Raw genomic sequence first — 103,993 nt, forward strand, 5'->3', positions numbered from 1 at the left:
ACAATTCCACACGAAACGTTAATAAGAATATTATGGATCATGTAACTTTTATTTATCGTGTTAGTTTATATCTTATTATTTAATGAAGAATTGGATTTTAATAAATTAATTGGCAGATAATTTTTTTTTTTGAACGATCAATGTATAAAGTCGGCTACCCGGGTAACTCAAAGAAAAAAGGCGACCTGGTACGCCTGCGATCACAGACAAGGCTGAGTAACGTCAAGCCCACTTGTTCCAAGAAAACCCGTTGCCCTAATGCCCGCTACGGTAAAAACCTGGTTGGGATTATATTCGAACTTAGGGACCTTGCGGCCCCAAGTCTAAATCTTTACTTCATGCCAATGTTAGTTTAGATAAAGCTCATTGGCTCAATTATGATCGATAATAATCCATACTTATACTTTGCAAACAGAGTAATCTCACTATCATATATAAACATCATAGATTTTATTCTCAATTTACATTTGACATATACTCGATTTCGTTAGTACTTTTACATTTCGCTGATAATTTTTAGTGTGGGAGAAACCTAGGGAAAATCACATATAATGATTATGCTACCGGGATTGTTCTTAACAACAAAAATGAAAGTTATTATTATCATTGGTCAAAGTGTAAATATGAATTCTTATATCGACTAATAAGTTATAGTAAGAATTGTTAAAATCTACTTTTCCTTATCTAATTTGTCGTGTTTAGTAAATTGTTTTCTATAATTGTGTTGAAAGTGCCGTGTTATTAAATTGCTTATATTTAATTGTAAATTGTGTGTCTTGTTGTGTTATTGAAGAATCTATCTAATCGTGTTAAATTTGTATGTCATTTAATCCATTTACTAAACACACATACTTCCTCAGTTCCTCTTATGTATGGTGTTTTATATATTTATAAAATGTTTCATAAAAGATAGGCTAAATGTTTAAAATGTTTCACCCCCCCCCCCCCCCCCCTCTTTGAAAACAAACACATAAAAAAAACTTTCATATTCTCTCTTCATATATTATAATCAGCAAAACTGGCATAAAACATAGATTAAATAATGTTTTTTTCCGATTAAACTACTTTTTAAATGTTTTTCTATTTAATGTTTTTACTTTTTTGAATATAAAAACTATTTTTATTAAAAATATAAATGATCACATATATATGTGACTTTCTTCACATTAAACCACCTTTTTAAATATAAACACTATTTCTATGTTAAGATGTTTTTATCATATAACATTAGATTTTTAATTCTCAATTCACAAAATGTGCGCAGTTATTTTTTTTTAAGGCATTGTGTACACCTATTAAGTAAATACACTATTTCTTTTGTCATTTATTAATAAAAAAATAAAATTTATTTTAAAAAATGTAAACTATCTCTAAGAATGATTTAAAATACATTCTTTAAATATAATAAAACAACTATAAAAAATATATCTTTTCAAATAATAAAAAAAATATTTATTTTAAATAAGAAAAATGATTTTTGTTATTTAAAAAAATAAAATTATTTTTAAAAGATAACAAAATGACAAAAATGAAACAAAAAAGGTTTTAATCATATTAATATAAAATTTGAGAGATGAGGTACGTCCAGTAAAAATGAGAGAAAAGAAGTACGTTTAGCAACACCCTTCATGAAACGCTAATTTCTTTTAGTGAATGTTTCATATAAACTCTTTTAATTTAATTTAACTTTTATTAAACCCTCTATTATAATGCATTAAGTAATATAAGTTTATGAATTTGAATAATGTATCAATGAAAGAAAAGCAAAACAATCTGAAAGAGATATATGGTGGTTATAGTGTTGTACACTAGTTAATAACTTAAGTTAATATTATATCATGTGTTTAACATTTATATTGCCTAAAGCTTACACAAGTTGTATATAAATACACATGATTTCAACCAGCTGAGAAATGGTGTGGGGCATTGTGTCGCTCTTTTAATATGCCTTGTAGTAGCATTGTATTGGTATTCTTTATCTTATCATTTGTATTTTGTGAAGCATTGATTCCACACTATGAGTTTTCTGTAAGTAATTTACTTTTAAAATCGAACAAAAGATCTAATTCTTTGTCCATTACATTAGATGTTATTATTACTACGTTGTTTTTTTTTATGTGGTGTAGGTGAAGGAAGCATCACACATTGGCCTTAGCGGAACCACAAACTTCTTAACGGTTAACGGGCAATTTCCAGGACCAACTTTACATGTTCGTGAAGGAGATACTATTTATGTCAAGCTGCATAACAATGGGAAATACAATATTACCCTTCACTGGTATGATGAATACGTTTAACTCATAATATTTTAATTACTGATTTTGATTTAATATTATTTATTTCATAAGAAGTTAAAAATGTTGTTTAGAAGTAAACTTAGCATATCACCAAACCTTTTTTTTTTTTTTTTTTGCTTCATTTGAACCTAGAGCATGCATATTATGTGATCATTATTATGAAAAATTATAATTTGTTTGAATAAAACCAAGGCATTTTAGGTATTTGAATATTATCAAACTAGGCTATGTGCTCGTGTATAAAATACATGTTAATACATCAACTTTTAAATCACAAGCATGGAGTAAAGCAATATAACAATCCACGATTTGATGGTCCTGAATATATCGTACAAGGTTCAATTCAACCAATTCAACCGGGTGAAATGTTTACCTACAGATCATATCCATGGTTGGAACACTTTGGGGGCAGGCTCATAGCGACTGGTCTCAAGCCACGGTCCATGGTGCAATTGTGGCGCACCCTCAACGTGGCACGAGCTACCCTTCCACCCAACTCCAAAAAGAAATGCTCATTTCTATAACCGTAAGTTACTCTTAACAAACACACTTTTTATATATTCTTACAACTTTCGTTTTGATGTTTTATTAAATATTGCGCCCTCCGGAGAGAGGTCCAATTAGCTCCGAAGGATATGGTCAAACCAACTAGTTCAATCTTCCTCGGTTTCTAATGTTCAACGAAGATATTAACGTCGCAATTGTCTTTATCTTATGAAATACAGGATTCACTCCTATATAAATTATCATGTTATATTTCATCAAACCTGTGATTATAGTATATGTGCGTGACTACGAGATACATGTAGCTTGCTTTATATAAATTCCTAAGAAATTATATAAAACCCTACTTTATGTTTTATATTTGAACTTTTTTAATCTTCATCTATGAGCCACTAAATATATTGTATCCATTGATCAGTAGAGTAGATATTATGATTGCATATAATCATATATGAAAATCATTATAATGCTTATTTGTATTTACAAAATTATCAGACCCCCTCTTAGTTCCATAGAAATTTTATGAATCATAATTTTTAGTAACCTTTTTTTATCATGTTAGTTATATCACATTATCTATTAACCTTTTAAGTGAGTTGTTTAAGTAATTGTGTTAAGTTGTTGTGCTATTGAACCATTTATATTTTATGTAAATGTGGCATGTTATGTTGTATTTAAAATTTATTTAATTGTTTTAAGCTTGTTTGTCACGTAGCCCACTTATTAAACACACATACTTTCTTTTATGTATGGTGTATATATTTTAAACATTTCACAAAATATCAGGTTTTCGCTAAAGGTGCACTCTTTTCGTTTATTTTTTACTAAATCATAAAATGTTGCGTAATAATTTAACTAACAACCCAATTATTATTTAAACATGTTTTTTTAATAAAAAAACTGTAAAAAAATAGTTTGATTGGTGAATAAAAACCTGGCCCCACAATCAATCCCTCACGCCCGCCATTGAAGTGGTGCTTTCCCCATTGGCGCCCCACCTCTCTGAAATGGTGTTTGACGCTAGGTGTGGCTGATGAGGCACTCAGTTGTAGTAGGTTAATGCCACTACACAAACATGAGTTGAAAATTTAAGTAACTGACCCCAAAAATGATTATCGTAAATCGTAAAATCAACATTAAATTTTCACATTTATATCACCTAAAATTTACAAAAAGTTGTATATAAATCCAAATGATTTCAATTTCAACTAAAGAAATGGTGTGGAGCAAGTATTATTAGTCTTTTAATATGCCTTGTAGTAACATCATATTGGTAATCTATATCTTATTAGCAAAATTTGTATCTTGTGAAGCATTGCTTCCACATTATGAGTTTTTTGTAAGTAATTTTTCTTTTAAAATGGAACTAAAGTTTTAATTCATTGTCCGTTTCTTTTAATGTTATTGTTCCTACGCGTTTTCCGATGGCGTAGGTGAAGGAAGCATCACACACACGTCTTTATGAAACAAAAAGCATTTTATCGGTTAACTAGCAATTTCCAGGACCAACTTTGTATGTTCGTAAAGGAGATACTGTTGATGTCAAGGTACATAACAATGGGAAATATAAAATCACTATTCACTGGTATGATAACTATTTTAATTCAGAATTTTTAGATACTGATTTTGGTTTACTATTATTTTAGCAAAGTGGATGAAATGTTAACAATTTCATTACCTATTACCATTCAAACTTTATTTTATTTCATTAATTGCTATTCAATGTTATTACATTATATCATATAGCATCATATGTTAATTTTATTATTATTATATAAATGTTATATTGCATTTATTGTTATTATTATAAAATAATGTATTGAAATTGTGATTTGTTTATTAATATTACGGGAAATTCCTAAAATGGCCTATTTATTGAAAAAGATTCCAAATATGCCCCTCCTAATTCAAGTTTCCAGATTTGTCCTCAAGCTATCTAGTCGTCGACAACCTATTAGATTATCGAGACAACGATCCAACGGTAACGCGTCGTGGCCTACCCGTTTTAACTACTAAGGCATCGTGGCCTACCCGTTTTAAGTACTAAGGTGTCGTAACCTACCCGTTTTAACTACTAAGGCATCGTGGCCTACCTATTTTGACTACTAACGCACTGTGGCCTGCCTTTTTTAACTAACACGTAGGCCACGACGCGTTAGTAGTTAAAACAGGTAGGTCACGAAGCATTAGTAGTTAAAACATGTAGGCCACGACGCGTTAGTAGTTAAAACAAGTAGGTCACAACGCATTAGTGGTTAAAACGGGTAGGCCACGATGTGTCAGTGCTGGATAATTAACTCATAATCTCGATAATCTAGCAGGTCATCGACGACGAGATAGCTAGAGGACAAACCTGGAAACTTGAATTATGAGGGACATATTTGGAATCTCCTTCAATAAGCGGATCATTTTAGGAATTTTCCCTTAATATTATCTTATTGGGTTGTTTTAATTTTAGTGTACATGGTATTTGAACAACATTTAATTAAGTTTAATCACAGGCATGGAGTAAAGCAACCTAGAAATCCATGGTTTGATGGTACTGAATATATTACACAATGTCCAATTCAACCGGGTGAAGCGTTTAACTATACAATAGTATTTTCTACGGAGGTGGGAACACTTTGGTGGCACGCTCATAGCGACTGGTCTCGAGCCACAGTCCATGGCGCAATTGTGGTGCACCCTTAGCGTGGCGCGATCTACCCTTTCCCCCAACCCTATAAAGAAGTGCCCATAATATTTAGTATGTATACATCATTAAACACAAACAATTTAATTACACAAAGGTGTACATAAAATGACGAGTGTCACAGTAAACATGTCAATCCATCTGTTTTGACCTTAATCAAATTAATACGTTTTGAATTCACTTCTGGTTGATTGATTGATTGATTGAATTCACTTCAGGTGAATGGTGGATAAAAGATGTAATGGAAGTGCTTCATGAATTTGTTGCTTCTGGTGGTTCCCCTTGAGATTCTGATGCTTACACAATCAATGGTCAACCTGGTGATTTTTATCCATGTTCGAAACAAGGTTAGTTTAGTAATTTTACATTCGTAAGTAGGGGTGTGCACAGTGTGGTCCGGTGCGTTTTGGGCTAAAACCAAACTAAAAACCGAAACTTTGGATTTTGGATTTTTGAAACCGTTTCGTTTCGGTTTTGGTTTTTCGTATTGGTTTTGGTTCGGTTTTTTGGTTTTTTTAGGTTTTCTTCATTTGAGCTTGAATATTTTATGCCGAAAAAAAAAGTTAGGCCGAAAATAGTGAATGTCAGTATAGATAATTTTCTTAATTAATAAATAAGTGACTATTATATATATTGGTCAAAAATATTTGAGTTATATATTTATTAAATTATTATAAATGACTTAACATAAAAAAATAAAAAGAAATCTGGAAATTCAGGTCGGTTCGATATTTTCGGTTTTTATTGCATGCAAAACAAAAGCCGAACCATAAGTTCGGTTTTTACAAAAACATAAAACCAAACCTTTGGTTTTTATTTCGGATTGGTTTTTTGGTTTCTTGCACGCCCCTATCCACAAGAGTCAAAACTTTCTAGAAGATTTATTTATAGTGTTGATTATATTTTTATAGGTACCTTCAAGTTAAATGTGGAACATGGGAAAAGGTATCTTTTGCGTATGGTAAATGCAGTAATGAACGAAATACTCTTTTTCGCCATTGCAAATCATTCACTAACCGTTGTGGGAGCCGATGGCAGCTACACCAAGCAGTTGACCAAAAACTATGTAGTAATTTTCCCAGGTCAAATGCTTGATTGCATATTTGAAGCAAACCAAGTTCAACTAGGGGGGCGTTACTACATGGCAGCCAGAGCATATTCTTCTGCCACTACCCTTCCTTTTGATAGCCCCACCACCACCGGAATCGTCCAATACGATAGTGGTGGTGATCCTGTTATAAGCATGAGAGATCCTATACTTCCGTCCTTACCCTACTACAATGACACCACCGCCGCTTTTAACTTCCTTGGTAGCTTTAAGAGCATGGGTCCGCTCTTATTCTCATTAGGCGCATATGACACAAAAATATACTCAACCGTTTCCATAAACACATTCCCATGTAAAAACAACTCATGTGCCGGTCCAAATGGTACAAGACTCGCGGCAAGTATGAACAACATTAGCTTTGAACATCCTTCGATCGACATACTTAAAGCATACTATTATCACATCAATGGTGTGTTTGGCACGAAATTTCCTCGTGTTCCACCGTTGTATTGCAACTTTACCGACAGTAATTTACCCGCGTTTCTACTGACGCCTAAGAGGGCAACAGAAGTTAAAGTGATAGACTATAACAACATTGTGGAAGTGGTTTTTCAAGGGACTAGTTTGGTTGCTGAAGAGGTAGGTCCCAGCAGAGCCCAGTTGGACCCGCAAGACTCACCTTGAATAGGGACGTCTGCGCAATGACCAACTGCTCCAGCAGGACCCACCATGCTCAGAGAACCTTACGCGCAGTACGCCAGCTGTACCCGTAGGGAAAGCCTCCCAATGGCGAAGTACCCCGCCTGTTCCCGCAGCTGCGGATACAAGCCATCAGGGAAGGCTACCCGCACTAACAGCAAGGCTACACGCACAAGGCATTCGCTACTTCAGTAGTCACATGAAGGAATGAGCAAGGCGGGAATACTCCCGCCTAAATGAGCCAGTCCGTATGCTTCTGGAAGGTCTTTCGTACTATACCTACTAAGGTATGGGCGGAACAGACAATTTGACCAGAGCAGCCCATGAACCAATCACAGGGTGACAGCTCACCGACAACAATACGAGTAGGAGCATCCTCTAGTACTGTTTTGTCACTATTAGCCGCTGCCTACTCACCAACCCTTACGATGGGACGTGCGCAGCCTACAGTTGGTGGAACAGTGCGTAGCCGGCAGTAAAGGAACAGTATACAGCCGACAATTACTGTTGGCCGTAGCCTATCCACCAACCAGCATGGCCTGTGCGTAGCCCACTGTTGGTAGAACAGGAATACTATTCAGCCGGCTGTACCTTCTGGGAAACCTACCTTCGGCTATAAATACTCCAACACCTTGGAATGGTAAGGACATCATCTGATATCTCAATCTTATCTAGCAATCTCTTAATATACACTTATATTCAGAGCAATCTAGTCTGATTCTCACGCCGGAGGGTGGTCACAAGGAGGAACCCCCCCCCCATTCTCTGTGACGAGCTTACGGTGTCTGTTTTGCAGGTCCCCTGAAGAACAACCTTCTCTGCTGGACCTCATCCTCGTGGGAAACATTACTTAAACCCCAGATTATCTATAATCTACCCAGGGTTAACCTAGTGTTTCTTCATTGGCGCCATCCGTGCATAAAAGCTTGAACTAATTTAGTTTTTTCAAAATTTCTGAAGAAATGGTTAACGTTACTCCGGTCCTAAGGCCAGTAACCGACCAAGAAACCCCGGTAACCACAACCCCAGCAACTGGGGGAAACACCGGCGGTTATACAAATCTTACGAACACTACCCCGACTACCCAAGCCGGGGCAAGTGCAGTAAATATTCCACTGGGGTTCACCGATGCCCAGTTGGAAAAACGAACGAGGGTCCCTCGCCAAACACTAGATCAAGTGAAGGCATGGGCCGAAGCACGTCAGAGAGAGTTCCAAGCTGAATTGGATGAACGCTTGCGTTCAGTTCAACAGGCTGACGAATTCGGCAGTACTCGCCAACATCTCAATATGAACAGCGAGTGCGAGTACTCAGACGACGAGAGGGAAGAATCCGATACCGACGCAAACCCTCGCCATAAGGCGAAAGGGAAGCGTAAGGAAACGGACTTCCAGCCGAAAAGGAATTTTGGGGAAGCTTTTAAACCCACGAATGCGGAGAGAAACCCGCGTGACTTCTCCAAAACCTTTAGGCCAACTGCTACAAATGCAGGAAAGTCAAAGTTCGCAAAGGACATTGCGGAAGCAATCGCCCCGAGAAGTGCCAAACAAATGTCCAACATTGGCACTTATGATGGTCTATCCGACCCAGACGACCACTTGAACAGATTCATTGCGGGGGCAACCGTCAGTAACTGGACGGAACCCACGTGGTGTTATATGTTCCAGATGACTCTGGTTGGAACGGCCAGGGCATGGTTCGATCGTTTACCGGTCCACCACATATATGACTGGGCGGACTTTCAGAACAAGTTCAGCCAGCACTTCAGCCAACAGAGGAAATATACTGAAGAACAGTGGACGATCCTCAACTGCGTGAGAGAGGAGGATGAGTCTTTACTAGACTTCATCACCCGCTTCAACTCCAAAAAGCTAAGTCTCGGCAGCATAAGTGAAGATCTTGTTCGCGCCGCTTTCATCCAAGGCGCCGAATACCCAGAGCTTATCCGCACATTAACGGGTAAGGATGGCATGCCATCAACATGGGATGCCATCATGACGGCGGCAAAGCGCTTTGCCGAGACGGAGAAGCAACTGGGAAGGGATCTTCCCCAGAGTACACACCTCTACACGCAGAGGACAAGAGAGAACAATGTTCGGATCGCCCGGCAGAACAAAAAGAGGAAGCTAGGTATCTGGCAGTCAAGGGTAAACTTTGACACCTCATCCAGCTCTCACCCTCTTGTTGGCGGAAGAAATCACACACACCCTTCAAGCCAAAAACACCGGTGGACGCCACTCACCAAAAGCGTCACGGAGATATTTGCCACTGAAAAGCTACCGTGGCCAAAAGCTCCAATGATCCGGCAGCGACCTAATGCGGATCAGAGTAAATCCTGTGACTTCCACGGGACAAAAGGTCATAGTACGGAAGAGTGTACATCCTTGAAGGATATTATCGAAGCATTCGTCAAGGATGGAAGACTGGCACACCTGGTGGCATCAATCAAGAAGGGAGGAAGAAACGACAACCGGTACCGAGGCAACGGACGAAAGCCCGTTGACATCAGCATCAACATGGTTCATGGTAAGATCAGAGGAAGAAAAAGGCGAACGCCAGAACCGTGTGCGTGGAAGGAAGCTGAGGTGCGCTTCCCGCGAGTGCCAGGAGGACCCAGCAAAGAAGGCCCTATCGTCATCAAAAGCCAGCTGGGGCACTACATCACTTCCCACACTCTTGCTGACAACGGCGCCTCGTCAACGGTGATGTACAGGCAGTTCTTTGACAAGCTAGACGACGAAGACAAGGAACGCCTGGAAACGATCTGCGCCTCGATGGAAGGGTTTGATGGCAGCACAAACACCCCCCTGGGTATCCTATCTTTCCTCGTCACTCTTACGGATGGGAAACACTCCCGCACAGAAGATGTGGACTTCGTCGTGATGAGGAAGCCACACCATACATACGACATCCTCTTCGGGAGAGACGGGATGGCAAGGTTCAACGCCGTGGTATCCTCAGTCCACGGCATGATGGGATGGCCAACAGCTGAGGGTGTAGCGATGATCACCGGCATTCCCCAGGTATGCATCGCATCTGTCTCATCTAAACCCAAACCAAAGATGGCTAAACCAACCATCACCGAACCAGAAAGATGGGCCTTCAACGGCAAGTACCCTGACCAGGCCGTCACCATTGGCCCAACAATTGTTGATCCCACACGCACCTTACTCAAGCGCTTATTACAAAAGAACGCTGACATCTTCGTGTGGACACCAGCTGACATGACTGGTGTACCCCGAAGTAAGGCAGAGCATAAGCTCAAATGCGATCCGGCTGTTACGCCGATCGTACAAAAGCGCAGAGTAATGGGGCCAGAACAAACTAACGCGTGTAGAACCCAAGTCAAGGAACTCCTTGACGCAGGCATCGTACGCGTTAGTAGATATCAAACTTGGGTTGCAAATCCCGTTATGGTACCGAAGAATAACAAACAATGGCGCATGTGCATAGATTTCAAAGACTTGAACAAAGCATGCCCCAAAGATTGTTATCCGTTACCTGAAATTGATCTTAAGGTGGACTCGTTGGCACCATTCCGCCTTAAATGCTTCCTGGACGCGTATAAGGGGTACCATCAAATCCACATGGCCGTTGATGATCAGGACAAAACCGCTTTTCGGACGCCCGATGGCACATTTTGTTACCAAATGATGCCATTCGGACTTAAGAATGCCGGGTCCACATACCAACGCCTGATGGACAGCCAGTTTCATGCCCAAATTGGGAGGAACTTGGAGGTCTACATGGATGACTTGGTCATCAAAAGCCCTGACCCAGAAGCGATGTTGAAAGACATCGAAGAAACTTTCAACACGCTCAGGAAGATAAACATGAAGCTCAACCCGAGCAAGTGTGCCTTTGGAATGGAAGAAGGGAAGTTCTTGGGGGTCATCGTCACTAAAGATGGCTTCAGAGCGAACCCTGAAAAGGTCGAAGCCATTATCAAAATGGAATCACCTACTACCATCAAACAGGCTCAGACACTGAATGGACGACTAGTGGCACTTAATCGCTTTTTGGCAAACCACGCGGATAAGTTGTTTCCCTTCGTGTCAACATTGAGAAACTGTTTAAAGAAAACGCACTTCCGCTGGACACCAGAAGCGGAAGCAGCTTTTCAGGAGATTCGGTCACGCTTGATCGAACTCCCAACGCTGACAGCACCAAAAGCGGGAGAGGAGTTAATCCTACACCTTTCCGCAACTGATAGAGCAACCGGGGCAGTCCTGCTAGTAGAACGAAAAGGCATCCAGATGCCGATCTATTATGTCAGCCGTATCCTAACAGACGTAGAAACCCGGTACTCTACCCTCGAAAAATTAATCTTAGCACTTATACACGCTTCACGCAGGCTAAGACGATATTTCCAGGGTCACCCAATCGCCATTCTCTCCAACTTCAAACTTGCAAACGTTCTAGGCAAACCCGAGTTATCGGGACGCCTAGCCAAATGGGCAATTGAGTTGGGGGAATACGCGATAAAGTATAAGCCAAGACCAGCCATAAAAGGCCAGGTTCTGGCCGACTTTATTGCAGAAGTGCCTGTATCGCGGGAAAAAGAGTGCCAGGAAGAGGCTCAACCCTCTCCAGCACAAGACATCAATGATGTCTGGCGACTCTACACTGATGGAGCAGCCAGTAACGAGGGTTCAGGCGCAGGGCTGAAACTAACCAACCCAGCGGGCCAAGAATACACTTACGCTATTCGACTGGATTTTCCAAGTACGAATAACGAAGCCGAGTATGAGGCATTCTTGGCTGGGCTGAGAATAGCGCGTAAGATGGGAGTGAAAAACTTGGAAGCCCACGTGGATTCCATGTTAGTAGCCAATCAAATCAACGGGACGTACACGGCCGTGAACGACACAATGGCCCTGTACCTCGCACAAGCAAAATCCCTTATGCGCGATTTCAACGACTGCAAAGTCATACACGTCAAGCGAAGTGAAAACAAATCTGCGGATGCGTTAAGCAAGCTTGCATCATTAGCCTTCACCCACTTAGGAAAGGATATCCGCATTGAACTCCTCGAGACACCTTCGGTCCCGCACAAGGAAATTTGTGTCATCCAAACCGGCACGGAAACGTGGATGACACCAATAATAAAATACCTTGCGGCAGGTACACTACCAGAATCCAAAACACAGGCAAGAAAACTACGCTGTAAAGCACTGAATTATCAACTCATCGATGACATCCTTTACAGACGTAACTTTCTTGGCCCACTCTTAAGATGCGTGGACAACCAAGATGCTGACTACCTCCTAAGGGAAGTACACGAAGGCATCTGTGGAGTACACGCAGGTCCCCGCGCTGTTGTAGCTAAGCTAAACAACGCGGGATACTTTTGGCCGGGGATGCATACGGATGCACTGGCATACATCAGAAAATGCAGGTCTTGCCAGCTTTACGCACCCAACACGCACCGCCCGAAGAATGAACTTTTTCCAGTCACTTCTTCATGGCCATTTCAAAAGTGGGCCATCGATGTGACAGGCCCATTTCCTACAGCAGCAGGAAATGTTCAGTTCCTAGTGGTAGCCATCGACTACTTCACCAAGTGGATAGAAGCAAAACCTTTAGCCCAAACAACCGCGAAACATATCAAAAAATTTATTTGGGAATTTATTATTTGTCGTTTTGGACTTCCACAGAATTTGGTGAGCGATAACGGCACCAACTTTGCTGACAAGAAGCTACAACAGTGGCTGAAAGAACTTCAAATCACCCACACCTTTACCTCAGTGGCACACCCGCAAGGTAATGGTGAGGTGGAAAGAGCAAATAAGAGCATCGTCGAAGGCATAAAGAAAAGACTCTTGGAACACAGATCCGGCTGGGTGGACGAGCTTCCGCACGTCCTTTGGGCAAACAGAACGCTGAAGAAGGCCAGTACGGGAGAAACCCCGTTCAGTCTCACTTATGGCACTGAAGCCATGGTCCCGGTCGAAATTGGTTTACCCTCACCAAGGGTCTTGATTCAGCCAGAAGACAATGATGCGGAAAGACGGTTAGACCTTTTGCTAACCGAGGAACGCAGAGACTTAGCCGCAGTGCGTGAAGAGAACTACAAGCGACAAATGCAAAAGTACTACAACACGCGGGTAAAACTCTGCAACTTCAATGTAGGAGACTACATACTGCGTAACAACGAGGCTTCGAACCAAGAACGCCCAGGAAAGCTGGCCCCGGTCTGGGAAGGGCCATACATTATCAAAGAAGTCCTGGGAAAGGGCGCATACCGGCTCGAAAGGCTCGATGGCACTCCCATCCCAAGAACATGGAATGGAGCTCAATTACGCAAATGTTATATGTAGATCAATTCCAAACTTGTAAAGAAAAGGCCTAGAGCCACTTCTAATGGAAATGATTCTCCTTTCACAATGTGTTGATAGCCTTACCTTTATACTTATGAACTTCCCACACTGGTGCCGGTATTCACCGCATAAATGGGGGAAGAAGTAAGTCGTTACGTGTGGAAGGCGGCAAAACCCGCATAAACACAACGATAAAAATAAGGAAAACCTACACGCAGGTCAGATGTAAGTAAAGTTTAGCCATCCTTGTAAGTGCAAGTGACGGTCTTACCCGCACAATCACGAACAAGGAAGCAAAACTTCAACCTATCATCTACCACGTTCAAAGGTTAAATTATTCTGAACACTTAGAAAATTTCAAAGGAAAAGATGAGGAAAACTTCCACGCAGGTCAGATATAAGTAAAGTGAAGCCATCCTACTAAGTGTAAGTGACGGTCATACCCGCACAATCATGAAAGAGGAAGCGAAACAAACTTATAATTTACCACGTTAAAAAGTTAACTTATCTAAGTACTAAAGAAATTACTAAGTTAGATCAAAGCATGCGTAAAATAAACAAGGCAAAGAACAAACGCAATCTTTATTTCATTAAATTCAAATATTACAAAGATAGCTATACAAAAGCAAAAATCTACGCTAATGGTGGAAAGGGATCTTCAGAATCAGGCTTCAGGACCACTTCCACTTGGACCCGCTCCATCAGTAGAGCGTGGTGGTTCAAGGAAGGCTTTAAGAATAGCTAGCCCATCATCAGCAGCAGCGACTTCGTTCACCTTCTCCACCACAGGATGCGGGAAGGCAGCATACTGGTTCACTGCTTGGTCGTAAATAGCTTCAGTATCCACATCGTACAAAGGGAAGTTGGAAGGCGGGATGCCTTTCTCAACGAACCCTAGACCAAGCAGGAAGCCGGCCTTTTCCCCATCCTCATGAGAAGCGTTGAGGGCTGCGCTCATAGCATCGTCATAAGACGTCTCTGAGAAGACCCGATGCACAACCTACAAAGAAAAAATACAAGTATCAGAACCTTTTCTATTTACAAAGAAAAGCGTGAAGACATAAAGCTAAAGATACCTGAGACAACGCTTCTCGAAGAAGCCATTCCTTGGCAACCAGAGCTTCTTGGAGGGCAGCTTGAGCTTCGTTACGGGCGCGTTCGGCTTCACTATTGTTAAGGTTGGCAAGCAACACATCTTTAGCCGCAGCCTCTTCGACGCCCTTTAGCTTACGCTCGGTATGGTCAAGCACCCCCCTCTGGTCCAGTATTTCTTGAAGCTTCTTAGCGTCCTCCATCGCCAAGGCATCATGAGCCTGCTGGAGAGCCTCTAATTTGGCTTTAAGCTCTTCATTCTCCAGGCGTAGAGGCTCAGCAACAGCTTCAGCCTTGGTGGCCCTTTCAGTCGCGTTCCTAGCAGTCTCCTTAGCCAGCCGAAGCTATTCATTAACAGCTTGGGCAGCCTTGGAGCGAGCCTCGAGACGGGCCTGAACCTCGACTTCAAGGGCCTTGAACGCCTTCTCCTTCTCCGCCGCCGCGGCGGAAAGCCTCCTATTCTCCTCCCGGACAGCCCGCGCCTGAGCTACTTCCTGAAGGCGAGCTGCTTTTAACTTGTCGTTTTCACGACAAAGCAGCTCGACGCGCGGCTGCATCCGGGCAAGGAGAACCCGAAGCTCATTGCTTAGCCTACCCTCCTGGTAGCTAGCCATGGCTTCCCCCAACGCACCACTGGGAGCAGCGTGACGAGCCCACTCCACGCACTCCACAGGTGTGCGAAGGGTTGTTCCTCGGCGAATGTTCCATCGTGGAACATACACTTCATTGGAATCCGACACTGCAAAAAACAAAGAGCAGTTAGGAAAAGATGATTGACAAATATAAAATAGGCCAAAAGAACCCTACGCACCTGTAGGGTCAATAACATGCCGATAGCCGCCGAACCCATCACCTGAACCCAAGGGAAATCCATCCAAGAGGTCAGGCAGATGGGAAGGTGGCAGAGTTTGGCGATACGCCCCATGCATACCTGAAGGATCGGCCGTCGTTGCCGATGACGGAGGAGGCATGGTGGCGGGCCACGCGGTGGACGCTGCGGAATACGCAGCAATAGTAACCGCCGGCTCGGTGAAGGATGCTGTAAAAATCGCACTCACAGCCGGCGGTGACGTCATCTCAGCTGGAACAGTCGGCTCAAAGGAGTGAGCAACTGAACCAGCGGAAGCAGGCGCAGGCGCCTGGGTCGACGCCTCAGGTAGGCTGACCAAGCCTACCGTCATTGGCGGAGAGGTACTCCTCTGCGCTCCACCCTAGAATGCGTCAACATCCACGCCTGCGTAAAGAAGATAAGTGTTAAATGATATTAAGCTATGAAGTTAAGACAAGAAGTTTGTACTTACGGGTTTTCTTGAGCCTAAAGGTTTGGAGAGGCGGGGACGAACCCGATGGAGCCGGCCTCTTTCCGCCGGTTACCGTCGTCTTCTTGGGCTCTCCGGAGGTGACAGTCGCAGCCTCCGGAGCGGTGGTCTTATCACCACCGTGATTCCCCGCCACCTCTTCGCTCTCGGTCTCCGAATCAGACCGAGGCGCCGGATCGGCAGTGGAGGCCACCTTCTCCTTCCCCTTCCCGCCGGCAGCCTTCTTCTTCCGCACCAACGGAGGACCATCTGCGGATTCCTCATCAGAACAAACGATTAGAGGAATTCCAGCAGAGGTTTCAACATTGAGGGGTCGAGGGTCGAATAGCGCCTTACCTGGCCGACGGGCGCTAAGGATCTCATGGCCTTGCGGATAGACCTCCACGAACCGATCCGCCGTTTGTTCTAGGATGGGCAACTCGTTCTCGTCTAGAGCGCGAGTACCCATCCGAGCGGGACCGTCAGCCTCCCGCGGGTTCAGGAGCGACTGCAAGTCGTTCCCCTCTGAAATAAACAGGAAAAAAAAAAAGAAAAAAAAGTTAGAAGAGATTCTAAATCAACAAAAAAGAAACGAAGCATACCGTAAGGAACAGAGTTCGAACCGTATTCGAGGACGATCGGAATCTTTCGCGCATCCGCCTCCTTCCACACCCGGCTCATCCCCAACATCACCATCCCGGACTCCGCAAACCGGTAAACCGGAGATTGGACCCGGGATATCTTCGAAAACCATTCCGCCTCCTCGTAGTTGGAGGCGTGAAGGCTGGGAAGTGCTTTCCCGTTCTTGAATTTCATGGCAATGGGGATGGCGCGAGTGGATATGAAGAAGAACTCCCGCTTCCACGCGCGAAGACTGCGCTCGGTTGCGCAGATCTTCAAACCCTTGATCCGGGTTATCAACGTGTACTACCCCTGGATGCACCTCCAAGTGTAGAAGGTCATCAGGCGGTCAACATAGGGCTCAATGCCCAAAATCCGGCACACCCACTCGAAGTGGCGAATCTTGGCGATCGCCATGGGGTGCAACTCGGTCAAATGAACACCGTGCCTCTCAAGGACACGGTAAACAAACTTTGTCAATGGGAACCTAAGATTCCCATAAACAAAGAATGCAGCATAAACCCCGATCTTGCCTCTGGGGGCATCGTACACCGTCTGATGGGGTTCAGGAAACTCAGGCTCGAGAGACTCGAGCATGAACTTCCTGACGACGTACCGATACAGATCGCCAGGCAGAGCACACTGGCACTCGCCAGCAGTACTATGGTCATCAGCTGTAGATTCGAGATCACGAGACATCTTGTAAAAGAAAAAGAAAACGATTTCGGGAGAATGCTTGCCTGAAAAGGTGAGTATTCGCCGGAAATCGCAAAGAAGATGAAGAGAAGAGTGAAAGTGTGGATTACAAAGAACCCTCTCCCTCTTTATATACTAATCGCAATTAATGCGATGAAATTAATGCGGAAGAGAGAGAAAACGAAGGTGCAATGAAAATATGACACGTGGCAAAAAGCAAGCTGGCAACAGCTGTTGACAGGACGCATACCATTAATTTCGCGGCCACGCGCCCGAAAAATCGCGCCCACGCGCAAGAAAAAGCGTCTGGAATGACCATGTACTGTCACGTCACCATAACTTCCTGCACGTCCTGACACAGTCAGAAGAAACCGTCGCACGACGTGTCAGAGGTTTGGACTGTTCTTATCCTTCCACCAACTCTTCGAATTTCAAAATTCAAAATTCAAAAAGATTCAAAAGTAAGCGGGAAAATACCCCTTACCTTGGCAACCAAGTAACTGTAAGACAGGTGCGGGTACAGTGTTAAGGCAAAACCCTTCACATACTTAGCAACTGCAAGGAATTGAAGCCAAGAATTCCTCGGCAACCAACTAACCGTAAGACGGATGCGGGTACAGTGTTAAGGCAAAACCCTTCACATACTTAGAACCTGCAGGGAATTGACGCCAGGAATACCTTGGAAGTAAAGTAACCGTAAGACAAGTGAAAGTACAGTGTCAAGGCAAAACCCTTCACATACTTAGCACTCTGCAGGGAATTCAAACCAAGAAGGATCTTCTGGGCCATGCTGGCGGAAACGGGAATAACATCCCCGCATTACGGGAACGTCGAGAACTATATTGTTCGAAACTCCATAATGGGATTGGTGGTTTTAGCATAATTAATCAGTATGTTGAAAACTACCAAAACCCCACGGAGAATCCACAAGTGGGACTCAACGCTCCTGACGTACAAGGAGGTTACAAACCTACCCGCTTCACACCCAAAGATCAAGCAGAAAAGTCGGGAATTTCTGCGTGACATCATGAAAACCGCGGGAAGAATCACCACGGAAAACCTAAAAACTAAACCATTTTCAAAAAACCCCTTGCTAAGTCCAAAAGCTCACCTCACTTATTAATAATTCATGAGAAGAACATTGGACTGGGGGGACTTGAAGAGGTAGGTCCCAGCAGAGCCCAGTTGGACCCGCAAGACTCACCTTGAATAGGGACGTCTGCGCAATGACCAACTGCTCCAGCAGGACCCACCATGCTCAGAGAACCTTACGCGCAGTACGCCAGCTGTACCCGCAGGGAAAGCCTCCCAATGGCGAAGTACCCCGCCTGTTCCCACAGCTGCGGATACAAGCCATCAGGGAAGGCTACCCGCACTAACAGCAAGGCTACACGCACAAGGCATTCGCTACTTCAGTAGTCACATGAAGGAATGAGCAAGGCGGGAATACTCCCGCCTAAATGAGCCAGTCCGTATGCTTCTGGAAGGTCTTTCGTACTATACCTACTAAGGTATGGGCGGAACAGACAATTTGACCAGAGCAGCCCATGAACCAATCACAGGGTGACAGCTCACCGACAACAATACGAGGAGGAGCATCCTCTAGTACTGTTTTGTCACTATTAGCCGCTGCCTGCTCACCAACCCTTACGATGGGACGTGCGCAGCCTACAGTTGGTGGAACAGTGCGTAGCCGGCAGTAAAGGAACAGTATACAGCCGACAATTACTGTTGGCCGTAGCCTATCCACCAACCAGCATGGCCTGTGCGTAGCCCACTGTTGGTAGAACAGGAATACTATTCAGCCGGCTGTACCTTCTTGGAAACCTACCTTCGGCTATAAATACTCCAACACCTTGGAATGGTAAGGACATCATCTGATATCTCAATCTTATCTAGCAATCTCTTAATATACACTTATATTCAGAGCAATCTAGTCTGATTCTCACGCCGGAGGGTGGTCACAAGGAGGAACCCCCCCCCCTTCTCTGTGACGAGCTTACGGTGTCTGTTTTGCAGGTCCCCTGAAGAACAACCTTCTCTGCTGGACCTCATCCTCGTGGGAAACATTACTTAAACCCCAGATTATCTATAATCTACCCAGGGTTAACCTAGTGTTTCTTCAGTTGCAGGACTTGATCATCCTATGCATTTACATGGATTTAACTTTTATATCGTCGGATATGGATTCGGTAACTATAACGAAAAGAAAGATCCCTTGAAGTATAACCTTGTAGACCCGCCACTCAGGAACACGGTCATTGTTCCGATCAATGGATGGGTGGCAATAAGGTTCAAGGCTTCTAATCCGGGTAGCATATATACTTCATAGTTCATAATGCATTTATATTAGATAAAACAAAGGGAAAATAACCAAAATGTTCATTCAAATCCCACTAGTTCCATTATGTCCAGCCCAAAACCAATCGGGTCGTCTAGTTATTTTTCCCCGGTGACCGAGCGCCACATGTCAAGAATGTTTCCAGTTGGCCTCCTTTTTTCTAACCCCTGGACGAAAATGTTACCGGCGCCACTGGTTAGAATTTACTAAGCGTCGGGCGGTTTTTTTCTAGGCAGCTACTAGATTTTATAAATTATTGCGGTTACTAGATTAATCTAGGCGCCGCCTGGTTTTAAAATTCAAATCCTTTACAATTTTTTCCCCATAAAATTGTTTATAATATTATATTTGAATTTTTTTTTTTCATAAAATATGATATTATTAAAAAAAATCCTTATTATTAAATGTTCTTACAATGTAAGTTATGAAAATTGTTTGGTTATTTTTTTTTATATACGTAATTTTCATATAGCATCAGATTTTTTATAATATAAAAAAAATCTTAGAGGAATTGAATTTGAAAACCAAGCAGCGCTTAGATTAATCTAGTAGCCACATGGATTTATAAAATCTAGTGACCACCTAGAAAAAACCGCATGCAGCCAACTCCTAGAAAAACCCACCCGGCGCCAGGAACATTTTTGTCGGGCGGTCAAAAAAGGAGGTGGCCAACAGGAAACATTTTTGACATGTGGTGTTCGGTCATTGGAGTAGAATAACTAGACGATTCGATTGGTTTTGAGCCGGACATAATAAAAACGGTGAGATTTGAATGGGCATTTTGAAAATTATGATGGTCAAAATGGACATTTTAGTCATGTTCCCTAAAACAAGTACCAACCTCATTTATATTATTTATTTTCTTAACAATAATGTCTGGTCATTTTGTCAATGATGTTAAATAGGTGTAGGGTTCATGCATTGTCATCTCGAACGTCATACAACATGGGGATGAATACAGTGTTCATCGTTAAGAATGGCAAAAGGATTGAAGAAAGTATGCTTCCACCGCCTGTTCACATGCCGCGGTGCTGATTTTGTTTGCATTTGCGTAATTGGTACATGATTTCATAGACTAAGGCAAGTATTTATACCAATGGCAAATATAATATCACCATTCACTGGAGTGACAACTATTGCGTAATTTTCTCTTCATAGATCGCACAATAAAAGTCATTCATATTTGATCTAAACAGTAAGCACTAAGCAAACGAAATCATATATATATAAACATATAAACATCGATCTCAAATAAACTAAGCAGACAAAATCAGATGTAAACGACAACATATAGTCTGAAACGTCAAAATAACACAAGTTCAAATAAATTTTTGAAACATTAATACGATGAGCTTCCAAGTGACATCATATACAAAAGGCCTGATGAAGGAAAATTGCCAACGTCCTCGTCTTGTTGGGTCTTTCTTGTTTTTACGCAAATAAAACTTCAAGTACATAATCAAGTGAGATGCAATTTTAGCCCAAAGGGTTACTTGTATTATTCGTAACACAAGCCAATCGACATTTGGAGGAAAGGGCAGAAAACTCCAAAAAGTTATGATGTTTGGAGCCAATCGAGGTTTGTAAAAACCGCATTTAATCTGTTATCTGTGTCTTCGTTAGAAAAAAAAATCATCATGTGCTCACCTTGCAAACAAACATTTTAGGTCACAAGTGAAAATTAGCTATACAACGTACTGACAGCTAGCGCATTCTCAATTTCATCACAAGTTATTGGTAATATTTTGCTCACGCAATTTAACATCTTGTTAAATTTGCACACCACATGCCCGTATCAACTAAGTTCATGAGTTGGAGATAAGCTGACTCGAACCATTGGCGTTCACGCAGATGAGTCGTAGTCTTTCAAACTTCACCGATGGTTTAGACAAATCCAGGTCTTTTTCAATTTAAATATTTATGTAGCTAATTGTTAAAAGCAGTATGTATTGCAAAATTAACTTTTCGAAGGTAGGCCATTGGTTCTGTCGATAATATACCAACATGTTTAAATGGAGAGTGGTTCAATAAGTTTAACCGGTAGGGTTGGCTGTTCGGGTTTCAAAACATTGCTTTTCAGATACGTTTTTTGCAATACACTTTAAGAAATGCTAAATTCAAAGCATAATATTTTGATTTTTATTTTTTCATATACTTTTGGAAAGTGAAACTTATTTCACTTTTAAACATTTTTTATGTACTTTTTATTTTCATCAATTTTATTTTATTAGTTATAAAGTTCATTTTTCGATTACCTCTTCCGTTTATCCTTAATTCAAGCTAAATATATAAACCCACGTTTGTTAAGTGTGAATGGGATATAAATACACTATAAAAATAACAACAACAAAAATTACACCAATGTTTCAGATGACTTTTTCATTTGTAATACTTATTTTGTTACTACTCTAATTTCTCAACTTAAATAAAAGTAATTCTGTCTAAATTCATAAATTTTGTACGATACATTATAAACACTTTTCAGAATTTATTTTAATTTATTTTATTGGATCCGGTTGGTCTAAGTCAAAGTTCAAAGGTTCAACCATATACAATGGTATACATAGAAGATTTTCTAAGGTGATTAATTACTCTTGTTGAGAAGCAATTCTCCTTTGTCATTGATTGATACAGATGGTAATCAAACTAGAAACCAACGGGTAAATCTTAAATATTCGGGAACGGTAGTTACATACAAAATCGAGTTAGGGTTTTTTTTTTTTAAGAAATTACCGGTCTAGTATAGAATCGAGTTAGAATTTTTTTTTTTTTATATACGGGTGATACCCTGCCCAATTACAATTCATACCTGTTTACCCGAACACACCTTAATCATTTTCTTTTATTCTTATTTATTTTGTCGGGCAATAGATTAATCTAATATTAAACTAATAAATAATATTAAACTAATAACTCACCACCTTTTTATTTTTTTATACTTCTTACTACTTCGGTTGAAATTATATAAAAACTAATAGTAAGAAATATACGTGGAATTTGAAGGGTAATTTTTAAAAAAACTAACGGGCATACTTCATATCCATCAAGTATGCATTAAATACGAGATACGACTTTACAATATGACATAAAACCGTGTTTTCTGACATTCTTCGTATTGTTATCATATTCTTCATATTGTTATCATATTATCCGAATGAATATTAGTTTCAACGCTACATTAATTGGTTTTTGTCAACCATAATAAGTCAAAAATAAAAGAGTAAGAATATATTATCATATACACATTACTTTTTAGAATTTATCACCTCAAACAGTTGTGTATAAAACTATAAATTCATGTGATTTCGACTAGAGAAACCGTGTGGGACATCACCTTCCATTACAACATGTCGTGTAGCAAGATCGCGTTGTTAATCTTTTTCGCATTAGTGAAATTTTTATTTTGCGAAACATTGCTTCGACACCATGAGTTTTTTGTAAGTAAATTAATTATTTTGAAATGCTACATAAGTTTTCATTCTTTTGCGTGTTTCTTTAAATGTTGTTACATTCGGTTTTTCTGATTGTGTAGGTGAAGGAAGCATCATACACTCGTCTTTGTGAAACCAAAAATATTTTAACTGTAAACGGGCAATTTCCTGGACCAACTTTGTATGTCCGTAAAGAAGAGACTATTTACGTCAAGGTGCATAACAATGGGAGATATAATATCACCATTCATTGGTATGAGAACTCTTTGTTTCAGAAGATTTTCATTAAACACCAATTTTGGTTTACTATTATTTTGTTTTATTTTTAGTAAAATTTAATTAGGTTTTTAGCTAATAACGAAACATTATCACGAGATTACAGGGCCGTGTCTAACATTGTCATAACGATCGTATTATAGTTTTTGTTCAAGTAATATAGCAGCATTCACATTCATGGTTCATCTTTCATCTCAATACATATAATTACACTAAAATCAACAATTTTTATCTCTCGTTTTCAATTAAATAAAACTTTTATACATTTATTATTACATTTTATCTTTTCATCATTCACAACTACTTTAAAAAGTTATTAACAAATTAAAACGTTTTTTAAAAAATGATAAACAATAATATGTTTTTTTTTTCTCCACTTACAACTATTTCATAAATATAGAGGATTGACCGTGAATGCTCCAAAAGAAATTTTTTTTTTAAAACATGATATTTAAATGTAAATTGAACATATACATGACCCCATTGTTGCTTCATTTGAACCTAGATTATGCATAATATGGGTTCATATTAAACTAAAAGCAGTGAGTGTCAAGATCTTTATAAGACAAAAACAAATTCTAAAGATTTGAATTGAAGGATTTAAACTTTTTAGTAAAGTGATTGAAAACTAATTAACAATTTTATTGTTATTCAAAATTTTGATAAAAATAAATAGTGCATAGTTAATTATATTATATTATATTATATTATATTATATTACATATTACACCATATTATATTACACTTCATTATATCAATATTATGCACATTTTATTATTATTATTATTGTTATTATTATTATTATTATGCTATAATAAAGTTATGATTTATTTGTTGAGTAATTTATTATTATTGCACTAACTCAATTCATGTGCCAGTATTTTTTTTAGTGTTAATGTTAATGGAAATTTCATTCAAGATTCTAATTGTATCTTGAGTGAATTGCGGTTTTGATTCCAGTAATTTGTCTAAATATGTGGTTTTAGTCCAACAGTTTCAAATTTGCGATTTTCGTTTCTGTGGTTTCATTTCACTTGCAATTAATCGGTGTGCCCTTCACGTGAGGGACAGTTTTGTCCTTTTTTTCCCAAATACACCCTAGCCCCTCACGTGAAGAAGTTTGCGAATTAGGACAGGGGTTTATTTTGGGAGTAAAGGACAAAACTGCCCCTCACATGAGGGGCACGCTGATAGGTTTAACATCCAGACTTAGCGGGGTTAATGAATTCGGGTTTAATTGCAAGTGAAATGAAACCACATGGATGAAAATCGTAAATTTAAAATTATTGGACTAAAACCGAGGATTTAGACAACCCAAAACCACATGAACAAAAATCGCAATTAATTTTGTTTCTTTCTTTCTTTCTTTTCTTTTAACGAATTATAATTCACATATAATGAATCATACTTCTTCATAACCTCTATAAATATTGATTCTACGTATATCAATATATTAAAATGATAAGTTTTAGTCACAGGCATGGAGTAAAGCAACCTAGATATCCATGGTCAGATGGTCCCGAATATATCACACAATGTCCAATTCAACCGGGTGACTCATTTAACTATAAGATCATATTTTCTATGGAGGTGGGAACACTTTGGTGGCACGCTCATAGCGACTGGTCTAGAGCCACGGTCCATGGTGCGATTGTGGTGCGCCCCCAGCCTGGCACGCCATCCCCTTACCCCGAGCCCCATCAAGAAGTACCCATAATATTCGGTACGTATACATAATTTAACACAAACAAGTTACGTTATTAGTATTTATTTCTAAATGGTTATGTTTTATTAGAAGGAGCAAACTCTACATATACATGTTTTATTACAAGTCAATAAAATGTATTAATAAGAAAATGAGTCAATCCAAGTTGTTTGACCCATATGAAGTTGACCCGTTTTGATCCATTAATTAACCTGTCCAGTCTATTTGACGTTTATAACTTTAGTCGTGTTGAATTCTTTTTAGGCGAATGGTGGAAAATGGATGTGATGGAAGTGCTTGAGGAATTTGTCGCATCCGGTGGTGCCCCTAGAGATTCCGATGCTTACACCATCAATGGTCAACCCGGTGACCTTTATCCATGCTCAAGCCAAGGTTAGTTTAGTAATTTCACATACTTAAAAGTCAAAACTATGAGTAAATTTATTTATAGTGTTGATTATATTTCTATAGGTACCTTCAAGTTAAATGTGGAATATGGGAAAAGGTACATTTTCGTATGGTAAATGCAGCGATGAACGAAATACTCTTTTTCGCCATTGCAAACCATTCACTAACCGTTGTGGGGGCCGATGGTATGTACACCAAGCACTTGACCAAAGAATATGTAGTAATTGCCCCTGGTCAAACACTTGACTGCATATTTGAAGCAAACCAAGTTCGACCAGGGGGGCATTACTACATGGCAGCTAGAGCATACGCTTCCGCCAGTCAGCTTAGTTTTGACAACACCACCACCACCGGAATCCTCCAGTACGGCAGTGGTGGTGGTCTTGTTTTAACCACCACACCTCCTATGCTACCTTACCTACCAGATTATAACGACACCACCGCCGCTTTTAACTTCCTTGGTAGCCTTAGAAACCTAGACTCGCTCTTATTCCCATTAAGCGCATATGACTTAAAAATATACTCAACCGTTTCCATAAACACATTTCCATGTAATAACGACTCATGTGCCGGTCCCAATGGGACACGACTTGCGGCTAGTATGAACAACATTAGCTTCGCATCTCCTTCGGTTGATATACTTAGAGCATACTACTATCACATCAACGGCGTGTTTAACTCACATTTTCCTGATGCTCCACCATTATATTACAACTTTACTGGTAGTAACTTACCATTGTATCTACTGACACCTAAGAAGGCAACAAAAGTTAAGGTGTTAGAATATATGACAAAAGTGGAAATGGTTTTCCAAGGGACTAGTTTGGTTGCAGGACTTGATCATCCTATGCATTTACATGGGTTTAACTTTTATATTGTCGGATGGGGGTTTGGTAACTATGATGCAAAGAAAAATCCCTTGAACTATAACCTAATTGACCCGCCATTCAAGAACACTGTCATTGTCCCAATAAATGGATGGGTTGCGATTCGATTTAGGGCTTCGAACCCAGGTAAAATAATAAGATTTATACTAAGGGGGTGCTTGGGTGAGCTGTTAAAAACGGCTTATTTGCTTATTTGATTTTTGAAAAGTAAAAGCTGTTTGGTAAGCTTCAGTCTAAAGCTTGAAAATCTTCATATTGGAGTTTTTCAGAATTGTTTTTGCTTTTCTAAAATCAAATAAGAAAATAAGCAGTTTTAAGAAGCTCAGCCAAACACCCTCTAAATTAGTAATCACATTTTATTTATTTTTGTTATCTATAATGCCTTGTATTTTTGTTGATGATGCTAAATAGGTGTATGGTTTATGCATTGTCATCTCGAACGTCATCTTACATGGGGGATGAATACGGTATTCATTGTTAAGAATGGCAAACAACCTCAAGAAAGCATGCTGCCACCGCCCGTTCACATGCCGCAATGCTAATTTCGTTTCAAACTGCTGCAGGATTTTATTTTATAAATTTAAAGCAAGAACCTTTTATATGTGAATTATTATGTATCCATATTATATATGTTTCTTTGGTGAGAACACACCACCCCTTTATTCAATATTAAATTTTCATTTAAGAGAGAAAAACTGAATGCAAACTTATCAAATGAAACATAAACACCATGAATGTTTAATATCCCTTAAAACCACGAAATTTTCAAAGAGTCCACACAGTCGAAAACTATGAACATTCTTAGTAACAAAAACTGTTCAACATACGAGAAAACGACAAAAACAAAGAAATGATGGGCTTGTAGATCTTAAGATCTACACCATAATAGTACACGATTAGCAACGTAAGACATGCAAGACTTTCCTTTTCCTCATAAACAGCGGAATTCTCTACCAAAGTTACAATTAAGTGAAAATAGAAGAAGAGTGTCATGACGAACATCAGATATACGAGCACACCAAGCCTGCATAAACATAGACAAAAATACTAAACCAACGACATTTACTTTACTTTAATACCAATATTATTATTATCGGTTTAAAGATCATAGTAACAATTACATCGAAACAGAAGGCAAGCGGGCATAAACAAAATTGAAGAAACACTAATCGACCCCGGGCAGATTACGGATAATCTGGGGGTTAAATAGATGTTTCCCACGAGGATGAGGTCCAGCAAAGAAAGTTGTTCTCCAGGTGACCTGCAAAACAGACACCGTAAGCTCGTCACTGAGAAGGGGGGGTTCCTCCTTGTGACCACCCTCCGGCGTGAGAATCAGACTAGATTGCTCTGAATATAAGTGTATATTAAGAGATTGCTAGAGAAGATAAGATAATGAGATATCAGATAATGTCCTTACCATTCCAAGGTGTTGGAGTATTTATAGCCGAAGGTAGGTTTCCAAGAAGGTACAGCCGGCTGAATAGTATTCCTGTTCTACCAACAGTGGGCTACGCACAAGCCATGCTGGTTGGTGGATAGGCTGCGGCCGATAGTGACAAGGCCGGCTGTATACTGTTCCTTTACTGCCGGCTATGCACTGTTCCACCAACTGTAGGCTACGCACGTCCCACAGTGAGGGTTGGTGAGTAGGCAGCGGCTAATAGTGACAAACTGTACTAGAGGGTGCTCCTCCTCGTACTGTTGTCGGCGAGCTGTCACCCTGTGATTGGTTCATGGGCTGTTTTGGTCAGATCGTCTATTTTGCCCATACCTTGGCAGGTATAGTACAAAAGATCTTCCAGAAGCATACGAACTGGCTCATTTGGGCGGGAGTATTCCCGCCTTGCTCATTCCTTCAGGTGACATTACTGAAGTATCAAGAGTTAGTGCCTTGTGCGTGTAGCCTTGCTATTAGTGCGGGTAGCCTTCCCTGATGGCTTGTATCCGCAGCTGCGAGAACAAGCGGGGTACTTCACCATTGGGAGGCTTTCCCTGCGGGAACAGTTGGCGTACTGCGCGTAAGGTCTTCATCTCTGAGCATGGTGGGTCCTGCGGAAGCACGCAAACGTCCCTCTTCAAGGTGAGTCTTGCGGGTCCAACTGGGCTCTGCTGGGACCTACCTCTTCAAGTCCCCCCAGTCCAATGTTCTTCTCATAAATTATTAATAAGTGAGGTGAACTTTTGGACTTTAGAAAGGGGTTTTGAAAAGGGTTTTTAGTTTTAAGGTTTTCCGTGGGGATTCTTCCCGCGGTTTTCCTAATGCCACGCAGAAATTCCCGACTTTTCTGCTTGATCTTTGGGTATGAAGCGGGTAGGTCTGTAACCTCCTCGCAAGTCAGGAGCGTTGAGTCCCACTTGTGTGGATTCTCCATGAGGTTTTGGTAGTTTTGAACATAGTGATCAATTATGTTAAAACCACCAATTCCATCTTGGAGTTTCAAACAATATAGTTCTCGACGTTCCCGCTATGCGGGGATGTTATTCTCGTTTCCGCAAGCATGGCCCAGAAGATCCTTCTTGGTTTCAATTCCCAGCGGAGCGCTAGGTATGTGAAGGGTTTTGCCTTGACACTGTACCCGCACTCGTCTTACGGTTACTTTACTTCCAAGGTATTCCTGGCGTCAATTCCCTGCGGGTGCTAAGTATGTGAAGGGTTTTGCCTTAACACTGTACTCGCACCTGTCTTATAGTTACTTGGTTGCCAAGGTAAGGGGTATTTTCCCGCTTACTTTTGAATCTTTTTAAAATTTTGAAATTCGAAGAGTTGGTGAAAGGATAAGAACAGTCCAAACTGTTGAAACGTCGTCCGACGGTTTCTTCTGACAGTGTCAGGACGTGCAGGAAGTTATGGCGACGTGACAGTATATGGTCATTCCAGGCGCTTTTTCAGGCGCGTGGGCGCGATTTTTCGGGCGCGTGGCCGCGAAATTAATGGCACGCGTCCTTTCAACAGCTGTTGCCAGCTTGATCATTGCCACGTGTCATAGTTTCATTGCACCTGCGATTTCTCTCTCTTCCGCATTAAATTCATCGCATTAATTGCGATGAGTATATAAAGGGGGAGAGGGTCCTTTGCAATCCACACTTTCACTTCTCTTCATCCTCTAAACGATTTCCGGCGAATACTCACTATTCCGTCGAGCATTCTTCTGAAATCGTTTTTCTGTACATCCAAACATGTCTTCTTTTGCCGAGGAGTCTGACGTGTTCGTCGAGAATCCGTCGTCCACTTCTGATAAGGACGATAAGAGCACTGCTGGCGAATGCCAGTGTGCTCTTCCGGCCGACCTCTATCGGTACGTCGTCCGGAAGTTCATGCTCGAGCCGTTCGAGCCTGAGTTTCCGGAGCCACACCAGACGGTGTACGATGCCCCCAAGGGCAAGATAGGGGTGTACGCTGCATTCTTCGTTTATGGGTATCTCAGGTTCCCATTGACGAAGTTTGTATACCGTGTCTTGGAGAGGCACGGTGTGCATCTGACGGAGGTACACCCGATGGCGATCGCCAAGATCCGCCACTTTGAGTGGGTGTGCCTCATTCTGGGCGTGGAGCCCCATGTTGACCGGTTGATGACCTTCTATTCTTGGAGGTGCATCCAGGGGTGGTACACCTTGGTCAATTGGATCAAGGGGTTGAAGATCTGCGCTACCGAGCGCAGTCTTCGGTCGTGGAAGCGTGAGTTTTTTTATATCTCCGCTCGCGTCGTCCCCCTTGCGATGACCTTTAAGAATGGGAGAGCACTCCCCGCCCTTCACGCCCTCAACTACCAGGAGGCGGAGTGGTTCGCCAAGATCTCCCGGGTCCAGACTCCGGTATACCGCTTTGCGGAGTCTGGGATGGTGATGCTTGGGATGAGCCGGGTGTGGAAGGAGGCGTCACAGGTTCCCATCGTCCTCGAATACGGTTTGAACTCTGTCCCTTACGGTATGCTCTGTCTTCTTTGTTGATATAGGTTTTTCTTCTAACTGTTTATTTTTTTTTTATTTTAGAGGGAAATGACTTGCAGTCGCTCCTGCATCCGCGGGAGGCTGATAGTCCCGCTCGGATGGGTACTCGTGCTCTAGATGAGAACGAGTTGCCCATCCTTGAACAGACGGCGGATCGGTTCGTGGAGGTCTACCCGCCAGGCCACGAGATCCTGAGCGCCAGGCGGCCAGGTAAGGAGTTATTCAACCCTCGACCCCTCAATGCTGAAACCTCTGCTGGAATTCCCCTAATCTTGTGTTCTGATGAGGAATCCGCAGATGGTCCTCCGTTGGTGCGGAAGAAGAAGGCTGCCGGCGGGAAGGGGAAGGCAAAGGTTGCCTCCACTGCCGATCCGGTGCCTCGGTCTGATTCAGAGACCGAGAGCGAGGAGGTGGCGGGGAACCCTGGTGGTGATAAGACCACTGCTCCGGAGGCTGCGACGACTGTCACCTCCGGAGAGCCCAGGATGACGACGGTGAGCGGCGTAAAGAGGCCGGCTCCATCGGGTTCGTCCCCGCCTGTTCGCACTTTTAGGCTCAAGGAAACCCGTAAGTACAAACTTCCTTTACTTTTAACTTCATAGCTTTCCATCATTATACTTATCTTCGTTGTGCAGGCGTGGATGCTACCGCATTCCAGGGTGGAGCGGGGAGGAGCACCTCCGGACCCATGACGGTAGGTTTGGTCAACCTACCTGAGGCGATGACCCAGGCGTCTGCGCCTGCTTCAGTTGGTTCAGTTGCTCACCCGGATGAGCCAACTGTTCCAACTGTGACGACATCTCCGCCAGCTATCAGTGCCATATTTACTGAATCTTTCACTGAGCCGGCGGTGACTATTTCTGCGGGCTCCTCCGCAGCGGCGACCACGGTTGTGAGTTCACCTCCGTTGGTTTCTACTACCGCGGCGGCCTTCACCATGCCTCCTCCGTCATCGGCAACGACGGCCGATCCTTCAGGTATGCTTGGGGCTTCTCGCCAACCTCTGCCTCCTTCTCATCTGCCTGACCTCTTGGATGGATTTCCCTTGGGTTCAGGTGATGGGTTTGGCGGCTATCGGCCTGTTGTCGACCCTACAGGTGCGTAGGGTTCTTTTGGCCTTTTTTTTTTAAATCATCTTTTCCTAACTGCTTTTTGTTTTTTGCAGTGTCGGATTCCAATGAAGTGTATGTTCCACGATGGAACATCCGCCGAGGAACAACCCTTCGCACGCCTGTGGAGTGCGTGGAGTGGGCTCGTCATGCAGCTCCCAGTGGTGCGTTGGGGGAAGCAATGGCTAGCTACCAGGAGGGTAGGCTAACCAATGAGCTTCGGATTCTCCTTGCCCGGATGCAGCCGCGCGTCGAGCTGCTTTGTCGTGAAAACGACAAGTTAAAAGCAGCTCGTATCCAAGAAGTAGCTCAGGCGCGGGCTGTCCGGGAGGAGAATAGGAGGCTCTCCGCCGTTGCTGCGGAGAAGGAGAAGGCCTTCAAGGCCCTTGAAGTTGAAGTTCAGGCCCGTCTCGAGGCCCGTTCCAAGGCTGCCCAAGCTGTTAACGAACAGCTTCAGCTGGCTAAGGAGACTGCTAGGAACGCAACTGAAAGGGCCACCAAGGCTGAAGCTGTTGCTGAGCCTCTACGCCTCGGGAATGAGGAACTTAAAGCCAAACTAGAGGCGCTCCAACAGGCTCATGATGCCTTGGCGATGGAAGACGCCAAGAAGCTCCAAGAGATCTTGGACCAGAGGGGGGTGCTTGACCACACTGAGCGGAAGCTAAAGGGCGTTGAAGAGGCTGCGGCTAAAGAAGTGTTGCTTGCCAACCTCAACAAAAGTGAAGCCGAACGCGCCCGTAACCAAGCTCAAGCTGCCCTCCAGGAAGCTCTGGTTACCAAGGAATGGCTTCTTCGAGAAGCGTTGTCTCAGGTATGCGTAATTTCATATCTTTACACTTTTCTTTGTACATAGAAAAGGTTCTGACACTTGTATTTTTTCTTGTAGGTTGTGCATCGAGTCTTCACGGACACATCATACGACGATGCCATGAGCGCAGCCCTCAACGCTTCTCATGAGGATGGGGAAAAGGCCGGCTTCCTGCTTGGTCTAGGGTTCGTTGAGAAAGGCATCCCGCCTTCCAACTTCCCTTTGTATGATGTGGATACTGAAGCTGTTTATGACCAAGCAGTGAACCAGTATGCCGCCTTCCCGCATCCGGTGGTGGAGAAGGTGAACGAAGTTGCTGCTGCTGATGATGGGCTAGCTATCCTTAAAGCTTTCCTTGAACCGCCACGCTCTACTGATGGTGCGGGTCCAAGTGGAAGTGGTCCTGAAGCTTGATCCTGAAGATCCCTTTCCACCATTAGAGTAGATTTTTATTTTTGTATAGCTTCTTTTGTATGCGGGTATGCACCCAGCAATCTTTGTAATATTTGAATTTTGATGGAATAAAGATTATGTGCTAATTCCTTGCCTTGTTTATTTTACGCATGTTTTGATTTAACTTTGCAATTTCTTTAGTACTTAGATAAGTTAACTTTTTAACGTGGCAGATTATAAGTTTATGTTTCGCTTCCTCTTTCATGATTGTGCGGGTATTACCGTCACTTACACTTAGTAGGATGGCTTAACTTTACTTATATCTGTCCTGCGTGGAAGTTTTCCTCATCTTTTCCTTAGAAATTTTCTAAGTATTTTGAATAAGTTAGCCTTTGTACGCGCGGTTGTTAATAGGTTAATGTTCAGTTTCCTCTATCATGATTATGCGGGTAGGACCGTCACTTTCATTTAGTGGGATGACTAAACTTTACCTATGACTGACCTGCGTGAAGGTTTTCCTTATCTTTTCTTTTGACATTTTTACCGTTTTATGTGTTTATGCGGGTTTTGCCGCCTTCCACACGTAACGACTTACTTCTTCCCATATTTATGCGGTGAATACCGGCACATCAGTGTGGGAAGTTCATAAGTATAAAGGTAAGGCTATCAACACATTGTGAAAGGAGAATCATTTCCATTAGAAGTGGCTCTAGGCCTTTTCTTTACAAGTTTAGAATTGATCTACATGTAACATTTGCGTAATTGAGCTCCATTCCATGCTCTTGGGATGGGAGTGCCATCGAGCCTTTCGAGCCGGTATGCGCCCTTTCCCAGAACTTCTTTGATAATGTATGGCCCTTCCCGGACCGGGGCCAGTTTTCCTGGGCGTTGTTGGTTCGAAGCCTCGTTGTTACGCAGTATGTAGTCTCCTACGTTGAAGTTGCAGAGTTTTACCCGCGTGTTGTAGTACTTTTGCATTTGTCGCTTGTAGTTCTCTTCACGCACTGCGGCTAAGTCTCTGCGTTCCTCGGTTAGCATAAGGTCTAACCGTCTTTCCGCATCATTGTCTTCGGGCTGAATCAAGACCCTTGGTGAGGGTAAACCAATTTCGACAGGGACCATGGCTTCAGTGCCATAAGTGAGACTGAACGGGGTTTCTCCCGTACTGGCCTTTTTCAGCGTTCTGTTTGCCCAAAGGACGTGCGGAAGCTCGTCCACCCAGCCGGATCTGTGTTCCCAGAGTCTTTTCTTTATGCCTTCGACGATGCTCTTATTTGCTCTTTCTACCTCACCATTACCCTGCGGGTGCGCCACTGAGGTAAAAGTGTGGGTGATTTGAAGTTCTTCCAGCCACTTTTGTAGCTTCTTGTCAGCAAAGTTGGTGCCGTTATCGCTCACCAAATTCTGTGGAAGTCCAAAACGACAAATAATAAATTCCCAAATAAATTTTTTGTTATGTTTCGCGGTTGTTTGGGCTAAGGGTTTTGCTTCTATCAACTTGGTGAAGTAGTCGATGGCTACCACTAGGAACTGAACATTTCCTGCTGCTGTAGGAAATGGGCCTGTCACATCGATGGCCCACTTCTGAAATGGCCATGAAGAAGTGACTGGAACAAGTTCATTCTTCGGGCGATGCGTGTTGGGTGCGTAGAGCTGACAAGACCTGCACTTTCTGATGTATGCCAGCGCATCCGTATGCATCCCCGGCCAAAAGTATCCCGCGTTGTTTAGCTTAGCTACAACAGCGCGTGGACCTGCGTGTACTCCACAGATGCCTTCGTGTACTTCCCTTAGGAGGTAGTCAGCATCTTGGTTGTCCACACATCTTAAGAGTGGGCCAAGAAAGTTACGTCTGTAAAGGATGTCATCGATGAGTTGATAATTCAGTGCTTTACAGCGTAGTTTTCTTGCCTGTGTTTTTGACTCTGGTAGTATACCTGCCGCAAGGTAATTTATTATTGGTGTCATCCACGTTTCTGTGTTGGTTTGGATGACACAAATTTCCTTGTGCGGGACTGAAGGTGCCTCGAGGAGTTCAATGCGGATGTCCTTTCCCAAGTGGGTGAAGGCTAATGATGCAAGCTTGCTTAACGCATCCGCAGATTTGTTTTCACTACGCTTGACGTGTATGACTTTGCAATCGTTAAAATCACGCATAAGGGTTTTTGCTTGTGCGAGGTACAGGGCCATTGTGTCGTTCACGGCCGTGTACGTCCCGTTGATTTGGTTGGGTACTAACATGGAATCCACGTGGGCTTCCAAGTGTTTCACTCCCATCTTACGCGCAATTCTCAGCCCGGCCAAGAATGCTTCATACTCGGCTTCGTTATTCGTACTTGGAAAATCCAGTCGAATAGCGTAAGTGTATTCTTGGCCTGCTGGGTTGGTTAGTTTCAGCCCTGCGCCTGAACCCTCGTTACTGGCTGCTCCATCAGTGTAGAGTCGCCAGACATCATTGATGTCCTGTGCTGGAGAGGGTTGAGCCTCTTCCTGGCACTCTTTTTCCCGCGATGCAGGCACTTCCGCAATAAAGTCGGCCAAAACCTGGCCTTTTTATGGCTGGTCTTGGCTTATACTTTATCGCGTATTCCCCCAACTCAATTGCCCATTTGGCTAGGCGTCCCGATAACTCGGGTTTGCGTAGAACGTTTGCAAGTTTGAAGTTGGAGAGAATGGTGATTGGGTGACCCTGGAAATATCGTCTTAACCTGCGTGAAGCGTGTATAAGTGCTAAGACTAATTTTTCGAGGGTAGAGTACAGGGTTTCTACGTCTGTTAGGATACGGCTGACATAATAGATTGGCATCTGGATGCCTTTCCGTTCAACTAGCAGGACCGCCCCGGTTGCTCTATCTGTTGCGGAAAGGTATAGGATTAACTCCTCCCCCGCTTCTGGTGCTGTGAGCGTTGGGAGTTCGATCAAGCGTGACCGAATCTCCTGAAAAGCTGCTTCCGCTTCTGGTGTGCAGCGGAAGTGCGTTTTCTTTAAACAGTTTCTCAACGTTGACACGAAAGGAAACGACTTATCCGCGTGGTTTGCCAAAAAGCGATTAAGTGCGACTAGTCGTCCATTCAGTGTCTGAGCCTGTTTGATGGTAGTAGGTGATTCCATTTTGATAATGGCTTCGACCTTTTCAGGGTTCGCTCTGAAGCCATCTTTAGTGACGATGACCCCCAAGAACTTCCCTTCTTCCATTCCAAAGGCACACTTGCTCGGGTTGAGCTTCATGTTTATCTTCCTGAGCGTGTTGAAAGTTTCTTCGATGTCTTTCAACATTGCTTCTGCGTCAGGGCTTTTGATGACCAAGTCATCCATGTAGAGTTCCAAGTTCCTCCCAATTTGGGCATGAAACTGGTTGTCCATCAGGCGTTGGTATGTGGACCCGGCATTATTAAGTCCAAATGGCATCATTTGATAACAAAATGTGCCATCGGGCGTCCGAAAAGCGGTTTTGTCCTGATCATCAACGGCCATGTGGATTTGATGGTACCCTTTATACGCATCCAAGAAGCATTTAAGGCGAAACGGTGCTAACGAATCCACCTTAAGATCAATTTCGGGTAACGGATAACAATCTTTGGGGCATGCTTTGTTTAAGTCCTTGAAATCTATGCACATGCGCCATTGTTTGTTATTCTTCGGTACCATAACGGGATTTGCAACTCATGTTTGATATCTGCTAACGCGTACGATGCCTGCGTCAAGGAGTTCCTTGACTTGGGTTCTACACGCGTTAGTTTGTTCTAGCCCCATTACTCTGCGCTTTTGTACGACTGGCGTAACAGCCGGGTCGTACTTGAGCTTATGCTCTCTGCCTTACTTCGGGGTACGCCAGTCATGTCAGCTGGTGTCCACGCGAAGATGTCAGCGTTTTTCTGTAGTAAGCGTTTGAGTAAGGTGCGCGTGGAATCAACGACTGTTGGGCCAATGGTAACGGCCTGGTCAGGGTATTTGCCATTGAAGGCCCATCTTTCCGGTTCGGTGATGGTTGGTTTAGCCATCTTTGGTTTGGGTTTAGATGAGACAGATGCGATGCATACCTGGGGAATGCCGGTGATCATCGCTACACCCTCAGCTGTTGGCCATCCCATCATGCCGTGGACTGAAGATACCACGGCGTTGAATCTTGCCATCCCGTCTCTTCCGAAGAGAATGTCGTATGTGTGGTGTGGCTTCCTCATCACGACAAAATCCACATCTTCTGTGCGTGAGTGATTCCCGTCCGTAAGAGTGACGGGGAAAGATAGGATACCCAGGGGGGTGTTTGTGCTGCCGTCGAACCCTTCCATCGAGGCGTAGACCGTTTCCAGGCGTTCCTTGTCTTTGTCATCTAGCTTGTCGAAGAACTGCCTGTACATCACCGTTGACGAGGCGCCGTTGTCAGCAAGAGTGCGAGAAGTAATGTAGTGCCCCAGCTGACTTTTGATGACGATAGGGCCTTCTTTGCTGGGTCCTCCTGGCACTCGCGGGAAGCGCACCTCAACTTCCTTCCACGCGCATGGTTCTGTCGCTCGCCTTTTTCTTCCTCTGATGTTGCCATGAACCATGTTGATGCTGATGTCAACGGGCTTTCGTCCGTTGCCTCTGTACCGGTTATCATTCCTTCCTCCCTTCTTGATTGATGCCACAAGGTGTGCAAGTCTTCCATCCTTGACGAATGTTTCAACAATATCCTTCAAGGATGTACACTCCTTCGTACTATGACCCTTTGTCCCGTGGAAGTCACAGGATTTGCTTTGATCCGCATTAGGTCACTGCCGGATCATTGGAGCTTTTGGCCATGGTAGTTTTTCGGTGGCAAATATCTCCGTGACGCTTTTGGTGAGTGGCTTCCACCGGTGTTTTCGGCTTGAAGGGTGTGTGTTATCCCTTCCGCCAACAAGAGGGCGAGAGCTGGATGAGGTGTCAAAGTTTACCCTTGACTGCCAAATACCTAGCTTCCTCTTTTTGTTCTGCCGGGCGATCCGAACATTGTTTTCTCTGGTCCTCTGCGTGTAGAGGTGTGTACTCTGGGGAAGATCCCTACCCAGTTGCTTCTCTGTCTCGGCAAAGCGCTTGGCCGCCGTCATGATGGCATCCCATGTGGATAGCATGCCGTCCTTACCCGTCAACGTGCGGATAAGCTCTGGGTATTCGGCGCCCTGAATGAAAGCGGCGCGAACAAGATCTTCACTTATGTTGCTCAGACTCAGCTTTTTGGAGTTGAAGCGAGTGATGAAGTCTAGTAAAGATTCATCCTCCTCTCTAACGCAGTTGAGGATCGTCCACTGTTCTTCAGTATATTTTCTCTGTTGGCTGAAGTGTTGGCTGAACTTGTTCTGAAAGTCCGCCCAATCATAGATGTGGTGGACCGGTAAACGATCGATCCATGCCCTGGCCGCTCCAACCAGAGTCATCTGGAACATATAACACCACGTGGGTTCCGTCCAGTTACTGACGGTTGCCCCCGCAATGAATCTGTTCAAGTGGTCGTCTGGGTCGGATAGGCCATCATAAGTGCCGATGTTGGACATTTGTTTGGCACTTCTCGGGGCGATTGCTTCCGCAATGTCCCTTGCAAACTTGGACTTTCCTGCATTTGCAGCAGTTGGTCTAAAGGTTTTGGAGAAGTCACGTGGGTTTCTCCCCGCGTTCGTTGGTTTAAAGGTTTCTCCAAAATTCCTTGTCGGTTGGAAGTCCGTTTCCTTACGCATCCCTTTTGCCTTATGGCGAGGGTTTGCGTCGGTATCGGATTCTTCCCGCTCATCGTCCGAGTACTCGCACTCACTGTTCATGTTGAGATGTTGGCGAGTACTGCCGAATTCGTCAGCCTGTTGAAGTGAACGCAAGCGTTCATCCAACTCAGCTTGGAACTCTTTCTGACGTGCTTCGGCCCACTCCTTAACTTGATCGAGTGTTTGGCGAGGGACCCTCGTCCGTTTCTCCAACTGGGCATCAGTGAACCCCAGTGAAATATTGTTTACTGCACTTGTCCCGGCTTGGGTAACCGGGGTAGTGTTTGTAAAATTTGTATAACCGCCGGTGTTCCCCCCAGTTGCTGGGGTTGTGGTTACCGGGGTTTCTTGGTCACTTACTGGCTTTGGGACCGGAGTAACGTTAACCATTTCTTCAGAAATTTTGAAAAAACTAAGAATTAGTTCTAGCTTTTATGCACGGATGGCGCCAATGAAGAAACAATAATCAAAATAAACTTTAATTTTACATAGAAAATCATCAAAGTAGCTGTTTTGGCATGGATACTTTACAAAATAGCTTTGACTTTTTAAAATTGCGATCAAGCTGGCGCGTAGAGCATAAAACTTGTCATTTGACACAGCAGATTATATCACTTTGGCATGACAAAATATTTCCATCTAGAGCCATTTTTTTAATTAAAAAGTGAAAGTCAAATGATATTTGAGTAAGGTTGAGTAAGGCTTGGGTTCTCCAGTGGAGACCCAAGTTCGATTCCCACTTGTGTCACTTTAAGTGGATATTGGCAATGAAGGATTTGAGCTAGGCCTTGTACAAGGTTGACAGTTCGGACCCGAGCCCACCCAGGCTTTCGTCCCACCATGTGTTACGCCAGAGAGTTATGCTTTTGTGGCAGTCGGCGGTATGGTTCCCAGGGAACGCCCAAGCCAAGTTCGAAACCAGCGTGGGCCTGGTTAAGACAACATAGTCTTGTCAGAGTGGGGCAACAGGGCTCTCCAAATTGGAGAGTGCGGTGACCTAAACACAAAAAAGAAAGTCGCCGTTCTAAAATTTTTATTTTTATTTTTTTCCATTTTACCTTTCCTCAATGTAATACTGCTGCTGCATGTTTTGTTGTACATTATGTTTTACCAGTCGCTCCACCTCCTGTATCTGCTGCAGGTACCGTTGTTGCTGCTGCGCCTTCTCTTGTACCTGCAGCAGATACAGGAACTGCTTTTGCGCCGCCTCCTGCACCTTCTGCATGCTCTCTTGTACCTGATGCTGCGCTTGTTGCACCGCCTCTAGCACCAGCTCCTGATGCGGGTGCTGCTGCTGCTGCACCTCCTCCTGCAACTGCTGCAGATCCAGGTGCTGCCGTTGCGCCTCCTCCTGCCACTGTTGTAGCAACAAAAACCGCTGCTGCGCCTTCTTCCGCAACAGCTGCAGGATCAGGATATGTTGCTGCACCTCCTCATGCACTTGCACTTGTTGATTCTGCATTTTTTGTACTTAAGTTTCTAAAGTTACTTATTTTAAGAACTTACGCGTTACAAATAAGCTTCTTTCGACTAACTAATGAAACCCACATTATAGTTTTCGTATCTTGTGGGTTCAAAATGTATGAGTTGATACACATTTACTTCAACCATATATATTATCTATGAATGTTGAGCTAATCGATGTAACCAATGTTTTCGGAAGTATTTGCATCATAATCATTGACAAAGATAACAACATCTCCATTGGACCCTTGTAACAAATCGAATCGATTTTTATCATATTAAATGTAGGTTTGAAAAACTACATATTGATAATCAAACTATGTGTTAAAAAAATTAAGTTAAGTTTGTTTTTCACCCATTTAATTTGGTTATTTTAACTAGTTCAGTCCAATGGTAATTTTTATCATTGTGATTTTATTTTTTTTTAAACATTTTTCGACCCCGAAACTTAATATGTTAAACCTTTTCTGTTAGTTTTAGTGAAATGACCAAAATACCCTTATTCTACTATTCGTTCCCACATCGTTGGCCGACCATTGCGAACTGGATCTAAAAATGAGTGCTTTCGATTGTTTCCTACGATTTCTACACAACACATGTTTTCTATCATATCCACACTCAAATATATAAATGTTCTCATTGAAACTTTATTCTTCACATAATATATAGTTAAATCTTTTAATCTATGAAATCTTGTATATATATATAAGTTCAACAATGCATTATAAATATAATTGAAACAATTTGAGACATTTATAACTATAAATCACATTTCAGAAAACTATATAATATATGCATACTCATCAGCACTTAGGCATCTTGCGGGGCGGTGGTAGCATGCGTTCTTCTGTCCCATTTCCATCTTTAATGATGAACACCGTATCCATTCCCCATGTAAGGTGTCGTTCGAGATGACAATGCATAAACCACACTCCTATATCATATTAGTAACCCAAAAAAAATCAAAAAAAAAAATAATTAAAGAGCTAGCTCCCTTTTGTTTCAAGGGGTAATGGGTCAAACCCAATGGGCCTGACTGGTCTGATAGAAGCCCATGGACCAGGCCCAATTCCGTCTAAAAAAGCAAACATTAGTAATAGAGGTGAAAAAACCTGAACTCCAAAAAAGTCCCATAACCGGGTTTTTACTACCCGGCCATACCGGATAAGGTATGCATCAGTACCAAAACATGTACCCATAACCGGGCACGATTTGTACCCGGTAATACCCGAAAACTAGAACCGGTTCAATACCCGAAGCCAGGTTTTTCAAATACCCGATCCATACCCAAAATTACCTGAACCCGAAAAATACTTGAAAAATAGTCCAAAAAAAAGTGCAGCTCCTTTAAAAACCAATCTATACCCCAAAAAATACCCGAAAATAGGGTTTTTTCAATACCCGGAAATAGGGTATTCAAATACCCAGTTTTAGAATACCTGGTTCTATAACCGACCCGAACCCGTGTATAAGGTATGGTTTTTAGAGACAATACATGGACCCAAACCCGACCCGGATATTGCCAATACTTGATTTTTCAATACCCGATCATACCCAAACCCGGTTCTATACCCAGAACCAAGTATTAGAAAACCCCGATTTGTGCACCTCTAATTAGTAATTTAGTATAATGAAGATGGTAATTGAAAAATGAAAATATGTCTTTGAAATTCATATCTTACCCGGATTAACAGCCCTGAATCTAATTGCAGCCCATCCATTTATCGGAACAAGAAGAGTGTTCCGAAATGGCGGGTCTACTCGGTTATAGCTCAGCGGGTCCTTATACGGGTCAAAGTTACCGAACCCCCACCCGAGGATATAAAAATTAAATCCATGTAAATGCATTGGATGATCAAGTCCCACAACCAATGTGGTACCTTGAAATACCACTTCAACGATCGAGTTATACTCGATCACCCTGACTTCTGTGGCCCGCTCGGGCGTTTGTAGAAACAATGGTAAATTACTACCGGTAAAGTTGTAAAACAAAGGCGGGTTGCTAGGAAAGTTAGTGCCAAAAACACCATGTATATGATTATAGTAAGCTTTAAGTATGTCAATGGATGGAGGTACAAAGCTAATATTATTCATACTAGCCGCTAGTCGCGTGCCATTTGGCCCGTCACATGTCTTGTTTCGACATGGGAATGTGTTTAATGAAATGGTGGAATAAATTTGTGTGTCATATGTATCTAATGGGAATAAAGGTGGGTCTAAAGTTCTAAGACCACCAATGAACTCAAAAGCCGCGGTGGTGTCATTGTAATAAGGTAACGAAGGGAGGATAGGAGAGGTGGTGGAGATATAGTCATTATTGTATTGGATTATTGCGGTGGTGGTGGTGTTGTCAAATGAAGCATTGGTGGCGGTAGTATATGCTCTCGTTGCCATGTAGTAACGACCCTGTGGTGGCACTTGGTTTGCTTCTAGTAAGCAATCGAGTGTTTGGCCGGGTGAGATTAACACATATTCTTTTGTTAGTGGCTTGGTGTAGCTACCGTCGGCTCCCACAACGGTTAGTGAATGATTTGCAATGCCGAAGAAGAGGATTTCATTCATCGCTGCATTTACCATATGCAAAAGATACCTTTTGCCATATGTCACGTTTAACTTGAATGTCTCTGAAAGTTAACAAATAATTTAAACAAAAAAATGTCAAAAAATATATTCAATTATTCATTATTTTATTTTATTTTATTATTATTTTTTTATGTGAAATTGCTAAGCTAACCTTCACTTGAACACGGATAAAGATCACCAGGCTGACCGTTAATTGTATAAGCATCGGAGTCCCTAGGGGTACCACCGGATTCAACAAATTCTTGTAGCACTGTCATTATATCTTCCTTCCACCACTCGCCTAACATAAAATCCGCAAAAATAAATTTATGATTAAAAAAGTAATAACATTGTGAGAATTTTCGATTCGAAGTTTAAACCATGTATGTGTTACCTAAAATTATGGGCACTTCTTCATGGGGCATGGGGAACGGGTAGTTTGTGCGCGGCTTGGGGTACACTATGATTGCACCATGGACCGTGGCTCTAGACCAGTCGCTATGAGCATGCCACCAAATCGTCCCAATCTCCAAAGAAAATATAATCTTATAGTTAAACGAGTCGCCCGGTTGAATTGGAGATTGTGTGATATATTCAGGACCATCTGACCATGGATTCCGATGTTGCTTTACTCCATGCCTAAAATTTTAATATATGTTCTTGTAAAAAGATTTAGTAGCTATAAACCTATAAGGCAATGTGTTATAAAGTAATCTATAATGGATAAAAGATGAAATACCAATGAATGGTGATGTTGTATCTTCCATTGTTATGGACCTTAACATAAATGGTGTCTTCTTTACGAACATGCAGCATTGGTCCTGGAAATTGCCCGTTTACAGTTAAAATGTCTTTTGTTTCACAAAGGCGCGTGTATGATGCCTCCTTCACCTACAGAATAATGTACATACAAAATTAAAGAACCGAACAAGGAACTTCAAAAGAAAACTACTTACAAAAAACTTATGGTGTCGACGTAACGCTTCGCAATGTATGAATATTGCTACCGACAACAAGAAGACGAAGCTTTTCTTTCTTAAAAGCATTTTGAATGTTAAGAAAATTTGTACACAAGTTGCATAAATTTTGAAGTGATTTTAGAGAGTGTAATTGAGTGAGGGGTCTTAATACTAAGAGAGAACATGGATTAATGTCCTTCATTTAGTAATCATTAAAATCCCAGAATTAAAATAACATTAATAAGTACAAAAACTAGGACAACTAGTTTAACCATAACAAATTTGGTAAATTTTTAATGAAAAATTTTTGTTACATATGTTATATTTAATAAGAAGTTGAATGTAGGTTTGAAAAACTATACATTTATAGGATTATCAAAATGTGTTAACAAAACATTAGAGTTACGTTTGTTTTCATCCGTGTGGCTTGGTGTTTTAACCAGTACAGCCAAAAATGAGACTTTTTGTCATGTTCGCCATTGAGGTATCGTTTTTAACCTTTTTCGTCCTCAAAACCAACTCCGTTAGATTTTTTTTATCAATTTTAGTGAAATGACCAAAATACCCTTATTGTAGTGTGTGTGATCACACGACTGGCCGCCCCATTGCCACCGACAACACCACTAACACCTTATTCCAGGGTACCCCGGAAGTATTTGTTCAACACCAAAAATCATAAAACTTCATAATGCGACATGTATATATCATTGTATTGTTGGATTTTGATTACTTTAAAGTTAACTAAAATCTAAATTCATTGTCATATACTCTTATTACGTAGCGCTGTTCACAAGTCGAGCCAAGGTGGTTTCGAGCTCGAGCTCAAAATTAAACGAGACAGCTCAGCTAGGCTCGAGCTCGATTTTGAAGTTAAAATGAACCTAAGATCGAGCCAACGAGCCGATCCGAGCTTGGGTCGATTTTGGCTCAGTTAAAAAAATGAGCCAACTCAACTCAGGTTGTTTCAAATCAAGTTTTTTTTTTATTCGAGCGAGCCACGAGTTTTTTGAACAGCCAGTGTTACCCCAGAAGGTGGCTATTTGGACTTATTACTCCTGAACCGATCTATATGAGCTACGCTTCATACAAAGTCCTGCTACGAATATAACAACTTAAAAACTATCAACTTTTGGATGAAGTGTACATTTAACGCATAAAACCTTTTAAAAACGTTTTATTCAAAAGTGTAGATCATTTGGTAGGATGTAAACAAATCAAACCGCTCATGAGTTACTCAAGATTAGCTAGCTAAAAACTTGAATCAACCCAAGCTTAAATGAGCTCAAGCATAAAAATTAGCTTGTTAATAAGTTTGTTTAATATTAAATTAGGTTGTTGAACAATTTTATAATGTTTTTTATTACTAAATTAGGTTTTATAATATTCATGATGTTTGTTTTATGTTAAATTGTGATTGTTATGAGATATATATACTTTTTTACTTTTTTAGGTTCGCCGGCTTGTGAGACGGTAAGAAAACGCCTCGATCCGCTTCGAGGCTCGTTTCCTTTCTTTTAAACCATGAACGAGCCTACTCTCTATATTAATTTTACTTAATATATTTACATCTTACTAACATATTAAAGCAAAATAAGTTATCCACATGGCATCATTCTAGGGTGTCCACCTAGATGCCATGTCAACCACCTTCCAATTATTAATTGTCAACTCACTTGATTCCTCTTATTTAAACCTTATTGTTAAGAAACTCTAATCCACATTCAACTTTTTTATATATCTCTCTCCAACTTGCCGTCAATCAATTTCTCTCATGGAATTAGTAACTATTATCAAATTATAAAGATCATCTCCCGTTTATCAAGTATCAAAACGTTTCTTACTATTCTGAGATTTTTCATATTTTGATTTTTTTATTTTCATTGTCTGTTTCTTCGTAATTTAGGGTTTGTTCGTTAAATCCCATTTCTTTAATTGATTGGTTGCTTATACATTATTTATGGTTTATACAATAATTTTTTGTCCATTCAATCTCGTTTCTCTAACCATTTTTTTTGTTTTTATCATCTTCATCTATATTTTCTTTATACATTATTAACTAATTTTTTGTGTTTTGTTATAGAGGTTATTTGAAACTGTTTGAATTTGATGAATTCTTTATACATTATAATTCAGGATCCTAAACTCCCAATTCTGGTACGTATTATAATAATTTTGTGAATTACAATATTTTAGGTAGATTTTATATAGTTTATTTTATAATAATTTGCAGGAACTTCTAAATGAATTTGCGAAAAGTAATAGTGACAATTTAAAGATATGCTTCAACCACTTCAAATTCAATATCATAAAGTGTCGTCTTTTAATATTTTGATAGCAAAATATGATAAAAAAATGTATGATTTGCAAATAGATTGGTTGAACTACTAGCTGAGTTGCGTGTTCGTCGAAAACAATTGATTATATTTATTTTAAGTTTACGTGATAACAAATGGTCAGTTAGAACTTCATCCAAGAGGGCTACTGCAAATGGTTTTCTCGATGCCCTTGTGTTATAAAATATCAGAAAATGAACTGCAAATTGGTATATGTCAGTAATTGTTTTTTTCTTTTTCTAATTCTAATAATGATTATTCATTACAATTAACTGGTGCTAGATTTAAGCATAACTATGCATATAATAGCATAATTATGATTTAATATTATTTAACACTAAAAATCGTAACAAATTGAAGTTAAAAATCTCGCATTAAAAGTTTTCCAATCTCAAAATACTTTCCAGATTTTAATAAAATTTCAGTTAAATAACAATTAATGGTTACGTAATGTGATTTGAATTTAAATTTAAGATTATATCAAAATCTTTTAATTATGTCAAAATTCATGCTTAAAATAAAACCCCGATATTTTTTATTAGTCCTTAAAATACTTTTCATTAAAATACTTTCCATATTTTTATTAATATTCCATTAAAATACCATTTCATCATTAGATCATAGTTATTTGCATTTGAATTTAAGATTATATATATTAAAATCTTTTAATTATGTCAAAATTGTCATTATAAATTAAAACCGATCGACTTCCATAATTTATGCATAAATAGAACCACGATATATTTAACTGGTCCTGAATTTAAGCATAGTTATGCATATAATAGCATAATTATGATTTAATATTATTTAACACAAAAAATCAATTCAAATTGAAGTTAAAATCCTCACATTAAAAGTTTTTCAATCTCAACATACTTACCATATTTTTAATAAAATTTCAGTCAAATAACATTAATGGTTACACAATATGATTTGAATTTGAATTAAACATTGTATTAAATTCTCTGAATTTTGTCACAATTAACATTTTCATTTTTAATTATTCAAAAATTAATGTGTATTTTAATTAAGACTAATTTTCACAAATTATCAGTAGAAAAAACTATTAGTATGATGACAACATATTACACACGCATTTTTAGAAATTCCAAATACTTTTATTTCATTGTGAATATTTAAATTTGAAATCAAGATTATATTAAAATGTTATAAGTATGTCAAAATTAATGCTTAAAATAAAACTCATATCTTTTTAGTTCTCCTTAATTTATGCATATAGCATTGAACATATAAAAAGTTACATTTATTCTCATTTCTATTTTTACAAACTTTAACAAAAATAATGTCATAAGTAACTACTATATAAGTGATACATTGAGCTTGCATTATTCACATACATTGAGCTTGCATTCTTTACTATTTAGAAAGAATGATAAATTGCCATCTTATCTATTAATATATTTAAGTTAGTTGAACATGTTGGTTTACCATATATATCTCGGTTAATACTTTGATAAACATTTATAATCGCATATTTGATATTCCTTGTCAGTTATTTGGAGAGAATTCAATTCTATTTAATTTTATAATTATTTAATTATTGGCATAATTTCATTTGACTGAGGATGATATCACGACATTGTTATTGTATAATAGGGAAATACGTTCTAATCATCTTATTTCCTTATGCAAGAAGAACATCTCAAAAAGATGATTAATAGTATGTTCATCGGGAGCATGTAAGTAAAGCTATGAACTTTAATTTATTATTATGTAACACTCATGGGGTGATCTTTAAAAATAGTTTTAAATAACCATAAAGTCTTGATTTTCTCTCGTGCTTTTTTTGTTGATTTAACTAAACCTGATAAAGATTGTGAGTCATGCGGGTTTGGGTGAGGATTTGTTTTAAATGGTACAATTAATGTTCCCCTATAATTTTCCTAACGTCTTTATCTTTTGACTTCCCATGTTGTATATTTGCTTATATTTATGTGATTGTGTAAGAAACAAGACTTTTTGGATGTAAAATTTTTCGGGCATATAACACATGACTTCATTAGATGATGAAGTTTTTATTGATATGTCTATTTGGTTTAATGGTTTAAGTTAGAAAGATGTTTTAAGTTATCATTTTACACTATTACCTTTGTATGTTTTTTTTCCAATAAAAACAACAATGCATACCTTATAATTAATGTAACAATATAAGTTAGTAAAAATAACAAATTTATAATTCATTAAAATATATAGCATATACATACATATATATATGACATTTTTTTTATATTTTTCACCTGTGTGTAACACGGGTAACTAACCTAGTATATATTAAAAGTAAATATATAAACGATAACTTGATATCTTGTCTTGTAGGACTAAAATATCGGGTCAACAAAATGAACGAAGAATTTGGATGTATTTTACATCTAAGTGTGAACGCATATCTTTTGCACTATATGTCTCTTTGCAGGGCCGTCTACGAGAAATCGAGAATCTCTTAAAAATTTTGGGCCCGGGACGAGTAGAAATACAGACCTCTAAAATCGCGTTCTTAATTATGTAATAGATAATTTGATAATTTTCCTTATATGGTTGTCTTTCAAAAACCCAAAACAAACAAACAATAATAAACATGTTATTAAAATGATTCTTATAGAACACAAATAAAAGCTTTTTTCTATAAAAAAAAACAATAATGAGAATTGAACTTATGACCTTTGTTTCCATAGTTACAACACTTTCATTCAACCAAATAGTAATTTTGTAAATTTTTGTGTTAAAACAAAGTTATAAATAAAATAAAAAATTTTATTTTTTAATAATTATAGACCTCTTGAAAGAGTGGGTCTGAATCTGTTGCCCTCCTCACCCTCTCCTTAGGCTGGGCCTGTCTGTCTATACATGCCAAACCTGGAGTGAGGTGAATAAATTATAACACATTGGATGCAAATGGTTGAGTATGTTTCACTTGAAACTTGAAACTTGAAACTCAACTGACATTGTGACACCAATGTGACACCAATTAGCCTATTATCAATTATGTACATAAAACCCTATAAATAAATAAATAAATATGCACAGTAAGGTCCACTCGTAGAGAAATGGGTCGGGTTATGCGAACCTTACCTATATTTCAGAAGACACAAATCCTACATCCAAAAAAGACAATATACAAATCCTACATCCAAAAAAGACTCGTGACTTACATTTTTTTTGTTTACTTTTTAACATAACAAGCATAAAGTGCATACTAGTAATTTAGAAGATAAAAAAGGTAGAGCATGTTGACACGTAGTCAAAGCGAAAGCAAATATAGACCGAACTAAGATCATATGTAGTGGATAGAGCCCCTATGGAGACGATGTATGTGTCATGTGACGTCACGTCATCATAAGGGTTTTATAGCTAAAATGAGTGTAGTGGGTGGAGACTCCACTAATCATTATCTCTTTATTATTATTATTATTATTGATTAAAAATCATTAAATAAACAAACTCCTAATCAAAACCAACATCCATAGTGCTTTAGGGGCGATGTTTCCGACACCATGAGGTTCCATACACACGGTTTTATATAAACATAAACTTATCATTTTAATCAAAAAGAAAAATTAATGTAATTTGACTTCAAACTTGACAGTGACTTTGCCATTTGTCAGACTTTAACTAGTGCAAATGCTATCACCAAAATTTAGAGACATCTTCAAGGAAACTTCATACTTACCAATAATAGTTAAAATCTTAAATATATCACCTACTCATCTTTGTTTTTCCCCATTTTTTTTAAATACAATATTACATGTTCACATGAAAATAAAAGTAAACGGATGATAATCTGCTCCGTTAGCCCTTTTCGAATAATAAAACGAAGTTGTTCAAAAATAAATTCATTAATCTTTAGGTCATAAACTAATATTACTACCCATGACATATTGGCACGACTAAGTAATTCTACAACATCATGACAAAAAAAAATCATTAAACACAAAGATATAAAGATTTGTTAGTTCTCAAGATAAACTCAAGTCCGAAACCTGACTAAAATAGAGTTTTCCCATAATAGTGGGTTTCCCCTTTCGATGGCGTTCTTGAATGCGTCAGACTTGGAGCATCAAATCAATATAAACAGTTAGACAACTCATCCTAAGACTCACTCGAATATTGAAGGTAGTTTCAAACGTTGTTAACAAAAAGTTATGAAAACGTAGGGGTAAATATGTCATTTATAAAACTTTAAGGTAGCTTCCTAGATACTCATCATCCATTCACCCACCAAATAAAAACCCATAAAAAAGCCAGTAAACACACAACCACAAAAAACCCCCCAATTGGGGGTCTGAATCTCTTTCTTGTTCCACACGTTTCCTTCAATTCTCCCAAATTCACTCTCTGATCAACCAATTACTCCAATCAACCACTCAAATTCACTCAATTGATCGATAATTTAACAAACCCTGGTCCCAATTTGGTCGAATTTTGCCCTAATTCTTTCAAATCCACTCTCCGATCACAAAATTACTTCAACTAACCACTCAAATTCAGTCAATTGATCGATAATTTAACAAACCCAGATCCCAATTTGGTCTAATTCTCCAAACCCATTTTCCAATTCACTCAATTGATCGATTATTTAACAAATCCAGATCCCAATTTGGTCTAATTCTCCAAACCCACTTTCCAATTCAGTCAATAATTTAACAAACCCAGATCCCAATTTGGCAAATTCAGTCAACTGATCGATAATAAAGCAAACCCAGATCCCAATTTGGTGTAATTTTGATGGGTTCTGAGTCAAAATCGTCGGCGAAGTGTTTTCCACCCGGTTTCAGGTTTCATCCGACGGATGAAGAACTGGTATTGTTTTATTTGAAGAGAAAGATCTGCCGGAGATCGATTCAGATGGATATTATTGCGGAAGTTGATGTTTATAAGTGGGACCCAGAAGAGCTGCCTGGTATGTTAATATTCTTGTTTTGTTAGTGTTTATTGGGTGTTAATTATTATGGGTTTTGTTTATCGTGTTGATTGAAGTATTTGATTGTTTTAAAGTTTTAATTTTGTGATTATTTAGTGGTTTTAATACTTAATATTATTGTTTTAGTGTTTATTGAGTGTTAGGTTTTGTTTATTGTGTTGATTGAAGTATTTGATTAAAGTTTTGGTTTTTGTGATTATTTGGTGGGTTTGACTCTTCTGTGGTGTATACGAGCCGAGCCCGATCTCGACTTGGCCAGAGCTTAGCTCCTTTGACTTACGATATCCCGAGCCCGAGCTTGGCTGGTTTCAAACTTTTTTTTATAAAGCTTGGCTTGGGCTCGGCTCGTTTATTATTTATTGACTGTTTTGTTATGAGTTTCGTTTATTGTGCTGACTGTGCAGTTTAGGATCTTAGTTAGAGTTTGTTGATATTATGAAGTATTGAAGTGATTTAGTGACTGTTATATGTTGTGAGTTCAGTTTAGGATCTTTTAGATTGAAATATTTTATTGTTTTTAAGTTTTAGCTTTGTGAATTATTTTGTGGTTTTTGCCTCTTTTGTGATTATATGAGCCGATCCTGAGCTCAACTAGGCTCGAGCTCGGCTTGTTGACCTGCGAGAGCTCGTCCTTTGCTTGATTGGAGCTTTTTTAATAAAGCTCGGCTTGGCTTGGCTCATTTATTATTTATCGACTGTTATTTGTTTTGAGTTTTGTTTATTCCGATGATTGTTTAGTTTAGGATGTTGTTGATTGAAGAATTTGGTTGTTTTAATTTTTGATTTTGTGATTATTTGGTGGTTTTGACTCTTTTGTGAATTTGTGGTGTATACGCCGACCCGAGCTCTTGACTAGGTTGATTTACGAGAGCTCGAGCTTGGCTTGGTTGGATTTGTTCAGTTCAGGATCTTGTTGATTGAAGTATTTGATTGTTTAGTTTTGATTTTGTGATTATTTGGTGGTTTTGACTCTTTTGTGGTGTAAATGAACCGGGCCTGATCTCGACGAGGCTTGAGCTCGGCTAGTTTGACTTACAAGAGTTCGAGCTTGGCTAGGTTGGTTTTCAGCTTTTTGTATAAAGCTTGGCACGGGCTCGGCTTGTTTATTATTTATTGACTGTTATTGTTATTAGTTAGGGTTTGTTGATATTATGAAATGCTTTATTGATTGTTATATGTTATGAGTTCAGTTTAGGATGTTGATTGAAGTATTTGATTGCTTTAAGTTTTAATTTTGTGATTATTTTGTGGTGTAGATGAGCCGATCCCGAGCTCGACTAGCCTTGAGTGTGGCTTGTTGAAGAGAGCTCGAGCTCGGCTTGGTTGTAGCTTTTTTAATAGAGCTTGAGCTCTAAGCTGTTTTTTCAGGCTTAGCTCGGGCTCGATTCGTTTTCTATTTGTTAACAAAAGTTAGCAACTTTTTGGTACTTTTCAAGTCAAAATCGGTCAAAGTTCTAATCTTATTTCTTTATAATATGCAGGGCTATCTAAGTTGAAAACCGGGGACCGACAATGGTTCTTTTTCAGCCCGAGAGATAGAAAATACCCGAACGGTGGAAGATCAAGTCGTGCCACAAGGAATGGTTACTGGAAAGCAACTGGTAAAGACCGAATCATCAAACGAAAAACATCCTCAGTCGGGAATAAGAAAACCCTCGTTTATTATCGAGGCCGTGCACCCTCGGGCATAAGAACCGATTGGGTCATGCACGAGTACACCTTGGATGAAGAAGAACTCAAAAGATGCCCGAGTGCTCAAGAACACTATGTGTTGTCCAAAATATTCAAGAAAAGCGGGGCTGGGCCCAAGAACGGTGAGCAGTACGGTGCACCGTTTGTTGAAGAAGAATGGGATGATGAAGATTGTTTGGATGTTAATTCTCTTTTGGCCCAAAAGCCCGTTTCGGACTTTGGCCCTGGCCCGTTAAACGAATTAAAAAATATAAACACCCAAGAAGAAGAAACGGGCTTTCCGGATGATATTGTGGCGATTTTGCATAAAATTATTGAGCAACCCGAAATTCCTCCTGAGCCCATAATCGAGGGTTCAGCGAGTCACGTTGAGAAAGATTTTCTTGAAATCGATGATTTGCTCGGTCCAGAAACGGGAATTTGTGACCCGGTTACTGATTTTAATTCGTTATCGGAGTTCGATTTTTACCATAATATGAGTAATTTAGAGTTTGGGCCCGGGCCCGGGCCCGAAAACAGTCACGAGCTTCTCGATGAACTTCCAGTAAGCTACAATCTATGGGATCACTGTGATCAAAACGTTAGCAGCATGATGAGTATGCAAACGGTCAGCAAGCCTGTTTCCAACCCGTCATCAGGTACTGAATTTATACCCGGTTTCTAAACGGGTCGTGTAAACGTGTAAAGATAATATATAAGTAACTAATAACTCGATACTAGTAAGTTTGTAGAACATTTAGTCGTTTATCATGTCGTTATCTTTTTATGGTTTTCTAACGTTATCGGGCTCATGATCAGATGGATAATGGGCCAATGGCAAGAGCTCTCGAGCCCGACTCGTGGAGTTCAAGACCAAGCTTGTTTAGCCCGTTTCATGAGCGGTATAATATCATTAGCTGATTATATGTTTTTTTTCCACGTTTTTCGTGGTTTTTAGGTGTGGTAATCGAAGAAAACGTCGCCAAACCCGAATATTATCCAAATCAATGTCCCGAAAACATGGGCAATAATAACCTGGATTCTCAGTTTTCGTCTGCTTTATGGGCTTTTGTTGATTCAATACCAACCACTCCGGCTTCCGCTTCAGAAAGTAGTGCGCTTGTGAACAAGGCGTTTAATCGAATATCTAGCTTTAGCAGGGGTAGAAACGTAAATTTCGCTTCTGCCGCCTCGACCACTAGCCACACCACAAGGTTAGGAAAACCGAGTTCAAGTAGGGGTATTGTATTTTTTTCGGTTCTTGGTGTGTTTGCTATATTATGGGTGTTTGTAGGATCGTCTATCGAATTGTTGAATCGACTTGTGTGGTTATGATTCGTTAACGCGGGTTTAATCGGTTTGGATTTAGTTTATAATGTGTTAAATGTTAATATAAGCAAGATTTTGTATGTGTTTATAAATAGTTAAAAAGTATTAGTTGGAAGTATAAAATTGTGCTGTTAATGTAATTATATAATTTTTTTCTTAGTAAAAAATCTAAATAATTTGTAGTTATTTTTTATTTCCTGTTTGTACCATTATCAATAGAAACAATGTGATTGATCTATTAGATTTTTAGTTATGATCTGATATGGTGATAATATGGTGAACCTGGTTATTGGTTTGGTTTTACGGTTAATTTTTCTAAAAATAAAATAATAATTTCAGTAGGTTTATAAATGTCCAAATTGGATTGGTTGTTTTCGTATGCGGTTTAACCAAAATACCGATGTTTAAAATTCCAGACTAGACTAGACTGGTGTTATGTATAATATTATTTTGTAATTAATACATTTAGCGTGTTTATCTTCATCTCCAATTGGTTTTATAGCTATATTGTCCGTTTTGTTTATTTGTTTTTGTTTGCTCGGGTGAAGACGTATCATGATGATGCCTGTTGTTTATTGCTCTCGCTCAAGCATAGTTAAGCTTGGAGACTTGGAGTGGAGTTGTCCTGTCATCCACAAGCAATCACCTCGCCAAAGTTTCACCAACATATTTTTGAGCATATTGATTACGTGTGAAATAAGAATTCTACAATGAAGTTTTGTGTAGTTTGTTTTTCTTCTTATCGGAATACTGGGTGTGGTTGTTGTATAAGCTTGTTTTTCAGCCCAACAAGTTTTTAACGGTAAAATTAAATCATGGTTCGACTAGTTTCATTTTTAAGATTTCATTTTGATTTACAATGATTAAAAAAAAAAAAAAAAAAAAAAAACTTTTCTAGCGGTTTTACTAAATAGTGTTGAGTTTACCTCTTTGTCTAATGTGTTTGTAAATTATCTGTTTACATTTACTTGAGTAAAAACTTCCTATGATGACAACCATCATAGATTGCTCACGCTCAATAATGCTTACATGTGAAGTTGTCTCTTTTATCCACAAGCAATGTCTCGCCTCAAATATCATCAACATGTTTTGGACATGTTAATGGTGAATGAGGTGGAGTTTCAATAATTAAGCACGCTCGAGTAAAGAACAATCAACAACCACTAGCCTCCGATATATTTTCACACAAACACACACAAAGAAAAAAATATAAGTTTTTTATGCTCGTGAACAAAACAAAACAATATTAATTGGTATAAGATGTTGGATTTCATACTTCTTATGATTCAAAACAATGATTTAAGGCGTTACCATTAGGTTGATTGGCGATGTAGTCTAAAAACAGTTAATTATGATAGCTAAAAAACAATTCATCACTATTATTAATTAGTATTTAAATAGTTTTTTTATATTGTCTAAGGTAAATCTCGTTGCAGGTTACAAAACGACAACATTTAAAAGAATTACGAGTATATGAAGACAATAAGGCGAAGAAGGCTTTTGTCGTGTATTGGTAATATAGACGCAACAAAATTGTATCTTGGTGTGCTTTATCCCTTTCAGGGGAGTCCCGTGTGATATACATCGATGTAGTATTACTAAGGTGTTGTTTGTTTTTGAAGAGGTTTAATGTCTGCAGTCTGCGGACCACATCTGCAGACATCTATAGCAGAAGAGGTGGACCAAAGGTCTGCAGTCTGTAACAAGAAGATTGTTTGTTTTTTAACATCTGCACAGTATTAACATAGCTTTACTATTGGTGGGATATACTGAGTACGATGATGATGATGATGACAGTATTAACATAAAATGAAATTTAAATAAACTGTCAGATCCTAATTTCACGAACATATAACAACAAGATCCATAACTCACATCAACAATCTAATAAGAACAAGTCGTTCATAACTCAAATCATAAATCAAATCCTAATAAGAACAATTAAAAAAAAGATTTTGCAATAAAAAAAATTAAGGAAAACAAGAAACAAAATATATAAAAAATTTAAAGAAATCTTTGCTGTTTCATTTTCTGTTGCTGCTACTTCTCCATTTATTAAGCTTAAAATGGAGCTCCAAAAATTCAATTTGGAAGACAGGGTTATTAGAGTTTCAATTAACTTGGTCACAAGTACTTTCCTCAAATACCATTGGTGGTTGGCTAGTATTAAGACCTTGTGATTCTGTAGGAGAAAAAAAAATTGCAGCCTTACAGATGGTGGTTCGAAGGTGGCGGCTGGCAGGTTCCGGCTGTGCGAAGGTGAGTAGTGGTGGTGCAGCTAGCGGTGATGTGGTTGTGAGAGTGTTGCGAGGGGTGGTGATGCGACTGGTGGCGTAGAAGGGTGGTGTGACTGGTGGCGACTAGGAGATGGTGGTGGAGGTGTGAGATGGTGGCGGTGATGCGAAGGTGGTGGTGGTGCGGCTGGTGGACAGGGAGGAATGTGGGTTTGGGGGGCTAGGGTTTGAGAATGGAGAAGAATGATAAAGGAACGTGGTGCTTTGTGTCTGATGGGTTTTGAGAAGAGGTTTGAAGAGGCTTGAAGTGTCTAGTCCATGTCTTCTCCAAGAAGAGGACGCGCAGACATTTTTTAATGAAATGTCTTCTGAAAAACAAACGCACTGCAGACCCCTATGTCTGCCCTTGGTCTTCTTGGCGCAGACAGAAGTGGTCAGGAAGAGGTTTTTTAAAAAAACACACACACCCTAAAAGTATATTAAATTGTATTTTTTTTCCATTTTTAAATAGAAAATTGTAATAAATTAGTTTGTGCCCAAAATAGTATTGACACTTGTATACTCATGATAATAACAAATACATATTTAAAACAACATTTTAATTTAATTTAAAAAACAATTATATATGAGTTATAGACTTTATAGATTATGTGGCCCATTTTGTTACTCGTTTCGGGCCTCGAATAGTTTATAAATTATCGGGGACGATTCTGTCTATGGATTAGATGTAGCTCTAGCCTTGTCACGAGCCTAGCTCAAGTTTGAAAAAACTACTCACGAGCTGAGTTCAACCTCAAGCTCTTTTATGTTAAAACGTGCCAAACTCGAGGCTTAGCAAGCTTGAACTCAGCTTACCTTGTTCACACCCTCCTGTAAACAAGCCAGGCCGAGCCCGAGCTCAACTAGGCCCGTTTTTACTTACGAGAGCTCGAGCTTGACTCGTTTTTAATTATTTTTATAAAGCTCGAGCTCAGCTTGTGAGTTGCTTATTCAAGCTTGGGCTCGACTCGGTTATCATTTATTAATTAACTTATATAAGTTTTTAATTATTTCTATATACTTAATAAAATTAACGAACCTTAGCTTCGCTTGAGCTCGACTGTGTAATGTAAAACTAATGCATAGAAGTTCAAAAGAGGAAATCCCTAAAAATAGACAACACTCAACGAGCCTAACCGATGTTTTCACACAAAACTCCACTCATTTCAAGATATTTATCAATCCGAGCTCGAGTAACCCGCTCGTATGCACCCCTACTCCAACTCTATCCGTTTAAAATCAAAACTCAACTCCTCAATCTTCAATCTTCATCATCACCACCAACACATTTCACTGCAAAAAATGGCAACCACTTCAAGAATTTTACGAGTCAAATCTCGAGCCAAGTTTAAGCTAAAAAGATATGACTCTAAACAAGCCTAGCCCAAGCTATGCTTGAGCCTAAAAAAATGTTCACGATCCGAGCTTAAACTTTAGACATATATCTGAGTCCTTTTAAGTTAAAACAAGTCAAACTCAAAGCCTTGACGAACTCGAGCCGACTTAACTCGTTTACGGCCCTGGTCTTGTCACAGTCCTAACTCGAGCTTTAGAGACATAACTCCAAACAAGCCATGCTCAAGCTTTAAAAAACCACCTGCAAACCGAGCTTGAGCTTTAGAGATAAAGCTCGAGCCCTTTAAGTTAAAACGAGCCAAACTCAAGCCTTAACAAACTCGGGTTGGCTCAACTCGTTTACACCCCTGGTCTTGTCACAAGCCAAGCTCAAGTTTTAAAGATATAACCCTAAACAAGCCGAACCCAAGCCGTGCTCAAGTTTTAGAGATATAACTCTAAACAAGCCAAACCCTAACCATGCATGAGCTTGAAAAAACTACCCTCGACCACTTACTTTTAAGTTAAAACAAGTCGAACTTGGGCCATCTAAAATTGTTAAACGGGTTAATAGGTCAACCCACTTTTTAACGTGTTGGGTTCGGGTTGACCTGTTTCTTAAACGTGTCGTGTTCGGGTTGACCAGTTTAAGAAAACAGGTCGTGTCAGCCGACCCAAAACCTATACTTTTTCGTATCAGGTTTCGAGTCGTGTCAGGAATTGCCACCCCTAGTTTACACCCCTGATCTTGCCAACCCTAAACAAGCCATGCTCGAGTTTTAGAGATATAACTCTAAACAAGCTGAATCCAGACCATGCCCGAGCTTGAAAAAACTACCCTCACCGTCCACTTTTAAGTTAAAACGAGCCGCATCTCCATGTTTTCCAACTCTTTAAATCTCAAAACCCCCTCAATCTTGAATCATCATCTTCACCTGCAAAAAATGGCAACCAGTTCAAGAATCCTAACCCTATCATTATCTCCAACCTCCACTTCAAGAATCATAACCCAATCAATCCTAACCCGCAAATTCTACCGACCCATTAACACCTTTAGACCCATCACCACCACCACAGACCCACCATCACTAGAATCCTCAAAACACTCACTTCTTCTCGAACGTTTAAGGCTCAAACACCTCAAAGACTCAATACCCAGCAATACCCACAAGCCCAAACCCAAGAATTTGCACCCACAGACTCAAAAGATTCAGACTTTGGACAAAAATGAGAAAAACAAGATTTTTCTAGGGTTTGGTGAATTGGGGTTGAGTGAGGAGGTGTTGGCGGCGTTGGAGGAGATGGGGATTACTGAGCCGACGGAGATACAGGCGGTGGGGATACCGAAGGTGCTCGGGGAGAAGAGTGTCGTGTTGGGGTCGCATACGGGCTCTGGGAAGACGCTCGCTTACTTGCTGCCTCTTGTGCAGGTTTATTTGGTTTATATTTTAGCTATTTGTTAATAATTAATATAATATTAGGGTTGTTAACTTTAGGGGCTAATTCGGGATTGGCTCGTTTACGAACTCTGCTTGATTGTTTGTGTTAAAAAGTTGATATCTTGAGCTTGAGTTTGTGTTAATGAGCTACAATGTTGAGCTTGAGTTTGGGTTGTTTATATTAACTAGCTGAAATGTTGAGCTCGAGCTCTGCTTGTTTATGCTAACTAGCTGAAATGTCGAACTTGAGCTCGGCTTGTTTATATTAACTAGTTGAGATGTTGAGCTCGAGCTCGGCTTGTTTATATTAACTAGTTGAAATGTTGAGTTCGAGCATGGCTTGTTTATATTAACTAGTTGAAATGTTGAGCTCGAGCATGGCTTGTTTATATTAACTAGTTGAAATGTTGAGCTCGAGTTCGGGTTGTCTGTGTTTACTAGCTGGAATGTTGAGCTCGAGCTCTGCTTGTTTATGTTTACTAGCTGAAATGTCGAGCTCGAGATCTGCTTGTTTGTGTTTACTATCTGAAATGTTGAGCTCGAGCTCTGCTCGTTTATGTTAACTAGCTGAAATGTTGAGCTTGAGCTCTGCTTGTTTATGTTTACTATCTGAAATTTGAGCTTGATCTCTGCTTGTTTATGTTTACTAGCTGAAATGTCGAACTCGAGCTCGGGTTGTTTATGTTAACTAGCTGAAATGTTGCGCTTTGTTTATGTTTACTATCTGAAATGTTGAGCTTGAGTTTGGGTTGTTTATGTTTAACTAGCTGAAATGTCGAGCTCAGCTCGTTTATGTTAACTAGCTGAAATGTTGAGCTCGAGCTCTGTTTGTTTATGCTAACTAGCTGAAATGTTGAGCTCGAGCTTGGCTTGTTTATATTAACTAGCTGAAATGTTGAGCTCGAGCTTGGCTTGTTTATATTAATGGGCTGAAATATATTAACTAGCTGAAATGTTGTTTGTTTATCTTTACAGGCTGAAATATGTTAAGTAGCTGAAATGTTGGGCTCGAGCTCGGTTTGTTTATATTAACGGGCTGAAATATGTTAACGAGCTGAAATGTTGTTTGTTTATATTTACAGACTGAAATATGTTAAGTAGCTGAAATGCTGAGCTCGAGCTTGGCTTGTTTATATTAACGAGCTGAAATGTTGAGCTCAAGATTAGCTTGTTTATATTAACAGGCTGAAATGTTGTGCTCAAGGTCGACTTGTTAATATTAACTAGCTAAAATGTTGAGTTCGAGATTGGATCGTTTATATTAACTAGTTGAGATGTTCAGCTCTAGCTCGACTAGTTTATATTAACTTGCTTATTTGGTGCCTCTTGTGCAGATTAATTTGGTTTTGAATTTATGCATTTAGTTTTTGATTGATATTTAGGTTTCGGATAAAGTGAAGGATAGTTAGAATCTGAAAAACTGTTTGTTGATTTAGGGCTGTTAACGGTAGGGTTCGGGGTCGGCTTGTTTGTGTTAACGAGCTGAAATGTTGTGCTTAAGTTCGGGTTGTTTATATTAAAGAGCTTAAATGTTGAGCTCGAGTTCGGGCTGTTTATGTTAACCAGCTGAAATGTTGAGCTCGAGTTCGGGTTGTTTATGTTAATTAGCTGAAATGTTGAGCTTGAGTTCGGTTGTTTATGTTAACTAGCTGGAATATGAGCTTGAGCTCGGTTCATTAAAATTTGTGCTAGTTTGTTTATTTCTATGACTAGTTTTGTAATTTTTGCACATTGATGAAAACTTATTTTGGCTTGCGCTTGGCTTGTTTATATCAACTAACTGATATATTGGGCTTGATCTCGGCTTGTTTATATTAACGAGTTGAAACGTTGAGCGAGCTCGAGCTCGGCTCGTTTTTATTAACGAGCTGAAATGTTGAGCTCAAGCTCGGCTCTTAAAAACTTTTGCTAGCTTGTTTATTTTTATGATTTTTTGACTTTTGTAATTTTTACACATTGATAAAAATTAAGCTGGCTCGGGCTCAACTCGTTTGTATCAACGAACTGATATATTGAGCTCGAGCTCGGCTCATGAAAACCTGTGCTAGGTTGTTTATCCTTATGATTATTAAAATTTTGTAGTTTTTACACATTGATAACCTTGGACTAAATTTGGTGATGATTAATTGATTATTCGGTAATTCATTTTGATACTAAGTGATTATTAAAGGACATTGGCTTCCTTATATACAGTACAATACATGAATACAGTCACTCATACTTCTTTTTCTTTTTTAATTATTTTGTAATTAGTTATTAAGACAAGATGAAGCAATCAATGGCATGGTGATGAAGCCCAGACGTCCACGTGCTGTTGTCCTCTGCCCAACACGGGAGCTATGCGAACAGGTTAACAATAATAATATCATTATTTCATTGTTTTTATGAACCACATGCGTCTGTTTAATAAATAATATTCTTTAATATTGCAGGTATTTGGCGTTGCAAAGGCTATTAGTCATCATGCTCGGTTTAGGTCAACCATGGTTAGCGGTGGTGGTCGTATAAGACCGCAAGAGGATGCGCTTAATTCACCGATTGACATGGTGGTCGGGACACCGGGCAGGGTTCTTCAACATATTGAAGAAGGCAACTTGGTCTACGGTGATATCAGATATCTGGTAACCTATTACTTTTTATTGCTTTAAGTTACGTATCCGTTCATATTTTACATAGGTGTGGCAAATGTGACCCATGGGTTGAATGGGTTGTAATAAAATGTATATAATGGCTCAGAATAGGTCAAGCTAAAAAAAGAAAATGATTGAAACGGGTCAAAACGGGTTGACATTTCTTGAGTTTTTTTTTTTAATTTTTTTTTTATTTTTATGGAAAGGGAAAAACCGAGTAAACTTTTTAGTTTTTTTAGTTTTTTAGTTATATATTTTGAGTTATGATTTTTCAATTATCTTTTTTGAATTTTTTAATGAGGGGTTTTTGAAATGGGTCAAAATGGGTTGAGATTTCAGAAACCCCTCAATAAAATATTCAAAAAAAATAATTAAAAAATCATAACTCGAAATATAAATCAAAAACTAAAAAGTTTCCTCCGGTTTTCTCGTTCCATAAAAAAAAACCTCAAGAAATGTCAACCCGTTTTGACCCATTTCAATTCTTTTCTTTTTTTAGTTTGACCCATTCTGACCCGTTATATACATTTTATTACAACCCATTCAACCCACGGGTCACGTTTGCCACCCCTAATTTTACATTTTTTAATATGATTGTAAATATCATGTTATTAGGTATTGGATGAGGCTGACACAATGTTTGATCGCGGGTTTGGGCCGGACATCCGCAAGTTTCTCGCTCCATTAAAAAACCGGGCCCAAAAACCTGACGGTCTTGGTTTTCAAACCGTTTTGGTGACTGCAACAATGACAAATGTATGCTACTTGCTTTTTTTTTTTTACCATAATGTTATATTTATGAAGTGATTGTTAAAATGTTTGATGATGTCATGCAGGCCGTACAAAAGTTAGTTGATGAAGAGTTTCAAGGAATCGAACATCTTCGCACATTGACTCTCCATAAAAAGGTTGCTTCTGCTAGCCATGATTTTATCAAGCTTTCGGGTTCAGAAAACAAGTTGGAAGCTTTACTACAGGTTCATTTTTTGCTTTTCGTTTATTGGAACATACAAGTTTCAATGCATAATGTACACACCGTCGATCTGGATTTAGAAATTTTTGTTTATGTAGGTTCTTGAGCCGAGTTTAGCAAAGGGGAACCGAGTGATGGTGTTCTGTAACACGTTGAATTCTAGTCGGGCAGTGGACCATTTTCTTAGTGAAAATCAACTCGCAACGGTTAACTATCATGGTGAGGTGCCTGCGGTCGAAAGGTGAGATGAAATGTCTAAAGTACCCTTACATCAATATGAACGTGTTTAAATGCTTAAATTGTTTGATCTTAAAAAAGATTACTCTTTTATTACATAGCTTTCTATATAACACATTACTCATTTATAAAAATTTATGAACCAGGGTTGAAAATCTAAAAAAATTCAAAAGTGATGACGGGGATTGCCCGACACTCGTTTGTACTGACCTAGCAGCTCGGGGATTGGACTTGGATGTTGATCATGTTATTATGTTTGATTTTCCATTGAACTCAGTAAGTGATTTTTTTTTTCTTTTTTTTTAATATTCTCTTAAGTTCATCATAATTATTTAATAGTTTTATAAATAGTAATCTTTATTTTGTGTTTTCTAGATTGACTATCTTCATCGAACCGGAAGGACTGCTCGTATGGGCGCGAAAGGTTATTTTCTTTCTTGGTTTTATATTATTATTTTTTTCATGTTATAGTTCTTTTATCTTCACGGTTTTTGTTATCTTTTTTCAGGAAAAGTCACGAGTCTAGTTACTAAAAAGGACTTGGCATTAGCAACCCGTGTCGAGGAGGCCATGAGGAAAAACGAGAGCTTAGAATCACTCACGATAAATAACGTTCAAAAAGACAGCAGCAGGCCAAAACTATATCGATCAAAGCCAGTCAAAGCATCCGATCAGAAAAACAAGAAACCTATTCGGACTGCCAAATCACCCACCAAAGGAAGCTCATCGGGGCCCACCAGATCTAGTAAAGCAGTTAGCTTTTCCAAATCACCAACAAAAAGAAGCTCATCCGGGCCCAAATCTGGCAAAGCAGTTGACTTTTCAAAGTCTAAGAAGTCAACCGCTAACGGATCTACCAAACCGTCGAAGTTTTCAAAACCAAGTAGCTCGAAACGCCCCGTGGTGAAAGTTGGCGGGAAAAGTCAAAGCCGGACGGTTAGTCAATCAGGATTTCAGAAATCTTCCTCGAAGCTAAATGTTGTCGGGTTTAGGGGGCGGAGCTCTGCATCGGGTCCCACGAGGGCTGGTTGACCTGTCACCTGGTGAGTTTTTTCAAGATTTATTTAGATATATCGAGGTGTTTGGACGCACATTTAATTAGGCCTGTAAATGAACCAGTCGTGAACAAAATATATTTGCTCATTTAGTAAACTAACGATCATGAGCGCATGCCGGTCGTTTGTATATGTTCATTTATGTTCGTCAATTTACTATAATTTTAAGGTTTTTTTTTTATATAACTTTTTAGGCCTAACACGTTCGCCTTTGCTTACAATTGGTTTTATCTCAGTTATGCCCGTTCATCCATGTTCATTCGTTTACGGTGTGTGAACCTTTCATTTATCCCGTTGACAGACAGACAGACAGACATAATGAGCACAAACACAAATCATTTTCTTAGCTAGTGGACACGAACAAGAAACCTCGTTCGTTTAATTGTTTGTGTTCGATTGTTTGTTCGTTAAAGCTAAACAAACAAACTTGATCATGCTCCGTTCGTGTTCGTTCGGTTCGTTTACAGATAATCTGGATTTGATTTATGCTATTTTAAACCTGCAAATCTCGTTTTAACACAAAATCGCACGCATATGCACCCTTAAAACCGCAAATTTTGATTTTATAAACTAAGATGTTGAACACAAAATACACAACAACAATAAAAATTTTAAAATCATTTTATTAAATATTTTCATCTTCTATTTCCAGGTAAGAGCAAGAAGCCTTGGTTTAGGTGGAACAATATTTCCTTCAGCATCATAAATTATAACCCCCGAAAAATCCGGTAGTTGACATTTTCCGCCCATAAGAATATTCTTTTGCCAAACCGACTCCTCTTTTTCATCGTCGTCGTCTTCTTCATCGTCACTATGAAACACATGATTCATGCTCCCATTGTTTACCTCTATAACCGGTTCTTCATAATCGTAACTATAACAAGCTTTTAAACTGTGAACCCATTTTCGGGAATGGCCTGCACACATGAACAATGCGAATGCGCACAAGAAAACCGGGCCAATGGCTAGGCTTAGGTGTGATGCACCGGGTAGAAGGTGGGTCGGTAGTGGTCGAGCCATTGGTTCTTGTTTTGTTTTGTTATGGTTTTGGTGTTCAAGATTTTGCATAATATGTTTTATAGTGTGATATTTTGTGGGGTGGTTAAGGGTTTTGATATGGGTTTAGTTGGACTAAATATAAAGTGTTATGGTTAACTTTAGACATTAGACATTATTTTAATATATTTAAGATAAAAAAAAATATTAGTGATTTAGTGTGTATATATATATATATACTCCTATTTAACAATTATTATTATTATTATTATTTTGGTTTTCAAATTTGGGTGTGCGATTAACGGAATGAAAAACGACCTAAATCGATATCCAACGATACGTTGTTTCGAAAACCGAAATTAAGGTTAGGTTTTAGTAACGCCCTATTCCAAGACCGCGTCGAAATGTACTAAAACTGAAGGTTAAGTTTTTGAGTATGAAGGTGCATACGAGGCGAGCTCGAGCTAAGCTTTTGAGTCATTTTCAGGCTCGAGTTTGGCTTGGGCTTGACTTTGTTTTTAATTTGTTAATTAGTTTATATGCATTTTTAATGGTTTTATATATTTTGAGAAAAAAACTTGACAAGCCTAAGCTCGGCTCAAGCTTCCGTGCCCTATCTTAAACAAACCAAAGCTTAGCTCTTTCTTAGTTATGCAGTATGAAACTAATACATAGAAGTCTAAAAGAGTTAAATCTAAAAAATGCAATAGGCTTGACAAGCCTAAATGGTTTCATACAAGGCTCGATTACTAAATGAGATTTATCCATGGATCTGGCTTGGCTTGTTTTAAGCTTTTTATCGGTACGAATGTACGATCCCGAGTAACTCACAAGCAGATTGACTTGTTTGCTGTTTATGGCCTAAAAGAGTTGAGCTTTTTACTGGTTAACAAATAATCTGTTGGTTTAATGTCTTTGGCATTAATAATTTGTCTTGTATGGTTAGATACTTTAAATAATGTTGTTCAAAAAAAAAAGTGCTTGATCTAATGGTAACCTGGTAGGGTATTATGTGTATTTATGAAGGTTTAGGAGTATGTGTTCTATAAATGATTGTTTAAAATAAAGAGACGTTGGATTTTAATACTCCAAATTTTGCATATTGGTCGATATTAATTTTAATTAAAAAATTCGTTACATTAATTCCAACTTTCACTCTAGCTTTTTCTTAACAGAAACTAATCTGGTTAGTTTTATAGCAAAATATATCATTTCTACAAGTTGAGGGAGACAAATGAAAAATGTAATTTAACTTAAAAACTCACCACCACGGCCGCCCTGCCGCGACCACCACCACCACAGCCACCACTGTTGACTCCGTCGCCGCAGCCACCAACGTGACTGCCGCTACAGACATCGCCACCATCGCTGCCAGCCTGCCACCAATGCAATCACCTTCGCCTGTTTGAAAATTTTTATAATTATTATTGTCGGCCAAAAGACCAAAGTTTGGATTATTAAAATCCAATATCTCATTTTCAAACCCTCCCTTCATAAACAAGTGGTGGCGGCGACGACGGAGGTGGTGGTGGTGGTGGTGGTGGTGGCAGTGTCGGTGGCGGCGGTCGTGGTGGTGGCGATGTCGGCAGCGGCTGTCAAAGTGGCGGTGGCAGCGGTCGCAATGGTGGAGGCGGTGTCGGTGGTGGTGGTGGCGGCGGAAGCCATGGTGGTGATTTTTTAAATTAAATTGCTTTTTCATTTGTCTACTCAACTTGAAGAAATGATATATTTTGCTCTAAAACTAGCCGGGTTAGTTCTCGGTAAGAAAAGGCTCAGTGGATGCCAATGGAGTGAAATTAGATTAATGTAAGAAATTTGTTAAACTGGAATTAATATCAGCCAACAACTAAAGTTTAAATTATTAAAATCCAATATCTCAAACCTATAAACTTGGGAGTCAAAGGTGACAAATAAGGATATCAAATTAGTAGAGAATGGGACAGTTGACTTTTTATGATCCTAAAATTGTTGTGAAGATTGAGTTATTCAAGATATGTTGCTTAGAAGTGGTGTTATTGATCCAAAATGTGAGGAGTTTGGATCCCAAAGGATCTAAATATTTATTGGACAACTTAGAACTTTAAGGTTGACAATTTATGAGTCAAACTTAATGGAGAAAGGTTGGTTTCATGTTTTTTTTTTTTTTTTTCTTGAATTTGACCGGCCTTAAGAGCATATGAGGCTACGGTCGTCGTGATTCCATCGTGGCATAGTGAAGGCGTCGGGCATTGTGGTTTCTTTGGGGCTACGGGCAGTCACAAAATGGAGGGGAAACTTGCGAGAGAGTGGTGAGACGTGTATATTATTAATTTTGACGGTCGGTACGAACATTATGCCAAATTCATGGTATACATAATCCCTTTGGTTTGGACTTAAATCAAATTTGTGGGCACTGATGTGGTGGTAAGCCCCGCGCCCACAAAAACCTACCACACCCATCCCGTTTTTCTGATTTTCTTTTATTATTCATGTTGCATTCTATCGTAATTCGATTGTCAAAGTAATTATCTCTGGCTTTCATTTATATTATTTTAAAACAATTTGCAATATTCTGATTAGGATAATAATCAATTAAGTGCGCACAATGACAAACAAAGTTACCTATCTGTTAGAGTGAGGTTGCTCTCGACATTGAAAATAAAAATCAAAATGTTATTGGTCATATTGACACTGAATCATAATTTGAATTATTAAAATCTAGTTTCCTTGATAAAAATTGGTTTTTATTAAAAAAGAAATAATTGTTAGTGTGACTTCTAGATTGTTAATAATATTTGATAAATTATATAGAGGAAAACACGAAACAAAGACACTTGTATTTGGACACCAACAAGACTTATGAACAAGTCAACAAGTTTGGCCAATATAACACCAAAAAAGAACTCAAAAGGATCATGGCAAGACCACTTAACATGGGAACATCCGAACATGGATATGGTTGTTGCTAATTGTGTATTATCAACCAATGTTTTTAAAACCGAACCAGTTCGGCCGGTCTGACCGGTCGGACCGGGATTTGGTCACCCGACCGGTCCGGTTCGATATAGTTCACTCGCTTCTCAAAAAACCGGTCTGTCCAAACCGGTTCACCGGTCCGACCGCAAAACCAGATCGGCGTTCAACTGGTTTATTATGGAATTTTTATATATTTTTTCATTTAACAATTTTTTCATAATTTTTGAGTTCGGCCGGTCCGACCGGTTCGACCGATGAACCGGTAACCCAACCGGTCCAGTGTCCGATCCGTTTAAAAAAACATTGTTGTCAACCAAATGTATCATCACAAAGTCTCATGGCGTGTTGGTGCATAAGCCGATTGGATGTAGGTTTTGTGTAACGATCACAATGACACCAACCGACCAACTTTGTCTTCGAAGGTTGTAGATCAACTTCAAATAATAAATGAATAAATAAATAAATAAATAACAAGATAACAAAGCAAGAGATTTTGCCGTCTCTTACATTATTTTTCTTAACCATAACTATAACTGAGCTTTGATTATGTAAGATTGCTTAACCATAACCAAATAGCCTATTATCTGTTGATCTTGGTTAGGTTATGTTAATTGTCCAATGTTTTTTTTTTTTTCGTTTGCTTCATTTGAAATTGCTTTTGTTAATAATTAAGTTTCAGAGATGAAAATGCTCGTTTCAAGCTTGGTTATTGTGTTCCAAACTCAGTAAAGACAGTTGCAACATAAATTTGAATGTTCGAAGATGGAAAGAGATATAAAAGACGGAAATAGAGTTATAAAATTTGGAAAGATAAACATACAAGGCTCGATTTCGGTTAAAATCAGTTAATGAAGACACATTAAGCATAACCATAACCATAACCAAATGGTCGGTTAATCGAATTAACTAACTAAAACCATTGGTTTTGTTTAGTTATGGTTAATTTCCATTATTTTTTCGGTTAACAGTTCGATTTTCGCCTATGACTCGATTTCTCTCACACCAAGGGGACATGCAAACATGGCCGTTAAGAAAAAAAGGTATGTTTTGCATCTTTAAAAACCCTTTTTTTCTTTTTTGACCAAATTACCTGCTTCTTTCAACTTTCTACCACCAACAAAACATGACCATATGGTCCAATAGACCTCACTTTATAACATACAGAGTAAACTGCGGATTTCATTCATATGGTATATTCAAATATGCAGTTTTAGTCCAATAGTTTTAAATTTGTGATTTCGTCCCTATGGTTTCATTTTACTTGCAATTAAACCCGAATTCACTAATCCCGTTAAATCTGGTTGTTAAACCCATCAGCGTGTCCTTTACGTAAGGGGCAGCTTTGTCATTTTCTCCCCAAATAAACCCCAGTTCTAATTCGCGAGCCCCCTCACGTGAAGGGCTGGGGTGTATTTTAGAGGAAAAAAGGCAAAACTACCCCTCACGTGAAGGATTCGCTGATGGGTTTAACTGTGAGGGGCTAGGTGTATTTTATGGGAAAAAAGACAAAACTGCCCCTCACGTGAAGGACACGCCGATGGGTTTAACACGACCAGACTTAACGGGATTAGTTAACTCGAGTTCAATTGCAAGTGAAATGAAACCGCAGGGGCAAAAATCACAAATTTGAAATTATTGACCTAAAACCGCATATTTAAACAAATCACATAGACGAAAACCAGAGTCCACTCTAACATATAATAATGAATTGTCCCATTCAACATAAGTTGTACAATACTACAATGCTAAAAAAACAAACTACACCACTTATCCAAATCTTTTAACTAAAACACAAATCAAATCAAATACAAAAGTACACAACACTAACTCATCATAATATTATCATTGTGGAACACTATAACTATGAGTAGATGATTGTTTCATTAACGGTTGTGATGTTTTACTCCATTCTTCAGGTGAACTCTTAACTTCCATCAACAATGCAACCACTTCTTTCATCGTAGGTCGCTCCGCGGGCGAGGAGTTGACACAAAACATCGCTATCCCGAGCGTTTGAAGCATTTCTTGAACCATTTGATCCGGCATTCCTTGTAACTTGGCGTCTAGTATTGTGACCGCGGGCTCGAAGCTGCCCATTTTCTTTTTGACCCACTCGACTATATGCGAACCTTCTCTAACGCGATTCTCGACCGCACTGCGTCCGCTCAGGATTTCTAGTAGTACCACCCCGTAACTGTAGACGTCACTCTTTTCGGTTATGTTCATCGTGTAACCGTATTCTGAAAACATAATAAAAAAAATGATTATTTGATTAGCCAATAAGGTTTATCGTATTTTTATAAATCTTTGGGTCTTAAAATTGCAAGTTTCGGGTTGGAACCGGGTTCTAGGCCCAAATTGTTTCGGGTTGGAACCAATCCCGGTTTGGGTCAATAAAAGTAAAAGTTTTTGTTGTAACCGGTTCGGTTTGCATCCGTTCTGATTTGGGTCAACAAAAGTCAAAACAGGTTTTTGTTGGAACCGGGTTGAAAAGGTCAAAGGCTTGGTTTACGGGTTTGACCGCTAGTTTGACCGGGTTAGAAACAGTTTGGATTTATAGCGTTACAACCCGATTTCAACCCCATGGTTCGAGTAGGGTACTACTAGTACTGGTTTCGGGTTTTCGAGCTCGACCTTTTGGCACGTTAAAATAAAGAGCTGAGCCGAGCCAGCCCGCTTAAGTTCGAGCTTAATACCAACCTGGCTCCGCTCGGCTCGTTTACAAACCAGTTCTAGAATCGGTTTTCTTGTGATCCCCGCTCTTAACACATAGGACCGCGAAAATATACGTAATGTCAACGGGTCAAATAAAAAAGAGGTAAAAATAAAACGGGCCAGCCCAAAAACTCTTTTACGCCACTAAAAACGGGAAAAGAAAAAAGTTAATGTACTATTTTGTTTACCTAAAAGATTAACCGTTTTGACCTGTTACCGAACTTGAAAACCCGTATTGACTCGTATCACACCGAGTCAAACGGGCTGCAGACCATATTAACATGTTTAAGCATTTTATCAAATAACAACAAAACAGGACTTGCCTGGAGCGATGTATCCATACGATCCAGCAACCTGTGACATGGCATGCTGATAATTAGCCGAAATCATTAACTTCGCGAGCCCGAAATCCGCCAAATAAGCCTCATATTTGCAATCAAGTAGAATATTATTACACTTAACATCTCTATGCAGAATGGCAGGCACACAATCATGATGAAGATACGCGAGCCCTTGAGCGGACCCCACCGCGATCTTGTACCGCGTTTCCCAATCTAAATTTCCGTTACTTTGTAACAACTGCTGCAAATTCCCATTTGAAATATGATTGTAAAGCAAAAGCTTCACACTTTTATTAGAACAATATCCTAAAAGTTTAACTATGTTTCGGTGCCGAATATGACCCAAAATTTGAATTTCGGCTGCAAACGAGTCGACTGCGGGCTCTTCGTCTGTTTTCGTTTTCCAAAGCTTTTTAACCGCGATAATCTCCCCGTTCGGCATTTCCGCTTTGTAAACGACACCCGAACATCCTTTCCCGATAACGTTCTCGTCTTTTAAACAATCCAAGATGTTGTCGATGGTAAACCCGATTTTCGTAAACGGAATGAATGTCCACGGGTACGAGAAGTCATCGCCTCGGGAATCCGGGTGCGGGTCGGTTAACGAGTGCTTGATCATGTGTTTGTGGTTTCTTGACATAAACACCCATGTGGCTGCAGCCGCTATGATCACTGCGAGCACGGTTAGAACCACTACAAACACGGTTTTAGCCGACTTCAGCCCGGTTCGGTTCGGTGGTCTTGAAGAGCATGAATACCCGTCTACTGATTCGCATAGCCCTGGGTTTTGAATAAACGATTCGGGTGTCAAGGTTCGGAAAAACGGGCTAACCGGGATCGGGCCCGAAAAGTTATTATAGGAAACATTTAAGGAAGTGAGGCTTGTGAGTGAACTTAATATCAATATTTTCCCATAAAACAAGTTATGTGAAAGATCAAGTGATTGTAACTGAGTCAACCCGTTGATCGACTCGGGTATCTCGCCTTGGAACCAGTTCGAGCTCAAGTCGAGACTAATGGTTAAGCTCGTGATTGACCCGATCTCGGGTGGGATTTGACCCGAAAAATTGTTTGAACTCAAATCAAGAAGTGTCAACTTTTGCAGGCTTTTTATTGACCCGGGAATCGACCCGGTGAGCCGGTTGTTGTTTAGGATGAGTTTATTCAAGTAACTAAAGTTCCCGAAACTTGTCGGGATTCGGCCCGTTAACCCGTTTTGACTCAAATCAAGTTGTTCAAGATTCACCAGTTCACCTAACTGTATCGGGATTTCGCCCGTTATACGATTGTTATGCACATCTAAAAGCTCGAGAACCGTAATGGTACCAAGTTCATGAGGCAAAAAGCCCGAAAAATGATTCGTGTACAAGTCAAGAAACACGAGGTTTGGCAACTGACCGATTTCTTTAGGAATCGGGCCCGAAAGCTGATTCTCACCGAGCCTTAATCTAACCAACGACTGGCATTTCCCGACACTTACGGGCAGCTTACCCGACAGCAAGTTCCCAAGTAACAAAAGTTTACTCAACTTATTTAACCCGAATATTTCTTCCGGGATTTGACCCGTGAGTTTATTTCTCGAAAGATCAAGTGAGTAAAGCTCGGTGCAGTTACCGAAAGAAGCCGGGATCGGGCCCGAAACCATATTCCCCCATAAAAAGAAACTTTGCAACATTTTCAAGTTCCCAATATGCAACGGGATTCGGCCCGAAATCTGGTTTTTATCAAGCTGGATCGCGGTAAGGCCCGTGCAGTTACTAAGCTCGGGCGGTATCGGGCCCGTTAACGAATTCTCAGACAAATGAAGCTGTTCAAGCACCATTAGCTTCCCCAACTCCCTCGGTATCACCCCGGTCAGGCCGTTAGCCGAAACATCAAGCACAATGAGCGACGAACAGTTAGAAAGCTCGGGCGGGATCCGGCCCGTTAACGAATTACCCCATAAAAACAAACTAGTTAACTTCTGCAGCTGACCCAATTCAGCTGGAATCAATCCCACAAGCCTATTCATATGCAAATACAAATTCCGAAGCTCAGAACACGCCCCGAGCTCGGGCGGGACCGAGCCCGACACCTCGGTATCGTAAATCGCCAAAGTTTGGAGCTTGATCAAGTTCTTGAAAGTTTTCGGTATCGGCCCGGATAGCGTGGTGGCTGCAACTCCAAATGTGGTTAGATTCGATAGAAACCCGAGCTCGGGTGGGATCGGGCCGGTCAAATACAGGTTACCGCCTACCCGAAACTCTTGTAAGGACACTAATGACCCAAGTTGAGGTGGGATTGTGCTGTTTATCAAATTATCTTGAATACAAAAGTATTGTAATGAAGAAAGATTTGATATTTGATATGGGATTTGGCCAGTGAGTTGGTTTGAGTCAAGATAAAGAAACTGGAGTGAGGTAAGTTGACCAAGCTGTTGTGGGATTTGACCAGAGAGTGAGTTTGATGACAAGTCAAGTAACTTGAGGTTTGTTAACAAGCCTAAAGATGGTGGGATTTGGCCTGAGATATTGGTGGATGAGAGGTTGAGGAGTTGGAGTGAAGTGAGTGAAGAGAGTTGTGGGGGGAGTGATGAGAGGTTTAGGAAGGTGTTTGGGATGGTTAGTGAGATGACATGGTTTTGTGGGTTGCAAGTGATGCCTTGCCATGAGCATGGGGTTGGTGAGGATGGTGTCCATGATGGGAGGATGGTGGTGGTGGTGGTTGGGAGGAGTGAGAGGAGGGCTTTGCCATCTGGTGAGAGGGTGGTGGCTGGTGGTGGGAGGGTGGTGAGTGTTAAGAGAGTGAAAAAGATTGAAACTTTATCCATCAAGAAAGTGGTGGGTGGTATGCTCATGAAGAAAGATTTAATCTTTGGTGTAAAAGATTGAAACTTTGTTGATCAAGAAAGTGGTAAAGGTTGTGTATGAAGTTTCAAGAAGGTGGTGGATGGTGGTGGTGAATATGGGGTTGAAGAAAGATTTAATCTTTAGTGAAAAGGATTAAAGCTTTGTTCATCAAGAAAGTGGTAAATGTCAAGTATCAAGAAAGTGGTGGTGGCAAGTGTCAAGGTGTTGGATGGTGGTGGTGGTGGATATGGGTATGAAGAAAGATTTAATCTTTGGTGAAAAAGATTGAAGTTGTGTTGATCAAGAAAGTGGTAAATGACAAGTATCAAGTATCAAGAATGTAGTGGATGGTGGTGGTTGATATGGGTTTGGAGAAAGATTCAAACTTTGGTGAAAAAGATTGAAACTTTGTTCATCAAGAAAGTGGTGGATGGTGGTGGTGGTTGATATGGGTATGAAGAAAGATTTAATCTTTGGTGAAAAATATTGAAGCTTTGTTCATCAAGAAAGTGGTGAAGGTTAAGTGGCAAGTGTCAAGAGGTGGTGGTGGTGGTGGTGGTGGTGGTGGTTGATATGGGTATGAAGAAAGACTTAATCTTTGGTGAAAAAGATTGAAGCTTTGTTCATCAAGAAAGTGGTAAAGGTTGAGTATCAAGTATCAAGAATGTGGTGGTTGATATGGGTATGAAGAAAGGTTCAACCTTTGGTAACAAAATGCAAGGAAAGATTCAAACTTTGGAGGCAAAATGGATGGAAAGATTATGGGACTGAAATGGGTTTTGCCGGAAAATGGTGGTGGTGGACGGCGGCGGACGGTGGCAGACGGTGGTGGTGGGTGGTGGTTGATATGGGTATGAAGAAAGATTCAATCTTTGGTGAAAAAATGCATGTAAAGATTATGGGTTTGATGTAAAGATTCATTCTTTGGAGGTAAAATGTATGGTAAGGTAAGATTATGGGGTGGTGGTGGTGGTGGTGTGGTGGTGGAGCTTGAAGGTTTAGTTTAAACTTTAACTTTGAAACAAGCTAGGGGGACAATATGCATGTGGGTATGCTTAAACCTCACTTGTGTGTTTCCAACTTTAATTCTATATCCAAAACAACAACTCATCCATGTGAAGCAAGAAAAAGAAACTATGTTTGCTTCTAATGGTAACTTACCGGAAAGGAAGATGGTGGTGGTGGCGGCGGCGGTGGTTATGTAGTGATGGAGGACATTGGAGTTTGAAAGTATAGAGGGAAGAGATTAGAGGTTGGAGCATGGAGATACTCAAAATGTTTGGTTTTAAATACATGCAATTTCTTTGTTTTTATAAAATAATGATGAGGGCACCAACACTCCTAAAAAGTACCAAATTACCCTTTAAGTTATATAAGAAAATGTTTATTATGAAAGTAATATCCTTTTAACCTTTTATAATTTTGTTTATTATGAGTCTATGATAGTATGATCAAACCTACATTTGGACACAATAATATCTATGTTAGCATGAATTTGATTAGATAAGCATAAAGATGTATTACTTATTACTAAATAATTAAATACGTTTTATGGTTAGTTATACGCATGATCAGTGTGAAGTATAATTTACGTATTTAGTTTTTATTATTTGACAAGCATTAACATCTTTGGTATTTATTACCATCAAATGTTAAGAAAATTTGTTAAATACAACCCTCACACGATCAAAGAACAAAACTTTCATGATGGATTGTTCATCAGTTATGCCTATGGACGAGGTGTATCTTAATTAACATTTTCTAAACATTCGCCTGAAAAACTGTAACACCCCGACCAAAGGCGGATTATACATCGGGGCGCCACATATTGCTTCATTACTCGCGACACTATTGGTGTCAATATTTATTAATACACATTTTATCGCGCACGCGCAGCGGGGAAAATATAGAACATAAATCAAACATAAATCAATATATTTTAAATTATAACATTCAAACAACATTAACTTGTCTTGATACATTTTAATCTAGGTCCAAAAGTAAAAACGTCCTATGTGTCCACAAGCTCCAAAACAGCTACTGCAAACCTGAACATGTGTTAAAATAAACGTCAAACACTTGCGTGTTGGTGAGGAATCAAGTTTAATACAATACATAGATAACAATAAATCTGCGCGCAACATGTGTATGTCTGGTTTTCAACAAGGGTGTAATCTGATCGGGACCAACTCTAAGAGACAAGACTGCCAGTGCTCACAATTGAGCTCACAAACAAGACTAACTGTGCAAGTGTAACAAAAGAGAAAATCATAAACGAATGTTCTCCCGTGTTCATCTAATGGTACCATGAAAACTGCGGAATAGACCGTCCATACGGTTAATGATCCACACATACAAATAAACAGCCAAGTCTACGTCCTCAACACATGGGATACTGCGCGACTAAAGTTCATAAACAGTTTAAGACTCAAGTTTTGTATGAACACATGAACATCCCAAAGCATTTAAAATAAAAAGGGATTAGATACGAGATAACTCACTTGATAAACGATGCGGTGTAAGATAAAGCAAGAACCAACTTTAAACAAGCACAAGTTAACCTATAAATAAGATTATTGTTTTAATGATCTGTTTTAAGTCTTGATTATAAGTTAGCATAATTAATAAGTAAATTATTATATATAATATATATATAGTACCGGAAAAGCAGGGAAGAACGAGGAAGACGGAGGCAAGAGAGGAGACGGCAGGAGGACAACGGCAGAGAGCAAAAAGGGAGGAAGAGAACAGGAGAGATTAAGTGTTTTGTGTGTGAAGTGTTAGGAAAATATTATTATTACTTATAGAGAAACCCTAGGAGACATAAACCCTAGAAAAAGGGGAAAAGATCTCAAAAAGTAAAAGAAAAGATATCAACGGTAAAAAGTTCTGAAAAGTAAAGATATCAAAAGATATGGCAGCTGCAGGGGGCAAGATAAAGCTGACAGGGAACAGTAAAAAGCATGGGCGGATCAGATAAAGGTACTGGTCAAGCATGGCAAAAGCAGATCTCAAAAGATTATGTCAGTCACTTTATCTGTCAACCAATGGGGTTGGTGCGCATGCTGCGCCGAAAGTAACTATTCAGACATTAGATGGGTTAGGTCAACGGCTCAAAAGATAAGACAACACAAAAGCAAACGGCTAGATTTAAACAGAAGATACAAGGGTTAAGCGCGGGAAGGCTGAGTGCGCGAGCGCGAAGGCTGGCACAACAATCCTTAGCGCACTGCGGGAAGAATCACATCCTTAGCGTGCTGCGTGAACTAGAATTCTAAGCGCATCGCGGGAAGAACATACATTCTTAGCGCATTGCGGGAAGAACATGCATTCTTAGCGCGCTGCGAGAAGAGTTCTCTTCACGCATCGCAGGAACAAGATGTCTTCACGCAGGCTTCCATGTAAGGAGTCTGGCGCGTGGAGCTGCAGACATCCTTAGGCGGAAAGAACCAAAGGACAAGCATAGAGTTGAGGGAAACAAGGCTTAAGGGCGGGACGGCGACAAGAGGGAAAAGAAGGCGGAATGAGAGAAGGAAGAGGGAGGGGACGGCGGAAAGAAAGAGAGAGAAAGAGGCGGGAAGGAAATACATATTATTATTAAAAGTAAAATATAAGTATAAATAAATATTAAATCATAAAAGAAAGAGATCGGATAAGGGAAACGGGTACCTGGGTCGGGTCGGATCAGGGCAGATGTCACAGTCTCCCCTACTTTAAGAAATTTCGTCCCGAAATTTATCTCGAAGTAGGTTGCGCAGAGAACAGGTGCGGGTACTTGATCTTCATTTGATCTTCCCTTTCCCATGTAAACTCGGCTCCGCGCTTGGACTCCCAACGAACTTTCACGATAGGGATACGACTGCGCTTGGTTTGCTTAACCTCGCGATCCATAATCTCAACAGGCTTCTCAACGAAATGCATAGATTCATCAACTTGAACTTCATCGAGTGAAATGTGAAGGTTCTCGTCAGCTAAACACTTCTTGAGATTGGATACATGGAACGTTGGATGCACATTACTGAGCGCGGGCGGCAGGTCAAGTCTGTAGGCAACTTTTCCCACACGCGCGAGAATCTTGAATGGTCCAACATATCGAGGAGCAAGCTTACCTTTCTTCCCAAAGCGGACAACACCTTTCCAGGGCGACACTTTGAGGAGAACAAGATCACCAACTTGAAATTCGAGAGGCTTTCGCCTACGATCTGCGTAACTCTTCTGTCGGCTTCTGGCAGTCAGCAGATGATCACGGATCTTGGCGATTTTATCGGTTGTCTCTTGAACAAGTTCGGGTCCTGTGATTTGAGTTTCACCCACTTCGCTCCAACAAATCGGGGAGCGGCACTTACGACCGTAAAGTGCTTCAAATGGGGCCATACCAATACTGGAATGATAGCTGTTATTATAAGAGAACTCGATCAAAGGCAGGTGCGAATCCCAATTACCTCCAAAATCAAGAACACAAGATCGGAGCATATCCTCAAGAGTTTGAATAGTTCGCTCAGACTGTCCGTCAGTCTGAGGATGATATGCAGTACTCATGTCCAAGCGAGTTCCTAGCGCAGATTGGAGAGATTTCCAAAAGCGAGATATAAAACGGCCATCGCGATCGGATATGATGCTCAAAGGAGTACCATGGCGGCAGACAATTTCCTTGACATAAAGCTGCGCGAGATGCTCAACACGGTAGTTTTCACGAATGGGCAGAAAGTGAGCAGATTTAGTCAATCGATCCACTATTACCCAGATGCTATCATGTTTGCTTGCTGTCAAAGGTAACTTGGTAATAAAGTCCATCGCTATACCTTCCCATTTCCACGTAGGAATTTCTGGTTGTTCGAGCAAACCAGATGGGCGTTGGTGTTCAGCTTTTACTTTAGAACAAGTCAGACATCTAGCTACGAACACAGCAATATCCTTTTTCATACCGGGCCACCAATAAGTAATGCGCAAATCCTTGTACATCTTATCAGCGCCAGGATGAATAGAATACCGAGATTTGTGCGCTTCACTCAGGATATCAGCGCGAAGATTCTCATCACAAGGGATCCAGATGCGACTGAGATAGCAGAGAATTCCACTCAGATTAGGGACAAAGAGTGCTTCCGCGCCACACGCTAACTCGGCGCGAAGGTTACCATTACTGATGGATGCGCGCTGCGCGTCACGAATACGCGATTCAAGGTTGCTTTGAATCGGCGCGAAGTGAAGCTGGGTGCGCGGCAAGATACAGTTAAGTTGGCAGGGTTTTCGGCTGAGCGCATCGGCTACCACATTAGCCTTACCAGGATGATACCGGATCTCACAATCGTAATCGCTGATGAGTTCGTTCCATCGGCGTTGCCTCATGTTAAGTTCCTTTTGATCAAAGATATGCTGAAGGCTTTTATGGTCAGTGTAAAGGATACACTTAGTACCATAAAGGTAGTGTCTCCAGATCTTCAAGGCAAAAACAACTGCACCAAGCTCGAGGTCGTGAGTTGTATAATTCTTTTCATGAACCTTAAGTTGCCTTGATGCGTAAGCGATAACCTTGCCTCGTTGCATAAGAACACAACCGAGACCTTGGTTGGATGCATCGCAATACACGACAAAATCATCATTACCCTCAGGTAGCGCAAGAACAGGAGCTTCACACAACAAACGCTTGAGCGTCAGAAAGGCTTCTTCTTGCTTCGAGCCCCAAATATATGGTTTACCTTTGTGCGTAAGAGCTGTTAAAGGCAAAGCGATCTTTGAAAAGTTCGAAATAAAGCGCCGGTAATAACCAGCTAAGCCTAGAAAGGAACGGATCTCAGAAGGAGAGGATGGCGTAATCCAGCTCTTGATTGCTTCAATCTTGGATGGGTCGACATGAATACCCATCTTGTTTACAACATGACCAAGAAACTGTACTTCATCAGACCAGAATTCACACTTGGAAAGCTTAGCATAGAGCTGCTCGGTTCGAAGCTTCTGCAACACTAACCGAAGATGTTGCTCGTGCTCGGCCTTGGTCTTAGAATACACCAGAACATCATCGATAAACACGATCACGAATTTATCCAAGAAAGGCCTACACACCCGATTCATTAGATCCATGAAAACGGCGGGTGCGTTGGTTAGACCGAAGGACATGACCAAGAATTCAAAATGGCCATAACGAGTTCGAAAAGCAGTCTTCGGAACATCTTCATCGCGGATGCGCAACTGGTGATAGCCAGAGCGGAGATCAATCTTCGAGAAACAAGAGGCACCTTGGAGTTGATCAAAGAGGTCGTCAATACGCGGTAAGGGATACCGGTTTTTAATGGTGAGTTTGTTCAACTCGCGGTAATCAATACACATGCGAAACGATCCATCTTTCTTTTTAACGAACAACACCGGAGCACTCCAGGGCGAAGAGCTAGGGCGAATGAATCCTTTAGCAGTCAACTCTTGAAGTTGGCTGGCCAATTCTTGCATCTCAGCGGGTGCAAGACGGTAAGGAGATTTAGCCACGGGGGAAGCACCAGGGACAAGATCAATACGGAACTCGACTTCACGAGCGGGAGGGATACCAGGAAGATCATCAGGAAAAACTTCAGGGAAATCACGCACAACAGGGATATCGCGAAGCTTCTTCTCTTCAACAGGTTTAACCACATGGGCTAGAAATGCAATACACTTCTTCCGCATGAGTCTTTGGGCTTCGGCGCAAGACATAAGTTTAAGACCGCGGGAGGGTTTTTCGCCGTAGATGTAAAGATCACCATTTTCTCGAGGTAGGCGAATCAATTTCTTGGCGCAAATAACTTCGGCGCGATTATGCGAGAGCCAGTCCATACCAATGATAACATCAAAGCTTCCAAGAGGCATGGGGATGAGGTCGATCAGAAAATCGTTTTCGTTAAGGTTAAGCGTACAATCTTTAATCACCGAGTTAATTAAAACAGTTTCACCGTTAGCCAATTCAACTGAAAAATCTTCTTTTAAATCGTTGCGCGGTCGCGCAAGCTTCTGCTCGAAGGCGCGAGAGATAAAACTTCGATCGGCGCCAGTATCAAAAAGTACAGAAGCATAAAATCCGTTAAGCAAAAATGTACCATTAACTACGTCATTATTCGCTTGCGCTTGGTGCGCGGTTATGTTAAAAGCTCGTCCACGCGTCACTTGGTTCGAAATCTGGTTCACCGGATTCGCTTGCGTAATCTGAACTTGTAGTCTTGGGCACGCGTTCCGGAAATGACTGGGATCACCGCAGTTAAAGCACGATCTGGGTCGTGGGTTTTGGTAGATTGATTGTGGGTTCTGCGGGTAGACTGGTGGTGTTGGCGCAATTGGATTTGCGGGAAGGATTCTACAGTTTTCAGCAGTGTGACCAGTACGGCCACATCGGTTACAAAGTCGACACGGGGTTTGGGTTGGGTGGTGAAATCTACAGGTTGGGCAAAAGGGATGGTTTCCTGTGTAAGGTTTCTTAGTTGGCGGGGCAGGGAGTGCTGGATTGGTTAAGGCATAGTTGTGGACTATAGGGGGAGTTGGGTAGGCTGATAGTGGGTTAGGCGTGTAAACTGGAGGTTGGTATGCGGGTTGCTGGACAATGGGCGGGTTGGTAAGCGCATAGGCCTTGCGCCTGCGCTTGAGGTTGTTATGGTTTGAGTGTTCAGGTTTGGTTTCTGTTGGTTCAGGGGCAGTCTTGGTGAGTTTGGTCTTCTCAGTTCCCCGCAGGAACAGGGTTCCTGCTCTGACATGGTTGTCGCTGAGCACAGCGGCCAACTCAATGGCGTCAGAGAGGGTTACTGGGTTTCTGGCCCATACAGAATCTTGAATTTCCATGGGGAGACCCCCAAGGAATTTCTCGATTGCTCGGCGTGAAGGGGTAACAAGGTGAGGGACCAGTAAGCTTAGCTCGTGGAAGCGCGTCGCGTACTCGCGCGCTTCACCGCTGTATTGCTTCAAGTTCCAGAATTCTTCCTCCAGGCGCTTAATTTCGTTGGGAGGGCAGAATTCTCGCGTAAGAATCTCCTTGAATTCCTCCCATGTCATGCTAGAAGCAGCCTCTGCGCCACGCGCATGAGCTACTCCATTCCACCATGTAAGCGCTCTGGATTCCAGGACACTGGAAGCATATAGGGTTCGTCTTTCTGAGGGGCATTGGGTATGGAGGAAAGTGTTTTCAATCTTTTCGAGCCATTGGAGCATCACGGTGGCTCCTTCAAGACCTGTGAACTTCGGAGGGTTACCCGCATTAAAGGACTTAATGTTATAACTCGAGGTGTTGGTATTGTTTTGGCTCAAAGCTTGGGCTATTGCGGCGGCCATTTCCTGGGAACGTTGCTGTCTACGCATGCGCGAGGCTTCTCTTCTCTGAAATCGGCGAGATAGCGGAGGCATTCTATAAAAGTTAATTTTAGTTAATATCTTGGTTTTATCGCAAAGTATAACTTATAAAGCTTGGTTTCACGGAGTTAGATGCTATCAAAAGTTAAAGTAAAATAAATGACCCCATATGCAGACTTAATAAAGGTAACAAATTCAAATCAGAAATCGACAATTCATGCATCACCATGACTTTCCGAATTCCCAATTTAAAATATACGAGTAAACGAGTATTGAAGATTGACGATTCATGTATCACCATGACTTTCCAATCTTCAATATAAAATATACAAGAAAATGAGTATTGGAGGTTGACAATTCATGTATCACCATGACTTTTCAAGTCTCCAACCTCAGAACATAATCGTAAATGGAAATTGAAAATCAACTATTCATGTATCACCATGACTTTTCGGATTTTCAAATCCCACAAACGAATATGTAAGTAAAATCAATAAAAAATCGAAATTCAACCAAAATCGAAATATCGCGAAATAGAACATAAAATCATATACTGCGCAAGTGCGAGCATATTCATAAATAACGAGTAATTAACAATAAGCGCGCAAACATGAGATTTCTCTCATGCGCGAGAAGGGACTCTTAGGTATTCTAGGCCGTTACGTCTAACCACCTATCCTAAAGTCAACGAGCTCTGATACCAATCTGTAACACCCCGACCAAAGGCGGATTATACATCGGGGCGCCACATATTGCTTCATTACTCGCGACACTATTGGTGTCAATATTTATTAATACACATTTTATCGCGCACGCGCAGCGGGGAAAATATAGAACATAAATCAAACATAAATCAATATATTTTAAATTATAACATTCAAACAACATTAACTTGTCTTGATACATTTTAATCTAGGTCCAAAAGTAAAAACGTCCTATGTGTCCACAAGCTCCAAAACAGCTACTGCAAACCTGAACATGTGTTAAAATAAACGTCAAACACTTGCGTGTTGGTGAGGAATCAAGTTTAATACAATACATAGATAACAATAAATCTGCGCGCAACATGTGTATGTCTGGTTTTCAACAAGGGTGTAATCTGATCGGGACCAACTCTAAGAGACAAGACTGCCAGTGCTCACAATTGAGCTCACAAACAAGACTAACTGTGCATGTGTAAACAAAAGAGAAAATCATAAACGAATGTTCTCCCGTGTTCATCTAATGGTACCATGAAAACTGCGGAATAGACCGTCCATACGGTTAATGATCCACACATACAAATAAACAGCCAAGTCTACGTCCTCAACACATGGGATACTGCGCGACTAAAGTTCATAAACAGTTTAAGACTCAAGTTTTGTATGAACACATGAACATCCCAAAGCATTTAAAATAAAAAGGGATTAGATACGAGATAACTCACTTGATAAACGATGCGGTGTAAGATAAAGCAAGAACCAACTTTAAACAAGCACAAGTTAACCTATAAATAAGATTATTGTTTTAATGATCTGTTTTAAGTCTTGATTATAAGTTAGCATAATTAATAAGTAAATTATTATATATAATATATATATATTACCGGAAAAGCAGGGAAGAACAAGGAGGAAGACGGAGGCAAGAGAGGAGACGGCAGGAGGACAACGGCAGAGAGCAAAAAGGGAGGAAGAGATAATAAGAGAGATTAAGTGTTTTGTGTGTGAAGTGTTAGGAAAATATTATTATTACTTATAGAGAAACCCTAGGAGACATAAACCCTAGAAAAAGGGGAAAAGATCTCAAAAAGTAAAAGAAAAGATATCAACGGTAAAAAGTTCTGAAAAGTAAAGATATCAAAAGATATGGCAGCTGCAGGGGGCAAGATAAAGCTGACAGGGAACAGTAAAAAGCATGGGCGGATCAGATAAAGGTACTGGTCAAGCATGGCAAAAGCAGATCTCAAAAGATTATGTCAGTCACTTTATCTGTCAACCAATGGGGTTGGTGCGCATGCTGCGCCGAAAGTAACTATTCAGACATTAGATGGGTTAGGTCAACGGCTCAAAAGATAAGACAACACAAGAGCAAACGGCTAGATTTAAACAGAAGATACAAGGGTTAAGCGCGGGAAGGCTGAGTGCGCGAGCGCGAAGGCTGGCACAACAATCCTTAGCGCACTGCGGGAAGAATCACATCCTTAGCGTGCTGCGTGAACTAGAATTCTAAGCGCATCGCGGGAAGAACATACATTCTTAGCGTATTGCGGGAAGAACATGCATTCTTAGCGCGCTGCGAGAAGAGTCCTCTTCACGCATCGCAGGAACAAGATGTCTTCACGCAGGCTTCCATGTAAGGAGTCTGGCGCGTGGAGCTGCAGACATCCTTAGGCGGGAAGAACCAAAGGACAAGCAAAGAGTTGAGGGAAACAAGGCTTAAGGGCGGGACGGCGACAAGAGGGAAAAGAAGGCGGAATGAGAGAAGGAAGAGGGAGGGGACGGCGGAAAGAAAGAGAGAGAAAGAGGCGGGAAGGAAATTTATATTATTATTAAAAGTAAAATATAAGTATAAATAAATATTAAATCATAAAAGAAAGAGATCGGATAAGGGAAACGGGTACCTGGGTCGGGTCGGATCAGGGCAGATGTCACATTACTCTCAACAGAAGATGTTTGCTACATTTTATATATTGTGGATTATTATCATTCATTCAATTAATAAAACTTAATTACGAGAGTGCATTATTTTTCTTCAACTACTATTAAATCCGGTTGTCTATATTGATATTTTTTATATTTATGCTGTCGCTTATTGTTTTTTTTTATTTACTACTTTATTAAAGCAATACAATAGTTCTACATGGTATCATTCTAGGTTGTCCAACTAGATGTCATGTCACATATTTCCTTTTTTATTAAGTCAAATCACCAATTTCATACTATATAAAGCTTAACAATACAAACCCTAAAAATTATCTCTATATCTTTCTCTCTCTCTCTCTCTCTCTATATATATATATCTTTCTCTCTCTCTCTCTCTCTCTCTCTCTCGTGGTTTAGACATTTTTGCCGACTTTCTTTTCCATATTTTCTGGTAATGTATTTATCCTACGCTAATGGTCGATTCTTATGTATTATTCGCTATTGTCATTGTCATTTCATTTTCTTTGCACTTTGTTGTTTGTATTGTTTTTAATTCTAATATGATTTTTCTATAATCTGTTTAGGTTCTACATCAAACTCCAATATTCAAATTACATGTTGAAGTTTCTATAACCACTCTATCTTTCATACAATGAATGGTTTATTTAGGTTGTGATTAAAATTTCTCTAATTGCATCTATCCACCATTGGTAATTCTAACTAGACCAAAATATATGTATTTATTTTTAATTTAGCCGGAATAGTATATTATGTAACATTAATTTAATTTAATCATTTCAGGTTATAGCAACCCAACTTATAAAATAGCTAATTTCCTGGAAGGAGTATTTGATGGAAAACTGGTTTTCTTTTTGTACAACAATGGATATTAAGTTACGATTATTTATGCATTTATGTAGGTTACACAGTTCATGTAAATTAAATCATTTTTATATGATCAATTTTTATTTTGACTGTTAACACGTGTAAATCTTATCTTGAAACTTTTATCAATTGTTAACATGTGCGTTAATTTTATTTATTTTTTATTTTTTTACACAACTTATTTTCCAGTTTATTATTGGTATCTATTTATTTCTGTTTTTATAATACCCTTAATTTATTCTTAATATTCATAACAAATTTAAACCCCTTTTAAATACGGAATTTGACTAATTTTGCAACAAACCTTTAAAGGTTTCCATACTCTTCAATCTCATCAAGATTTTCATTTTTTATATTTGACCATTTTTTAGTGTTTCAAAAGTCATCAATTTAATGTTTCAAAAGTCAAAAACATTTATATAATTTTTGAAAGCTTTCTAATTAACCAATTTTGTTTTAAATTTTACAATTATGTCTAAATTATTTAGTAAAATTAGTAAAATACAACCTTACTTTTTCGATTTAATATATCTAACTTTTGAGTCATTGAATGTAATGAAACAAAAGTTAAATTAAAAATTCATTTATAATAAAATATACATTTATTTATTTATGTTTTTATATAATACCCTTAATTTAGTCTTAATATTCACAATAAATTTAAACCTATTTTATATAATACCCTTAATTTAGTCTTAAAATTCACAATAAATCTTTTGGTTCAAGGATACTGTATGGTAAGCGATTGTTTTAAAAACGATCCCGGTATGGATTTAAAGTTGTGCATTATTGGAACAAGGCAAAAAGATGCACAAACTTACAACCTGCCAAAAATTTCTAAAGTTGCAGCGTTAATCGTTGGTGATATTGGTGACGCAATAGATTAGCGCGATATAATTGTAACGACTCAAAGCAGATCTCTAGCAAGAGTTGGAATATATATGAGAGACCCTTTTCTACTTATGGTCAACAATATGTTGCTTTATCAATATTGAAGAGTAGATATTGTATTCATATGCATATTTTGAAAAAGTAAGGTAAAGTTACAAACAAGCCAACAAATATGGTTTATAAGGAAATATTTAGCAGTTTATGAATTTGAAATTTTTAAAGTTTTAAATTATGTTTCCAACAATGTTTTATGAATATTCTTTTTTAGTAAGTTTTTGTTTTAAGTACTTTATTTATCTAGAAATATGAATTGTAATTATATCAAATAATTATTCTAATAAACATATGAAACAAACTTTTATCATCTTAAATATGTCTTTAGTTGACGATTTCTATATTTCATTCGTGTCGTACAATAAATAAATATTATGTGTTCCACATATATTCTATTCTCTAGGGTTTGTTTCTATTCTACGCAATCCATCCAAAAGCTGACCTGCCGCAGACCAACTCCTCCTCCTCTTCTTCTTCTTCTTCTTCTTCTTCTTCAGGTAATAATAATAACTCTTTCCATTCAGATCTAATCATCTCATTAATAACAACTGCTGTTTTACTTCTATTATTCATAATATTGATTCAATCTAATACTACTTGCTCTATCGTTGATGAATTTTGAACTGAATTTCACCAGATTTGTACGATTTTATAGGTTATTTCGTCGTCATGTTATGATAATATTCATATCGAATTGCTGTGTTATTAGTTTATAGTTAAGATTAGGCAGTTTGAGTATGAATCGGATTGATTCGTGTTTGTTTGATTAGTAATTGACGGTTATATTGATATGATTTACAGTTTTGATTAGTAGAAGTTGAATTAGCGGTGTGAGATACGAGATCTGGCTTAGTAGAAGTTGATTGGCTAGGGTTTTGTGGTTGTATGGTGTTAGAAATTGTCTGGTCAAAGTATGTTGACTTTTATCATGTTTTTAAGTGTCTTGAGATGTTTGAGATTAACTTTGGTTATAACTTATAACCTAGATTCTTAAGTTGTATCATATGTATGTTTGTTTGTGCTTATGCTGGTAAGTTTTATCATAAGTTTCGTTTATTTGTGGCTGTATGGTTTTAGAAATTGTCTGGTCAAGTTACGTTGACTTCAGTTAAGCTTTTTTGTGTCTGAGATGTTAGAGATTGTCTGTGTAGATTGATTAAACTGTCTAGATTGTTTTTCTTCTTATCTGGACACATGAAAGTTACAATGATACTGTAGATTCACAACTTGTACTATATGCATGTTTGTTTGTACTCATTCATCTTCTTCATGAATTATAGCAAATGAGTTGCAGGGAATTTGCAAAATAAAATAAAATTTTAAGCTGCATAAGATTGTTGTTTCAATAGTTTTATTTTTTGTAGCATTATTTGATTTGGAGTCTACATGAATGCAGTCTTGTAAAGTTTTATTGTTTGTATCTATGTGTTGCTTGTTAGATAATGCTTTGTTTTGTTTCTGTTTTAGCCACAATCTTGATTGTTTATGTAGTCATATAAAAATATAATACATAATAAAAGTTATTTTTTTGATATTTTTAGCAGATAATTTGGCACGATGTCGGATGGCCAGGAAACCGATAAGAACATTGAGATATGGAAGATCAAAAAGCTGATCAAAGCATTGGAAGCTGCGAGAGGCAATGGTACCAGCATGATTTCTCTAATCATGCCACCACGTGATCAAATCTCACGAGTCACAAAAATGCTTGGTGATGAATTTGGTACTGCTTCCAACATTAAGAGCAGGGTTAACCGTCAGTCGGTTTTAGGTGCCATAACATCTGCCCAACAGAGGCTCAAGCTCTACAACAAGGTCCCACCAAATGGGCTTGTGCTCTACACTGGAACCATTGTGACTGATGATGGAAAAGAGAAAAAAGTCACAATTGATTTTGAACCGTTCAAGCCGATTAACGCTTCGCTTTATCTTTGTGACAATAAGTTCCACACAGAAGCCTTAAACGAGCTGTTAGAATCTGATGACAAGTTTGGTTTCATTGTCATGGATGGAAATGGGACTCTTTTTGGGACATTAAGTGGCAACACAAGAGAAGTTCTACACAAATTCACAGTCGACTTGCCTTAGAAACACGGACGAGGAGATCAATCCGCGCTTCGTTTTGCGCGTCTTCGAATGGAGAAACGTCACAATTATGTTAGAAAGACTGCTGAGCTGGCAACACAGTTTTACATCAATCCTGCCACTAGTCAACCGAACGTTTCTGGACTTATCCTAGCCGGTTCTGCTGATTTCAAAACCGAGCTGAGCCAGTCTGATATGTTCGACCCACGTCTTCAAGCTAAAATCTTAAACGTGGTTGACGTTTCTTACGGTGGTGAGAACGGTTTTAATCAAGCGATTGAGTTATCTTCTGAAATACTCACAAATGTGAAGTTTATTCAAGAAAAACGTTTGATTGGGAAGTACTTTTGAGGAAATCAGTCAAGATACTGGGAAGTACGTGTTTGGTGTTGAAGACACGTTAAAGTCTCTAGAAATGGGTGCTGTTGAGATTCTGATCGTGTGGGAAAATCTTGATATCAATCGTTACACGCTTAAAAACGGGACGACTGGTGAAATTATCATAAAACATTTGAACAAAGATCAAGAAACCGATCAGAGTAACTTCAGAGATGCAGACACGAATGCTGAGCTGGAAGTTCAAGAAAAGATGTCGTTGCTTGAGTGGTTTGCGAATGAGTATAAGAAATTTGGTTGCACGCTAGAGTTTGTTACAAATAAGTCTCAAGAGGGTTCACAATTTTGTAGGGGATTTGGTGGAATTGGTGGGATATTAAGGTACCAGTTGGATATCCGCTCGTTTGATGAGCTGTCGGATGACGGGGAAATTTATGAGTCGGACTAGCAATCAACCACTTGTTGTGGGCTCGCGTGGGGGGTGGGCTCAGAGCCAGCTTCGCGGCACTCGTTAAGCATTTCAAGAAGTTCTTTTGAAGGTTAGTATTTCTGTTTATTTACCTGATGGTAATACTAATAATAATGATATATAGTTTTTACTTTTATTTTTTAAAGGTAAATAAAAGGTTATTTTGGTAAATTTAACAAAAAGTTAACAGAAACATTTGAGGCTGGACTTTGTAAAACACGAATCAAATTATTTGGACTAAAAAGTCAAATTTACACTTTCGTACTAAAGTGGTTATTTGGGTCTAACTTCTATTAAGTTTTGGTGTTTTTTTCTTTGTGTTGAGATAGCTGGAATACATAGTTTTGGATGATAAGATCAAAGGAAACCCCCCAACGTGAAGCGGTTGCACTGGAGCATTCTCAACATGTTTTAAATGGTTCCAATATATGCGTAATTGTGGATTATTGCGTTTGCGCTTTTGGTTTTTAAAACGTAGTATGACTTGTGTGTAAGGTCTTAATGTTTTGGTGATTGGTACTATGTTTTTTGTTATACTTGTTATCCGACTTGGTAGATTCGTATGAAGCGTCGTTTTATCTTGGGTATTTGACTATTTGGTTTGTGTTTGGGAAGATTTGAGTTCATGACAAAATGCTAGAACTTGGTTTTCTTGGTTTGAAGCTTGCAATTAGAGATTAAAAAGATAACTGGTACATACATTAACATGACAAAACAAAAGAATAACAAGAGCATACATGTAGAATCTAAAGCTAAGACGTATTATGATATTTATTTGATGATCATGATGGTCATAATTTAGTATGCGTTGAATCGACTTATTTTAACCGTGATGTAGTAGTTTTTATCTTTCTAGTTATATGAATCGCATGTAGTGTATTAAAGTGTTTTAACATATCATATTTAATTAATAAAAAAGCAACGACAAAAATATATTTAGGAGTATTTTTTATTTTTTTTAGAAGTATTTTTTATTTTTTTTAAAATCAATAATCAATCATACTTTCAGTTTTTCAATTCAACATGCTTTAACATATGCCGTTTGGCCACAAGAAAAATGATTCAATTAAAAAAGATTATGTGTTGCTCGATAACCATCATGTGATTGCCTTTATAGTTTAAAGTGTTACTTTCTATACATCAAACAAATGGTCTTGTAAACCCAACATCAGTGATTATAGATCACTGTTAAGGTTCTTAATAATTGAGCTGATAATAGACATGTGATTGGCTAAAAGATTCAAAGTAGATACCAACGCTTGTTTTTTTACTAATAAACAAAACATATGAATCTTTTGACACTAACGCACCATATTTGGGCACGTTAATGGGAACACTCTTTGGGAGTAATATGACAAAGAAAAACACTAATTCTCAAGTATCTAATACGTAGTTATTCACACTTGGTAAATAGTTCTTCTACTATCTAAAGATATATTTTCATCCATGGTACTACTTCAAATAGTGTGTCCGTCATCGACTTACACCCAATGATTCATTCTAATGACATATTTTCAAGTTGTATACGTGGCTTAGTATGATGCACTCGATGTTCAAAGAATCTCAGTCTCGTTTTATAAATGCCCCATAAAACCAATATTCATCATTGAAGAGTTAAAAGTTAAATCTTTATTTTGATAATTTTTTCTTTATCTAAAAGTAAATTAAAAAGATCTTTATAACAAATATATATACTTTACATGAAAATATAATAAATATCTTTAATCACCATCATGCCCATTTTATCAAACAAAATCACCCCATTTGGCATACATAAATTAGGGACCATTGACCAAAGGTTTGTATTCTAATTTTCTAATTCTAATTCTAATTCTATTTCTTTATTCTTTCTCCAATCAACAAACCTTCTTATTCCCTTCTAATTTCCATTATTGATGCCTTATGTTTCCTTGTTCAAATCAACTAATACCCACAAAAACTGATCCATTTTTAGTGAAAAATCTTGGGTTTTTGTAAAATTTATGTTTTTGAACATACCCAGTTGATAAAAATCCAATCTTTGGAACTTTTATAGAAGAAATTGAAGTGGGTTATGATCATTTGAAGCAGGTTCTTTGATGGCGGCTGAAGATTTGATTGAAGTCAAATTTAGGTTAGCTGATGGTACTGATATTGGACCAAGCAAATACAGTTCTGCAACTACTGTTGGATCTTTGAAAGAGAAAATTATTTCACAATGGCCCAAAGGTTAGTTTGCTAATTAATATTATCATCATCATTAATATGCTATCAAGATTTTTTAGTTTTATTGTTGGGATTTTGGTATGTAATTTGCCTCTAGAAATTGTATTCAATATTTTGATGATCATTAATATATTATCAAAGATTCTTGATTTATGAGACTTTTTGGTTTATTTATCTAGTTTTTGTTGTTGGGATTTTGCTATACTGTCTGCCTTTGCAATTAATAATTTTGTTAATTATATATATTAGCATCATCAATATACTATCAAGATTCTTGATTTGTTGGAGGTTTTTTAGTTTATTTTTCTACTTTTCTTGTTGGGATTTTGCTACATAATTTGACAATTTGTAATTGTATTATGGGAGTTATGATTGTTTTCAATTTTTTTGGGGTGAAGTTAGTGATTCCATGATATTGAGTTATGTTGTTCTTGTTCTTTTGAATTGAATTTTTTTTTCAAATGCGAAGTGAAAAAGATTATTTATTAATGCATAAAATAAAACTAGTAAAAAAATAAAATAAAATTTACAAGGGCATCAGTAGATATTGGGAAAATTTTAATAATAAATAATATAGGATATTCACAAGTCACATGAAAGTTTTAACATCCTACTTTTATGTTAATATATCGGTTTGAAAGGCGCCTATGTCATTTCCCAAGAAACCGAAAAGTTAAAAGCTTTGTGTACATGATACAAGTATTCATCCGTTTCTTATACATATGTCCGTAGGTTTTGTTACAGCTTTATTATTTTCATAAATGTAGTTTTAGCTTGATATAAAAGTATTTACTTTATTTTTTATGACAATTTTTCTATTTTTGACAGACAAAGAAAATGGGCCTAAAACAATAAATGAGATTAAGCTCATAAATGCCGGTAAGATACTGGATAATAACAAAACTCTTGCAGAATCAAGATCTCCGGTTAGTGAAATCCCAGGTGGCGCTATCACTATGCTTGTTGTCGTGCGCCCTCCAACGGCTGACAAAAATAATGGTAAATTAACTCTAAACATATAAAATTGCTAATGTTTGGTTACAAAATTGTTAAATTGGTGCATATAATCTAGATGTGTAATAATGGGACGGTGTGGACGGGTTTGAAATGGGTCGGGTTGAGAACAAATTGAATGTTTAGGGAACCGGTCGGCTGGAAGTTTGTTTATCTGCCAATCGAACGAACATAACCAGAATTTTTGTTCATTTAGTTAAATAAACGAACATGAACACATGCCCCACCCGTTCATTTATGTTCGTGATCGTTTGTTTCTTTTACGTTCATTTATATATTCACTTGCTATTTTAGGCACGCTGTAATTTAGTCTAGTTTTTGAAATAAAGATATCACCTATAACAGCTAAGTGAAGTTTTATCCACTTTTTAGACACAGCAGGTTGATGTTTAGTTTACGTTGAATTGGTGTTAGCTCAGTTATGTTCGTTCGTTTATACTATTAATGAACGAACATAAACGAAAAACAAAGATGTTCATTATCTAAATGAACAAACATAAACAAGAAAACCTCGTTTGTTTAAATGTTTGTGTTCGATCGTTTGTTCGGTTAGCGTTAAATGAACGAAGTCGAACATGCTCCGTTAGGTGTAAGCGAAACATTTGGTTTTAACGTTTTGATAATCCCCTGGCCAGTGTAATCTTAAAGGGCATTTATGTCATTTCAAAAAGCAACGATTTTTACTTTTAAACAAAGTATGCTAATCCTTTGATGTTCTTGTGGTTTGATCTTTAGACTAAACTCTATGCTAATCTTAAAGATTGCTCACTTTTTTGTAAATACTTTGTAAAATTTTGCCGCTAGTGTAGTTCCGATGCCTAAATTGATTTACCCCTGGTAATTATTTTGAATGGCATTTATGTCATTTTACAAAGCTATGAATTTTAGGATTAGACAAAAGTATCTTTGAAGGACATTTATCTTGATCTGCTTCTTCTGGGGAGTAAATATTGAAGGGCATTTTGTCATTTAACAGAAGTAATAATTTTTAGGAACTATACAAAGTAAACAATATTCTGATATTCTTATTGTTTGATCTTTACTATTCTCTACAGTTACATCATTTTTTTGGGAATTTTATATCAAATATTTGACTTATGATCCGGTCGGTTTGACTTTTGAAGTCAAACTTGTGACTTTTTAGACGCAAACTTTGATTGCAATTTGTTAGAAATGTAGCATCAATGCTTTCCTTTACAAAATTATAACTACTTCATACCAGTTTCAAAGCAATAAATTTGTGTATTGACCTCAATAGTCAAACCAATCTCATAATGGTCAACATACAACATTTCTAACAATTTCTTCTCTGAATTTTGTACAGAAAAAGTGCACGACGGCCCCAAAAAGAGCGGTTGTTCTTGCACGATCCTGTGAAGTTCATACATCGATTCAAAACACATTACCGGATGAAAGAATCTTGAAGGGTTATTATTATTGTTATAATTATAATTATCTTTTGTTAGAAATTTGTTTGGACCTTTTTCTCAGAATCTGAAAAAGAAAAAAAAGAAAGAAAATATGAATCAATATAGAAGCATAGTAGATCAAAAAGATTCAAACTTTCATAGTCAGTTTTGAGTGATTTTGTTCGTCATATATTATATTATGGATCTTATAATTTGTTTTTTCAGTTGTTAAAATGTCTGTGATTTACTTATTACCATTGTGAAACACAATTGTTAGTAAGTTGTAAACGCATACTTACACATAGGGGAAGGTTCATGTACATTTTGATCTTAACATGAGTAAGTAGGAAATAATGCCAATTTATTTAAAAAATGCGAACGTAAAAAACAATACCAACTACAATACCAATCTAAATAAACAATGACTTATAATAACAAAGAAAATAACTTAAAAACTACAACAAAAGAATCAAAATCAAGAACAAAATAATAACAACATATACCAACAAAAACTTATAACAGCAAAATAAAACATCTAATAATAACAACAAAATATATATAAGCAAATACTTATAACGTCTCATAATCGAAAATTAGCAAATACGAACAAAAAATAACGGCAAACACCTATAAAAATAAACCTAATCATAACAACAAATTGGTTTTCATTGTTTTCATGTTAAGAATAAAATGTAATCTAAATAAACAATGACTTATAATAACAAAGAAAAGAACTTAAAAACTACAACAAAAGAATCAAAATCAAGAACAAAATAATAACAACATATACCAACAAATACTTATAACAGCAAAATAAAACATCTAATAATAACAACAAAATATATATAAGCAAATACTTATAACGTCTCATAATCGAAAATTAGCAAATACGAACAAAAAATAATAGCAAACACCTATAAAAATAAACCTAATCATAACAACAAATTGGTTTTCATGTTAAGAATAAAATGTATTTGATCATGTTTCCTTACACACATAATGTTATAGTTTTGTGTAATTTTGTATTTTATTAGTAGGTCTAGAAAAGATTTAGTTGTCATTATTTAGTGTATTTGTTTTGTTCCGACCAGATAAATATTAGATTTTTGCTATCTGAAAAAAAAGCTAGCGGTGCAGTTTCCTCGAGTCTGATTAGATTACTTAACCCCCTGATGTTAGGTTTTGTGTAGTGGATGGACTACAAAATGGGGAGATTTTTAACACATGGCCAAGGGGGTGGTATTGTAGCCACGCTTGCATCTCCATAACACGATCAGACGACAAATATTGCCTTTGTCTCGCAACATTTGCCGCCAACTACACTTAGACTTAATTCAAATAGTTAATAGTTTTAGAGGTCTAAATAGTCTTATACACATTCAATCAATTATTATTTATTCATGTATCTTTTGTTTAATTAAATAATATTTATAGTTTTACCGCTTATTTTTATTCAACCTTTGGTTGTTTAAAGAATACTTGTGCTATTGTCATCTCATTTGTACTTTTATATATATATATATATATATATATATATATATATATATATATTTCTAATTAGATTCTTAAAATCAACTTCCCGTCAAGATTTTTAAATACAATCTTAATATAAAGTTACATTAGAAAAACGAGTATTTTATGCGATTTAGTTTAAATATGGTATTGCTATAGTTTTTTTTATTAAAATAAAGGTAACATGTTACTTAATTACCAACGTCTAATCATTGTCACACGGGCAATTCTAATACATATATGCACTGACTATCAACTACAGTAGAAACTCAATAAATTAATATTCGATTATTTAATAAATTCTCTAAGATAATATTTTTTGCCGGTACCGACTCGGGGATATGGTGCTAAATTAATAATTCGCTAAAATTATAAGATAATACATTTTTGATAATTTCTTTAGACCCCATATAAAATATAAATTAATAATTCCTTATATATAGCATATTACATGAATGATTTATGAAGGTTTCTTGAAAAATGACTCAATTGTCTTTTGTTTTTTGTTGAAATCAATTTCCCCTTGAATCTCGTCTCTAATTTTCCTTAGCATGGTAAGAACTTCTTGTGTTGTTTTCTCATAGAAAATAATTTTAATGTCCATAAAGTGATACATTGAACACAAGAAGCATTATAATAAGGTGGAAGATTGAAGGTTTTCTTTTAAATTGGGCCGTTCATTTGATATACATGCATTGTATACAATAATTAAGTGGAACCTTGAAAGGTGTTTGTAAACTAAATATTCTACTATAAATAAATAAAATATTAATTAATATATAAATTAATAATTATTAATTTATCGATTAATTAATAACTCTTTTAATTAATAAATTTTGGTGGTTCAAAGTGTATTATTTTATAGAGTTTCTACTGTAGTTATTTAATTACCAAATAGTCCATATTAGATTACTCTAGGCTTTATTTTTTATCAGCTTTTAAATTCAGAGTCATTTAAGGGTATGAATCATGTTAGGTAAATAAATTAAACTACTCAACTTAAACACGATCCATATTTTAATCATGTCAAAAACATTAGGCGTAACTCACAAACACTTTAAAATCATATAACCTGAACATGACCCGTCTAACATGTTTATGTATACTTGTCAAAACTGGGCCACCGTCAGTGATAGAGAGGTCTTCCCTCTTTTGGTGGAACCCTAGGTTCGATAACCATGGGAGGTGATATTGGGTTGGGGCTAGAAAAAAGGTTTGCTGCTGAAAAGAAGAGTAACAATCAAGTTGTAAACGTGTCAATCAGGTTGATAACTGTAATAAAATATGTTACGCAGCTCATAAAACGAGATGGTGGGTCAACATATATAATCAAACGCAAATCCAAACATGATCCATCTAATTAAGCCTTTTCCTTTTGCTTTTAGAGGGATAAAATGTCCAAAATACCCCTCCAAAAGCTCCAAATTAAAGCTTTTTTGCTTTTTGGAAGGACATTTTGAACATTTTACCCCTCCAAAAGCAAAAAAACAAAAAATAAAAGCTTAGCCAAACAATCCCATGTTAACACGAACATGACCGTCTTCTAAATGGGTTATATTCCACTCTCCAAACCGATTGTTATCGGATCATGTAGGTGTTTCGGGTCGATTTTGAAAACCTAGAAAAATCTCATATTCATCCAAAGCTTCACGACTCTAATCAGACGTCATCAATGGAGCTGTTATCATCACCATCTCTCAGTTCATACTGCTCATTCACATATACACAATCTTCCAAACAATATTATTATTCTTCCTCTTTCATTAAAATCTCAACCCCAAAAACTACTCATTTCTCCGCCGGTAAGTTCACCTCGCCTTCAATTGTCAGTTATATTTCACTTAATAATACTTGTTGCTCACCTAATTAATATTAGGGTTTATTAGTTTACTACCCTGTAGTGTAGGCTAGGGGAGTGCACGGTTCGGTTTGGGTCGGTTTTGGGCTATAACCAAACCAAATACCAAAACTTTATTTTGAAAACTCTTCGGTTTTGCTATTTAAGCTTGAAAATTTTGGGGAAAATAAATTGGCCCAAAGTAATGATAATAGGCTTATATCGTTTTGTTGATTAATAACTAATTGATAATGGTATGTTTGTGCTAAAATATTTGAGTCACATATTTATTATATTTTTATAAATTACTTAAATAAAAATAAAAAAATGAAAACATAGAAATTCAGTTCGGTTTTTACAAAAACCTAAACCTAAACCGTTGGTTTTAGTTTTTTTGGTTTCGCGTCGTTTTTTTGGTTTCATGCATACCGGTGTAGGTCTAAATTAGGTTTCTTTTGTTGAATCAAGTTAAGTATACATATGTTGTATTTCGTGTTATTTTATGTTTGAATATGTATACGCTACGTCTACTACAGTTTCCCAAAGATATAAAGAGAGTATCTTTATTAGTTTTATTATTATTATATTTTAATAATACTGTGACTCACTTCCTACATCTTTAGCTTATCTATTTCCTATATATGCAATCCTAAACACCTCCTTGATAATTAATTTTGCTTAAAAGTGATTATGCTTTTGAAAATATATACAGGTCTTAAGTTGAATTCAGAAAGATGTCAACCATCAAAATTTACAGTTAAAGCAGTTGTTGGTGACACAACAGCTGTTCCGAACGATTCTACTGCAAATTCTGAGAACAGTGATGATTTGGTTGATCCTAAAATGGATAAAATATGCGACAAATTGATTGATGTTTTCATGGTTGATAAACCGAATCCTATTGATTGGAGAAGATTAATAGCTTTTAGCAGAGAATGGGATACCCTTCGACCTCATTTCTTTAAACGATGCCAAAACCGAGCCGATAATGAAAATGACCCTGGAATGAAACACCAGCTACTAAGACTCGGAAGAAAGTTGAAAGAGGTAGTTAAAGTTAGTTAATTTTTATTGGTTGTCAATGGTTTTAAATCGATAATTACACTAGATAAACCTTTTTTGTGCAGGTAGATGAAGATGTTCAAAGACATAACGAACTTCTTCAAACTGTCAAAAATGCCCCTTCGGAAATTGGCGATATTGTTGCTAGACGGCGTAAAGATTTCACAAAAGAATTCTTTATGCATCTTCATGCGGTTGCAGAGTCTTATTATGATAATGAGGTTGAACAAAATGGTAAGACTCGATTTAAAATGATATTTAGTTAATCTAATTATGCTAATTCTTATATGTGTTTGTTTTATATGATTAGCGATTGCAAAAATTGGGAACGTGTGTTTAGCTGCTGTACAATCTTATGATACTGCAACCGAAAGCATTGAAGCGATTAACGCTGCAGAATTAAAATTTCAAGATATTATCAATTCTCCTTCGGTTGATGCTGCTTGCAAGAAAATTGATAACTTAGCTGAAAAGAATCAGTTAGATTCTGCTTTAGTTTTGATGATTACTAAAGCTTGGTCCGCAGCAAAGGAGACAAATATGATGAAAGACGAGGTAATATGATATTATGATGTTGACTGTTTGGTCAACACTTGAATGTTATGTTGATGAATTATAATGATGTTATTAATTGTTTGACTATATGTGGTTAATGATAGGTGAAAGATATATTATATCATTTGTACATGACAGCAAGAGGTAATCTTCAAAGGCTTATGCCGAAAGAGGTTCGGATTGTTAAGTATCTTCTAACTATAGAAGATCCTGAGCGGTTGTTATCTGCGTTAAATGACGCTTTTACCCCTGGTGACGAGCTTGAAGGAAAGGATTTCGATAATTTGTATACGTATGTGGTGCATCACATTTCTTTATCAAATATGACTATAAGTTTATATTGTTTAAATAGTATTAATACTTGTGATTTGAATATGTTATATGGTTTTGTAGGACACCGGAGAAGTTGCATACATGGATCAAAGCGGTGGTGAATGCTTACCATTTTAGCAGAGAAGGAACGCTGATAAAGGAAGCTCGGGATCTTATGAACCCTAAAATAATTCAAAAAATGGAAGAGATCGAGAAGCTGATCCAAGATAAGTTCATGTAAATGTTCATCGAAGTTGAAGTATCTTTTTTTTTATTATTTATTACCAAAAAGTATAATTGTAGAAGTATTCGTTGTTAGTAGTTTAAATCATGAGACGAGATGAAAGTCGGGGGTGTTATATAAGCGAGTGTGGTGTAACCACGATTGAATCATAAAGATTTGACTCTCAGTATGTCGAGTCTAGGATGGACCATAGTTGATCATGCTCAGCATGATGTAAAATGGCTTTCAAAAGTTAATTTTAGGTAATGTGTATCCCTAAGCTTTAAGTGTGATCTATGTTGTGATTGTATTTTCATCATACTTCATAATATAAAGGGTTTTGTGGAAACAAGTTAAGGGGTTCTACACCTCTACTTTTTTATATCACATCAGTTATCCCATCTTTTCAAATTACTTATACTGTTACGTATGTATACACATGTTATGTGTCCATAAACATTTGCATAACATGTGTTATACGGCCTATACAGACAGTTGTATGCATGTTGAATATGTGATGCGTCCGTATGCATGTGCTGTAAGGTCGTATAATACGGGTACAATTGGCAATATTCTTTTTGGTGCGATTTGTATAATGTGAAATTAACTATTTGATCAACTTTTGTAATGGTTAAGATTGAGGCATCCTTAAGAACCTTGATTGGTTATTTCAAGAACACACGCAAATGCGTGGTGTATGTTGAAAGTGAAAAACGAATAATGAAAAATTCATGTTTGAAATTATTTTTATGGCTTTAATTTGAATTGATGTTCATTCATAACACAAGCTGTTTTGACCAGAATTTGATATCACCTGATAATCAAACATTACATGACCTGCCCGTTTTACCAAGCTTATTCCCATTGTAAGTAGAGGTGTACAAAACAACCGGTTAATCGAAAACCGAACCGAACCGGTACGTTCTCAAACCGCTGGTTCGTATAGCGTTTTGAGTTTTTTTTCAATAAACCGGTTTAAAACCGGCCCGAACTGGTCTTGATCAGGTTGGGTAGTTCTATGCTTAAATCGGTTTCTAAACCGAACCAGTTTGACCCAAACCGGTTTGGAATATGCAAAAACCAAACTGGTTCACTTTGTTAAAAAAACTGGTTTTGACACTTCTAATTGTAAGTATAGACTCCAAGAAATTGCACTTTTGTTAAAATTTGCTTAAAGCTGTTACTTTATAAATAAATAATAGATCTCTAAAACATTATGTAGACCATATGTTAACAGATACTATCAATATACCTGAATAACTTTTGTGTTCTAGTTATCGTCTCCTGCAACCTTAGGAAAAGAAAAAAAAGCGACGATTCGATGGCTATAACAACATACAACCATCCCATTTGGCAAAAAGACACTGAAACAAACACAATAACGATGATTGTGTTGTTGCAATAAAAATCCAAACCGACACACCGTAAGAGCTTTGTCGCCTTCAACATACAACCAACAAAACATCATTTTAGATATTAGTCTTTACCTCGTACATGCATCAATACAACAATTGTAGAAAACAAAATGCACATGCATCAGATAAATAACAAACATAAATGAGGCCCGCCCATACAGGTACATATGCGACACATTGACAAAATGGAAGTCCCAGGCAATTTAAAATTTAACCCAGAGTTTGATGTCCACCTTAGCCTACTTTTAACAATTTAACGATTGAATATGCATTTCGCGTTATGTAAATAATCACATTGTCATGTTGTGTTGCAAGCCGTTTTTTTAATTCTGCCGCATCGCCATGGGTAAGCCCCCTAGCATTCCTCAATGGATGACTTTTATCGTTTTTTTTGGGATATTGGTTTTTAATACTCTCAACTTTCCCTCATTGGTAGATAACACTCCTAACTTTCGATTTGTCACCCACCACTCCCAACTTTCACTCTATTTTCCTGTACCATTCCCCGTCTAAATGAACACTAATCTCGTTAATGTTTTGGACTAAAAATGTCATTCGAATTAGTTGAGGGGGTAAAACAGAAATTTTATTTTTAACACACAACCTCCATTTCCGGTGACCTCGTTTTTCCGGCGAATTTGAGTTTTCCGACTATCTCGTCTTTTAGAAAATGGAGATGGTTCAGTGGTGTAAAAAGGTGATGGAGATCATGAAGATTATGCACCGGTGGAGATATGATGAAGATGGTGCTCGCCGGAAACCTGCAACTCGATTTTCCGGCACGCAGGTGATCCGGGAAGGTGGCTGGGTGAGACACTAGTGGTGGCGGGGGGCGGGGATTGCGGTTTTGGGGCGGTGAAATGATGGATATGGTGTTCACCGAAAACCTGCAACTCGCTGGAAAACTCAAATTCATATGTGAAGCTCGGTGAAATGATGGATATGGTGTTCTGAAAGACGAGATAGCCGGAAAACTCAAATTCTCCGAAAAAAATGAGGTCGCCGGAAAAACGAGGTCACCGGAATGGAGGTTGTGTTAAAAATAAAATTTCTGTTTTACCTCCTCAGCTAATTTGAATGACATTTTTAGTCTAAAACATTAACGAGGTTAGTGTTCATTTAGACAGGGAGTGGTACAGGAAAATAGGGTGAAAGTTGGGAGTGGTTGGTGACAAATCAAAAGTTGGGAGTGTTATCTACCAATTAGGGAAAGTTGAGAGTATTAAAAACCAATATCCTTTTTTTTGATATTATTATTACTTTTGAATTTTCTATATTATGGTGCAAATTAAAACCAGCTTCATTTAAGAATTTTTCTAACTCTATAAAGTTGTTAAAAAGAAAACCAAGCTATTAAAAATAATGATTAATAAAGTTTATGTGTTACTATTTAGTTTTCTTAATATATGTTTGAATATATACATTGGGTTTTCTATTCCAAGCAGTTTTTAGTTATCTAACTGTTGAGAAAACACTCAGTATCTATACCATATACCATCCATCAATTATCTATGCTTTAGACAAGGTAAGATTGGGATCATGTAAGAACCATTTAAAAAATTGAGAACTATTTTGAACTTTAAAAACCCTAGAAAAAATAATAACTATAAAACCTAAACAAATGCGAAAATAAAAAAAAGTAATAAAACCAAAACGTTTATCTAGAATCACGGTTTCATAAAAAAATACTCGGTTTTGCTAAATTATACATATATGTATAATGCTTATAAACACGTATATACATATATATATACATGTTATTTTTATACACATATGTACAATTAAGATATATGATAATGCTGTATACATGTGTATACTGGAGATTAATTGATAAAATACATATATGTATAATTCAGCAAAACCAAGTTTTTATATATATTTTATTTTTTTATGAAACCGGGATGCTAAATAAACGTTTTGGTTTTTTTACTTTTAAAAAATTTTTGTTTTATATTGATTTATAATTTTTTAATATTCTTTTTTGAAAGGTTTTTTATGATCAAAAATGGTTCTCAAAGTTCTCAATTTCAAAAAGTTCTCTTAGAATACTCACCCATACAAAATAAATATGGAACCGACTATATATATAATAAATAACAAACGTGTAGCACTATCCGCATATATAGCCAGTGGTGGATCAAGAATTTTTTCCACTAGGCTCACTGTTTGGGTTAGTTTGACGGAATTGAGTCGTTCTGACGGTTTGAATCGTTCCGACGGTTCGGATCGTTTCGATGATTCGGGCCAGTTCACTGTACCAAGTTTGAGATTTTACTAAAGATCATCTTTTCTTCCTCAAAATAATGACCAAAACTTTGTTTTAGAAAGGCTAGTCTATCTCTTTGTTATCTTATAACATGTAATACATAGTAATCACACAGTTTATATAATTGCATGCTAGCTAAGTTGCTACATATAGCAATTGTTCAAGTTGTGTTGATTTTAAAGTCACATAAATTTGTGCAAAGTAAACATGCTTTTGCTAATCAAGTGAATATCACGACTTTTGAACTTGGGCCAAAGCAGAACATAGCAAGTAACTAATAATTAAAAAAATAAAAAAGAAAAGGCTCACTCTCGTATATTTTTATATAAGCGTTTTATATAACATCCGAAACTTAGTATGTTCTCGTAAACCCGCATCAACACCGCTCAATATTTTACATTACTAACAAGATTTAGTATGATGTTACATTGGTACTTTGATACCTAGGAAAACATTATTGATTAGTTATACCGTCTCATTCTTAACCTTTCTAAGAATTCTAGTGTGAGAAAACTTGCAAGGAAAAAACATACAATGTGGATAATGCTTCTCTCAATCTCTCATCTCCACCTCAACCTGTCTCTTCTCCCTCCCGTTTGCGTGTTGTGGACGCTCTAACTAGGACGACACATTCGGTCATGTCACATATTATGTATTTAAGGATGAATCCATGTATGATCGTCATTATTATGCGATTTTGATCCGCCTACCCACCCGAAGTAAATATCACACGTATGAACTCATACATTGTGTTTAAACCAATATTAAGTAAAGTTTATATCTTTACTTAAAATTGATTTCGTATCGAACGACACTACAACAAAACTAGTTTGAGCTAGATAACTGAAATATTACAACAATGAGCAAAACTAAAGTTACAATAACTCTAAAAAATATTATCAAATACCAAGAAACTAAAATATCTAGCTTAGTGACAAAAGTTACAATCTCAAAGATCCTATCCACAAAACTTAGTTCCAACAAATTGTTCTAATTAACACCTATATTAACTAATACAAGAAAATTCCCATCAAAGTCCAATTAATTGGCCAAGTTTGTATCCATGAATTCGAATGATCAGTTGGATGGAACATGATAGTATCTGCCTCTGCAAGTACATCTATACACCACTGGACATGACTCAGTCATGGAACACTTGAAACTTATCATCACCCTCCTACAAGGAAAACATGGACCACACGCGTGAGAACAATCGGGT

The 103,993-nt window shown here is 38.6% G+C and overlaps 5 protein-coding genes and 4 pseudogenes across 7 annotated transcripts; 7 read left to right on the forward strand and 2 right to left on the reverse strand.

The window, feature by feature from the left end:
• Window positions 1-1,944: 1,944 nt before the first annotated feature.
• On the forward strand, window positions 1,945-23,458 carry LOC143601021 (laccase-15-like; annotated as a pseudogene).
• A 1,282-nt stretch (window positions 23,459-24,740) lies between these two features.
• On the forward strand, window positions 24,741-26,859 carry LOC143601012 (laccase-15-like; annotated as a pseudogene).
• Window positions 26,860-40,558: 13,699 nt separating this feature from the next.
• On the reverse strand, window positions 40,559-48,781 carry LOC143601016 (laccase-15-like; annotated as a pseudogene).
• Window positions 48,782-50,300: 1,519 nt separating this feature from the next.
• On the forward strand, window positions 50,301-53,596 carry LOC143601013 (NAC domain-containing protein 17-like). The gene is made up of 3 exons (XM_077078531.1): window positions 50,301-50,527; window positions 52,030-52,878; window positions 53,178-53,596. The coding sequence occupies exons 1-3, from the start codon at window positions 50,353-50,355 to the stop codon at window positions 53,552-53,554; spliced, it is 1,401 nt and encodes a 466-aa protein (XP_076934646.1). The 5' UTR covers window positions 50,301-50,352; the 3' UTR covers window positions 53,555-53,596.
• A 4,504-nt stretch (window positions 53,597-58,100) lies between these two features.
• On the forward strand, window positions 58,101-64,630 carry LOC143601018 (DEAD-box ATP-dependent RNA helicase 39-like). Of its 2 annotated transcripts, none has more exons than XM_077078534.1 (10): window positions 58,101-58,586; window positions 60,849-60,944; window positions 61,028-61,216; window positions 61,841-61,981; window positions 62,062-62,202; window positions 62,297-62,439; window positions 62,582-62,711; window positions 62,811-62,859; window positions 62,944-63,447; window positions 64,143-64,630. In XM_077078534.1, the coding sequence occupies exons 1-10, from the start codon at window positions 58,101-58,103 to the stop codon at window positions 64,220-64,222; spliced, it is 1,959 nt and encodes a 652-aa protein (XP_076934649.1). In that variant the 3' UTR covers window positions 64,223-64,630. The 2 variants fall into 2 exon arrangements, with proteins under 2 accessions (XP_076934649.1, XP_076934650.1); XM_077078535.1 differs by having other exon boundaries at window positions 62,944-63,478; window positions 64,143-64,267.
• Window positions 64,631-69,283: 4,653 nt separating this feature from the next.
• LOC143601014 (uncharacterized) lies at window positions 69,284-73,306 on the reverse strand. Its single transcript, XM_077078532.1, has 2 exons — window positions 70,480-73,306; window positions 69,284-69,681 (listed from the first exon to the last, which is right to left on the reverse strand). The coding sequence occupies exons 1-2, from the start codon at window positions 73,304-73,306 to the stop codon at window positions 69,284-69,286; spliced, it is 3,225 nt and encodes a 1,074-aa protein (XP_076934647.1).
• A 14,288-nt stretch (window positions 73,307-87,594) lies between these two features.
• LOC143601019 (eukaryotic peptide chain release factor subunit 1-3 pseudogene) lies at window positions 87,595-89,559 on the forward strand (annotated as a pseudogene). Its single transcript, XR_013147580.1, has 2 exons — window positions 87,595-89,034; window positions 89,294-89,559. The product of XR_013147580.1 is annotated as a eukaryotic peptide chain release factor subunit 1-3 pseudogene (transcript).
• Window positions 89,560-90,762: 1,203 nt separating this feature from the next.
• LOC143601015 (membrane-anchored ubiquitin-fold protein 6-like) lies at window positions 90,763-93,864 on the forward strand. Its single transcript, XM_077078533.1, has 3 exons — window positions 90,763-91,172; window positions 91,998-92,168; window positions 93,508-93,864. Exons 1-3 carry the CDS (start codon window positions 91,043-91,045, stop codon window positions 93,558-93,560), a joined length of 354 nt encoding a protein of 117 aa, XP_076934648.1. The 5' UTR covers window positions 90,763-91,042; the 3' UTR covers window positions 93,561-93,864.
• Window positions 93,865-96,762: 2,898 nt separating this feature from the next.
• LOC143601020 (uncharacterized protein At4g37920-like) lies at window positions 96,763-99,410 on the forward strand. The gene is made up of 6 exons (XM_077078537.1): window positions 96,763-96,906; window positions 97,654-97,988; window positions 98,069-98,237; window positions 98,314-98,558; window positions 98,663-98,850; window positions 98,952-99,410. The coding sequence occupies exons 1-6, from the start codon at window positions 96,777-96,779 to the stop codon at window positions 99,109-99,111; spliced, it is 1,227 nt and encodes a 408-aa protein (XP_076934652.1). The 5' UTR covers window positions 96,763-96,776; the 3' UTR covers window positions 99,112-99,410.
• Window positions 99,411-103,993: the final 4,583 nt, after the last annotated feature.

The sequence above is a fragment of the Bidens hawaiensis genome, unplaced genomic scaffold (assembly GCF_021521415.1).
Source record: "Bidens hawaiensis isolate Kalapana, Puna unplaced genomic scaffold, B.hawaiensis_p1.1 tig00055202_1, whole genome shotgun sequence".
Classification (NCBI taxonomy): Eukaryota; Viridiplantae; Streptophyta; class Magnoliopsida; order Asterales; family Asteraceae; genus Bidens; species Bidens hawaiensis.

Excerpts from the sequence above, each read along its gene's own strand:
- LOC143601015 (XM_077078533.1), top strand. The coding sequence starts at position 91,043 with ATGGCGGCTGAAGATTTGATTGAAGTCAAATTTAGGTTAGCTGATGGT. Across the intron at positions 91,173-91,997 it reads TATTTCACAATGGCCCAAAG|ACAAAGAAAATGGGCCTAAA; the intron begins GTTAGTTTGCTA and ends TATTTTTGACAG. Across the intron at positions 92,169-93,507 it reads AACGGCTGACAAAAATAATG|AAAAAGTGCACGACGGCCCC; the intron begins GTAAATTAACTC and ends AATTTTGTACAG.
- LOC143601013 (XM_077078531.1), top strand. The coding sequence starts at position 50,353 with ATGGGTTCTGAGTCAAAATCGTCGGCGAAGTGTTTTCCACCCGGTTTC. Across the intron at positions 50,528-52,029 it reads GGACCCAGAAGAGCTGCCTG|GGCTATCTAAGTTGAAAACC; the intron begins GTATGTTAATAT and ends TATAATATGCAG. Across the intron at positions 52,879-53,177 it reads TGTTTCCAACCCGTCATCAG|GTGTGGTAATCGAAGAAAAC; the intron begins GTACTGAATTTA and ends CGTGGTTTTTAG.
- LOC143601014 (XM_077078532.1), bottom strand. The coding sequence starts at position 73,306 with ATGGATAAAGTTTCAATCTTTTTCACTCTCTTAACACTCACCACCCTC. Across the intron at positions 69,682-70,479 it reads GTATGGATACATCGCTCCAG|AATACGGTTACACGATGAAC; the intron begins GCAAGTCCTGTT and ends TTATGTTTTCAG.
- LOC143601018 (XM_077078534.1), top strand. The coding sequence starts at position 58,101 with ATGGCAACCAGTTCAAGAATCCTAACCCTATCATTATCTCCAACCTCC. Across the intron at positions 58,587-60,848 it reads ACTTGCTGCCTCTTGTGCAG|TTATTAAGACAAGATGAAGC; the intron begins GTTTATTTGGTT and ends TTTTGTAATTAG. Across the intron at positions 61,217-61,840 it reads ACGGTGATATCAGATATCTG|GTATTGGATGAGGCTGACAC; the intron begins GTAACCTATTAC and ends TCATGTTATTAG.
- LOC143601020 (XM_077078537.1), top strand. The coding sequence starts at position 96,777 with ATGGAGCTGTTATCATCACCATCTCTCAGTTCATACTGCTCATTCACA. Across the intron at positions 96,907-97,653 it reads AACTACTCATTTCTCCGCCG|GTCTTAAGTTGAATTCAGAA; the intron begins GTAAGTTCACCT and ends AAATATATACAG. Across the intron at positions 98,559-98,662 it reads CAAATATGATGAAAGACGAG|GTGAAAGATATATTATATCA; the intron begins GTAATATGATAT and ends GGTTAATGATAG.